Source organism: Lynx canadensis, chromosome B2 (genome assembly GCF_007474595.2).
Source record: "Lynx canadensis isolate LIC74 chromosome B2, mLynCan4.pri.v2, whole genome shotgun sequence".
NCBI classification, from domain to species: Eukaryota; Metazoa; Chordata; class Mammalia; order Carnivora; family Felidae; genus Lynx; species Lynx canadensis.
In genome coordinates, this window is record NC_044307.1 from 71,903,229 (window position 1) to 72,047,407 (window position 144,179).

General features: G+C 36.4%; 1 protein-coding gene and 1 pseudogene across 2 annotated transcripts; one reads left to right on the plus strand and one right to left on the minus strand.

Annotated features, from left to right (window-relative positions):
• Nucleotides 1–40,739: 40,739 nt before the first annotated feature.
• LCA5 (lebercilin LCA5) lies at nucleotides 40,740–99,372 on the minus strand. 2 transcript variants are annotated; one of them, XM_030315886.1, is made up of 7 exons: nucleotides 99,034–99,372; nucleotides 93,795–94,324; nucleotides 57,486–57,623; nucleotides 48,344–48,440; nucleotides 47,493–47,635; nucleotides 44,995–45,127; nucleotides 40,740–43,271 (listed from the first exon to the last, which is right to left on the minus strand). In XM_030315886.1, the coding sequence occupies exons 1-7, from the start codon at nucleotides 99,230–99,232 to the stop codon at nucleotides 42,400–42,402; spliced, it is 2,112 nt and encodes a 703-aa protein (XP_030171746.1). In that variant the 5' UTR covers nucleotides 99,233–99,372; the 3' UTR covers nucleotides 40,740–42,399. The 2 variants fall into 2 exon arrangements, with proteins under 2 accessions (XP_030171746.1, XP_030171747.1); XM_030315887.1 differs by lacking the exons at nucleotides 47,493–47,635; nucleotides 48,344–48,440.
• A 30,885-nt stretch (nucleotides 99,373–130,257) lies between these two features.
• LOC115515173 lies at nucleotides 130,258–130,386 on the plus strand (annotated as a pseudogene).
• The last annotated feature ends 13,793 nt before the right edge of the window (nucleotides 130,387–144,179 follow it).

Consider the following 144,179-nt stretch of genomic DNA (forward strand, 5'->3'; position numbering starts at 1 on the left):
CCGACTAAACACTCCATAAGCATATAAGTTAATTTGGAGGCCAAAGAGGTGAGAAATTAAAATTACGAGTTTTAGCAGAGGGGCCTTCCTAATATGGAGGAAGTCACTGGGGCTTGCTTTGAAGAACTGCTAGGTTTTGGAGATGGGGCAAGAAAAAGGCATCATTCTGGGTGGGGAAAAACATGTCAAGGGTGTGGAAGAGGCTGCGCTGGTGCAGAGAAATGAAGAGGGAAGCTGATGCTGATGGAGGAAAAAAGAAATATGATAGAAAGAGCCCCTTGAGAGAGAGTAGGAGTTGAACTGTATTTGAGGCGGTGGTAAGCTTAGCAAAAACCTGACAGCTGTTCATACATTATCTGATAAACCTGACAGTTGCCTAAGGACATGTGAACTTTGGAGCAGCTCTGAAGTGAAAAGAGATAGAAAAGCTATATGCTATGTTAAAGCATCTTCCCCAGTGCTAAAGAACTGGGGTTTTCCTAAATACAGGGGTGGGCTACCAGTCAGATTTAAACTATATTTTTTAAGGTATCTCTTGTCTATACTGAGATGAAAGGGCAGCAAGGAAGATCTGTAAACATCCAACTAAGGTCAGGAAGTGATATTTTAAGAACTTCCATTCTACCATAGAGGTGAAAATAGGACTTAAAAAAATATTGTAAAGATCCTTTATTTGTGAACAAACAAGTACAAATATGATATAAGATGATGTATTAAGAATTGGAACACTTGAAGCAAGCCTGACATGAAATTTCTTCAAAAGGGCCTTTAAGTCACTATCCATTTTGTAAGTCTACCATTATAATATTATATAAATTACATTACCTATTTATATATGAATTATAAAAGTATTATGGGATGGTTTGCAGTAGTGTGTAGCTTGGTGTGATGGTGTATCTTCTTGACTGCAAATGAGCAATCTGACGCCACCAGCCCCACCTGAGCCCTAGGGCTAGAACTGTGAGTTTTATGGCAGGTAACCAAAGAAATACAGTGATCCCATCAACAATTCAAAAGCTGTGATGCTTCTAGTTAGTTTGTATATTTTTGTGTTAGCCAGTTATGGAGTCATAACTGGCTAAGGTTGTATTTTTATTTTATTCTTTAAGTCTTTACAAAGAAAAGAAAAGAGAAGAAAAGAAAGAGGGGGAAAAAAAAAACAAAGAAAACATTCAGGAAATTGAGAATGAGACAAGTTACGTTTCAATCAACTTGTACTTGTGTAATCAAAGAGATCTCAAATCCAGGGATATCATTAACCTAGAACAGATGAAGTAAAAAATATTCCACTACTGCCACCCAGCTATCTAGGTATAAAGAAAATGCTGTTTGTGAGAATAAGACTAATTATAACATTTGTCATTTCCATAGTGAGGATCCCCAGTAGAATAAAATATCAGCAAATTTTGCTCATTCTGAAAATTAGACAAAACACTTTTGTGGTTTGGATCCTGGTGATACCTGGTGTTGTGTCTATTCCATTACCTTACACTATAGACTATTATCTCTCCCTGGATCCTATCAGTTAATAATTGGTGTTGAATTTATTTCACACTTGATCTTAGCCAAAAGACCAAGAAGCGATGTTGTTGAATTTATTTCAAATAAAATTTCCAAGACATTATAGTTTTTCCATCTCTTTTTAAAATTATTATTATTTTTTTTTTAATTTTTTTTTTCAACGTTTATTTATTTTTGGGACAGAGAGAGACAGAGCACGAACGGGGGAGGGGCAGAGAGAGAGGGAGACACAGAATCGGAAACAGGCTCCAGGCTCTGAGCCATCAGCCCAGAGCCCGACGCGGGGCTCGAACTCACGGACCGCGAGATCGTGACCTGGCTGAAGTCGGACGCTTAACCGACTGCGCCACCCAGGCGCCCCTTAAAATTATTTTTATTAAGTTTTTAATTTTAATTCCACTATATTTAACATAGGGTTATATTAGTTTCATTTGTACATTAGAGTGATTCAACAATTCTGTACATTAGTCAGTGCTCACAATGGTAAGTGTACTCTTTAATCCCCTTACCCATTTCACCCATCCCCCCCCAACCACCTTCCCTCTGATAACCATCTTTTTGTTACCTATAGTTAAGAGTCTGTTTCTTGGTTTGTCTCTTTCTCTGTCTCTCTCTCTCTCTCTCTCTTTTTTTACCTTTGCTCGTTTGTTTTGTTTCTTAAATTCCACATATGAGGTACATCATATGGTATTTGTCTTTCTCTAACTGATTTCTTTTAATCATTATATCTTTTATTTCTTTTAGCATTATACTCTTTAGCTCCACCCATGTCCTTGCAAATGGCAAGATGTCATTCTTTTTTATGGTTGAATAATATTCTGTGTGTGTGTGTGTGTGTGTGTGTGTGTGTGTGTGTAACACATCTTCTTTATCCATTCATCAGTTGATGGACACTTGGACTGTTTCCATAATTTGGCTACTGTAAATAATGCTGCAATAAACACAGGGGTGCATGTATTACTTTGAATTAGTGTTTTTGTACTCTTTGGGTAAATGCCCAGTAGTGCAATTACTAGACCGTAGGGTAGTTCTATTTTTAAATTTTTGAGGAACCTCCATACTCTCTTCCATAGTGGCTGCACAAGTTTGCATTCCCACTAGCAGTGTATGAGGATTCCTTTTTCCCCACATCCTCACTAGTGCTTGTTTCCTATGTATTTTATGTTAACCATTCTGATGTTTGAGGAGATATCTCATTGTGGTTTTGATTTGCATTTCCCTGATGATGAGTGATGTTGACCATCTTTTCTGTTGATGGTCATGAGTGTCTGTTGGCCATCCTGATGTCTTCTTTGAAGAAATGTCTGTACATGTCTTCTGCTAATTTTTAAATTGGATTGGTTAGTTTTTTGATGCTGAGTTGTATAAGTTCTTTATCTATTTTGGAAACTAACCCTTTATCAGATAGTCATTTGCAAATATCTTCTGTCACTCCATAGGTTGCCTTTTAGTTTTGTTGATTATTTCCGTCACTGTGCAGAGATTTTTTTTATTTTGATGTAGTCCCAATAGTTTATTTTTGCTTTTGTTTCCCTTGCTTCATGAGATGTATCTAGTAAGAAGTTGCTATGGCCAATGTCAAAGAGGTTACGACCTGTGTTCTCCTCTATAATTTCAATGATTTCCTGTCTCAGATTTAGGTTTTTAATCCATTTTGAGTTTATTTTTGTGTATAGTATAAGAAAGTGGTCCAGTTTCATTCTTCTGCATGTTGCTGTCCAGTTTTCCCAACACCATTTGTTGAAGAAACTGTCTTTTTCATATTGCATAGACTTTCCTTTTTTGTCAAAGATTAATTGACCATAAAATTCTGCATTTACTTCTGGGTTTTCTATTGTGTTCCATTGATCTATGTATCTATTTTTGTGCCAGTATCATTCTGTTTTGATTCCTACAGCTTTGTAATACAACTTGAAGTCTAGAACTTGATACTTCTAATTTTGTTTTTCTTTTTCAAAATTGCTTTGGCTATTTGGGGTCTTTTATGGTTTCGTGTAAATTTTAGAATTGTTTGTTCTAGTTGTGTGAAAAAATGCTGTTGGTATTTTGATAAGGATTGCATTAAATCTATAGATTGCTTTGGATTTTTTCTTCCAATCCATGAGCATGGAATATCTTTTCATTTGTTTGTGTCATCTTCAGTTTCTTTCATCAGTGTTTTATAGTTTGCAGAATACAAGTCTTTCACCTCTTTGGCTAAGTTTATTCCTAGGTATTTTATTATTTCTGGTGTAATTACAAATGGCATTTTAAAAAATAATTCTTCTGTTGCTTCATTATTAGTATAGAAGTACAACAGATTTCTATTCATTGATTTTGTATTCTGCAACTTGAGTGAATTCATTTATCAGTTCTAGTAATTTTTTTGGTGAAGTCTTTAGAGTTTTCTATATATAGTATCATGTGATCTGCAAATAATTTAAGTTTTATTTCTTCCTTAACTATTTGGATGTCTTGTATTTCTTTTTGTTGTCTGATTGCTGTGGCTAGGACTTCCAGTACTGTGTTGAATAAAAGTGGTGAGAGTTGACATCTTTGTCCTATTCCTTTAAAGCTTTCAGTTTTCCCCCATTGAGTATGATGTTAGCTGTAGGTTTTTCATAGAAGTCCTTTCCTTTATTATGTTGAGGCATGGTCTCTCTAAACCTACTTTTTGGAGGGGTTTTTAAAAAATTATGAATGGATGTTGTACTTTTGTCAAATGCTTTTAATGCATCTATTGAAATTATCTCTTTCTTTTTAAATGTTTATACAGGTAGGATTTGGATGAGATAAGGGAAGGAGACAATCAAGGCAAGGTAAACAGCCTGAGTAAAGGTAGTAATTCTTGTAAGAGGGAAGCAGAGTGGGAGCAGCCAGGCTGGAAGAGACTGTGCACCAGAACAGATTAAACAAAGCAGAGGATAGTGGAAGGTTAAGGAGAAATGTTTTGGTGGGGCAAGCTTATATTCTTACATAGTATTGAACATGCTGGGTCATAGACTAGTGTGGGGGGGTGCCCAAGAGGAGATATGGAGGAGGAGTGACATAGCTTATAGGTGGGTTATTATGAGGAAGAATGGAGGGAGCTAGGTTGCTGCTGAGTGCAATGTTAAGGAGCAGTCCACAAGACCACCCTCACTTCTGACACAAAGTGCGGGTTTGGGGCCTTCACCTGATTACCCTCCATTTCAGTAATTTACTAAAAGGACCTACAGAACTCACTGAAAGCATAACCATTATACTCAGGTTTATGGTTTATTACAGTGCACCAGAACAGATTAAAATAAGCCAGAGGAAGACATGCATGAGGCACAGTCCAGGAGAGTTCGAAACTCAGGGCTTCTTACTGCTCTCTCTGAGGGGAGTGTGAACAGCATTAATTCTTTCAGTGACAATGTGAGAAAATAGACACAAAGTATCAATTGGGATAACTCACCTAAGCCTTGATGTGCAGAGTTTTGATTGGGCCTCAGTTACATAAACCTGATTGGTCATCCACATTGCTGACCTTAGTATCCAGCCTCTCTGGATATCTAGCTGATGACACATGACCCAAAGTCCCCACCCTAAATCACACTGCTAGGCTATTGGTGTGATCCAAGTTTCTCAGATACTCTTATCAGGGATTACATTTCAAAAATTTAAAGATCACCCCCTAAGGACCAAGGGTAAAAGCCTGACCTCTCTTTTGGTAAAGTTATTATTATTATTATTATTATTATTATTATTATTATTATTTTGAGATAGAGAAAATGAGAGAAAGAAAGAGAGAGAGAGAGAATATCTTGCTGGGCATGGAGCCTGACACAGGGTTTGATCTCATGACCATGAGTTCATGACCTGAGCCAAAATAAGTGTCACATGCTTAACCAACTTAACCAGGCACCCCAAGAGTAAGTTTAATTCATTACTGCACACTGAGGTGACACAGTTTTGTCTTTTTTAAAGTTCTCCCTCTCATTTCTGTCTCTTCTTTCTTTCCCCAAATCTTATAAGCTTATAAGCAAAAACAATCTATGTCTCCAATACCCTCTTCTTAGCCACTGTCAAGTCAGGCCATCATAGTGACTGGGCTCTAAAAAATGAGAACAGAGTCTGTGGCATGTCTTCATTCTCAGCTTGACAAACTCTACAGAAATCCCTGGGCAAATCTCATGGTGCCAGGTCACCGGAGAATGTTCTCTGCAAGGACAGCTTCTTGCTGGGAAGATTACAACAAATACAAGTCATCTCAGAGGCCAAAACTAAAAGTCTGATTTCCATGGTGACATAGGGACTGCCCCTCTCCACCAGGGAGAGAGCATACTGAAGACTTATTCTGGGCCATATAGTTGCAAAAAATGCAATTTCTAACAAATATTAAATTATCCCCAAAGAAAGTGACTATGTGATTTTGGTAAGGCTGCCTCAAAGCCTTAGAACAGTTCCCTTTAAAGCTCTCTCAGGTGGTTTTTGTTTTATTTGAGATTCCTTTCTTTGCTAACCTATTTCCTGCAGGAAAAGTAAAAGAAACCTCTCAGATAACGAGAAGAAGTTTTAGTATGGACATTTTTGCCATTTTGAGTCATAGCTCAACCTAATCATGTTTAGAGGTTTCTATAAGGATTGCCTATCTTAAAAATTTTTTTAATTCTTTGGAAAAAGCAGATTGGGCCCAACTTTGGGCTTATGCCTACAAAGCGAGTTCTGTGGTAAGGGCTTTATTTGCAAATAAAATATTTTCCACAAACACTTGTCTAACTAAATCATATAGCACAAAAATAAAAGGGCTTGAATTCATAAAAACAATCATTATTTGCAAAGGGAAGCCTTTTCAAATGTGCCTATACCTACCTACATCTGCTTTTTGATTTTGGGGCCAAAAACTCTCGAATTAAGTGTTTTGCTTCTAGCGCACTTATCTCAGAATTGTGATGTGAAATAAACAGGGAAAGTAAACAGCATTATTTTAAAATAATGCAGTTTGTGTCTAATGTGGTCATGTGCGATTCTCTAAGTTATTATGTTGAACTGTAATTTGAAATACTTCATATCCTATATTTTAAAACTAACCTACGATTTATTCCTACATCTCCAAAAGTGACTATTATATTTTCATATTGTCATTGACATTGATTATGCTACCATACTAGTGTTCTGCTTTATATATTTTAATTAAATGTTTTATATTTTGTACTTGTATCCTGAGGCAATTTTAACATGAAGGGGACAATTTTATAAATGGGAAAAAAAAAACATATCAAATGAATGGTGTGTTCCCTGCTGCCTAGAATATTTAAAAGCCAGAATTCCTGCCTCAAAATGTTTCCAGGCAAAGTAAAATTATAAGGAAAATTAGATGCTTTTTAAATGTCAAGAGTAAGTTATTTTCTTTTATTTGACTTGATTTTTGATTTGTTTGATGGAGTCATGGAAACTTCTACTTAAAGCTGAGTCTTTTTTTGCTGAAGAGAAAGTATGAAGGTTTATTACATGGTCACCTATAATTATTAAATAATTGGAGACAATGCAAGTGCCTAAAAATAGGGGGCTGATTGCATGATTATGGAACATAAACACTGCATAATCTATAAAAGTCAGGTCATAAAATGACATTCAAAAAATGTTTCCTATATGTTAAGTGAAAAAAATCAATTATAATCAGTACACATAAAATAGTCCTTATGTGATTAAGAAAAATATGTAGAATATGAATACATGAATCAATAATATGTGTAAATATACACAGAAAACACTGAAAGGTTATTTAGACCACGTTAAGTTGTGGTTCTCTCTGCACAAACTAGACATGGTTTGAAAGATCATAAATCATTAAGTCCTAGAGTTGAAGGGCCTTTGAAATCATTTAATTCAGTCACTCATTAATTCACTAGATAATTCGTTCTTTGGCTAGTTAAAGACTGCTACCCTGATTCCTCAATATTTTCTTCATTATAACATCCATAGTTTCTTCGATCTTCCTTCCTTCCTTCCTTTCCTGACTCCTTCCTGTCTTGAGTTGTTGGCATCCCTCTTAAGGTGGGTCATCAAGAGTAGACCCATGTTCCAAGTGTGATCAGGCCAGCCAGTATCCAATGGTCTTGTTTGCTGCTTTTATGTCTGTCCAGCAAAGGCCACAGTTCATATTGACATGAAGTCAACTAAAACTTTTTCAGAGAATTTCTATGTGAGAAACTATTAAAGGCCATCTTCTCCAATTTGAATTAATTCAATTTATTCTTTGAATCCAAAACAGGATCTCTACAGCTATAACAATCTCTGATTTAGCTTCCGGCCTTTCTATTAATCCTTACCATATCCTAAGCCATATTTCATTTGTTTTACTCTATATCCAGGTCTGTCAAACTCATTTTGAATCTTGATTCTGTCCAGGAATATATTCAGGTTTTTTTTTTTTCCATTTACTTCCTTCCCATATTGATAAGTAAGCCTTCTTTATCTTTACCTATCTCTGAAAACCATCTTTGAGGGTAAGGACTAGAAAATGTCTTAAGGCATTAAGAAATCTCCTGAAATCATTATTGCACTATATGCTAACTAACCTGGATGTAAATTAAAAAATAAATTAAATAAATTCTTATAAAAAAAAGAGTATACAGTCTTAAATATATTTTCTGGCTCATAGAAAACACACAAATAGATGTCACAAAAGAAACTTCACATTTCTCTATCATTTCTCTGTATCTTCACCCTCTGGTTTCCCAGAGGAAGAAGGGTCTGTAATTCTTTTTCTGGGGCTATCACAGCTTCCTTTGTATCTGTCCTGGCTTAAAACAATAAAGAAGAATTACAGGTTCTTGTAGCAAAGTCCAGAAGGATGGCAGACTTCAGCAGCTCAGGAGTGCCATGAGAAACTTTATTCAGTGCTCTCTTCTCTGTCTTTGCTGATATCAACTTCACCTTAAGGTTAGGGCTCCTCAGGATCACAAGATGGCTGCACCAGTTCCAGGGCCACATGATTCATTTTGTACATTCAAGCAGAGAACAAGAATTGGTTCTAAAACCTCTCTCAGAAGAGCAGAGAAGCTTCTTTTGAAAAGTCTGAAAAAAAATCCCTCTCATATCTCACTGGTCTAAATTGGATGAAATGCCTTCCCTAAATGCGTAACTAAGGTCAAGTGAGAAGGTCATGTTATTTTAAGCTTGAATCCATACTCTATTTGTAGAAATATAGAATACATATAGAATTTGGGGTACCCAGGCAGCATTGTCCAATTCCACAATTTCAGGAGGCACAATTCATATGAATTTCTATTCTGGAACTGTGTTCTACATCTTTCATATAAAATATGATGGGAATAGAGCTTCCTGGAGTTAATCATCTGGTGGTCTTAGACTTGGAAAGAGATACTTGAAATTAAGGGTAGTTACCACAAGAAGGGGCACTAGATACTTTAGATCATCACAAAGTCTACTTGACCATGTGCCTTTCAGTCCTTCTCTTCCTCCTTCCTATAGGACTTTTCCCTGTTAATTTATCCTTTTTTTTTTAAATTAACAACAGCTCTCTTCTTATTTGGCCATTTGCTAATGCTCATTTTTCTTCACTCAAAAAACAAAAATTAAATATGAATTAAGTTAAAATTTAAAATTAAAGCTTCCCCAAACCTGCTACTCCACCAAGCTACCTTAGCTTCCCTACCACAGTTATGGAAAGCACAGTCTATCTTCATTGGCTCAATTTGGTCATCCTGCTTCTGTCTTAACCACACTACCAAATCTTCTCTCTGAGTCATTTCTCTGTAAATGAATCCAAATGTCATTGATCAGGCTCCAACTTTTCTGATCACTACATCCTCATCCTTGAATTTTTTCAAAATTTTATCACTCACCTGCCACGTGCCACACACTGGGATAAATGCTGAGAATGCAAACATTGAAAGAATTCAGTCCTTGCCCTCAAGGAGGCTAATAAAGGCTAGTGGAAAGACAGCCAGTGAAACAACAGATGAAAGCCATACTAAAGGCACATGAGAAGAGTAAGCATCTAAATCTAAGAGTCCATGAAGCTAAAAAAGAGACAATTCTTGGACTGTTTTTAGGAAATAGTAAGGCGTTCGTCGAATTGGAAAATGCCCAAGGCACAGGAAATATCATGGTGCAATCAGGGAACTATAAATGGTTTGATATGGTTGGGGGGATGGTAGAGAATGGAAGGGAGGGGCAAGAGTTGAGTTGTTCAAGAACGCAGAAGCCAGGTCAGTCAAGGGTCTGGACAATGTAATTAGGATCAAGGATAGCCAAAGAAAAATGGAACTATTTAGCATGACAGGCTTCTATTTTATATCATTTCTGTGAAATTTTAGGAGATGAAATAGGCAGTCATGTACCCAGAAGCTGGTGGACTGGTAAGGAAGGGTACTAAAGAATTTGGATTGGGGTGCCTTGGTGGCTTAGTCTGTTGAGTATCCAGCTCTTGATTTCAGCTCAGGTCATGATTCCAGGGTCATGGGACTGAGCCCTGCATCTGGCTCTGCACTGAGCATGGGGTCTGCTTGAGATTCTCTCTCTCTGTCTCTGCCCCTCTTCCCCCCTGTCTCTCTCTCTCTCTCAAATTAAAAAAAAAAAGAATTTGGATAAAGATGATGATGTTTCTGAGCTACAACTATGATGATGGGTGAAAAGAAGGTAGAATAAATTCAAAAGATAAAAATCTACAGCACTTAGTGTGGGACAGGAAGAATGGAACCATAAAGAATGGCAAAGATAAGTGGGAAGAAAAATTCAATGATGTCAAATATAGCACAGAGGTTAGTCAAGAAAAGGACATAACATATCTCTGGTTTTCTTATTTGTATGACCAGTTCTCACTCACATTTGGACTCTTAGCTCTGCCACTCTGCATTGGTGCTTCCCAATGAAATAACCAAAGTAGACCTTCCTACATTCTCCCCTCACAACATCATGTAATCCCATGGGCTTCAATAATTACAGCTATGTCTTAAGCCCCAAATCTACATATCTGAGTCTGACTTTCTCATCAAATTACAATACCAATTTTCAGTTGCTTCCTCAGCATCTCTGCTTGGATATCCATATGTGCATCTCTAAATAAATTGAAATCATCATATCCTCTCCAAACTTATTACTTCTCTTTTCTCTAATCTGTTGATGCTGCTGCTATCCTTCTAGCAGGACAATTTGCTGTTACCTTTGTATCCTTGTTAGCTTATTCACCCATCAAATATTGAGTATCTAAAATATATCTTGAATTCTTCCATGTGCTGTAGATATAATGATAACCTCAACAAAGGTTTTGCCCATACAGATGACCTTCATTCTAGTGAGGGAATACATATTGTATTATATCAGACAAGTGTAATAATTTAAAATAAAATAAGAGAACATAAGAATGACAGAGTGCTTTCTACATTCAATCAGTTGGTAAGGCCTTTCACTTCACCTTTAATGTCTCTGGCATTTATCCTCACCCCTCTGTTCCCATACTGTCCAAGTTCTGCTTTCCATGCTCCCTCATTAAACAAATGGCAATAATGTCTCAGTTTAACTCAATTAATTTGAATAAATATGTAGTGAGCTGTTACCACATGCTGGGCACTAGACTTGATACAGATACCAAAACAAACTAAAAAATTTGTAATTTAGAAAGAGTGATGAAATAAACACCTGAGCCACTTAAATACAAAACACAATTGATCAATTCCACATGGATATGATACCTAACTAGTATGGAAATTCACAGAATGATAGATAACTTCTGAAGGAGACTCAGTTGAGTTATTCAAAAATGCCACTTAAAGGATGGATTGGACTTTTGTTGCGTTTTGAGAGAACAAGCTGGGGAGGAAAATGCATTCCAAGTGAAAGACTCTAGATGAGTTAAAGGAAGAATATGGGGAAGCACAAATGTCCAGATAATGGTGGGTGATGTCACTTGCTGGGACGCTAGGTTACTGATGGAGGAAACAAAGGTTAGGAAGATAGACTGGGACCATTCTGTGAAGAGTCTTAAATTCTGGTTTGATAATTTATACTTAATTTATCGAATGATGAATATCCATCAGCTTTTTCTCTTATGTTTACTACATATGTGACTTTTTCATTTGTTAATTAATAAAATACCTGTGAGACTACTAGCCACTACTATCCTAGAATATTGTTGAATTAGTAAGAAATTATTACACAAGGCACGTGTGTTGAAATAGTATCTTATGATATGAAAGCTAAGCAAACCCTGGTAGATGGTGGCATGAATGTATTTGTATCGGAAAGATTATGTTCCTGAGCTTTGAAATATTTCATGTTTTCCATTATTTTGAAATTAGGTAAAGACTGCAGTGAGCCAGCTTATAATTTTATATTTCTGTTAATTTTAGTGAATGAAAAAAGAAAAGTTCTCTCCTAGGGACTTTATCAAAATTCTTTGAATTGGCAGAGTCTATGAAACAAGAAATATGAAGAAGAAATTTTAGTAGAATATCTCCAGACCTTAATGGATGTCGAATGAAAATACATGGTTTCTTCCAAAAATATGTTAATAATTATCTATTACTAGAATGAGACATAAATTTCCAAAGAGATGCTAATTTGTCTTTCTAAACAAAAGACTGAATTGTTTAATTTAAATTTTGCATCAACTTACAAATGGAAGCTCCCACTTAATGAATTTTCAAAAGCAAATAAACCAGTTGAGGTTTCCAAATGTAGAACTTACACATGTATTGATGACTTGGCCTAACAACCAGCATTCTAGTCTAGTTTCTGAACTATTCTACACATTGACAGTATATTTAAAGTATAGATTTGGTAATGGGAATGGTACTAATAGCCTAGATGAGTAGATTTGAAACCCAATATGATTTCAGAATTGGCCAACTTTACCAAGGAAACATGAAGAAAGGTTTCCATGGTTTCAGAGAATCAATAGTGCCCTCTAAAGGAAATCCATTGGAGGTACATTCAATATCGAGGTTTAATTTGGCATTCTTTCAGCGAAAGGTGTTACTTAATTGTAATTCACAAAATGGATTCAAGATTGTAAAAAGAGTACAGGCCAGCCCTTATCATAAGTACCGTTCGTAGCTTCCCACATAAATTTTCCACTGGTAGAGCAAACAGATCATCCTTCAGCCCTAATTGTTTCTGCTCTCTGTGAACTATTGTCACCATCTTTGTGGAAAGTTGCTTGAAAGGCAATGGTTTCTGAACTGAAGGGTGGACACTCTGGATTCTGAGAGATGGGAAATTCCGAAGGAAAAATGTGTAGAATTGAGTGCAGGAATGCCTTGTCCGCTCTTTGCCCAGGGCCAACTCTGAAAACTTGTATGTTGGCACGACAGTCACATCAGCTGGTTTGGAAGACGAAGGTAAGTGTAGTTTGGCTGAAACACATGAAAATTAAAAAAACAATGATGATATGAAACACTTGTAGATTTTTGTCAACCTAATTTTGTGGTTTATTCTTATATTTTTTCCCTCTATCCATTTTGCATGATATACAGAGAATTATTCACAAAGTGCTTGATAATGTTACAAAAAATAGTAGGCATTATTATTGTATTTTTTTTATTAGGAGAAGGGTGAGTCTTAAAGATTAATATCTGCCTTAGAGACACAAAGTCAATAAGTACAGATGAATGTTAATTCCAGATAGAAGGTAATGCACCAAAGCTATTGTCATAATGAGATAGATGAGGATGAGTTTAAAATATTTTATTCTGTTACCAAAGCTATTGCATATAGGGCACTGTGTATGTTTTTAAGACTCTTCCTTCAGAGTCAGGTCCCGTTTTCTCAGGCAATAAAGATCATAGTTTAGGTTAGTACTGAGCACATATGCCTGGAGCATGCATGACAGCTTACTCTGAATGTTCAAATATAATACTTCACCTGACCCTCACACTAACCTTGTGAGTTCAGTAGGGTGATTAGTATATAATAGAGCAAGAAAAAAAACTTCATGGGACATGATTAGGATTATGTAGGAAAATTAATTTTCAAATATCCTTTTTTTCCCTACTGTTTATTGGAATATTAAAACACTTGAAGAGACATCAGCTTAAATATTAATGGATATATAAATCTGCTAAGATGGTACATCATCCACAGCTAAGCTCTTCCCCACCTTTTGGGACAATCCAGGTGAACTGTCACGTTTCAGCAGAGACAGCTGTGGTGAGTAGAGCACGGTAATAATACTGCACCATATTAATTAGATGTGACACGTTAGTTTGAAGAAATCTGAGAATTATGGCAAATAACATCATTCTTAGCAGGTTCCACAAACTACCACCGAAGCTAAAGGGGCATCATCAGAACAGCAGGTGTGTAGAGCTTCTGGAAGCAGTCGGCTCACTTACACCATTCTATCAACTCCTAGGAAGCATTTTGAGCTTCACAGGCTAGAGTTAAAAGTTCTATTTCCCTTGTGAATGGTTCTTGGAAAAGAAAGATCCAGAAAAGTATAGATTCCTTTCATCTCCAGGGCAGGAGGCTAACACAAAAAATCCCTCCCTCTCTGATTCATTCTGGTTAGCTAAGAAGCTATTTTAAAGTAGGTTCCAAAGACATACTTCCTAAGGTTTGATCAGCAGCACAACATGGCCCCATGACTGGCTGGGCAGGAATTGTAGCACTCCTGTGTCTGACTGCCCTGTCTCAGCATGCAGTGGGAAGTGTTCTGTGTTTCAGAATTCTCTTCTGGAACCAAGGCCCCTCTTCAGGGGAAATGGCTCTTGAAGAGTTTGCTGCACATAGGAGCTTCTGGGTGGGTGAGTGAGAAAGTTTCTAGCCTGGGCAACGCAGATACAGCCTGTGTACAAGTGAAGGTCAGAAGCGTTTCAGTTCAGTGCCTTGGCCACTGAACAGAAATGGTGGTTTCTGTGTTATGCACTAAACTGTCTGAGGTCAAATCCTGTGGCCCCGGGGAGTGTGCTGGTGAGTTCCTAGGGACCCCATAACCACTGAGTCTTCTCACTTTCACAAACGAGCTCCATTTGTCCTGTTAATTATTATTATGTTGCTCTTTACTGTTGTCAGTACTTGGATGTAGACACGTTGACATGGACAGCAACCCCACAAGGTAGGCAGGACAAGTATCATCATCCCCATCTTGCTGCTAGGGAGAAATTAAATGACTGGACTTGAGTATACTCTGCTAGCTAAGAACCCTTGACTCCCTCCCTGTAAGCCAATGCTCTTTGCTTATGTCACTTATCCACTTTCCTTTTGGTCCTATGCCATGTGTCAACAAGGCAATCTGATAAAATAACACCAATAGGAAATCAGAAGTACGTCCCTTTGGTCTCTCTTCTCCAAGATCTTTCTGGCGACAGTATCTTAAAATGTTCACCATCTTGGTAAGAATTTTTGGCTAGAAAGTATCGAATTTTCTCATGGCTCTTAGGGGTGATGAAAGCTGTGAGTAAATGTGTATCTTTTATTTATTTGTTTTTAAATATTTATTTATTCTGAGAGAGAGAGTGAGTGAGTGTACACGTGAACAGGGGAGGAGCAGAGAGAAAATCCCAAGCAGGCTCCGCACTGTCAGTGAAGAGCCCAATGTGGGGCTTGATCTCAAGAACCACAAGATCATGACCTGACCTAAAATCAAGAGCCGGGTGCTTAACTGACTGAGCCACCCAGGTGCCCCTAAATGTGTATCTTTTAGAGTGTCTCATATAGGATATTTAAGAAAACACCCATAGTTCTTTGGCTATTCAAGAAAACTGGTCAAGATAAGAAGATTCTGCTTTGTGTCAGGTCAGGAGAACTGAGAGACAGGGCTTGAGGACTGTATCAGGTAAGTAAAGGAACTTGACCTGTATGTATTAAAACTCCCTACCAGAACATGGTAGTTATTCAACTGTAGAGCATTCAGTATGTTTCTTTTAAACAATGGGACAATTATTCTTGCAAATTTTATTTCTGTTTTCCTGGATTTGAGCACTGTCTTGGTGACCAGAACAACAGGGACAGTTTTGGGAACAGGTGTAAAGTGCTATGAGATAGACAAGGAAAGATGACCTGGCAGGAGTCATTGGAATTGTTTACCTAAGTGAGTGTTGGTCCAGAATATTCATGGCCATCAGAATTACTTATTGGTCTTCTTTAAATTTTTTTTTAACATTTATTCATTTTTGAGAGTGAGAGAGACAGAGCATGAGCAGGGGAGGGGCAGAAAGAGAGGGAGACTCAGAATTGGAAGCAGGCTCCAGGCTCCTAGCTGTGTGCACAGAACCCGATGCGGGGCTCAAACTCAGAGTGCGAGATCAGGGCCTGAGCCAAAGTCGGATGCTCAACCGACTAAGCCACCCAGGCGCCCCATTGGTCTTCTGATAAAGAAAATAAATCCCTAGGACTATTTCTGAAGCCTTACCTATCTCAGGGTCAATCACTGGAGGTATTCGGTCTCCATTAGACTAGTCCAGCCAGCAGTCCAAGGTTCTACCAATCAGGAAACCATGATTTTCCTGAGCTCCAAAGACTAGAAAGATAAAAATCACATCCCCATACTTGTTCATACCAAGGGTTCTAGATGCAATAGGGTGAAAGCTTTCTGCCTTCAATTTGGGGCATTTTTTTTCTGCTGGCAACCAAGACTGGAGAACACAGTCTCCAGCTGCTTGCAGGGGCTGAAGGAACAAGATTCCAGGCTCCAGTTCCATCAACTGCAATGATGGTAGCTTTCTGAACTTGGCTTTCAGTTCTCTGAATTGGAGCTGCATTTAGGCATCCTTAAAGTCAGGTGGCCTTCTGATTACTGAAGAGGAAGTGGTGCCCTGGGTGGGCTGGTCAGGAGTGTTCTGGGAGTCAGACGCAGAAGCCCCTAGAACTTGCTCCTCCAGTTCTGATTTCATAAGCACCTTGTTTCCGGTATTAAATCCTTTCTGGTCAGAATATTCTGGAATAGTTTGTTTTACGCACTACACTCAGATACAGGGTACCAGGAAAGATTAAAAAAGACCTACAGTAAACATGTCCTGTTGACATTTCATTTCAGTAATGAAGAAATAAAATCTAGGCAAACAAAGACATTGCTAAGGGGAGGACATTTGAATTAGAATGATAGTGCTTCTCTATAACATTGAATACCAAGAGAACTGGAGTGGTATCAAGTATAGGAAATGATGCATGCTCCTTTTAAAGATTCATAATATATAATTGTGCACTACAGATTCTGAGAAGCCTGCAATAAAGAAGCATGCTTAATTTTGTTTACTCTTGTATTTTCCAAACTCAATCAGAAAGACAGTCATTATTTGAGGAATGCTAGTTTACTTCAATTTGAGGGCAAAAATACAGTCTTGGTAACTATTCTTAAAGTAACGTAGTACTTTATAATTTACTGAGGAAATATTTGAGACACCAAAATAAATAAATAAATAAAAATTTGTAAAGCAAAGGCGGGATATAAAAGAAAAGTCAGCAAGCAGTAAAAACCAATAAAATTGTTAATGTCTAAGTAATTGTTAATATGGTTATTAAACTTAATATTCATATTAGGCAAAAGTCTTGAAAGGGAAGATAAAGTAAAATAATAATATAAATTTAAAATCTTACAATGTTTCAACAAAAAACTAAGTGGGAAAGGAGGAAATGAAAAAGTATGCTAATTTTTATATTCTACACTGAGGGGGGTTATTCTTGACACAAATAGAAAAATATAGAAAATAAATGAAAGAATGAATACATCCATACATACATATTTAATTAAAAAACATTTTTTTAATGTTTATTTATTTTTGAGAAGGAGAGACAGTGTGAGCGGAGGAGGGGCAGAGAGAGAGGGAGACACAGAATCTGAAGCTGTCAGCACAGAGCCTGATGCAGGGCTCAAACTCATGAACCACAAGATCATGACCTGAGCTGAAGTCAGACACTTAACTGACTGAGCCACGCAGGCTCACCTTTACATATTTAATTTTAAGGTAACATAAAAGTATTATGATTAATAGCTTTCAAATCAATAGAGAGAAAGACAAAAAAAACCTAATAAAGAAAAAAAATCAAGAAATCCTATTATTAGATGACAAATGTAAAACAAAAGCCCGAAGTGACAACTCTTAAGTGTAAAAAGCTAAAGCACTGTATTGGCTTTAAAAAAAAAAAATCCAGCTATATGCTCTTTATAAGCATTCTATGAAAAACAAAATTATATGGAAAGTATAAAATAAACCAAGGGATAGACAAAGACGTAATGAGAAATTCAAAGCAGAGAGAAGTAGGAGGGCTTGATATCAACACCAAAATAAAATTCAAGGTAAAAGAAGTTACCTAGAGATAAAAGGAGATTTTTAATCATGCAAAAAATTACACAGTAATGTCAACGGGAAGAGACACTATTTTCCCCTCTCTGAGTGCCTGCCTCCCTTGAAATAGAAACTCCCCGGTTTTCAGAACTAATTAAGTCCCACACCTCCAGAAGTGCTTCCCCTTGAGCTCTCTTATGTGCCTTCCACAGGGATGACTTATTGGATCAGTGAAATCAGAAAAGGATCATTGTGCATTCATGGGCTCCTCTCTTTGGCATGCTTAGAACCACCTACTTAAAGTGAGTTCCATGTGGAAACCTCCCTAGAGCATAGAATGGTGCATTAATGTATGACTTCAGAGAAATTCAGTCCTCTCCACCCAAGCCACTAGAATGAACAGTAAAATAGTGTGCTTGCTATGCAGACATGACTTCATGATACACTCCCTGAGATGCTTTTCCAACCTCAATGTTGTCCCCCCACTATTCAGAAAGTCTGGGGTTACTGCCTTTTTCCATCCTACCTGCCCCATGTATGACAAATAAAGTAAGTCATAGAAAGTCAATTTTTGCTAGAAATCCAACTTTAATCCTCCAATGCAGTTTAGCATGCAATGAAGCTAATATTTCATCCCAATCTGATTTCTGAGTATCTTTCTCAATAGTTTATAAGCTGGAAAGGAGAGAGCTATGTGTAATTACACACTCCAAACCTCCAAAATAGAGGCCATTAACTTTAATGAAAATACATTAAAGCAATATATAGGAAGAAATTGACAAAACCGCATTCCAAAAGGGAGACTTAAACACTCTCTTTCAGTCTTTACCTGAACAAAAGGCAAAGACTAGAATAGGAGATAGAGAATTTGAACAAATAATAAGAGTTTGAATGAAGAGATATACTGAAATTTGTGCTCTACAGAGAAGATAGGCATTCTTTTCATATATTCATGGGGAAAAAATCTGCAAAATTTGATCATCTACTAAGCCTCAAAAAGAATTTCAATAAAATAAAAAGGTGACAATTCCATCTGCCATGTTCTTTGGCTGTAAAAATAAAACTGGAAATTAACAATGCAAAGTGACAATAAAATTAATTCAAAAATAGATAAGAAATATTAAATAATCCTGACCTTCTCATCAAAGAGATAAAATCAGTTTCAGAAAGTTCAAATGAATTATATCAGATGCCTCTTGTGTACCCCACATCCTTCTTGGTCTCACCTCTGATTCCATCTATATCTATGGCTAATATTTCCACATAGGTTTCAACTATTTGTGCATGTAGCAATGTATCTCAAGGGTGAGGCATATTCTGCACTCGTGGGTTCTCAACCAGGAAGTTTGGGGAAGTTAAGGCCCTCAACCAATGGGAATGGGAGTCAATGGAGTAATACTTCTTCCTTTTGTCCCTTAAGGAGACGACAATGCTATGACACCTTTAGTATAGTCCTCAGAATATCCTTGTGGGATCAAAGATCAGTCTCTCATTAAGGATCATCAATCCAATAACCTATCTATAAGTTGGATTTCCCTCCTTTTCCTGTTTTACTCTCTGGTCTCTCCAGCTTCCTGGTGTCACTTCTCAAATAAACTCCTTGTGCATGAGCTCTGATCTCAGGCTCACCTTTCCTTCTTAGAGGAATACAAGGTAAATCAAGCGTGGTCCTGGAAAGCTCACCTTGGGATGGTCTCTGGAACCCAGTTCACCAATCAGATGACAATGAGAGTCCCACTGTGCTGGAATAAACTTCAGGTGACTGAGAGATGATTCAGAATATCACCACAAAAGGGTGCCTATGAGTGCTGAATACCTTTAACTGCAGAATGAAGACTAAAGCAAATGCATAATAGGATATCAGCACAGAGTAAAAATGTTTTATGTCCTGATATTATGAGAATTACAAACCCAATAAAACTTGGGAAGAAAAAGGAGAATGAAATAGGAGCTATAATAAGTATATTAATTGCTTCATCTGTAATAGTTTAGAGTTAAAAGATATCATTTAAAACTGACAATCCAAGACAATCCAAGAAGGAGAAATATAATGATATTTAATAATATAAAGAGTAAGAAGTAATATTATCAACTAAAATCTATTGTTGGAGAAGATGGGTCAGGGGAAAGAAATGTGCTAATTTTTTAACACTGCTGGATAGAGAATTAATAGGTACTGTCCAAAGTAGTAGAGGGCTACGAGTATTAGGTACTAGAAAAAACAAAACCTTAAACCTTTCTTAATATCAGAAAAAATACACATAGGCATATGTACATGCAAATAAAACTAACCACTTAGTGAAAGACATTTTAAAAGCTGTTAAAACAGGGCACATAAAATAATATAATGAAACAAAGATCAAGCTTATCTGAGTATCAACAATACAACGGAACAAAGATCAAGCTTGTCTGAATATCAATAAAATAGATAAATGTACATATTGAGAGAAATATTTCCAGACTAGATCACAAAATAAAACCTAATTCTATGCTTTATACAAGAAATATATCTAAAACAGAAAAGATCCAGAAAGTTTTATAGTAAATACTAGGCAAATACCTCCCAAAAATAGGATCAAGATCTTAATATCAAGAAAAAAAGGTGGAACTCAGACAAAAGCAGTACACTATGCACAAAAATAAGGACTTCATTAAATCTAATGGCCACAATTCACAGTGAGTATATAATTATGAATCTTTCATGCACCAAATAATACTTCTATAAATTTTATAAAGCAAAAATTACAAAACCTGCAAGGAGAAATAGAAACACATTCTTCAAATATAACTTACCACGTTATTAGACCTAAAAAGACAGTTATATAATCCTATTGCCACCAAAACATTTGGAAAACAGTTGAACAGCTATTTTTCTTTTTGAGAGAGAGAAAGCGTGAGTGGGGGAGGGGAAGTGGGAGAGGGAGAGAGAATCCCAAGCAGGTTCCACACTCAGCGTGGAGCCCAATTTAGGGCTCAGTCTCATGATCAGGAGATCATGGCCTGAGCTGAAATCAAGAGTTGGGTCACTCAACCCACTGAGCCACCCGGGTGCCCCAACAGCCATTCTTGGTTATAAATACTAAATAAAATTGGAAAAGATTATTATTTGCTTAACATGATAAATCTGTCTCAGCCCTAAGTCATCATGCTTAAAAGGGAAAAAATAGGGGGCGCCTCGGTGGCTCAGTCGGTTAAGCGTCCGACTCTTGGTTTCGGCTCAGGTCATGATCTCATGGTTCCTGAGATTGAGCCCCATATCTGGCTCTGCACTGACAGCAGCTAGCCTGCTTGGGATTCTCTCTCATTTCCTTTCTCTCTCCTTCCTTCTCTTTCTGCCCCTCCACCACTCTCACTCTCTCTCTCTCAAAATAAACAAACTTCAAAAATTATTTTTAAAAAAAGGGAAAAAATAGAAGCATCCCCACCAAAAATTATATATTAAAACAATTATGATCACTATCACTACTATTACATAGAATACTGTACTAGAGGAAAGAGAAAATGGAATCAACCAAGAGAAAGAAAGTAGACACAAGAGAAATGGAAACCAACAGCTAAAACTATCCAATGGAAAACTGAAAAAAAAAATAGCTTCACATATACAAATAGTAATCAGAAAAAAATATATATGATGAAAGTAAAGTTACTATTTACAATAGCAACAAAACTTAAACAACTTGGGATGAACTTAACAAGAAATGTGTAAGAATATACAAAACAATAACAACACTTTAAAATATCACTGAAGGATACAGAAGAACTGAACAAAGGGAAACACATATTTTGAGATGTCAGCCAATTATAGAAGTATCTTTTAAAACACAAAAACATTTTTTAAAAACTACACAAAATGATTCTAAAGTTTGTAAGGAAAAAAAACATGTATCAAGAAAAACTCTGAAAAACATGAGATGTGAAGTAAAAGGTTTCGTACTACTTAGATATATCACTAGATATATTTATTTTATAGTTTCAAAAATTGAAACAGTGTAGGGGAGCCCGGGGTTGCTGAGTCAGTTAAGCTTCCAACTCCTGATTTCAGCTCAGGTCATGACCTCACGCACGGTTTGTGGGATCGAGCCCCACATTAGGCTCTGTGCTGACAACATGGAGCCTGCCTGGGATTCTATCTCTCCCTCTCTCTCTGCCCCTCCCTGCTCACTCTTGTGTGTGAGCTCTCTCTCTCAAAATAAATAAACTTAAAAAACATTAAACAGTGTAATTAATATTAGCCCATAAATAGATAACCAAAGGAAAATAATAGAAATTCCAGCAATAGGTCCAAATACATAAAATAATTTCATATGTGATAAGGGTGGAATTTCAAATCAAAGTGTAAAAGTGGATTTTTAACAAATAGTGTCAAGACAATTGGATAGCCATTGGGAAAAAATTAGGTTGAAACTGTATCTCATAGTATACACAAATATAAATTCTACAGAAAATTAAAAGAATTATTAGATTAAAATAAAGAATTATTTTATAACCCTATAATGATTCAAAATAAATGATAAATTTTGCATAAAAATAAATTGTGCATGGTGAAAAGAAAAACACAATAAGCAAAATCAACGGTGACAAATTGGGAAATGTTTCCAAGTCATACAACAGATAAAGGTCTGATATCTCCAATGTAGAAATAAATCCTAGAAATAAAGATTAATAACCTAAAGCAAAATCAAAAGGGACAAATTGGGAAATGTTTCCAAGTCATACAACAGATAAAGGGCTGATATCTCCAATGTAGAAATAAATCCTAGAAATAAAGATTAATAACCTAACAGAAAAATGGGAAAAGAATATGAACAGGCAGTTCAGAAATGTAAACGGCTTTTAAACACAATCCCAACACTTAATAAGGGAAATCACAAATAAAAACTGTATTGAGATATCTATCAGAAGGGCACTAGTATTGCTTATGAATGGATAAATTGGGTAAAACAACGGAAGATAATATTGTAGTGACTGTCAAAATAACAAATGGTATACCTTCTGGCCCATCAATTCTACTTCTGGGAATCTGTCCTGCAGATATATGTAAAATTGATGTACAAAGCCATTCAACAGAGCATTGTTTATAATAGCCAAGAATGGAAGCAACCCAAGTGTCCATCAATAGAAGACCGGTATATTAATTTTGGATATCCATAACAATGGATAGCATGAAGCAATTTTTTTAAGTGAGGATACTTTCTGTATAATGATATGAAAAGGTCATCGTATTAATTTTTCAGGGCTGCTACAACAAATCACCACAAACTGGCTTTAAAATAATAGAGATCTGGGGTGCCTGGGTGGCTCAGTCAGTTAAGTGTCTGACTTTGGCTCAGGTCATGATCTCCTAGCTCGTGAGTGTGTGCCCCATGTCAGGCTCTGTGCTGACAGGTCGAAGCCTGGAGCCTGCTTCGGATTCTGTGTCTCCCTCTCTCTCTGCCTCTGCCCTGCCCGCACTCTCTTTCTGTGTCTGTCTCTCTCAAAAAAATAATAATAACAAAAATTAAAACAACAGAAATGTATTCTTCCACTGTTCTAAGAGAGGGAAGTCTGGAATCAAGGTGTTGGCAGTGCCGCATTCCCTCTGGAGCCCTGTGAATGATCTGTTTCATGCTTTTCCCGCAGCTTCTAGTGGTTTCCAGCAATTATTCCCATTCCTTAGCTGTGGACTTCACTTCAATATCTACCTCCATCTTCATGTGATGTTCTCTTGATTGGTGTTTGATTAAATAACTGGGTATTATAGGTAGTCAAGTTCACATGTAGAAATAATGTCATAATTTCCAAGGTATATATTGAGTGTAACATAAATCAAGTTACACAATAGTATATACCTTTCATTTACTAAAGAGGAAGAATAAGAATTCATATTGCTTGCATTGGCATAAATTCTGGAAGGATTCTCACGTGTGTGCATGTGTAACTGTTTAGGGACAAGGAAAGGAAAAAGAATTCACTATATACCTTTTTAATATCATTTGGTGTTTGAACCATGGAATGTTCAAAATGTTTACATTTTTAAAGTTTATTTATTTATTTTGAGACAGAGAGAGAGGAGAGAAAACAAGTTTGGGAGGAGCAGAGAGAGAGGAAGAAAGAAAGAATCCCAAGCAGGCTCTGCACTCCCAACACAGAGAGAGTGAGGCTTGTTGTGAGGCTTGAACTCACATCCATAAGATCGTGACCTGAGCCGAAGTTGGATGCTTAACCAGCTCAGCCACTCAGGCACCCCACGTTTAATTTTTTTTTAAAAAAAAAGATGTGACAGTAAGATCTGGGAAAAGGCAGATTGGAACAAGATGCAAAGTCCAAAAATTGACACATACACACACACACACACACACACACACACACACACACACACTAAAATTGGCATTTCAAATGAGTGGTAGAACTATAGGGTAACTTTGTGTTATTTTGCTTATCTGTATTGTCTATTTTCTCAATGAACTTATTTCTTCTTCTTAAAAACGTTTAACAACTGATAGCCTCTCCTATTTTTTTTAAAGGTATGCTTCTTACTCTGAAAGATTTGAAGGTAGGAAAGGGATAAAGACCCAGCAACTTCATCAATTGTATATTTCAGATATTTATTAAACTCAAAGTGAGCAATGATCTTTAGGAAAAGTGACATGATCATCTCTGCTATTATTGATTTACTTCCATTTACACCTTTTTTTTTTTTTTTTTTTTTTTTTACACACTGGGTAACCCTGCGCAGACCTATGGCTACAAATTCCATACATATGTGACTGAGTCCCATATGTTGGTTCAACCTGTCCTTTTGGACGTCCCACAACAAACTCAATAGGCTTCCAAAGGAGCTTTTCATCTCACCCTCTACCTCCCAAATCTGTCTTCAGAGTCTCCTTTCAGTCTGTCATTGTCACCTCCTCAGCCTCCTGTGTCCCCCCTCTTCTGTCCTCCATATCTAATTGATAACCAAGTACTTACCAATTATCTCTCATAAATAACTCTAGAATTAATCTATAGTGTATTTTCATTGATTCTCTCATTTTTCTAGCTTTATTGAGATATAATTAACATACATACTGTATAAGTTTAAGGTGTACAGCATAACGGTTTGGCTTATACATATTGTAAGATAATTACTGCAATAGGTTTAGTTACCACCCATTATATCCTAAAGATACACTAGAAAGAAGAAGAAAAAAAAGAAAATATTTTTCTTATAATAAGAACTCTTAGGATTTACTCTCTTAATTTTCCTACATATCATACAGCAGTGTTAAGTATAGCCATTATGTACATTTACATCCCGAGTTCTTATTTATCTTATAACTGGAAGTTTATACCTTTTCACCAACTTTCTCCAATTCCTCCACCCACCCCACCACCTGCCTCTGGTAACCACAAATCTGATCATTTTTTCTACAAGTTTTTTTTTTATGTTTTTAGATTCCAGACATAAATTAGTTCATACAGTATTTATCTCTTTTTTTGTCTGACTAATTTCACTTAACAAAATGACCTTAAAGTCCATTAATGTTTTCACAATTGGAAAGATTTTCTCATTTTTTATGGCAGAATAATATTCCATTCTTGTATGTATATACCACAATTACTTTATTTGTAAGTGAACACTTAGATTGTTTCCATATCTTGGTGATTGTAAATAATGCTGCTATAAACATAAGAAAGCAGATATCACTTCAAGTTAGTGTTGTTTCCTCCTAATATATTCCCAGAAGTGGAATTACTGAATCATATGATAGTTCTATTTTTAATTCTTTGAGTTTACAACCATTATTGCTTTAAATGTATTTTCTGTCCCTTTCTCTTCTCCTTCTGAATTCCCATTATGTGGATATTGTTTCTTTTTATTGTGTCCTTTAATTCCCAGAGGCATTCTTCATTTTTTTTCTTTTTTTTTTTTTTATTCCCCTGACTGGATAATTTCAAAAGTCTTATCTTCCAGATCACTCATTCCTTCTTCTGCATGGCCAAGTCTGCCTTTGAAGCTCTGTATTGAATTCTTCAGTTATTATATTTTACAGCCCTAGGAATTGGGTTTTTTTATATATTTTTTATTTCTTTGTTGGACTTCTCATATTATTTATGCATTGTTTTCCTAATCTTCTTTAGTTTTCTGTGTGTTCTTGTAGTTCACTAAACTTCTTTAAGAGGATTATTCTGAATTTGTCACAGTCCATAGACCTCCACTTCATTAGGATCAATTATTAGAGCTTTATGAGTTTCCTTTCGTGGGGTTATATTTACCTGATTTGTCATGATCCTTGATTCATATGTTGGTATCTGTACATTCGGGTAAGTGGTCTTTACTTCCAGACTTTACAGGTTCACTATAGCAGAGACAGCTCCTTACCAGCCAGCTTGGTCTGGGTTTCTGGACATGTCTGTTGGTAATGTCCTGGGGCAGATGGGACCTGCTATTAGGGTCTAATTTGGGGCAAGGTAACTGTTTACACTCTGAGGTCAGGGGTGTGATACTCAGAATAGCTGCTGGGACTGCTGGCTTGATTCCCTTCCCAACTGAGGTTGTAGGATGGGCTCTGCTATTGCCTAGACTCTCTACTCAGGTTTAGTAGACAGTCATGACCGAGTATTATACTCAGCAGTAGACAGGGCAGCAGGACAGGACCCAGGTCTGCACAACTCATTGTTTGGAGACCCAAAGAAAGCAAGAGTGTACATCGAATACCTGGTCTGGTGAAGCCACTACTGGTTTTGCTTTGTAGACAAAGAAAGTCACAGGCTGTGCTTTCTGTTCAAGTGTTACTGTAAGCCGGGCTGTTGGATGGGCTACACAGCTTCCCATGTGATCTGGTAAGTTGCCCTGGTCAGGTGGACTGAGGCGTTACCCACCTGTTGCTAACAGGTGAGGCTATGAATTATTTCCCTGTCCAGGTGCAGCAAGTGAAGCAGGTATAAGGCCACTAATGCTCTTTGTTTGTGATCTTGACTTAAGCCATCCTGTGCCCCAAGTTCCCTGGCAGAACAGGACCACTGGCTTTACTCTGGGGACCATTAGCTCTGTTCATCCACCTCTTAGCTCCAGAGTTGCTGGGTTACACAGTGTTCCTGCCAGCTCTTCCCGTCGGATGGGGCTGTGGGCCATGCTCTGCAGCAAGTGGGGCTATAACACAGGCTCTTCGCTAGGGAGGCCTAGGAAGGCCCACTCCACCAACTCCTAAATTTTCTTGAACAGGTTTTCTGCTAGGGAGAGCTGGGAGCCGGGAGCCCCAATTTACAGCAGATGGGGCTATGACTCAGTACCTCTGCTGAGCGGGGGAAGGCCAGTCTACAGCAAAAATCCTTGTTTGGGGACCCAAATTAGAGTGACCTGCACCCTACTGAATTCCCTGGTCAGACTGCCCCCTCCCCTGACTTGGTTTGCAGATGAGCAGAACTGCTCTTTGGGATTACTATTTCAGCCGTGCTGGTGGGAACTCTGTCTACCAAGATATGAGTGCTGGTTATTAGAAGCCCCTCCTCACTTGTTCATCACAATTTGATTCTTAGTAGTTGAGCCCAGCAGATTGCCCTGTGATCTCCGTGGGACGAAACCAGAGTAAGGGCTCCCACAAAATGATCCACAATGCTGAAGGTTCTGGATGTACTTCTTGGGCTCTCTCTTCCCACAGTGGGGAAGTGTAGCTGTTCTTCTGACCCTTCTAATGCAGTCTGTCTCAATTTCTGTGGTGTGTATGATGGGAGGAGGGGTGCCTCAGCCTCATTCCTGTGTTTCTAGATTGTTTCATTGGTGTCTTGTCCATGAGTAGTTGTTGCTTGTTCTTTTATGAGAAGGAACAAAGTCAGGAGGAATCTACATTACCATTTTGTACCATTACTCTTCAATTCTTTCTTTTTTTTTTTTAATTGAAATATAGTTGACACACAGTTACATTTCAGGTGTACATGATGACTGAACAAGTTTACAAGTTACTCTATGCTCACCATTTGTCACCATACAAAAATATTACAATACCATTGACTAAATTCCCTCTGCTGTACCTTCCATCCCTGTGATTTATTCATTTCATAACTGGAAGCCTATGTCTCCCACTCCCTTTCACCCATTTTGCCAATTCCCCTATCCCCTTTTCCTCTGGCAACTACTAGTTGTCTGTTTCTATGAGTCTGTTTCTGCTTTTTGTTTGTTTATTCCCTTGTTTTTAGATTCCACATATAAATGCAATCATACAGTATTTGTCTTTCTCTTATTTCACTTAGCATAAAACCATCTGGGTCTATTCATGTTGTTGCAAACGGCAGGATTTCATTCTTATTAAATCTTATAGTTGAGTAATATTTATTTATTTGTTTGTTTATTTATTTATTCACATCTCCTTTATCCATTTATCTATTGATGGACACTTAGGTTGTTTCCATATCTTGGCTATTGCAAATGATGCTGCAGTAAACATAGGGGTACATATATCTTCCCTAATTGGTGTTTTTGTTTTATTTAGGTAAATGCCCAAGTGTGGAATTACTGGATCATATGGTATTTCTATTTTAAAAATTTTGAGAAACCTCCATACTGTTTTTCACAGTGGTTGCACCAATTTACATTCCCACCAACAGTGCACATGGGGCCCCTTCTCTCAAAATTTTTGCCAACACCTGTTATTTCTTGTCTTTTTGATTTTACCATTCTAACAGGTGTAAGATGATATCTCATTGTGGTTTTGATTTGCATTTCTCTGATGATTAATGATGAGCATCTTTTCATGTGCCTGTTGGCTATCTGTATGCCTTCTTTGGAAAACAAATTAATCAGATCATTTTTTGGTGTTGAGTTGTGTAAGTTATTTATATATTTTGAGTATTAACTCCTTATCAAATATATCATCTGCAAGTATCTTCTTCCTTTCAGTAGGTTGCCTTTTCATTTTGTTAATAGTTTTCTTTGCTGTGCAAAAACTTCATTTTGGTGCAGTTCCAATAGTTTATTTTTGCTTTAGTTTCCCTTGCCTGAGGAGATTTATCTAAAAAAAATATTTCTATGGACAATGTCAAAGAAATTACTGCCTGTGTTTTCTTTTAGGAGTTTTATGCTTTCAGGTCTCCCATTTAGGTCTTTAATCTATTTGTGTATGGTGTAGAAAAGTGGTCCACTTTCATTCTTTTGCATGTAGCTGTCCAATATTCCCAGCACTATTTATTGAAGAGACAGTCTTTTCCTCATTGTATATTCTTGCTTCTTTGTCATAGATTAATTGACTATATACATGTGGATTTATTTCTGGGCTTTCTATTCTGTTCTATTGATCTATGTGTCTATTTTTGTGCTAGTATCATACTGTTTTGATTACTACAGCTTTGTATTGTCTTAAAATCTAGAATTGTGGAACTTCCAGCTTTGTTCTTCTTGATTACTTTGGCTGTTTGGAGTATGTTGTGATTCCACACAAATTTCAGGACTATTCTGGTTCTGTGAAAAAGATCATTGGTATTTTGATAGGGATTGCACTGAATCTTTAGGTTGCTTTGGGTAGTATGGACATTTTAACAATATTAATTCTTTCAGTATATCAGCATGGAATATCTTTCCATTTATGTCATCTTCAGTTTTTTTCATCAGTGTTTTATAGGTTTCAGAGTACAAATCTTTTACCTCCTTTGTCAAGTTTATTCCTAAGTATTTTATTCTTTTTAGTGCAATTGTAAATGGAATTTTTTTCTTAATTTCTCTTTTTGCTACTTTGTTATTAGTGTATAGAAACACTACTGATTTCCAGGTATTAATTTTGTATCCTTCAACTTTACTGAATTCATTTATAACTTCTAATGGTTTTTTTTGGTGAAGTCTTTAGGGTTTTCTCTGTATGAAATAATGTCATCTGAAATAGTGAGAATTTAACTTCTTCCTTAGCAACATAGGTGCCTTTTATTTCTTCTTCGTGTCTGATTGCTGTGGCAAGGACTTCCAGTGCTATCTTGAATAATAGTGGTGAGTGGAATCCTAATCTTGTTCCTGATCTCAGAGGAAAGGATCTTAGTTTTTCCCAACTGAGTATGATGTTAGCTGTGGGTTTGTCATATATGGTCTTTTAATGTTAGGTATGTTCCCTTTACACCCACTTTGTCGAAAGTTTTTATCATGAACAGATGTTGAATTTTGTCAATGCTTTTTTTCTGCACCTATTGAAATAATCATATGATTTTTATGCTTTGTTTTGTTGATGAAGTGTATCACATTGATTTGTGAATATTGAGACATCTTTGCATCCCTGGAATAAATTCTACTTGTTTGTGGTGACTGATCCTTTTAACGTATTATTAAATTAGGCTTGCTAATATTTTGTTGAAGATAATGGAGGATTTGTTGATATATTTCGGAGCTTTCTTTCCTCTTACTTTTTGGATTAGTTTGGTATTAGGATTAGAATAGGTATTAATAGGTATTTGGATTAGAATAGGTATTAATTCTTCTTTAAGTGTTTGGTATAATTGACCTGTGAATCCATCTGGTCCTGGCCTTCTGTTTCTTATGAGTTTTTTGATTAGTGATTCAATGTTGTTACTTGTAATTGATCTGTTCAGATTTTCTATTTCTTCCTGATTCAGTGTTGTTAGATTGTATGCTTCTGGGAATGTATCCTTTTCTTTCACGTTGGCCAATTTGCTGGCATATAATTTTTTTGTAGTAGTCTCTTACAATCCTTTGTGTTTCTGGGTGTCAGTGTTATTTCTCTTTCATTTCTAATTTTATTTACTTGGGTCCTTTCTTATTTTTCTTGATGAGTCTGGCTAAAGGTTTATCAATTTTATCTTTTCAAAGAACCAGCTCTTGCTTTCCTTGATTTTTTTTCTATTTTTTAAGTCTTATTTCATTTATTTCTGCTCTGATTTTATTATCATTTTTTCCCCTACTGGCTTTGGGCTTTGTTCTTCTTTTTCTAATTTCTTTAGGGACAAGGTTAGATTGAGATTGAGATTTTTCTTGTTCCTTGAGGTAGGCCTTTATTGCTATAAATTTCCATATTAAAAATAAATTGAATGGATGGATGGAAGAATAAATAAATAAATAAATAAATAAATTCCATCTTAGAACTGCTTTTACTACATGCCAAAGGTTTTTGGAACATTGTGTTTTCATTTGTTTCTATGTATTTTTCTATTTCCTCTTTGATTTCTTTGTTTATTCATTGCCTGTTCACTAACATGCTGTCTAGCCTCCACTTGTTTGTGTTTTTTTTCTGTTTTTTTCTTTTTTCTTGTAACTGATTTCTAATTTCATACCATTGTGGTTGGAAAAGATGCATATGATTTCAGTCTTCTTGAAGTTATTGGCTTGTTTTGTGGCCCAACATGTAGTCTATCCTGGAGATTGTTCCATGTGTACTTGAAAAGAATGTGTATTCTGTGGTTTTTGATGGAATGTTCTATCTCTTTTATGTCCATCTGGTCTAATGTGTCTTTCAAAAACACTGTTTACTTATTTATTTTCTGTCTGGATGATCTACCCATTGATGTAAGCGTTAAAGTCCCCTCCTATTGTATTGCCGTCACTTTCTTCCCTTATGTCTGTTAATATTTGCTTTATGTATTTAGGTACTTCAATGTTGGGTATGTAGATATTTACAATTGTTACCTCCTCTTGTTGGATTGATTCCTTTATCATTATGTAATGTCCTTCTTTGTCTCTTATTACAGTCTTTGTTTAAATTCTATTTTGTCTAAGTATTGCTATCCTGGCTTTTGTTTTTCCTTCCATTTGTGTGGAAAATCTTTCTCCATCCTTTCACTTTTTAATCTGTGTGTGTCTTTAGGTTTAAAGTGAATCTCTTATAAGCAGCATAGTTGAGTCTATTTTTTAACCATTCCTGCATACTATCTATTGAATGGAGCATTTAGACCATTTACATTTAAAGTAATGATGATGGGTATGTACTTATTCCCAGTTTGTTAATTATTTTCTAGTTATTTATGTTCTCTTATTTCTTATGTGAAATTCTTGAATGGTGTAATCTATCTTCCATATTAGTATAAAAATTGCTGTTCTGAAATAAAAGCCTCATGTCATCTAAAAATCCACTTTTGACTTCTACTAAAGTGCATTGTATATAATATAAGCCCCATAAAGTGTTTGGAGGCTTTTAAGTGAATGAATAGATGAACTGGATGATTGACAGTTGAGTAGGTTCAGTCATAGTTATTTTCAGATTTATTAGCTATAAAACAATTGTTGGAAGAATGCCAACCATTTAAAGCCATTTGCTCATCCTTAACCTTTGAAACAACTGGCCATATCACATCAAACTATTATAGATAAAGTTGTTTATCAGTTTCTTGATTTATTTTATTAAATCAACCAGAAACAATAATTGTACTTTATATGAAATTCTGGAATTGAATATGTCAATAATTATAATCCTAATAACTACAGTGGGATGTCTACAGTATTACACCATGGATTATTTCCTAGTGGCAATTTAAAGTTCAGAGTTCTTTCAGTCCCAAACCCGTATACATTGTACAACACAAAGGAATACTCTCCCTTAACTAAAAGTGACTAATTCTTAACCACTAAATTGTAATTCAAAACACATTCTTTATAAGTGTATCTAGACACATTTCTGTAAAGCTAAAAGCATCCAGAGATATATACCACTCATCTTGCTATAAATTTAAATGCAATCCTGACCTGTATTTTTATGAATTAATAAAAATGTTACTTGGGCAATCCAGGTTTTGCAATTAATCAAGAGAACTGTATCTTTAAGAGAGTATCCTAGCAACCTTTCAGCAAGCTCAGGAAAGACCCAAATGACAATATACACCGATTTAATTATGCTGCTGGCTCTATCAAACTTTTGCAGTTAATCAAAAAAACACTTAAAAACAGAAATAGAAATTAAGTCACAGCTGAAAATGAGAACAGGCGAAGGAATGTAAGGGGAGAATTTCATAACTGAAAGATAACTTTTTACTTGCTTATCAATAGAGTAGAAATGAAATTGGTAAAATTATAATTCCACAAGGAAGTTGGTAAAGTTACGATTGCTGTGAGTGTTAGAACCACTATTATATTGATTAAGAGATTGCTAGTCCAAGGCCAAAATTACATTGGGATAATCACAGCTTTAAGAATATATTTAAGTTGTACAAGCCCACTACATTTTTAATTTTTGTTATTTTTGGGACAGAGAGAGACAGAGCATGAACGGGGGAGGGGCAGAGAGAGAGGGAGACACAGAATCGGAAACAGGCTCCAGGCTCTGAGCCATCAGCCCAGAGCCTGACGCGGGGCTCGAACTCACGGACCGCGAGATCATGACCTGGCTGAAGTCGGACGCTTAACCGACTGCGCCACCCAGGCGCCCCCAAGCCCACTACATTTTTAATGGCCCATCCAATTGTACATTTCCTAGTGGTAATGCATTTTATGGTAACTAAGCCCTTGAAAAACAATGTTTCTCCTGAGTACACATTTGGAAATGTAGCTAATTTCATAACCACCACTTCCTTCACCCACACTCCCCCTACCTCATCATCACCACCATCACTATTTTGCATGGCCCAGTACTGGGCACCATCTTCAACTGTTTATATCTATATCTGTTTATAACAGATTATACAGCAACAGGTATGTCCTTGATGAGGTGGGGGTTTTTGGTAACAGCCATATAAATCAAGGAACTCAGAGAAAGGCAGATGGAGACTTTATATAGCAAAAAAAATCCAAATTCATAAAACATGGCCTACTTGTGTAGGTAGAGGTAGGTACTACCTCTGGATGTACATCAGAATTCTTATTTATGTGTCTTCAAAGATGCAAAAAGTGGACACATGAGAAATTTGAATACTTCTAATTTTTAACATATTCCCTGTTTATAGGCCAATTTCATTTAGATAATTTTAATGTTTCTTAAACCTCAAGCAAAGAAGTTACTTGCCTGGAACATTAAGTAGACACACACACACACACACACACACACACACACACATTTTTCTCAAATTTTGAAAAAGCTAAACTTTTAAATTTAATAAACTTGTTGCTATACCAAAGTGCATGCCCTACAAAGAATGTCAAATTTAAACCATATTGATTAGTTCTTCAGGAAATGCGGTAGGACAACATTTTGAGGGTTTTTCTGGAAGGTTAGGGACGATAGGCTATGATAGAGGAATGACATATGAACCACTCCATCTTTTTGGTGCTGGTGGTTCCAATGGCATTCCTCTTCCCTGACTAGTTCAACTCTTCTGATACATAACAGAGGACTGACTGTTATAGACCATAACTGTTGTAGCCATAAAAAAGACAGTGGTTTGTTTCTGGTCCAAAAAGTGCAGTGTGAGGGGGCGCCTGGGTGGCTTGGTCAGTTAGGCATTTGAGTCTTGATTTCACTCAGGTCATGACCTCATGGTTTCGTGGGTTCAAGCCCCACATTGGGCTCTGTGTTGACCGTACAGAGCCTGCTTGGGATTCTCTCTCTCTCTCTCTCTCTCTCTCTGCCCCTCCCCTGCTTATGCTCTCTGTCTCTCTCAAAATAAAATAAACTTAAAAAAAAAGTGCAGTGTGAGGGACAAAGGTGAGTTCATATACTGTACGTTCACACTATGATCCCACGCTGTGCTAAATTTCAATTTGCAAAACCCTGCAGGTAGCCAATCTAAGTAGAAATGTCCCTCAACCCCTCACCTACTAGTGTTAGCTCAGAGCACTGGTTCTCAACCTTGAGTTGCATCAGAATCCCTGGAGGACTTGTTCAAATACAGAATGCCTTATACCCAGAGTCATTGATTTAGGAGGTCTAGGGTGGAACCTAAGGATTGGCATTTCTTCTTTTAATGTTTATTTGAGAGAGACAGAGAGCAGGGGAGGGGCAAAGAAAGAGGGAGACAGAATCTGAGGCAGGCTCCAGGCTCTGAGCTGTCAGCACAGAGCCAATGCAGAGCTGAATTCACGAACCACGAGATCATGACCTGAGCCCAAGTTGGAGGCTTAACCGACTGAGCCACCCAGGCGCCCAAGAATTGGCATTTCTAACAAGTTCCCAGGGGACACTGGTGAGGCTTGGGGGGTGGGCAGGAGACACACTTTGAGAACTAATGCCTAAAGAATAAAGCAAACTTGTTTATTTAAAACTAGACCTCAGAGTTATGGGCCCCATTGATTCTGGACCCCAGTAGTAATGTTTGAGTGGTAACAGATTCTCCTGGCATATGTTCTTTGGTTCTACTGATTCTCTTTCTCTGCTGAAAAATATTTTGGATACAGAACATAGAGATTTGTGCTGATTATTGAAGGAGTTCTTCTGTAAGTGCTTAGGAGAGTAAATTAGGATGTCACTGACATTAGAAACAAACTGTTGGAGGTAAATTTAAGAACCGGAGGGAAGTCCTTGTAGAAGAAAAACAAAACTGCAATAAACCCATGTTTCTAGGTGTACCCAGAGGTTTTCAGTATCCCAACTGTGTATATATGGTAACTCTCAGGTTCTTTTTATCATTGTGAAAAAAAACCCTGAAGTCTATGATGTCCTGTTACAGATAGTGTGAAAAGTAGGCCTTACCAGGATCCATATTAACTGGGACAAAAATTCTGAAATTTGATATTCAGGTCAGTTAAAGAGAGAAGAAAAATAGCTGCCCTTGGCCATGCTATTCAGGACACCCCCCTTAGCTATACTAGCAGAGAGGCTTCTTCCTGAATTCTAATACTCTGCCTTCAGACCAGAGCAGGGGCTCCTATTTCTGTTACTCCTCCATGGAAACAACTGGAGAAGCAAAACTATGTGTGTAAAGCTGCTTCTCCCACAGGCTGCCTGTTCCTGGGAGCAGCAAAGTCCTTCTGTGGGCGACCGCAACCTCCGCGTGGGTCCATAATGACAAGGTGACTTCAAAGATGGCAGATTATAGGGTAAAATATCACATTTAGTTTTTAAGATACCATATTGACAAGCTTCTGTTGGGGTATTGATACAGAAACAAAAGAAAATGCTTAATAGGTAATGTTCTCCCTCTACTGACATGCCTGTTTTACTGTCTCTTCTCTCAAGAAAACATCATCTCATTTAATCCTCACAATAACTGTAAACTATGATCAGCCCCATTCACATCTGAGGAAACCTTAAGAAAAATTAAATTATTTGACCAAAGTTTTAATTAGTAGGTGGCAAACTCAAACCCAACTGTTTCTACCCTATCCTGGCTACCCATTTCTAAGTTTTGTTTTGCTCTAGATTGAAATAGAGTATATTCATTTAAATATAGATGTATTTCACAAATGTAGCATTTGGTACAAAAAAAGTACATTTCTGGAACTCCTCTGTGAACTCTAAAGTGTTAATGTCTTACATACTCATCTTACAATAATGATGGGACAGTTCACCCTTCAACAACAGAATTAACTTCATAGTGCAACCCCATGGTTGTAATCATATTGCTAAAATGGCTTGTTGCTAGAGATACGGAGTTTTGAGTAACTAATGCTTGTTCCATTAAGAGCCTTTTGATATTTTTTTTTCCCATAAGAGCCATTAATTAGATATTGTTAATTGGAAAATACAGGCACACCTCATTTTATTGTGCTTCACTTTATTGCGGTTCACAAATACTGCATTTTTTATAATTTGAAGGTTTGTTGCAACCCTGCATTGAACAAGTTGGTGTCATTTTTCCAATAGCATTTGCTCATTTCATTCCTCTGTCACATTTTAATGATTCTTGTAATATTTTTAATTTTCATTTTATTTGTATGGTTATCTCTAATTAGTGATTTTTTAATTAAAATACAGCTGACACACAATGTTACATTAATTTCAGGTGTGCAACATAGTGATTCAACAAGTCTGTATGTTATGCTATGTTCATAGCAAGTGTAGCTATCATCTGTCACCATATAAAAATATCTAATCAGTGATCTTTGATGTTACTGTTGTAATTGTTTTGGAATGCCAACCGCTCCCATATAAGATGGCAAACTTAATCGATAACTGTTGTGTGTGTTCTGACTATTCCACTGGACATTTCCCATCTTTCTCTCTCCCCTTGGGCATTTTATTCCTTAAGACACAACGATATTGAAGTTAGGCCAATTAATAATCCTACAAGTCTCTTAAGTATTCAAGTGAAAGGAATAATCACATTTCTCTCACTTTAAATCAAAAGCTAGAAATGATTATGCTTAGTGAGGAAGGCATGTTGGAAGCTTTTGGTTGACAGACCAAAAGCTAGGCCTTTTGTGCCAAACAGCCAAGTTGTGAATGCAAAGGAAAAGTTCTCGAAGGAAATTAAGTGCTACTCCAGTGAACACATTAATGATAAGAAAGTGAAATGGACTATTGCTGATAAGGAGAAAGTTTTGTGGTCTAGATAGATCAAACCAGCCACAATATTCCCTTAAACCAAAGCCTAATCCAGAGCAAGGCCCTAACTCTTTTCAGTTCTATGAAGGCTGAGAGAGTTGAGGAAGCTCCTGAAGAAAAGTATGAAGCTAGCAGATATTGGTTCATGAGGTTTAAGGAAAGAAGCTGTCTTCAAAACATAAAATGCAAGATCAAGCAGCAAGTGCTGATGTAGAAGCTGCAGCAAGTTCTCCGGGAGAACTAGCTAAGATCATTAATGAAGAGGGCTACTCTAAACAAGATTTTTCAGTGTAAATGAAATAGCCTTATATTGGAAGATCCATCTAGGACTGTCAGAGCTAGAAAGGGGAAGTCAGTGCCTGTCTTCAAAGCTTCACAGGACAGACTGACTCTCTTCTCAGGGGTCAAGGCAGTGTTTTTACCATCCTGAAAATCCTAGGGTCTTTAAGAATTATGATGAATCTACTCTGCCTGGCTCTATAAATGCAATAAAGCTTGGATGATAGCACATGTTTACAACATGGTTTGCTGAGTATTTTAAGCCCAGTGTTGAGACCTACTGCTCAGAAAAAGCCTCCTTTCAAAATATTACTGCTCATTGACAATATATCTAGACACCACGAGCTCTGATGACAGTGATATTCGTGTGATATGCATGTTGTTTTCATGCCTGCTGACACAGCATCCATTCTCTCTCCATGGATAAAGGAGTAATTTTGACACTCAAATCTTATTTAAGAAACACATTTTTTTAAGACCATTAGTTGCCATAGGTAATGATTCCTCTGATGGATCTGGGAAAAGTACATTGAAAAGTTTCTGGAAAGGATTCACCATTCTAGATGCCATCAAGAATGTGATTCATGGGAAGAGGTCAAAATATCAACATTAACAGAAGTTTGGAAGTTGATTCTACCCCTCACGGATGACTTTGTGGGATTCTAGACTTCAGTGGAGAAACTAAGTGCAGATGTAGACACAGCAAAAGAATTATGACTAGAAGCGGAGCCTGAAGATGTGTCAGAATTGCTGCAATCGCATGATCAAACCCGAAGGGATGAGGAGCCGCTGCTTACAGAGGAGCAAAGACAGGGGTTCTTGAGATGGAATCTACTGAAGATGTTGTGGAGATTGCTGAAATAACAAAGGGTTTAGCATATCACATAAACTTACTTGATAAAGCAGCCGTAGGGTTTCAAAAGATTGTAATTTTGAGAGTTCAACTGTGTGTAAAATGCTGTCAAACAGCGTCACATGCTACAGAGAAATCATTCCTGAAAAGAAGAGCCAATTGATGTGGCAAACTTCATTGTCTTATCTTCAGGAAATGCCACCACCACCCCCAGTTTCAGCAACCGCCGTTCTGATCACTCAGCAGCCATTACCATTGAGGCAGGACCCTCCACCAGCAAAAAAATTTACGACTTGCTGGAAGCTCAGATGATGGTATTTTTTTTTTTTTTAGCAATACTTTTTAATTAAGGTATGCATTTACTTTTAGGCATAATGCCATTGTACACTTAATAGACTATAGTATAAACATAGCTTTTATATGCAGTAGGAAACCAAAAAAATAATTCAACTCACTTTATTGTGGTAGTCTGGAACCAAATCCACCATAACTGTAAAGCAAATTGCTTTTTTATGTCCAAAATTTCATCAGGGAAAAATGCCTCCCCCTTTCTGTAGAAGTTGTGATCGTTCCATGAAGAGAGGTAGAAGGGTGTCATCCTTCCCCTACACAAAGCCACCAGCCCTATAGGTGGGCATATAAACTAGCCCACCAGATTTTTGCTGGAGGTATAGGAAAGATTTTCTTTTTGAGGTCGATGCCAGATGCAGGGTGCCAGGCTAAGAGGTGGACAAAGCACTGTTATTTGAACCTCCAGATCAATGAGCTTTCCATATTTAAGCCAAAAATAATATTTTTTTAAGCTGGTTTGATTTGGGTTTCCACTATTTACCACTTAAAGAGTAAATACAAAATTCTTTTCTAAAATATCTTCTTTCTTTGGACTTCTTGAGACTATTGAATATAGTCTATTAGCCCGAGTGTAAAATGGGAGTAAGTATCCACTTTAGAAAGAACTTTGTGAGGATTAAATGAGCTAAAGCACATGCATAAAAACACGAACTGTAATGCCCAACATTCAATAAGTATAACTTCTCTTCCCTGTTTCTACATTACCTTTCTAAAACATCAATATTTGAGCCTTTACAGTTGTTTTTCACATATCAACTCATTTAATGTATGCAATATCATGAGGGAGGGGGGAAAGGAGGTGAAAAGAGGTTTTGTAGCTTATCCAAGGATACACACATTGTGGGAGAGCTGGGGTGCAAATTATCACCTTATGCAATATAAAGTGCTATGTTTTCTGTATTTCATTTCTGCTATGAGGCTGACTGCACAGTTAATGATGAATGAAGCAAGGAAAGTTCTAAGTGCAGAGCTAAGAGGTACAACACATTTAGTATAGATGTTTTATGGTAATTCGGGTGGGTTTTTTTTTTTTTTGGCCCGTTATCTTGTGCAAAGTGTAGTGTCAGTATGTTGTATGTACATACCTATGCTCTATTTTCCAATTATACCCTAAAAGAACTTCAATCACCTAAGATAACAGCTGATGTTTACTGAGTGCTTATAATGTGCCAGGCACCCTGCCAAGCATCAACCTAAGTATTTCATTCATCCCTCATAACTACCTTAAAAAGTGTTATAAAAGAGCAGTAACAGCTGAGCAACCCAAGGACATTCAGAGAGTGGGTGGGAGGGCAGGGATGGAACTGTGCAGTCTGGCTCACTGTGCTCTGCATTCACTGTGAGGGCAAGGGCAGGGTCTGTCTTACTCTCCTGGCACCTGCTACATGCAGGGCACCCCATTAATGAATGACTACACACTCTTTACTAAAAAGAGAGCACTTTCAAATGATATAAAAGGAGACTTTAATGTGAAAGGGGCATTTGTTGTGTCGAAAGGAAAAAGCTTTAAAGGCAGATCTTTTCCTAACAATTTACAGTTCCTTTTTGAATCCTAAAAAATCCACATTGTGACTGTAACACACATTTCCCTTCCCCTTTTCATAGGGCAGATCTGCATGCTGTATCTGACTGACACTCAACCAGGGATACCAGAAGGTGAGTATGTCTGATAGGAGATGGAGAGGAGGATCAGAACTAGCGAATCAGACATGAAATAAGTTTATGATTCAATTTAATCCTCCTTCCCCGCTTTTTTATATTATGAGCAATATATGCCATTAGGATAGTTATTAAGGGTGAAAGGATTAATTAAAACTATAATTATCTGATAAGACTAGCATACTGTCTAACCTGATTTAGGGCAAATTCATCTACTTTAATTAAAAATACTGGACGGGGGAAAAAGGTGAGTAAAGAAGTAAAATTTAACACTGCTGGTCCTGTTTCTACCATGAATTTCTTGAGTGACTTAAGGTATCAAACAGCCATCGTGAGTTAAGAGTTCTGAGTACAAATAACAAATTTATCTTGACATTTAGAAAAAAAACGATTTACTCTGAGGTTTGTTCGTAAAAAAAAAAAAAACCTGTGTGCATTTTAATCTCCAATTCTAATGCCTAACACCATAATACTTCTAAGTCTGTAACTTAATTTTAGGTTTAATTTTAAAAACCCTGTCTTGTTATATCTTGTGAAAGAGACTAGAAAACATTATGTAGAAAAAAAAGCAAGAGACTAATTAAATGATCTCAATATAAAACTTTACTAAAAGGCTTTTAAAAAGCCTCTTAAAACAACCTAAAAATCAGAATACTTTTGGCAGAAAAATTAGCAGCTATGAACAAAATTAACATTACATAATATTTTATCAAGAACTGAATTATGATAATGTGGTTTACATATATTAGAATGATTTGCAACAAGCTTTTTTTTAATCAGACATCAAACCTCTTTACTAAAAAAAAAATTTTAATGTAGTTTAGCACTTCTGGGAGATTGTTCCCAATCAATGACAGTAACACAATTTAGAAGATGACAGATAGCCTATCTTTTCATTAGAGACCTATCCAGGTAAGTCTTGCCAAATAGTTATGAAATTATATTCAATAATCAGCATTCATAAGAACTCAAGGTAAAACAGTAACTCTGGTCCCCTCATCTATCAGTATATATACTTGGCATCAGAAATCATACCATTAGCAAATACATACTAAATTTTTGAAATTTTTGAAGGAAAAAAAGCTCACTTTAGAATAAGTGTCAATCTACATTTTTTTATGCTTCCCCTGACACACTATTTCCACCACTCTTCATTTTAATAGTGTTTTCTCCATGGTTGGTGGTATATTACTGCTTCTTAAAGACCAATCATACCCAGCAGTCCAAGGTCATCAACTCCTCTTCAGATGAAGTGAGCTACAAAGAGCAAAAGAAGACCAATGCATTTCAACAGAAAAACATCCGCCCTACTTAGCAAGGCAGAAGCCCATCTCTAAAACATTTTTAACCCAAGGTTGCTTTATAATTAGTCCTGCAAGTCCAACAGTATTACACTCTCATTGTCTATTGTTGGTTTTGACATAAGTTCAAACCTTAAAATATATACTAGAATTTCCAAGTTACATACTCTGGAAACATAACTGAGTTTCTATATTAGGATGAAATCTCTTTGGGTATGAAATCTCAAACCCAGTCACTGTGATACAAAGAGTGTAGGAGAACAAGGAGAGGATACCCAAGCCTCCGGGAGCCACGATAGGGGAATTATCCATGCAAACAGACAAATGTCTTCTGAATTTAATATGTTAGCACAGTCGTAGGTAAGTGATTTAATGCAGCTCATAAATGCAGCCCCTGTGTTGTCACTGCTCCCACTTAAGAGTAGCTCAGCTTTGCCCTGTTAGAAAGGGACCCCTGTCCTGCCCACGGAGCACAGGGCTGCTAAGTAGCACCAGCTCTCCACCATCTGGGAGCTATGCTTCCTAACCCAGAGCCTCTCACCCTTAATTTCCACTCAACTTTCAGGAGGAAGACTATATTTAGGTCAGTAAGGATATGACCAAAAATAAGTAAACAAATAGGGATAAAAATAGGAAATAAATATGAACTCCAATGGAGTAAAACTTCCTATAGATCTGATTAAAAGGTAAAACTATTTGTAAATAAAAAGTCAAAACCAAGTAAGATACATCTCTATTTTTGGTTTCATTCAAAAGTCTCCTTCATTCTTGGCAAACTAGCTATGTGGCATGATATGATCTACTTTTCATTTACACTGTGTTTCTCTATTAAAAATCATTCCTTAATAAGGACTTTTCATATTAAAAATTCTAAATGTGTATAATAAATATTGTATTAAAATATTTTAATATTTACAATTGGAAAAAGTATATACTGTCATCAGTCATCTCAGGACTACCTCTTCAATTTCATCTTCTACAGATTCAACTACTTTTACTGCTGGTTTACTGTTTGCATGTTTCAATCGGTGTCTATTTAGATTAAAACTTCTTCCTTCGCTGAGGAAAAAGTCATCATTTTCATCACGTTCTCTATCCCTACTGCTCTTATCCCCAGGGGGAAAACTGAGAGAGTCAAAGTCTCCTTTGCCGGCAGCCAGAGAATTTGGGTCACTGCTTTTAGAGGAAACGGTGCTGCTGCTGCCACTGGCACCAAATAACTGTTCCATCAGATGAGCTTTTTTCTCTTTTCTTGTAATTAAATCTACACTGTCTTTACCAAGTTTCTCTATACTGTTTCTTTGGAGATCCAAAAGGCCACTCTTCTGGCTAAATGGATTTGACGTTTTTGCAAATGTGTTTTTTGCAAATGAAGGCACATAGCTGCCAAATGCAAGCTCATTTGGAGAGGCTGGGCTTCTAATACTTCCTGGATTCTGACCCTCTCCTTTTGTAGCAAAGTGGCTGATGTCTTGCAAATGATGCCCATTAAACACTCTCTCTGAGGATTCACAGAACATGGATGTTTTGGGGCTTCTCTCTGGGAAGTGCAGTTTTGATTCCAAATCAGGTGGCAATGGCAGAGGAGGGCATTTTAGATTCCGAGACTCTTGAAGTTCTCTGTTGATTTCATTCAGTTTAGCAAGTAGCATTTCTCTCTTCAGCCTTTCTTCTTCCTCTTCTTCTAATTTACCAAGGTTTTGAATTTGGTACATTTCCATTTGGTATCTTCCAGTTTCCAATGCGGGCTTTTCTTCTCTCTCCAGCAAAGATACCTTGTCTTTTTCCTTTTTAGCAAGTTCTTCTCTTTCCCACTCTGCATGAAATCAAATTAAAAAAATGAGATTTTATAGGAGTCAATATCTTTAGGAAAACTCAATTCTCATCTTTTACAAAACAGTCTATCTAACTTAGTTATCAGCACAGTGAAGATGAACACTGTAAATTTCATTGCTATACTTGATAGTCTGGAATTCAAAAAGAATATACTTAATGTGTACTGCATTTAAAATTCACATTTATAGAAAGAATTTTGTTCATTAGTTTAGAGATAGGGAAGAAGGGTCTCTATTTTTTATACCTAATATAGTGTGGTACACTGAATAGAGAGTGATAGATGGATGGGGTGAGTTTATTTTAAAATTAAACTGAAACTCTAGATGTCATACCATGAGAAGGACACAACATCATGTATATAGTATTCTTACTGAAGATACATTAAGTTGAATCTAAGAGAAAACTTCAGATAAACCTCAAATGAGGAATTTTTAAAAAATGGATCTTTATTCATCAAAAATGTTAATCTCACAAAATATTTAGAGAAGGCTGAAGAGATAGGAGAACTAAATGCAATTCATGATCGTATCATGGAGAAGAAAATGCTATTAAGGACAGTACTATGTCAACTGACAAAACTGTAATATGGACAGCAGATTAGAGAAATGTGTTGTATCAAAGTTAAATTTTCTGAAGTTGAAAACTATACTGGAATGATGTAAGAAAATGTCCTTATTTGGGAACAATACACATGGAAGTATTTTAAGGTATGGGCATGAGATATACAACTTTTAGAAGCTTTAGAAGCTTTAGAACATTTTCACTGATGTTAGAGACCATTCTATACAAACTCCAGAAAAAAAAAAAAAAATCAATAAGATGGAAAGAAAGGACCAGTCTTCTGTTACTTTATTCCTTTTCTCAGTACCTAGACACAACGGACATACTACCTAATTTTCTATCCTATATTTTAACATGTGGAAGCATCTCCCTTTGTGCATTAGCCAACAGGAATAGATTTTCTAATTTACCTGTTACATTGCTCTAAACAGACACTAAAAACACACATATATACAGTAACTGAAGCAATAGTTAGGTGACAGTTTTATGTTCCATTAACTTTAAGGGGAAAAAAAAGGATTTCTCTGTAAGACTAATGAAATATATGCAGAGGATTAAAGTCCAGGATCCCTCTCACTATGCATTTAAGATATTTTATCCAGATGGAAATGAATTTATTCCTGAACTTCATTTTCAATATCTGAAACTGTATGAGTTGGTTCCCTAAATTTCCATACTAAGGGTTGAATACATTAAAGATTTGTTTTACATACTGAAACCAAAGAAAACTTACAGGAATATATTCGGGGCCTCATAATTCATTGATCTTCATGTTTTGGCCAGTCTGACGGCCAAGCCAATAAAGTGTATTGTCTTTGATTATCTCTTCATCAAGTTTTAGTTAATTTATACACAAAATTTTCCCTTTCATTGGAATTCTACTTCATCCGAACTTTCTGAAGGTAACTGTCCTTATTACCTAACCCTAAATAGCAACTTAAGTCATTTTTTCCCTTCCTTAAAAACTGTATTGAAATGTTTGATTCCTAAAAGACCATCCCCCAACACTGTATCAACCTTTTCTTATTCTGTATAACCAATTCACTGTGCAGCTGGAAAATATGACAATATTAAGGGATGCTAACCCTTTCTTTACCAAAAGATGCTGATTCATCTCTTGATTAAACAAATTCTTTTCTTACCATCCTCCGGCTTCTCAACCTCCTGTTTTACAACACGGAATCCTTGATCTTTCACAAATTTTTCTTCTCTTTTCACAATTGGGTTTAGCATCCCTGCTTCTTCATGCTCACCTCTTTCTTGCAATTCCAGGTCCTATTACATATATATTTTTTTAAATGCAAGCTCACAAGTTAAAAGGGAGAAAAAGCTATTTAAATATCATAGATTTATCTCCCATTAAGTATGACACCAAGTTAGAAACTAAATTTTAATTTAATAAAGCAGTAAATCACAAGTTACCACCCTCTGAAAGATACTTCAAAGGCACATAAGATTATTTTAGTTCAAATTTTTCTAAAAAGTAGAAGACATATCAGAACCAATAAAATTAAAGCCAATACTCTACAAACAATTCTGAAGAGATATGTTTCATTTAAATTTTTTTTTTCCAACGTTTTTATTTATTTTTGGGACAGAGAGAGACAGAGCATGAACGGGGGAGGGGCAGAGAGAGAGGGAGACACAGAATCGGAAACAGGCTCCAGGCTCTGAGCCATCAGCCCAGAGCCTGACGCGGGGCTCGAACTCACGGACCGCGAGATCGTGACCTGGCTGAAGTCGGACGCTTAACCGACTGCGCCACCCAGGCGCCCCTGAAGAGATATGTTTCAGAAGTATCCTTGCTTTGTACATTTTCACAGCAAAATCCGATTAATTCAGTTAACCAGAAAAGGCTATTAACAACGTACGGAGAGGCCATGGGAGAAGGTGCTGAGCTATAATACAGGCAGTAACAACTGCACTGAATTTTTCAAGTTTATACTATAAATTTTATAATAAATATTTAAATAAATAAAATGTAAACCCAAAATTACTTGTTCCTTATGGTCCCTTTAACATGTGTGTGTAATTTTTCTGAATAAAAGTAAAATACCTATTACAAAGTATAGCAGAGAATTGTCCCTAGTATCAATTTTCCTCTTCTTTTTAGTTACAGAATCCCTGAGAGTTTTAGCAGGGCATAGGACTGCTCAAGTAGAGACTACATTTGCTAACCTCCCTTGGAGCTAAACGGACCAAAGGGATGTGAGTGAAAGTACAGATGCAACTTCCGATCACATTTATAAAAACAAAAGCTGCTTGCCCTCCACTTTGTTCCTCCTCCTCACAAGGGTGGTGAGCCAATTCCAACCATACAGAGGAGGACTACACTCTTTAAGATGGAAGAACATTAAGACAAAGGATGACTGCCAAGGAATAAACCTATCTACCTATCCTGGACTACACACTGACCTTCAATCTATTATATAAAAAAGAAAATCTGCATCTTGTTTGAGCCACTGTATTTGGGGTCTCTTTCCAACAGGAACTTATTGGTCTGTACTTTAATAACATTCCCATTTGCTAAGACCCTTTAAAGTGGCAGGAAGTCTTAAGAGCCTTATAAACTCTGTGATTAGTTATTACCACAACCCTGATGGGTAGCCCATCCCTCTCTTATACACTAGGAAACTGAGGCTCCAGGAAGTCCCAACTAAAATGTTAGAACCAGAATTTAATTAAAAAACAGTGCTAACTCCAAGGCTGTACTCTTTTCACCATATCAGGTTGCTACTGTTCATGCTGAATCTTAACAAAGACTATTTTTTAATCCTTTTAAAGTTAAGAATGAGTTTCTATTCCACACTTTACCCTTTTCAAAAAGAAAACATGATCTAGTTTCAATGACAGTGAAAATATAGGAAGAAAGACACTTAGCACATACAGCCCAAGAATCAAATCAGACCATCCTGTCTGGTATTACCATAAGAAAAGAGCTCAGGGTCACTGGGAAACTTACAGGGCACAAAAACATAGGAATATGTGAAATATGCTGGATCCCTGGTATATTATTTTCTTTGGGATTTAAATTGTAAACACAAAATATAGAACTCTCTTAGAGAAAAGAACCTTTTGGTATTCAGTATAAAAGTCCTTTTCGATGAAGGTCCAATACAGACTCCCCTGAATTTCGCTTTAATTTAAATGGTTAGTTATATAAAGTCAGATTGAACTGCAAAGACTTTGCTCAACATTCAATTAATCTATAAAATTCTCATATAATGAGGCCAAAAAAATATGTTGACTAATTGTAAAAAATCATTTGAAAAGTACTATAATTTACTATTAAACATAAGGGCAAGGAGGATTTTTAGATTATCTGATTATTAGATATCTGATTATTAGGTATCTGATTCTTCTTATTATTATTAGATTACATAAAAGGTAAGAAACTGCTATCTCCAATCCAGAAGATACAACTAACCTTCCTGAAGCATCTGAAAGATGCAATGAGAACTAAGAGTTGATCCAAAGGGATTTAATAAAATACATAGGTGTTACCTCTTTTGAAAAGGCTACTTGCATATTTTCAGTTATGGCACTAGCTTCATTGCTAACTTTTAAAACACTTGATACTATGTTTTTTGGAGTAACTTCAAACCTAGAGTTTAGTACCTAATCATGTTTCTAAACTCACCAAAGTAAGACGTTCAGGTTCTTCCCATTTGTTTTCATAACACATAACTGTTTGTGGTGTTATAGGAAATTCTTCCAGCTCGAAGTCGTCACTGGTTTGTACTCCTTTTGTACACTGGTCTATAAAATCACTTTGGCATGCAGCTACCATGAAAATTACAAAAGAATTTTTCTAATCATATTGAACAGTGCTAAGACATGGAATTTAACTGCTATATGTTCACCATCTACACGAGATAATGCATGTTTTGCTCAGCTCTGTGCCTACCCACTATTACTATTTTTGTTTCTAGGGTTAACTGGCAATTCTGTGACTCGAGAACAATTTAAACAGGTAAACCCTATTAAGCTTTTACAAAATTTGTTTTTAACTTTCTGCAATTCAAAAAAGGAAAATTTATACTTTTGTTTAAAAAAAAGCAAAAAAAAAATGCATAATGCCGAAGTACTTATGAGTGAAATCACTGCTAGGATTTACTTTGAAATACTCTAGAAGTAGAAAAAAATAGATGAAGTAAAATTAGTAAAATATGTAACTATTAAAGCTAAGTGATGCATAATAAAGGTTCATTGTAATATAATCAATCTCCGCTCAGAAGTATTCTTACATATTTTCATAACAGTTTCAAAAATAATTATAAGAAAAAAATTAAAAATTATGTAAAACATAATTTAATGACCTCAGGAAAAACAGAAAGTTGACAAGATTTCTGAAAATTAGCTACGAGGAAATTTAAGTTTACTTCAAAGAAGTTTTTTCCCCTTTGCCTGCCTTCTACTTCAGAATTATTTGATTTTACTATTAATAAGTGACAACTACAATATGTTTTTCAACAGTAATAGCCACTATACCATTTTTTCTTGATCTAAGTTCTTTTTCTTTCTTTGGAGACGACTTTGGCAGACGATTAGAATATATGTTTTTTATATCCAGTTCTCTCTCCTTTTCCTGAAAAGAAACCCATAATACAATTAAGGATGTAGAGTATCAGTGTAAAATAAAACAAAAATTCTCACCTCATCAACTGGTATTTTCCTCACCAAACTGGAATATATTATACCTAGTTCAATTTCCCTTCTTACCTACCAAACTATAGAAAGGAATGTCTCTAGAACATCTAGGTTAGGGCAGAGAAATGGTTCTCCCTAAAAAGTGCAATATGTACTGGCAATCAAAATAAATGAGCATAAATAAGGCAAAATTCATTTTCTACCCACTCCTACCTGATGGAGCTAGTAACTATCTTAAACTGTCTTTCAGACTTAGTAACAGAGACCAAAATAATTTTGTTAGCATCTTTCAAATGTGGGTTTTGAATTAGTTAAAAATTAGAGGTTTAAAAAAATTTTTTTCAATGTTTATTTATTTTTGAGAGACAGAGCACGAGTGGGGGAGGGGCAGAGAGAGAGGGAGACATAGAATAGAAGCAGGCTCCAGGCTCCGAGCTGTCAGCACAGAACCCAATGCAGGGCTGGAGCCCTGAGCTGAAGTTGGATGCTTAACTGACTGAGCCACCCCCAAAACTAGACGTTTTTTTAAAACACACTATTCTTTATCATTTTGGGACTATGGGTCTGAGAATTTGATTAACAAAATGAAAATTCTATGTAAGATAATGAATAAACATTCAATTTTGCACAAAATTTCCAGCCATCAATGACCTCTGGATAGAATTAAGAACACCTTTAACAAAATTAAATAATGTGAATGCTTCCTCTCAACACTGTGAAAATGAAGGGCATTACTTGAAACAACTTTTAAAATAATCATGGGGTTATCTGAGGAAGAACATTGGATTATTCAACCATGCAACAGGGAAAAACTCAAGTTCCCATAATTTCCTTTTAGGATTTCATAACTTATTTCAGTTATATCATTCCTATTAGGATTCAATGTTCTCAGTTTTGGCATGTGTTATAGTGACTATATTACCAAAACTTTTCTTTCAAAGTACCAAAGAGAATATTAGAATTTTGTAAATCACAATGTACCAACTTACAAATATGCTTTAAAATGTTGACTTTTTAGGGACGCCTGGGTGGCTCAACCATCTGACTTCAGCTCAGGTCATGATCTCTTGGTTTGTGAGTTCGAGCCCCGCGTCAGGCTCAGTGTTGACAGCTCAGAGCCTGGAGCCTGCTTCAGATTCTGTGTCTCCCTCTCTCTCTGCCCCTCCCCTGCTCACAGTCTGTCTCTATCTCTCAATAATAAATAAACATTAAAAAAAGTTAAAAAAATAAAATGTTGAGTTTTCAACCAATATATATGATAAATTAAGTAACTCCTTTCGAAAATTTTTTCATTTATTTTGACAGACAACATGCAGGTGCCTGTACATGCATGCCTGGAGTAGGGGCAACATGAGAGAGAGAGAGGGAGAGAGAGAGAGAGAGAATCCCTAGCAGGGTACAGAGCCCAGATCCCGAGGTGGGGCTCAATCCCATGAACCATGAGATCATGACCTGAGCTGAAATTAAGAGTTGAACGTTCAACTGACTGAGCTACCCAGGCACCCTGGTGTAAATTACATAGTACCAACTTACAAATATGAGTAAATGTTTTAAACATTTTTTTAAAGTTTTTTTTTTTAACGTTTTACTTATTTTTGAGAGAGAGAGAGCACATGCACAAGCGGGGCAAGGGCAGAGAGAGGGGAAACAGGATTCCAAGCAGGCTCTGTGCTGACAGCAGAAAGCCCAATGCAGGCCTGAACCCACAAACTGTGAGATCATGTCCTGAGCTGAAGTCGGCTGAGCCACCCTGGCCCCCACAAATATGAGTAAGTGTTTTAAAATGTTTAGGTTTTTTGTGTTTTTTTTTTTAAATATAATTTATTGTCAAACTGGCTAACATACAGTGGGTAAAGTGTGCTCTTGGTTTTCAGGGTAGATTCCCGTAGTTTATCGCTTACATATAACACCCGGTGCTCATCCCAAGGAGTGCCCTTCTCAATGCCCATCACCCATTTTCTCCTCTCCCCTACACCTCATCAACCCTCAGATTGTTCTCTGTATTTAAGAGTCTCTTATGGTTTGCCTTCCTCCCTCTCTAACTGTAACTATTTTTTTTCCCCTTCCCTTCCCCCTTGATCTTCTATTAAGCTTCTCAAGATCCACATATGAGTGAAAACATATATCTGTCTTTCTCTGACTTACTTCACGGAGCAAAATACCTTCTAGTTCCATCCATGTTGCTGCAAATGGGATGATTTCATTCTTTCTCATTGCCAAGTAGTATTCCATTGTATATATAAACCACGTCTTCTTTATCCATTTATCAGTTAATGGACATTTAGGCTCTTTCCATAATTTGGCTAGTGTTGAAAGTGCTGCTATAAACAGCCCCTATGAATTAGCACTCCTACGAACTGTATCCTTTGGATAAATTCCTAGTGGTGCTATTGCTCGGTCATAGGGCAGTTCTATTTTTAATTTTTTGAGGAACCTCCACACTGTTTTCCTGAGTGGCTGCACCAGTTTGCATTCCCAACAGTGCAAGAGGGTTCCCTTTTCTCCACAACCTCGCCAGCATGTGTTGTTTCCTGAGTTGTTAATTTTAACCACTCTGACCGGTGTGAGGTAGTATCTCAGTGTGGCTTTGATTTGTATTTCCCTAATGATGAGTGAAGTTGAACATTTTTTCATGTCTGTTAGCCATCTGGATGTCATCTTTGAAAAGTGCCTATTAATGTCTTCTGCCCATTTCTTCACTGGACTGTTTGTTTTTCAGGTGTTGAGTTTCATAAGTTCTTTATAGATTTTGGATACTAGCCCTTTGTCCGATATGTCATTTGCAAATACCTTTTCCCATTCTGTCAGTTGCCTTTTAGTTTTCTGATTGTTTCCACTGCAGTGCAGAAGCTATTTATCTTGATGAGGTCCCAACAGTTCATTTTTGCTTTTAATTCCCTTGCCTTTGGAGATGTATCAAGCAAGAATTGCTGCAGTTGAGGTCAAAGACGTTGTTGCCGGCTTTCTCCTCTAGGGTTTTGATGGTTTCCTGTCTCACATTTCGGTCTTTCATCCATTTTGAGATTATTCTTGTGTATGGTGTACCAGTTCCATTCTTTGCATGTTGCTGTCCAGTTCTTCCAGCACCATTTGTTAAAGAGACTGTCTTTTTTCCATTGAGTATTCTTTCCTGCTTTGTCAAAGATTAGTTGGCCATACTTTTGTGGGTCCAATTCTGGAGTCTCTATTCTATTCTACTGGTCTATGTGTCTGTTTTTGTGCCAATATCATACTGTCTTGATGATTACAGCTTTGTAGTAGAGACTAAAGTCTGGGATTGTGATGCCTCCTGCTTTGGTCTTCTTCTTCAAAATTCCTTTGGCTATTCGGGGTCTTTTGTGGTTCCATACAAATTTTAGGATTGTTTGTTCTAGCTTTGAGAAGAATGCTGGTGCGATTTTGGTTGGGATTGCATTGAATGTGTAGATTGCTTTGGGTAGTATTAACGTTTTAATAATATTCATTCTTCCAATCCATGAGCATGGAATGTTTTTCCATTTCTTTGTGTCTTCTTCAATTTCTTTCATAAGCTTTCTATAGTTTTCAGCATACAGATCTTTTATATATTTGGTTAGGTTTATTCCTAGGTGTTTTATGGTTCTTGGTGCAATTGTAAATGGGATCAATTTCTTGATTTCTCTTTCTGTTGCTTCATTATTGGTGTATAAAAATGCAACTGATTTCTGTACATTGATTTTGTACCCTGCAACTTTGCTGAATTCATGGATCAGTTCTAGCAGCCTTTTTGTGGAGTCTTTCAGGTTTTCCACGTAGAGTATCATGTCGTCTGCAAAAAGTGAAAGTTTGACTTCTTCTTTGCCAACTTTGATGCCTTTTATTTCCTTTTGTTGTATGATTGCTTTCGCTAGGACTTCCAACACTTGGTAAACAGGAGTGGTGAGAGTGGACATCCCTGTCATGTTCCTGATCTTAGGGAGAAGCTCTCAGTTGTTCCCCATTGAGGATTATATTAGCTGTGGGCTTTGCATATATGGCTTTTATAATGTTTAGGTACGTTCCTTCTTTCCCAACTTTCTTGAGGGTTTTTATTAAGAAAGGATGCTGTATTTTGTCAAATGCTTTTTCTGCATCTATTGACAGGATCATATGGTTCTTATCCTTTCTTTTATTAATGTGATGTATCACATTGATTGACTTGCAAATACTGAACCAGCCCTACACCCCAAGAATGAATCTCACTTGATCATGGTGAATAATTCTTTTTATATGCTGTTGAATTCGATTTGCTAGTATCTTGTTGAGAATTTCTGCATCCATGTTCATAAGAGATATTGGCCTATAATTCTTTTTTGTGGGGTGTGGTTTGGGAACCAAGGTAATGCTGGCTTCATAGAATGAGTCTGGAAGTTTTCCTTCCATTTCCATTTTTTGGAACAGCTTGAGAAGGATAGGTATTTATTCTGTTTTAAATATCTGGTAGAATTCCCCTGGGAAGCCATCTGGCCCAGGACTCTTATTTGTTGGGAGATTTTTGATAACTGATCCAATTTCTTCACTAGTTACGGGCCTGTTCAAATTTTCTATTTCTTCCCGTTTGAGTTTTGGTAGTGTGTGGGTGTCTAGGAATTTGTCCATTTCTTCCAGGTTGTCCAGTTTGTTGGCATATAATTTTTCATAGTATTCTCTGATAATTACTTGTATTTCTGAGGGATGGTTGTGATAAATCCATTTTCCTTCATGATCTTATCTATTTGGGTCCTCTCTCTTTTCTTTTTGAGAAGTCTAGTTAGGGAGTTATTAATTTTGTTTTGTTTGTTTGTTTGATCTCCAAAAAAACCAGCTCTTAGTTTCACTGATCTGTTCTACTGTTTTTTTGGATTCTATATTGTTTATTTCTGCTCTAATCTTTATTATTTCTCTTCTTCTGCTGGCCTTGGGGTTTCTTTGTTGTTCTGCTTCTAGTTCCTTCAGGTGTGCTGTTAGATTTTGTATTTGGAATTTTTCTTGTTTCTTGAGATAGGCCTGGATTGCAATCTATTTTCCTCTTAGGACTGCCTTTACTGCATCCCAAAGGGTTTGAATTGTTGTGTTTTCATTTTCATTTGTTTCCATATATTTTTTAGTGTCACCTTTAATTGCCTGGTTGACCCATTCATTCTTTAGTAGGATGTTCTTTAACCTCCATGCATTTGGAGGCTTTCTAAACTTTTTCCTGTGGTTAATTTCAAGTTTCATAGCATTGTGATCTGAAAATGTGCATGGCCTTTTGTAGCAACGTGGATGGAACTGGAGAGTGTGATGCTAAGTGAAATAAGCCATACAGAGAAAGACAGATACCATATGGTTTCACTCTTATGTGGATCTTGAGAAACTTAACAGAAACCCATGGGGGAGGGGAAGGGGAAAAAAAAAAAAGAGGTTAGAGTGGGAGAGAGCCAAAGCATAAGAGACTGTTAAAAACAGAGAACAAACTGAGGGTTGATGGGGGGTGGGAGGGAGGGGAGGGTGGGTGATGGGTATTGAGGAGGGCACCTTTTGGGATGAGTACTGGGTGTTGTATGGAAACCAATTTGACAATAAATTTCATACATTGAAAAAAAAAATGAAAATGTGCATGGTATGATCTCAATTCTTTTGTATTTATTGAGGGCTGTTTTGTAACCCAGTATGTCATCTATCTTGGAGAATGTTCCATGTGCACTCTAGAGGAATGTATATTCTGCTGCTTTAGGATGAAAAGTTCTGAATGTATCTGCCAAGTCCATCTGGTCCAGTGTATCATTCATGTTTCTTATTGATATTCTGTCTGGATGATCTGTCCACTGTTGTAAGTGGAGTATTAAGTCCCCTGCAATTACCACACTCTTACCAATAAGATTGCTTATGTTTGTGATTGTTTTATATATTTGGGTGCTTCCAGATTCAGTGCATAAACATTTATAATTGTTAGTTTTCTTGATGATTAGACCCCCAATTATGATATAATGCCATTCTTCATCTCTTGTTACAACCTTTAGTTGAAAATCTAGTGTGTCTGATATAAGTATGGCTACTCCAGCTTTCTTTTGATTTTCAGTAGCATGATAGATGGTTCTCCATCCCCTCACTTTCAATCTGAAGGTGTCCTCAGGCCTAAAATGGGTCTCTTGTAGACAGCAAATAGATGGGTGTTTTCTTTTTAATCCATTCTAATACCCTATGTCTTTTGATTGCAATATTTAGTCCATTCACATTCAGTGTTATTACTGAAAGATATGGATTTAGAGCCATTGTGTTATCTGTAGGTTTCATGCTTGTAGTGCGGTCTCTGGCCCGTTGTGGTCATTGCAACATTCCACTCACAGAGTCCCTCTTAAGATCTCTTGTAGGGCTGATTTAGTGGTGATGAATTCCTTCAGTTTTTGTTTGTCTGGGAAAATCTTTCTCTCTCCTATTCTGAATGACACGCTTGCTGGATAAAGGGTTCTTGGCTGCATATTTTTCCTATTCAGCACATTGAAAATTTCCTGCCACTCCTTTCTGGCCTGCCAAGTTTCAGTAGATAGGTCTGCTACTACCCTTATATGTCTACCCTTGTAGGTTAAGGCCCGCATATCCCCAGCTTCTTTCAGAATTCCCTCTTTATCTTTGTATTTTACCAGTTTCATTATATGTTGTGCAGAAGATCAATTCAAGTCATGTCTGAAGGGAGTTCTCTGCACTTCCTGGATTTCAATGTCTGTTTCCTTCCCCAGATTGGGGAAGTTCTCAGCTATGATTTGTTCAAGTACACCTTCTTCCCCTTTCTCTCTTTGTCTCTTCTGGAATTCCTATGATACAGTTATTATTCCATTTCATTGAATCATTTAGTTCTCTGATTCTCCCCTCATGGTCCAGAATTTTTTTATCTCTCTTTTTCTCAGCTTCATCTTTTTTCCATAATTTTATCTTCAATTTCACTTATTCTCCCCTCTGCCTCTTCAATCCTCACTGTCACTGCCTCTAATCGCTGGGCTTGAAAAAAGATTAGAAGACAGCAGAGAATCCATTGCTGCAGAGATCAAAGAACTAAAAAATAGTCATGATGAATTAAAAAATGCCGTAAATGAGGTGCAAAATAAACTAATCTTATGACTATTACTCTAAATTCTTGTTTAGTTATATTGTTTATATTTGTTTTGATCAATTCTTTAGCTGTCATTTCTTCCTGGAATTTCTTTTGAGGAGAATTCTTCCGTTTTGTCATTTTGGCTAGTTTTCTGTCCCTTATGTTTTAAAAGCTTGTTATGTGTCCTGCACCCACGAGCACTACTATATTAAAGAGGGGTCATACATTGCCCAGGGCCTGGCCCTTCAGGAGGTGTATTTTGGAGTGTGTTACTTGCTCTCTGTTGTTGTGACTCTGGTTCTTTATCTCCCTACTCGTAGTGATGTTTTGGATCCTCCACCAGGTGTGCTTTGCTTTTTTTCATTCAAGTAGCCCTGGAAAATAAAACAAACAAACAAACAAAAAAACAGAAAAACAAAAAAAACACCAGCTACAGCAAAACAAAAGGTGGTGGCATTGTTGATGGAAGAGGCCTTATCCCAAACAAAAAGAGAGATGACAGGGGCAGGGAAAAAGAAAAAAACTGACCAGGCAGAGAAACTCTATGGGTTAATCTGGGGGGGGGGGGGGGGGGAGGAGGGGGGAAGAGGTATAAAGAGGTATACCTGCCAGGAGGCGCAGGTATAAAGAGAATAGATTAAATATGTCTGCTTAAACAAACCAACAACCAGAATAACCAGACTAGAGGAAGAAATAAGAAAGAGAAAAGGAAGAAAAGAATCTGTATATGTACTAAGAATTGTCTAAGAATTAAATCAGAAAATGCAAAACCGCTGGGTGCCTTGGAACCGGTTGAAGCGCTGGTCTGGAGGAGGGGCTGTCTGGTTCCACAGCATCAATCCTGCTCCAGTAGATACGAAGTTACCAGGTGCAGAGGGGTGTGGTTTGGCGTAGGCAGGTCAAGCCTACACTGTGGGCCCATTGTCCATTCCCTGAAGCCCCCCTTGTTGGTGATGGGGAGAAAAATGGCAACACCCCAGTCTCTCCTCCATGGACTGGGTGTCCCAAACCATTCCGTTCAGGCCATCCTCGCAGTGCCACAGGCGTGAACGAGGCAGTTTGTCCCACTCTGCTGACTCCCGCGCCAACCTGGCGCTTGGTTGGGATTTAAATCCTGACGTTTTAAACAGTCCTGCTCCATGCACCCCAGTTCCGGGGAAGTGCTGCTCTGCACCACCTCAGTGCCACATGCGCGGTTTGTCCCACTCCGCCGACTCTCATGCCTCCCTGGCACTCTGCTGGGATTTAAATCCCGACATCTTAAAGGCTTCTGCTCTGCATGCCCTAGTTCTGGGGAAGTACTGCTCCATGCCACCGATAAGTGGTCTCTGGCTGATGGGTGCAGGCAATCTTTGTCCTTTGAAACGGTTATATACCTTCTTCCCACAGCAATACAAGGAGGGGATAGCTTTCTCCCACCATGGACTGTGCCTCTGAACTAGTTACCAAGCCAGGGGCTGGCTCCCGTCCTCTCCACACGCGCAAACTGGGCAGCCAGCCCCCAGTCCAGAGGAAGTCCTACAGTTAGAGTTTGGATCTTTCTCCATCCCAGTCTGTGGTTTTTCTCTTGTCCAGATATAGTCCTATGCTTCCTCAGACTCTCTTTCTCTTCCCTTTGTCTCTCCACAGAAGGGGAGCTCTCCCATCCATGCCTATGTGGCCTGTTTTATCTCTCCCAGTTTGCAATCATGCAACTATGACCCGCCAGGTTTTCCCCGTGGGTCCCCAGGATGTTTTGTCATTCTGCAGCCCGGACTCTTGGAATTCAAGTCTTTTGGCCTCAACACTGCTGTGTTTGAGGGATGAGGGAACTTTGAGTCCCCCTACTTCTCCACCAGGTTGGATCTCCTCCTAAAATATTGTGTTTTCAACTAATATATATATATATATATATATATATATATATATATATATATATTTAAATTAAATACTTACTTTTAATTTGTGATACAGTTGTTGCAGCTCCTTTTGAAGAACTTTATTTTCATCCTGAGCTTCATATGCCCTTTTCCTTTCAGCAAGCAACTGTCGCTGGAAACTGTTGGTACTCAGCTCAAGGTTTTTGGATAGTTCCTACGATGTGTATATAAACATATAAAAAAATTATACTCGAAAATAACTGAAGAGTAAAACACTGCACTTAGCACTGAAATAATGTTTCTAGTGGTACCATACAAGACTTACAAATCAGGCTGCACTTAGTGTTCATGAACATAAAATAACTGGCAAACAGATCTACCAACAATTTAATAAGGTCCTTAACCTGGTAGTCCTTTTTTGCTTTTTACAACGACTTGTAAATAAATTCTTAAGCATTTGTCTGAAGCGTACATGAATAGTCATTTATGTTGGTTGCAAATTCAGCCAAAGATATGATGAGAAACACGGATATTTGGGAATCAGAGTTCAGGCAAATATATACAGCTGCATAATATTACACGGCACTATTCGAGGTGCAGAAATTACCTTGCAAATTATTTCTAGATAAAAATACTAGTCATTTCCATGGTCTTCAAACATTTTCCATAAAGTCTGTGAAAAGATTCAGGTTAAAATATTTTCTTTTAAGTGACATCAACATCATGGTGGTATGATGTTTCTTTTTCTTTTCTTCTCCACCTTTCAATTTACAGCTAATCGGATCCACAAAGCAAGTATCCATAACTGAACCAAAAGACTTCCGCACGGCACATCAGGACACCTGAGGGAGCCATCCATCTCTGTGCCTGAAAGTGGCTCAACTATACATCAGAGGAGGCTGTGGAGCCAGGGCCGGTGGTATAGGTGGCAGAGGTGGTGGCAGGCCCATATGACCTTCTGGCAGAGGAGGCAGAAGGTAAAGGTGGTAGGTGGTCATCTGCCTGGCCACATGTGCTGCAGCTGGCGGGACTCACTCTCTCTGAGGAGAGACCACAGTGACTGTGGGGAGGGAAAGGAAAGGGAAGGAGGCAAAGAGAACTGAAGGAATGCTGTTTCCTGCTGGAGGCCCCATGATTCTGACAAGACATCATCCATGAACCTCTGGGAAACACCTCCCCCTCCACAACTCAAGGATCCCCTACTGGCAATGGGCACAGCCAAAGCATCAGGCGGTAAGCACACACCTCCCGCCACTCTGTTACCACACTTTTTCTTTCCAGTCTGTCAGCTGTTTTTTTTTTTTTAATTGTATGTATTTTTTTCATATGCCTTTTATTTCAAAGTCCCTGATTTTATCAGTACTGTTAGATATGTAGATCTTCTCGTCCCTAGGGATGGCTTAAAGTCTTTAAATTTTTTTTTAATGTTTATTTTTGAGAGAGATAGAGACAGAGCATGAGCGGGGGAGGGGCAGAGAAAGAGGGAGACACAGAATCTGAAGCAGGCTCCAGGCTCTGAGGCATCAGCACAGAGCCCGATGGGGGGCTCAAACTCATGAACTGTGAGATCATGACCTCAGGCGAAGTCAGATGCTCAACCAACTGAGCCACCCAGACCCCCCATGGATGGCTTAAAGTCTTTAAATAACTAAAGAACAATTGAGAACTTGAATACTAACTAGATATTTGAAGATATTAAAGCTGTTCATTTTTTAGATGTCATTCTTGGTACTGGATGATGGCATTGTTTTAAAGGTCGTTATATTTCAGAAAGATACAAGCTGAAATATTTATGAATAAAACAACCGGATATCTAAAATCTGTTTCCAAAAACTAGAGAGGTAGGGGAGAGTACATATAAAAAAGTATTTCTGCAAAGTGACATTTTTTAAGTTTTAATTTTTTAGTGAAGTATAGTTGGCACACAATGTTACATTAGTTTCAGGTGTACAACATAGTGATTCCACAACTCTCTCCCTTATGATGTGCTCACCACAACTAGAGCTAACATCTCACTCTACAATGCTATTACAATACCATTGACTATAATCTCTATGCTGTACTTCTTAGTACTTTTTATTCCCGTGACTTATTTATTCCACACTGGAAGGCTGTACCTCCAACTAACTCATTTTGCCCATCTTATCACCACTCTCCCCTCTGGCAATGATCATCAGTTTGATCTCTGTCTTTACAGATCTATTTCTGCCCCCCTTAGTCCCTATTACCTATTTAACCCATCCCCTGCCCAACTCCCCTCCAGCATCCCTCCAGCATCCCTCAAGAGTCTGTTTTATGGTTTGCCTCTCTCTTTCCACCCCTATGTTAATTTTAAATTTTGCTTTCTGCTACTTCATTATTAGTGTATAGAAACACAACTAACTTCTGCATATTAATTTTGTATCCTGCAACTTCACTGAATTCATTTATTCTAACAGTTATTGGTAGAGTCACGTTTTCTACATATGGTACCATGTCATCTGCAAACAGTGACAAGTTTAACTTGTTTCTTGTCAGTTTGAATGCCTTTCATTTTTTGTCCAATTGCTGTGCCTAGGTCTTCTAGTACTATATTGCATAAAAGTGGCAAGAACAAGACCATCTTGTCTTTTTACTGATCTTAAAGCTCTGTTTCTCTCCACTGAGTATGATTTTAGCTGTAAATTTGTCATATATGGCCTTTATTATATTGAGGTATGTTCCCTCTACACCTACTTTGAGAGTTTTTGTTATGAATGGATGTTGAATTTTATCAAATGCGTTTTTCTGCAGCTGTTGACATGACTATATGATTTTTATCCATCACTTTTGTTTAAAGTGGTGTATCATGTTGATTGAATTGTGAATACAGGATTGCCCTGGTATCCTAGAATAAATCCATGATCCTTGATCATGGTGAATAATTTTTTTAAAAATTTTGTTGAATGCAGTTTGCTAATATTTTATTGAGGATTTTTGCATCTAGATTCATGATGGATACTGGCCTGTAGTTTTCTTTTCTTGTAATGTCTTTGTCTTATTTTGATATCAAGGTAATACTGACCTTGTAGAATGTATCTGGAAGCTTTCCTTCCTCTTCTATTTTTTGGAAGTTTGAGAAAAATAGGTATTAACTTTTCTTCAAATGTTTGGTGAGAATTCACCTGTGAATTCATCTGGCCCTGGCTTTTGTATGTTGAGAGTTTTTTGTTTTTTTTTTTAATTCTTTTTTTCTTTTTTCTTTATTTTTGAGAGAGTGAGAGAAACCAAGCGTGAGTGGGGGAGGGGTAGAGAGAGACACAGAATCAGAAGCAGGCTCCAGGCTCTGAGCAGTCAGCACAGAGCCCGACACAGGGCTCGAACTCACAAACCATGAGATCATGACCTGAGCTGAAGTCGGTCTCTCAACCAACCGAGCCACCCAGGCGCCCCAGTATGTTGAGTTTTTAAATTTTGTTATTGGTCATCAGTCTATTCAGATTTTCTATGTCTTCCTGATTCAGTGTTAGAAGATGGTATGTTTCTAGGAATTTATCCATTTCTCCTAGGTTGTCCAATTTGTTGGCATATAATTTTTCATACTAGTCTCTTAAAATCCTTTGTATTTTTGTGGTATCAGTTGTTACTTCTCTTTCATTCCTGGTTTTATTTATTTAGGTCCTCTCTCTTTTTCTTGATGTATCTGGCTACAGCTTTATCAAATTTACTTCTTTTTTTCAAAGAGCCAGGTCTTGGTTCACTGATCTTTTCTATTTTTTCTTTAAGTCTCTATTTCATTTATTTTTGCTCCGATCTTTATTACTTTCTTCCTTTTACTGGCTTTGGGCTTTGTTTATTCTTCTTTTCCTAGTTCTTTTAGGTATACTATTTATTTAAGATTTTCCTCGTTTCGTAAGGTAGGCCTTTATCACTATACATTTCCCTCTTATACCTGCTTTTGCTACATCCCAAAGATTTTGGAACATTGTTAAGCTGTTTCTCTATATTTACTTCCTCTTTGATTTCTTTGTTGACCTCTTGGTTGTTTCATAGCATGTTGTTTAGCTTCCATGTTTGTGTTTTTTTCATATTCTTTTGTTGTGATTGATTTCTAGCTTCATACCATTGTGGCTAGAAATGGATGCATGACATGAATTCAACCTTCTTAAATTTATTGAGACTAGTTTTGTAGCATAATGTGATCTTTCCTGAATAATGTTTCATGTGTACTTGAATGTGTATTCTGTTTTTGGATGGAATGTTAAGTCCATCTGGTCTAATGTGTCAGCAGGCACTGATTTTCTGCCTAGATGATATATCCATTGATATAAGTGGGGTGTTAAAATCCCCACCTATTATTACTTTACTGTCAATTTCTCCATTTATGTCCATAAGTATATGCTCCAATGATGGGTGCATAGATAATGACAATTGTTGTGTCTTCTTCTTGGATTAACCCCTATATTATTACGTAATGCCCTTCTTTGTCTCTTAACATAGTCTGTCTTAAATTCTATTTTGTCTAAGTATTGGTACCCCAGTTTTTTTATATTCACTTCCATTTGCATGGAATTATCTTTTTCCCTTTCTCCACTTTCAGTCTGTCTTTAGATATGACTTGACTCTCTTGTAGACAGCATATAGAGGGGTCTTGTTTTTTATCCATTCCTCCCAACCCTCCCTCCACCCCCACCACAATGTCTTTTGAGCATTCAAGCCATTTACATTCAAAGTAATCATTAATACATATATACTTATGCCATTTTGTTAACTGTCTTCTGCTTGTTTTTGTAGTTCTTCTGTGTTCTTTTTTCTTTTGCTCTCTTTCCTTTGGATGGATGACTGCCTTTATTAGTGTTTTGTTTCCCTTGCTTTTTCTTCATTTTTTTGTATATCTATTATAGGTTTCAGATTTGTGGTTACCATAAGGTTCTTTTTATAACATGCTAAGTATATACCAGTCTTAAGTTGATGGTCACTTAGGTTCAAACACATTCTAAAAGAACTTCATTTTTATTCCTCCCTCCATGTTTAATGTTTATGTTGTCATATTTTACATCTTTCTATTTTGTGTGTCCCCTTATCTAATTTTATCCCTATCTAATATTTTAGTTAAAATTAATTTTGCTATTTTTGTCTTACAATCTTCATACCAGCTTCGTAAGTGATCTGCTCTATTCCCTTTGCTGTGTGTTTGCTTTTACTCATGAAATCTTTTCCTTTTATAATGTTCTTCTAATTATGGCTTTTCTTTTCCACTTAATTTAACATTTCCTGTAAGGGCATTTTAGTGGTAATGAACTCCTTTAACTTTTGTTTGTCTGGAAAACTCTTTCCCTCTCCTTCAATCCTTAATGATAACCTTGCCAGATAACCTTTCAGCACTTTATTATTTTTTTTTTAATTTTTTTTTAATGTTTTTTATTTATTTTTGAGACAGAGAGAGACAGAGCATGAACGGGGGAGGGGCAGAGAGAGAGGGAGACACAGAATCGGAAGCAGGCTCCAGGCTCTGAGCCATCAGCCCAGAGCCCGACGCGGGGCTCGAACTCACGGACCGTGAGATCGTGACCTGAGCCGAAGTCGGACTCCTAACCGACTGAGCCACCCAGGCGCCCCAACCTTTCAGCACTTTAAAAAAAAAAAAAAAGTTTTATCTATCTATCTATCTATCTATCTATCTATCTATCTATCTATCTATTTAGAGTGTGTGTACAAGCAGGGGAAGGGGAGAGAGAGAATCCCAAGAAGACTCTGCCTTGTCAGTGCACAGCCTGAGGTGGGGCTCATGCTCATGAACCCTGAGATCATGATCTGAGTGGAAATCAAGAGTTGGATGCTTAACCAACTGAGCTACCCTGACACCCCAGTACTTTGAATGTATCGTGCCACTGCCTTCTGGCCTGTAAAGTTTCTGCTGAAACTTACCTGTGCCCAACCTCGGCTTCAGCCGCACTACCAGAGTGCCCCTGAGGAGGATCTCCTGGCTGGCCCACAGGGAGAGTCCCAAAACACCCCAGTTAGCACCCACTTCAGATTCAGCTATCATGCCAGGCCACCCTCTGTGAGGAAAGCCCTTGGATTCTCACAGCTTGCAGCTACAAAACTTTGGCTATCCTTCCAGGGTGCTCTCTACATGGGGAGACCCAGGACTGACCTGGCTTATACCCACTTCAGCTCTGGCCATCCTAGGGCAGGCCCAGCTCAAGTGTCCTAAGAACCACAGCCCATGCTGATACAGCTTCAGCCAGCTAACCTAAAGTACCAGGGACAGACAGTCTACACAGGATGTGACCATATATAAGACCACTCCTTTAAGTTTAAGAGAAGTAGCTATTCTGCCTAATTGACAGAAACAAAGTCAAGGAAATGAAGAGACACAGAAATATACTACAAATGAAAGAACAAGACAAAAACCTCAGATAAAGGACTAAATGAAACAGATAAACCCATTTAGCTAGTAAAGAATTCAAAGTAATGATCATAAAGATGTCCACACTGGACTGAAGAATGGAAGAACGCAGTGAGAACTTCAACAATGAGATAAAAAATATAAATTAGAACCAGAGTTGAGTAATACATAAAGAAATGAAAATTCCTTCTAGTGTAATCAATAGATTAGCAGACACAGAAGACTGGAATAGCAATCTGAAAGACAGGGTTACAGAAAGCACCCAAGCTAAAGAACAAAAAGAAAAATGCATTCAAAAAGTTAGTATAGCTTACATGATCTCATGGACAACACCAAGCGGACATTTGCATTATATGGTTCCCAGAAGGAGAACAGTGAAAAGGGCAGAAAATTTACTTGAAAAAACAATAGCTCTAAGTTTTCCTAACCTGGGTAAGGAAATAGACATCCAAATTCAGGAGCACAGATTGTTCCAAACAAGGTAGCCCAAGGGGGTTCACACCAAGACACATAAAAATTAAATGTCAAAGATTAAAGAGAGAATTTTAAAGGCAGCAAGAGAGAAGCAAAAGTTACATACGAGGGAAACCCCATAAGGCTATCAGCTGATTTTTCAACAGAAACATTAAAGGCTATAAGGGAGTGGCTGATATATTCAGAGTGCTAAAAGGAAAAAAATTACAAATAAAAATGCTCCAATGAGCAAGGATATCATTCAGAATAGAAGGAGAGAGTAGTTTTTCAGACAAACAAAAATTAAAGGAGTTTGTCACCACTAAACTGGCCTTAAAGGAAATTTTAAAGGGACTTCTTTAAGTGGAAAAGAAAAATCTATATTCGAGGTAAAATTAAAAATTATGAATAAAAGGGTATAAAATATAACAAATGGAAGAGGGGGTAAAAAAAGATTTCTCTTAGAATGTGTTTAAACTTAAGGGGCCATCAACTTAATATAAACTGCTATACACTTAATATGTTATAAATGAACCTCATAGTAACACAAACCCAAAACCTGTAATATACACAAAAAAATAAAGCCAAGCATAACACTACAGAAAGATATCAATCACAAGAAAAAAGTGAAGAGAAGATAACAAACAAAACAACCAGAAACAATTAATAAAATGGCAATAAGTACATAACTATTGATGATTACTTTAAATATAAAGGGTCTAAATGCTCCACTCAAATGATATGGGAGAGGGCAAGCAGGAATAAAAAACCAGAATCCATCTATATGCTGTCTAAAAGAGACTCACTTCACTCCTAAAACACATATGGACTGAAAGTGAAAGCACTGAAAAAAGATATGATACAAAGAGAAGCAAAAGAAAAAGTGGGGTGGCAATACTTCTATCAGACAAAATAGAATTTAAAACAGAGTATAATAAGGCCAAAAGAAGGGCATTACATAAATAATAAAGGGGTGACTCCAACAAAAGGATGTAAACATTGTAAATAATAAAGGGGTGACTCCAACAAAAGGATGTAAACATTGTAAATATCTAAATATATGAAGGAAATATTAAGACATTAAGGGAGAAATTGATAGTAATACAATAATAGTAGGTAATTTTATTACCCCACTTACATCAATGGATATCATCCAGGCAGAAAATCAAAGGGTAAATAATGTCTCTGAATGATACAATAGATCAGATGGACATAACATATAAAACATTCCATACAAAACAACAGAGTACACGTTCTTTTCAAGTATAAATGAACACTCTTCAGGACAGTACATGTTAAGCCACAAAACAATTTCTCAATAAATTTAAGAAGACTGAAATCCTATCATGCATCCTTTTCCGACCACAACAGTATGAAACTAAACATTAATCTAAGGAACAGAATGGAAAATGCACAAACACATGAAGGATAAACAAAATGCTACAAAACATCCAATGGGTCGACCAAAAAGTCAAAGAGAAAATAAAAAAATATATGCAGACAAATGAAAATGAAATTTCAATGTTCCAAAATCTTTGGCATGCAACAAAACCAGATGAAAGAGGGAAATTTATAGTGATAATGCCTATCTCAAGAAACAAGAAAAATCTCAAAGAATCAATCTAACCCTACACCTAAGGGAACTAGAAAAAGAACAAATAAAACTCAAAGCCAGGAAAGTAGAGGAAAAGAAATAATAAAGATCAGAATAGAAATAAATGAGATAGAGACTAGAGACAAAACAAAACAAAAAATAAACAAACTAAAAAAAAAACACAGATCCATGAATCAAGAACTAGTTCTTTGAAAACATAAAATGAATTGATAAAACTTTCATCAGAATAAGACAAAAGATCCAAATATGTAAAATCAGAAATGAAAGAAGTAACAACAGACACCACAGAATACAAAGGATTATAATACAACAGTAGGAAAAATTATATGCCAGCAAATTGGACCACCTAAAAGAAATGGATAAATTGCTACAAACACACAATCTCCCAAAACTGAATCAGGAACAAACAAAATCTGAACACACAAATTACTAGTAATAAAATTGATCTGGTAATAAAAAAACTCCCAACAAGCAAAAGTCCAGGACCAGATGGATTCACAGGTGAATTATACCAAACATTAAAAAGAGTTAACACCTATCAAACTAATCCAAAAAATAAAAGAGGAAATAAAGCTTCCAAATACATCAACAAATCCTTAGTAATCTTCAACAAAATATCAGGAAACCTAATTTAATAATACATTAATAGGACCATCACCACAAACAAGTGGCGTTTATTACAGTAATGCAAAGATGGTTCAATATTTGCAAATAAACCACATCAAGAAAACCAAGGATAAAAATCATATGATCATCTCAAAATGCAAAAAAAAAAAAAAAAATTGACAAAATTCAGCACCAATTCATGATTAAAACTATCAACAAAATGGGTTTAGAGGGAACACACCCCAACATAATAAAGGCCATATAAACTCACAGCTAACATCATACTCAATGGTAAAAAACTGAGAAATTCTCCTCTAAGAACATGAACAAAACAAGGATGTTCACTCTCACCATGTTTATTCAACATAGTACTGGAAGTCTTAGCCACAGGAATCAAACATAATGAAATAAAAGGCATCTGGATTGGTAAGAAAAAAGTCACTATTTACAGAGGACATGATGATACTATACATAAAAAAACCCCACCCCACGGATTCCACACACACACACACACACACACACACAAAACCATTAGAAGTTATAAATGAGTTCAGTAAAGTTGCAGGATACAAAATTCACAGAAATTGGTCACGTTTCTTTCTTTTTTTTAAATTTTTTTTTAACGTTTATTTATTTTTGAGACAGAGAGAGACAGAGCATGAATGGGGGAGGGTCAGAGAGAGGGAGACACAGAATCTGAAACAGGCTCCAGGCTCTGAGCTGTCAGCACAGAGCCCGACGCGGGGCTCAAACTCACGGACCACGAGATCATGACCTGAGCCGAAGTCAGCCGCTTAACCGACTGAGCCACCCAGGCGCCCCGAAATTGGTCACGTTTCTATACACTAATAAAGAAGTAGCTGTAAAAGAAATTAAGAAAACCATCCCTTTGGGACCCCTGGGTGTCTCAGTCAGTTAAGCGTCCAACTTAGGCTCAGGTCATGATCTCACACTCCAAGAGTCTGAGCCCCACGTCAGGCTCTGTGCTGACAACTCAGAGCCTAGAGCCTGTTTCAGATTCTGTGTCTCCCTCTCTCTCTACCCCTCTCCCACTCACACTCTCTCTCTCTCTCTCTCTCTCTCTCTCAAAAACAAACATTAAAAAAAAATCCCTTTACAATCATGCACTAAAAACATAAAGTAAAATACCTGGAAATAAATTTAATCAGGGAAGTGAAAGACCAGTGCTTTGGAAACTATAAAACACTTATAAAATAAAGATGACACAAACAAATGGAAAAGTATTCCATGCTCACGGATTGAAAGAATACTGTTAAAATGGCTATTCTACCCCAAACAATCTAAAGATTCAATGCAACTTCTACTAAAATGCCAACAGCATTTTTTTCACAGAGCTAAAATAATCCTAAAGTTTGTATGAAACCACAAAAGATCCTGAATAGTCCACCAATCTTGAGGGAAAACAAACAAACAAACAAACAAAAAACAAAGCTAAAAGCATCACAATCACAGTTTTCAAGAAATGCTACAAAATATAGTAAACAAAACAGTATGGTACTGGCACAAAAATAGATACATGGATTAATGGAAGAGGATAGAGCTTAGAAATAAACCCACACTTATACGGCCACTTAACCTACAATAAAGAAGGCAAGGACATTCAATGAGGAAAACACAGTCTGTTCAATAAATAGTGCTGGGAAAACTAGACCACTTTCTTAAAATAAATTCACAATGGATTAAAGAGCTAAATGTGGGACTTGAAACCATAAAACTCCTAGAAGATAACACAGGCAGTAACATCTCTTTAGATATATCTCTTCAAGCAAAGGAAACACAAGCAAAAATAAACTACTGTGCCTACAACAAAATAAAAAGCTTTTGCACAGAGAAGGGAACCAACAAAATGAAAAGGCTACCTACTAAATGGGAGACAATATTTGCAAATAATATATCTGATGAGGGGTTAATATCTAAAATACATAAAGAACTTATAAAATTCAACACCACAAAAACAAATCAGGTTAAAATGGGTAGAGAACCCAAACAGACTTTTCCCAAAGAAGATATACAGACAGCTAACAGACCCATGAAAAACTGCTCAACATCCTTTATCATAAAGGAAATGCAAATCAAAACCACAATGAGATATCATCTTACACCTGTCAGAATGACTAGAATCAAAAAGTTAAGAAATAACAAGTGTTGGCAAGGATATAGAAAAAAGCAACCTGTATGCGCCTGTTGCTGGAAATGTAAATTGGTGCAACCACTGTAGAAAATAGTATGGAGGTACCTCAAAAAATTAAAAATAGAAATACCATATGATTGAATAATTCTACTACTTATCCAAAACAAATTAAAACACTAATTTGAAAAGATATATGTACCCCTGTTTACTGCAGCATTACTTAAAAAAGCCAAGATATGGCGCCTGGGTGGCTCAGTCGGTTGAGCGTCCGACTTTGGCTCAGGTCATGATCTTGCAGTCCGTGAGTTCGAGCCCCGCATCGGGCTCTGTGTTGACGGCTCGGATCCTGGAGCCTGTTTGGGATTCTGTGTCTCCCTCTCTCTCTCTGCCCCTCCCCTGTTCATGCTCTGTCTCTCTCTGTCTCAAAAATAAATAAACGTTAAAAAAAATTAAAAAAAAAAAAAAAACCAAGATATGGAAGCAACTCTAGTATACATCGACAGATGAATGGATAAAGAAGATGTGGTATATATACACAATAGAGTATTACTCAGCCATAAAAAGGGTGAGATCTTGACATCTGTGATCACATGGATGGACCTAGAGGGTATTATGCCAGGTAAAATAAATCAAAGAAATACCCTATGATTTTAATTATATGTGAAATGTGAAAAACAAAATAAATAAAAAGCAGAAATAGACCCATAAATACAGAAAACAAACTGGTGGTTGCTAGAGGGGAGTGGTGTAGCAGATGGGCAAAATGGGTGAATTGGAGTGGGAAGTATAGGCTTCCAGTTATGAAATGAATTAAGTCACGGGGAGAAAAGGTACAGCATAAGGAATCTAGTCAATGGTATTATAATAGCATTCTTAGGTGGCTAATGGTAGCTACACTTGTGGTGAGCATAGGGTTGTGGAATCACTATTGTTATACACCTGAAACTAATGTAATACTGTGTATCAACTGTACTTCAATAAAAGAAAACAAAGAGAACTCATGTAAATCCAAATATCACACTAAATCACAACAAATGTAAATGGATAATGTTGAAAAGGATGGTCTTATGTTATTAGATTCTTTTTAAAAATATATAAATATTGTACCAGCACAGATAAAACATTAACACACACCCAAGAAAGAAAAAAAATGCATTAGGCAAAAATATTACCCAAAAAAGAAAAACCAGTGGTGTAGACCAAAAAGGCTTTATGACAAGAAGCATTATTAGAAAGAGATGAGGAGTTATTAATGATAAAAAAATTCACTAGAAAGGTAAAACAACCCTGAACATGTTTTAAGTTCAACTCTGAACCTAAAAGTAAGTCTCTAAAAAATGCTAAATTTTTTGGCAGGCTATATCAAGTGAAAGAAGAAATACATATTCATTACTTTAGAAATAAAAATGGAGCATATAGATACAAAAATAATATATTTTAAAAATCATAAACACTATGAAAAACCTAATGCCAACAAATGCAAGATATGAAATAAAATGAATAATTTTTCAGAAAAATATAAATTACTAAAAGTGAAAAGAAATACAAGATCTGAATCAATCTATAACTATTAAATGAAGTGAGGAAATGGAAAAAAAACAGAAAGACAAAAATAAATTCACAAATAAGCACTACATCCAGAAGGTTTCAGAAGTGATATCTATGAAATTTTAAGAAACAGATATTCCCTATCTTTTATAATCTGAAAAAAGAACAGAAAGAAGGAAAAGCTCTCCAAATCATTCTTTGAGAATTTTTATAATCATGATGCCAAAACTAGATAAAGACAACCTGAAAAATAAAGCCATTCTTCATTCACAATATGTGAGTATTGTTGCAAAAATCCCAAATACTGGCCAAAGGAATTCAGCAATGTACAAAAATTATGTCACAACTAAGAGCATTTATCCCAAGAAAGCAAATGATGAGAGTAATTTAAATAAATGAATGTAATTTTCCATGTTAATTAAATGAGAAAAAATAATCATTTCAATAGAAGAAAAAAAGCATTTGAACATTTAATAAAATTCAGTATTATCCATGATTTAAAATAAAATTCCTAGCAAGCTGGTAATAGAACCAAATTTCTTCATATCTAATATACACAAAATGTACACACAGAAAAGATCCAGGATATATACTAAAATGCTAAAACTGGTGATATCTGAGTGAAATAATGTTTTTAGTTATTTTTTTCAAGTTTTTTAATAATGCATATGTGCTACTTATGTAAAAATAAAAATACAATTTCTAAAAATATGTTTCAATGAAAATAAAATACAAAGGAGATATATCTATCAACTTCAGAAAAGTACTTCTGTGGAGGGAAAGCAGAGAAAGGGATGTTTTAGAGAATAGTCTACAAGGAAATCTTAAAGTAACATCTTTTAAGTATATGATCTAAAGCAAAAGTAACAAGCTATTAAGTAGGTTCCTGTTTTAAATATTCTCTTTTCTGTATGTTCAAAATATTTCTTAAGAAAAACATTAAAAGTGCTTTTAGAAATTAAAGGCATATAATGAAAAAATGTAAATAGTGGTTATCTTTTACTGGAAGGATTATAAGTATTTTTCCTCCTACTTTACTGTCAATTTTAAAATGTCTTTAAGAAAAAATTTAAATATTTAACTAATATTTCACCAAAAGGAAAGATCACAGAATTGTAACTTTTTAGGTTTATATAACTTAACAACTTTTGCAAGCAAATCCAAAGGATAATTAATCTCACCCCCCCACTTACTATTTAATTAATAAAGCAATATATACTTACATAAAAATATTAATATTGCATGTGTTCACACAGGTTTATAAATGGCAGTCGTTTTAATCTCTGCTAAGTTATTCTGAGTTATTCTAAATGCTGAAGATTTAGACCCTTGGGTAAACAAGGACCATAGCCCACCTTACAGAATAGTTGCTTTACAATATTACTAGTAAGTGGTCATTCAGCATCTGTACAAATAGTTCTGATGGCAGAAAGTCCAGTAATTCAAAGGGCACTGATTTTATTATCACTGGACAATTCCAATTTATTTTGGAGCTCCTCCTTATGAATAAGCAGAAACCTGCTTATTCAACCTAAAAATGTTAGGTTTGTACTACCTTCAGCAACATCCAAGAGCATAGCCATTTCTCCTCTTCCAACAAAACAGCTCTTTAACTACTGAAAACACATTACATTTTCCCTTTATCTGAATCTTATTCACACTTCCATGGTTCTTCCACTGTTTCTTATATTCCCATTTTTTTTTTACTTCTGGTTCTCCTGCTTGCTCTATACATGTCAGTCTGTTACCTAAAATTTGGTGTCTGTTTTAAAATGTTATCTGGCCAGTAAAATTAATTATTATTATTTCCTAGAGCCTGAGGACCAGCATAATTGGTTAATTGGTTTTTTTCCTTCTGTTAACTTTTTAAGCAGCTATATGACCATAGATTCAACAACTAAAATGCTATGCTTTTTTTAAAACTTCAATTACTTTCAAATCAAGTCTCCCATATGATACCCACAAAATAGATGGAAAAAATTGAGGACTCAACAGTTAACCAGATTAAATTTTATCTTGCTTGTTTGGGGCCAGATTTTGATCAATTCAATCTTAAACTTGTCATCCATCAAATTAGCTGTCCTTCCTATTTCTGAAACCTGTCATGAATGCCACTTTCTTTCATTGATCCATCTATCCACTCATTCCTTTAAGAAATATTAATTCTAGTCAGATAGAATGTCAAATGTTGCAAATACAAAATCAAACAAGACCTGTTCTTACCCCTAAGGAGCCTAGTCAAATTGACCAATAAATATGCTGACAAAGGGCTGGGGCTTAAAATGGCACTCCAAAGCACTCACCTAAGAATGTTCTCTCCAACCTGACAGCTATTTACTGGCACCCCTTAGGTTCAGTTACTGATCCAATTGTAAAGCTTTCTAACATTTTCGACTAGTCCACATTTTTCCATTAAAACACAAGAAAGATTTACTGTATCTACTATATACAAAGATATACTGTATCTACTACCATCTGGTAGATATAGTACATACCTACAGAATATAGATGTATATAATATGTACTACATAAGTGGTATAGTACAGTATGTAGTATATACTGTATAGTTTATAATATATAATTTAGAATTGAATGTATATATTTTATGTACATAGAAAAATTAGTAGATATAGTATTTTTTTTTGATGTACCAATCTTGCAGTCTAATAAGGAAAAGAGTAAGGTAGTTCTAAGTGAGAAATATGTTCCAAAACATATTCGAAAATTTGGTAGAGATTGGCATTAAGTTTACTGATTAATAGCTTCTAACATCTTCCTCTGCGTGCCTTTGAAAACACTGGTGCTTGCTTTTTCTCACTTTTCTTACCTATCCCTAGTCTTCCTAAGTCCCTAATGTATACTGACAAAGGTTCTGAAACCATATTCATAAGGTTCTTCAGTTCTCTGGGGGATGATACATTCGAATGTGGAAACTGAGCTAATTTAAATGAGTTATCTCTTATTATTTCTTCATCTGCTTTGAGCAGGACAAGATAGAAGCAAACTTGGAATCTAATAGTTATACCTCCTCTGAGCATTACAAGCAGTGGGCTTTGGTCTTATTACTCTAATGAAATCGCTGTTGTTTTCTTTTAAAATGTTTATAAGCCTTTGCTTATTCTGAGATATTGTCTTCCAACATACAGTTAGATTTTACTCCACAGTATTGAGCATTGTTAATACCAAAAATAAAACAGGTTTCAGAGTGGTTCCCACTCAATAAATTGTATACAGAGAATTAACAAGATATGACAGATTTTGAAAAAAAAACAATGTTTCTTTTCCAGCATGTGCATCACCTTATCAGAAGATACTGATAAAATAGCCAAATTTTAATATTTTTATCCATGTTATAAAATTATAAAACTCAAATGTACTATTACAAGAGAATCCTATTACTCAGCTTTTAAATATGTGATAAAATGATAAGATTTTACTAAAATGATAATAGACTAGAAAGAGCAAAAGAATGGGACACAGCAGACTGTAGTTCTAGTTCCAGACCTGTGATTCTAGTGACCTGTGTGATTCTATGTGATCTAGAAGAAGAAAAATAACATCTCTCTGTCCTAGCTTCCTCAACTGTTAAATGCTTAAGTTGGACTAGACAGTTCCCCAAGAAGGTGTTTCAGGGGCTGCATCAGATTGCGGGGCAAGTGAGTTTTCGAAGCACTCTCTGCAACCTAACTCACCAGACACCACACGGAATAGTTCGGCCTTTATCTGGCTGCCTCTTAAGAAATGCTAAAATTTGAAAAACCAATGGATGAAATCAGTACTTTCAAAAATTTTTTGAAAAACAATAGAACCCTTGAAGTACACTGAGCTCATTTGCAAACCAATGCAAAAAACAATTTCCATTGTCCTTTCAAAGTCTCCAATACTACCATGCTATGATGTATTTCCTTTTAAATAACATACTTTTCTCTGAGTGTACTTTATTTTTTATCCATACATTAGGTGCTTAGTAAGTAGTTGGTAGTAAGCTAGAATCATCATGAACTTTACCTCTAACACTGTTTATCACCACCTGCAAGATTTTACAGACTGGAAACTTAGGTTCAACTAATCTAAGTGGTACTGGATTTCACAGAGATAGCCCAGTATAGAACCAGAATCTGAACCTAGTTTGTGTGTATGTGTGCATGTATAAAATTCTCTTCCATTAGGAACTTAACACCTTAGGAAGTAGGTATTCGTCAACAGCATAATTAAATATAAACAACTTTTTATTTGGTCTTAAATTTTGAGCCAATAATTTCTGACAAGTTGGCACAACTCATCAATGTTTCCATATTAAAGATGCTTTCATAAAAATACATGTTTTTAAAAATCTTCTGGGGCGCCTGGGTGGCTCAGTCGTTAAGTGACTGACTTCAGCTCATGTCATGATCTCGTGGTTAGTGAGTTCAAGCCCCGTGTCCAGCTCTCTGCTGACAGCTCGGAGGCTGGAGCCTACTTCAGATTCTGTGTCTCCCTCTATCTCTTGGTCCCTCCCCCTGATTGTACTCTGTCTCTCTCTGTCTCTAAAAAATGAATACAAACATTTAAAAAAAATAAAAATAAAATAAAAATCTTCTTGAATGATATCACAAGGAAAGCCAATTTAATCATAAAAGATCTTAACTTGATTACCATAAGAAAAACTATTATCCAGTAGCATTTTTTAGATTCCTTATATTAACAAATAACCAAAAGTGATTTGAAAATGCTTTACTGATCCAGAGATTTCCACTTCCAGGAATTTCCATTAGCATACTTACATATGCATGCAAAGACTTAAGTTCACTGCCATGTATAATTACACTATCAAAACAAGTTCCTAACATATATGTTAGTAAGGGAAGAAGTTGAACGTATTATAATGTTTCTATACAATGGAAGAATATACCACCTTCAAAGAGAATGAAGCAGGAGGGATCTGTTTCAAGAAGCCCAAAGGACCCCAAATAGCTTGAACCCAAATAAAACTACATCAAGACATGCTATAATAAAATTGTACAAAGTCAAAGACAGCAGTTTAAAAACATCAAGAGAAAAGGAAGAAATTACACGCAAAGGAATGCCCATAAGATCATCTTTGGATTTCTCAACAGAAACTTTTCAGGCCAGAAAAGAATGGGATGACATATTCAAAATATTCCAAGAAAAAACCCCATCAACCAAGAATGCTACCTGGCAAAGCTGTCCTTAGGCAATGGAGAAATAAAGACTCCCCCTAACAAATAAGACCTGAGGGAATTCATCACCACTACACCTGCCTTATAGAAAATGCTGAAGGGAGTTGAGTGGGAATAAGAGAACACTAGTTAATATCATAAAAACATAAGAAGGCAGAGTAAAATTCACTGGTAATGGTAAATACAGAGTCAAAGTTGGATCCTGTCATATGGTAATTTCAATGCATAATTCAACTACAACTCTAGATTAAAAGTTTTAAAAAATACAGTAAAAATAACCATAACTACAGTAATCTTATTAGTTATACAATATTATATAATACGTAAATTGTAACATTAACCTAAAATATGAGGGGAAAGAGAAGTAAAAGTGTAAAGCTTAGGAATTTTATTGAAGTTAACTTATTAGTTTAAAATAGAGGGTTATAGTTTAAAGATATTTGATTTATAAATAAAATATGATAAACAAGGAAAAAATCTGTAGTAATTACACAAAAGAATATGATAAAGAAGTCAAAGCATACTGACAACACGAGACATCAAAACACACAAAAAAGACAACAGGATCACAAACAAGGAACAAGAGATCCATAGAACCAGAAAATGATTAACAAAATGGCACTAGAACGTTGTTACTTATCAATAATTTCTTTAAGTGTAAATGGATTAAGTTCACCAATCAAAAGATATAGAAATGATGGTGGAATGCTTTAAAAAAAAAAAAAAAATCCGGGGCGCCTGGGTGGCTCAGTCAGTTAAGCGTCTGACTTCGGCTCAGGTCATGATCTTGCAGTTCATGGGTTCAAGTCCCACCTCAGGCTCTGTGCTGACAGCTCAGAGCCTGGAGCCTGCTTCAGATTCTGTGTCTCCTTCTCTCTCTGCCTCCCCACCCCCACTCATGCTCTGTCTCTGTCTCTCAAAAATAAATAAAAACATTAAAAAAAAATTTTTTTAATCCATTGATATGCTGCTTACAAGAGACCCAGTCTATGGCCATATCACCCTGAAAGCGCCGGATCTCATCTGATCTCAGACGCTAAGCAGGGTGGGGCCTGGTTACTACTTGGATGGGAGACAAGAGACCCAACTATAGCCTTAAAGGCACACAAAGACTGAAAGAAGGGATGGAAAGTCATTCAAATAAATGATATCCAAAAAAAAAAAAAGAAAAAAGAAAAAAAAAAAACAGTGGCAGCTATAGACAAAAGATACTTTAAACTAACAAATGTAAAAAGAGACAAAGGTGATTATTATATAATGATAATGGGATCAATGCATCAAGAGGATATAATAATTGTAAATATTTATGCACCCAGGATCAGAGTACGTGAATACATAAAGTAAAAACCAACAGAACTAAAAGGAGAAATAAACAGCAATACCAAATAACAGTTGGAGACTTTAATAACCCACTCTTGACAATGGATAGAACATCTAGACAGAGAATTAATACAGAAAGAAGAGATTTGAAAACTATAGACCAAACAGGCCTAACGTATGCATATCCAACAACAACAGAATACACATTATTCTCAAGTGAAAATGGAACATTTTCTATGATAAACTACATGTTAGGCCATAAAACATGCTTAGCAAATTCAAGAAGATTAAACTCATACCATGTATTTTCTCTAGCCACAATGGTATAAAACTAGAAATCATTAACAAGAGGAAAACTGGAAAATTCACAAATACATGGAAATTAACACTCTTGAATAACCAGTATATCAAAGAAAAATAAAGGGGAAATTTTAAAAGTATCTTAGACAAACAAAAATGGAAACATAACATACCTTAACTTATGGGATCCAGTAAAGGTAGTTCTAAGAGTGATGTTCACAGCAATAAATGCCTACAGTAAGAAGCAAAATCATGCCAAATAAACAACCCAAATCTACATCTTAAGGAACTGTAATGAGAACAAACTGAGTCCAAAGTTAACAAAGGAAAAAACAGAGAAGACTCAAATCAACAAAACTATAACTGAAAGGGAGACATTACAATTGATAACACAGGCATATAAAGAATCATGAGGCTACTATGAATAACTATACACCAATAAACTCAACAACCACAGGAAATGGAAAAATTTTTAGAAACATACAACCTACCAAGACTAAGTCAGGAAGAAATAGTCTGAAGAGATAAATCACTAGTAAGGAGATTGATCCAGTAATCAAAAATCTCCCAACAAAGAAAAGCCCAGAACCCGATGGCTTCACTGGAGAACTTTACCAAACATCTAAAGAAGGATTAATGCCAATCCTTCTCAAACTTTTTCAACAACTGAAGAGAAGGGAATACTCTCAAACTCATTTTACAAGGCATGTATCACTCTGATACCAAAGCCAGAAAAGGACACTATCAGAAGAAAAACAAACAAACAAACAAAAAAACAATATCCCTGGTGAAAACTGATGTAAAAATTCTCAGTAAAATACTAGCAAATCAAATTTAGCAGCACATTCAAAGAATCATTTGCCATGATCAAGTGGGATTTATACTTGGAATGCAAGCAAGGATAGTTCAACATATAGAAATCAACAATGTGATACACACATTAATAAAATGAAAGAAAAAATCATATCATTTCAATAGATACAGGAAAAGCATTTGATAAAAATATTTTATCAACAAATATTCATAATTCATATTCAAATTGTATTATCAAATGTTCATAATAAAAACTCTTAACAAATTAGGTATAGAAGGAACATACCTCAACATAATAAAGGCCATATATGTTGGCCATAGCTAATACCATACTCAATAGCGAAAGGCTGAAAGCTTTAGCTTTTCCTTTGAGAAACAAGACAAAGGTACCCACTCACCATTCCTATTTAATAGAAGGCCTACCTATAGCAAACAGGTTAAAAAAAATTTTAAAGGCATCAGAATTGGGGAGAAAAAGCAAAATTGTCTCTATTTGAGATGACATGAATTTATATATAAAAAATAATCCTAAAGGGGCGCCTGGGTGGCGCAGTCGGTTAAGCGTCCGACTTCAGCCAGGTCACGATCTCGCGGTCTGTGAGTTCGAGCCCCGCGTCGGGCTCTGGGCTGATGGCTCAGAGCCTGGAGCCTGTTTCCGATTCTGTGTCTCCCTCTCTCTCTGCCCCTCCCCCGTTCATACTCTGTCTCTCTCTGTCCCAAAAATAAATAAATGTTGAAAAAAAATATTAAAAAAAAAAATTATTAAAAAATAATCCTAGGGGCGCCTGGGTGGCGCAGTCGGTTAAGCGTCCGACTTCAGCCAGGTCACGATCTCGCGGTCCGTGAGTTCGAGCCCCGCGTCGGGCTCTGGGCTGATGGCTCGGAGCCTGGAGCCTGTTTCCGATTCTGTGTCTCCCTCTCTCTCTGCCCCTCCCCTGTTCATGCTCTGTCTCTCTCTGTCCCAAAAATAAATAAACGTTGAAAAAAAAAAAAATAATAATCCTAAAGACTCAACCAAAAAACTGTTAGAGTGATACAAAATTAAACTACAATATCAGTAATGTTTCTGTACACTAACAATAAATTATGTGAAAAAGAAAGAAAACAATCCCATTTATAATAGCACCAAAACAATAAAATACTTAGGATTAAACTTAACCAAGGAGAAGAAAGATCTCTACTCTGAAAAATACAAGACACTGTCAAAAGATATCAAAGAGGGCACAAATAAATGGAAAAAGGTAACTTGTGTTCATAGAAGGGAAGAATTAATAGTATTGTTAAAATGTCCATACCACCCAGAGCTATCTATAAATTAAATGCAATCGCTATCAAATCCCAATGGCATTCCTTAAAGGAATAGAAAAAAAATCCTAAAACTTGCATGGCACCACAAAGACCCTGAATAGCCAAGTGCTCCTGAAAAAGAGTAACAAAGCAGGAGGCATCACACTTCCTTATTTCAAGCTATACTATAAAGCTACAGTAATCAAAACAGTATGGTACTGGCATAAAAACAAAGAGATCAGTGGAGCAGAAATGAGAACCTGGAAATAAATCCAAGTATTTATGGTCAGCTAATATTTGACAAGAGAGCCAAAAATACTTAATGGAGAAAAGCAGTCTTTTCAATAAATGGTCTAGGGAAGTTGGATATTCACATGTAAAAGAATGAAACTAGACCTCTAACTTACACTACTCTTAAATATTAACTCAAGGTGGATTAAAGACTTAGGCATAAGACCGGAAAAGATGAAACTCCTATAAGAAAACAAAGGAAAAAAGCTCTAAGACATGGATCACGGTGATGATTTTTTGGACAGAACACAAAAGCACAAGCAACAAAATAAAAAATATACAAGAAGAGAGTACACCAAACTAAAAAGTCTCTGCACAGTAAAAGAAACCATCAACAAATTAAAAAGACAACATACTGAATGGGGAAAAATATTTGCAAGCCACCTATCAGATAAGGGGTTAAAATCCAAAATATATAAAGAACTCCTAAATTCCTACAACTCAATAGCAAAAGAAAGTCCACTTAAAAATGCGCAGACCTGAATAGACATTTTCCAAAAAAGATATATGAAAGGCCAACAGATACGTGAAAAATGCTCAACAGCACCAGTCATTAGGGAAATGCAAATCAAAACCACAATGAGATATTACCTCATGCCTATAAGCGTGGCCAGAATCAAAAAGACAAGAGATAACAAATGCTTGTAAGGATGTGAAGAAAAGGAAAACCTTATGCAGTTGGTAGGACTGTAAACTAGTATAGCCAATACGGAAAACAGTATGAAGGATCCTTAAAAAAACTAAAATTACACTGAACCTATGGTCCAGCAATTCCACTTTTGAGAATATATCCAAAGGAAACAAAAATACTAACTCTAAAAGATATCTGTGCCCCCATGTTCATAGCAACATTATTTATAATAGCTAAGACATGAAAACTTCCTAAGTGTCCATCAATGGATGGATAAAGATGTGGTGTATACACACACATACAATGGAATATTATTCAGCTATAAAAAATGAGAAAATCCTTCCATTTGGGACAGCATGGATGGACCTTTAAAGCATTATGCTAAGTAAAATAAGTCATAAAGAGACAATTATTGTATGATCTCACCTACATGTGGCATATTTAACCAAAAAGAAAATTCCTAGAAAAAGCAATCACACTTGGAGTTACCAGGAGGAAAATGGGGGGAGGGAGAATTGAAGAAAGATGGTCAAAAGGCATAAGCTTCCAGGTATGAGATAAATAAATAAATACTAGAGATGTAATGTACAACAGGGTGACTATAATTAACACTGCTATATGACATATATGAAAGTCGTTACAAGAGTAAATCCCAGGAGTTCTCATGACAGGGAAAAAAACATTTATTTTTCTTTTTTTGATTTCTCTTTTTACTGACTGTATATAAGATGATGGATGCTTACTAAACTTATTATGATAATCATTTCACAATATATGGAAACCACTATGCTGTACACCTTAAATTTATACAGTGTTGTATGTCAATTATATCTCAATATACCTGGAAAACTTAAAAAAAGAATGAGGCAGATTTTATTCATGCTGTGAGTTTATATATATACATATATATGTGTGTGTGTGTGTGTATATACATATATATATATATATAATCTTGTATGTATGCACACAATAACATGTAACATGTAAAGAATACCAAAATATGTTTCAGTAAAAACAACATACTAAGCAGTGTGCATGGTACACTCCCATTTATAGTTAGTGAATAAAAAAAGGATCTTTATGAACTTGTACATTTTTTTTTTCTTAATGTTTATTTATTTTTGACAGAGACAGAGACAGAATGCGAGTGGGTTAGGGGCAGAGAGAGAGGGAGACACAGAAGCAGAAGCAGGCTCCAGGCTCTGAGCTGTCAGTACAGAGCCTGACGCGGGGCTCGAACTCACGAGCTGTGAGATCATGACCTGAGCCAAAGTTGGACGCTCAACCGACTGAGCCACCCAGGCGCCCTGAACTTGTACATGTTGAGATGATTTCTTAACAGTGATTATTTCTTGTAAAGGAGTCTACAAGGATAACAGAAAGGATAGTGATGTTTCGCTGTCTACTTCTCTGCATTATTTGAATTTTTAGGACTTTTGTAATGCTTGTATTACTTTTCAACAGAAACATTATTTTAATTTAAATATTAACATAAAATTGCTATAACAATTGTTCTAACTAAATGGATAGTTTGAAAGGATCCTGTAAAATTTATTCTCTGGATAAAGAGTATTAAACTTTACCCTTGAATCACAGATCCCATAATTTCATTGTAAATACACTCCCACCAAAATTGGTAAAAATATTTGTAAACAATATAACAAAATCTAGCCAATTCCTTGAATAATTATACAATAAAAAATTAGTAAGATCTCAACAAATGCTATTATATTTTACAAGCAGTTCCTTTTTTTAACATTAAAAATCTTTCATTTTCCCAATATTCAACAGACATAATAAGGACTTCATTATTTTTTAATAAATATGGTTTACCACGCTAAAAATGCTTTTGGCCCATAAAAGATTTGAAAACATGATTTATACTCATCAGGTTTCAGAAACAAAAGAACGCTCAAATCATTCCATTTCACTCCTCAGATGAAACAACTGAAACCTGTCAATTAAGGGACCTGCACTAAGTCAGAGTGGGACAAACACAAAACTGATTTCTCGGTTTGACCTCCAAATGTGCTAATTAGTTTCATTTTTAAAGAAATAATACAGACCAAGTAAGTGAGGCAACAAGGGGCGTTCTGGCTTTCGGTTTCTGAAGGGTGAAAGGACAGAAAATGCTTAGAGCAGATACCTAGACACAAGAGTAAGGTATGGCAGGGAAAGATGCAGGAAAAGGACCCAATACTAGACAGTTCCATTCTGGTTCTGAATAAACTAGGAAGGGAAAGAGAAGATAATGATGAATCAATTCTTATTTTTGAAAATGGTTTACATTGGAGGACTATAATGTTTGTATCACGGAGAAACAAATACCCACTCAAGGGCAGCTCTAGGGTCAAGGGAATTTGAATGCTAGTCTCTAACAGGAAAATCTATCAAAAGAAAAAGAAGAGTATTCAAACCTCCTTTCATAGCTGTATGATACTCAGGCTACTCAAATCACTCCCCAAAATCTTTAAAAATTTCTAAAAAGGGAGAGAAAGCCTTGTTAATAATGTTTTTCTAACAAGGTAATTTATTTAGTTTACTCTGTGTCAATTCAATGCTAAAAGAGGGTTGGATTTTTTTAATGTATTAAGTGTGCACCCTACAGTTTACTGGTATCCTTTTAATAGCATGAATAATTATCATTACATTTATGATCTTTTCATAAAACTTTGTAGATAATTTCTTATTTAATGACTAAGGATTCTTAAGATAGTTACAATTCATGGTATTTGCTTTATTGGTCTTCCCTATGACCGTATGCTACTGTACCCTTAGATGAGGAATGCAACCAGAGCTCTGTGTTTCTAATGAGGAATGGGGACAGAATTAGTGCCTTTACCTTCAGCTGCTACTGGAGGCCAGTTGCAGGCCTCGTAAGCCATGGTGGATGCAGGTTGGCAGTCATCAAAAGAAACTGCATTTGGGGGTAATCACAAATGAACTTGCTAATAAAGAACTATTTATGTTAAATCAGTGATTCTCAACAAGAGGTGCAGGGATCACCTAAAGGTCCCTTAGACACTTTCAGGAGTCTGCAAGTTCAGAACCCTTTTATAATGAAATATTATTTGCTGTTTTCACTCATCATCATGAATATATGTTAGAATTTTCCAAAGGCTATATATACAAGATGTGATAATATATAAAGAAAATGGTCAGCATTTAGAAAATCTACCTAATACAATGAACAAATACAAAAGTGATATGACAGAGTACAAAAAGTTCACTGATCCATGGCTTCAGATTCCACTCTGCAACAAACCTATAAGAAACACCACTTACTATGTTTTGATATAGTATCAAAGAGGCCTGTCTAGCTATCTGAAAAGGCTTCTAAAATGTTCTTCCATTTTCTAACTCCTATAGACATTTGTGTGAGGCTGCATTTTTTTAAATATCTATCAACCATAATAACATACAGCAACAGACTGAATGCAGAAGCAGCTTTAAGTATGCAGGTGTCCTCTATATTAAGCCTGACATTGAATAAAACTGCAAATATAGAAAACAATGCCACTCTTCTCTCATTTTTTGTTTAGAAAATACAATATTTTTCATTAAAAAATCTTATAACATGTAGTCAGTTGTTTATTATTATTTTTAAATAAATTAAGAAATATAGTTAAATGTTCTCAGTTTTCATTTCTGATATACCCACATAAACAAAAGCTCCTGGGGAAGGGGGGTCTGTAATGTTTAAACACATCAACAGGTCTTCAGACCACAAACTGGGAATCACTGCATTATATAACTAAAAATGTTTTTCTGCTATAAAAGCACACTTTTATATTTTTTGCAGCTTTTTTATACTTTGCTGCAGTTTTATTTAACTATTAAATATTACATATAACTTAATATTTAAGTTAATATATTAAAATGGGGCTACTACTGACACAACTCCATTCAGTAAATTAACTGAAGTAAAACCCAAAATGATGGTATAAAGCCAACCATAAATGAAGAAATAAATACGTAGTCTGATTTAGCTGTCTGCCCCTTTGTACTGAATTAAACAAGTTGAACCATATCAAGCAGTTCTTCATCCCTGGTATATGGTCCATTTTGGGGCAGACCATATCACACAAGGGAAAAAACAGAGGTCATGGGTGGTTGTCTCCACTCATACCTTTGGTTATTTGTCTCCCTAAACATGTATCTACTTCTAAACTACCATGCTCCTAAATCATTGGGACTCTGTGCATTCTCTCAGTTCCATCAACTAACAAAATAAGCCTGCACCCAACGTAGAGAGAGGATGATAGTCAGAGGGATGTTTTTCCACAGCTAAATTATTTATAGGTAACTTGGAAAATGCTTTTTGTCCTGTCCTCTAAAAAGAAAATATAACTCAAAAGGGAGTAAGAATCGTGGCCCGAAATCCTTCCTGGAACGAGACGATCACTAAACAAATAAACAAACCTGCCTGCCATGAGTTCCAGCCTAAGGAACATAAAAGAAAAAGCTACACCAAATGAAACAAAAAACACCATACAGTCATTCTTAAGAAACAGTAGCACAGACCTTAAAGACAGCACTACTATTTCACTGCAATTTCAAGGGATACTCAGGACTTTCCTGGGTTTTAGTTGTGTAAAATGAAACACCACAATTGAGCTCCTAGAGGTCTCCCTTATCCAATTAGTGGTACTGACTATAACCTATTGAGTTTGAAGAAAAAAGATTAACCTTGTGTTGGATAAAGTAATAAAATATGAATAAATGTATGAGGCACAAAAACAAAAGCTAATTTTCACAGTATATCAAGAAACTCAAGAGTACAGATTTCAAATTCTGGATTGATCACTGAGATTATGGAAAATATAATTACAAATTGGGCCAAAGGCTTTAGGAAGTATGAAAAGGTAGGAATTAGCCTCAGGTGGGCTGCTGAGGCTCCTCCATTTAGAAAAGAGTTAGTATGTCAGTACTCACTCTAAATGTTAATGTACTAAATACTCCAATCAAAAGACCTAGGGTATCAGAATGAATAAGAAAATAAGACCCATCTATATGCTGCTTACAAGAGACTCATTTTAGACCTAAAGACACCTACAAATTGAAAGTAAGGGCATGGGGAAACATCCCTCATGCTAATGGTCATCAAAAGAAGCTGGAGTGACCATACTTATACCAGACAAACTAGATTTTAAAATAAAGACTGTAACAAGAGATGAAGAAGGGCATTATATCATAATTAAAGGGTCTATACACCAAGAGGATCTAACAATTATAAATAGTTATGCCCCAACGTGGAGGCACCCAAATACATAAATCAATAAATCACAAACATAAAGAAACCCATTGATAATAATACTGTACCAGGAGAAAAATTCAACACCCCACGTACAGCAATGGACAGATCATATAAGCAAAAAACCAACAAGGAAACAATGGCTTTGAATGGCACACTGGACCAAAAGGACTTAACAGATGTATTCAGAACATTTCATCCTAAAGCAGAATACACATTTTTCTCAAGTGCACTGGAACATTCTCCACAATAGATCACATACTGGATCACAAATCAGCCCTCAAGTACAAAAAGAGCAAGATCATACCTTGCATATTTTCAGACCACAACGCTATGAAACTTGAAATCAACCACAAGAAAAAATTTGGAAAGACTGCCAATACTTGGAGATTAAAGAACATCCTACTAAAGAATGAATGGGTTAACCAAGAAATTAAAGAGAAAAGGAAAAAGTACATGGAAGCCAATGAAAATGAAAACATGACAGTCCAAAACCTCTGGGATGCAGCAAAGGCAGTCACAAGAGGGAAGTATGTAGCAATCCAGGGATTCCTAAAGAAGGAAAAAGGTATCAAATATACAACCTACCCTTATACCTAAAAAAGCTAGAAAAGAAAGCAAATAAAGCCTAAAGCCAGGAAAAGAAGGAAAATAATAAAGATTAGAGCAGAAATCAATGATACTGAAATAAAAAAAAAAAAAACAATAGAACAGATCAATGAAAACTGGTTCTTTGAAAGAATTAACAAAATTGATAAGCCCCTACCCAGATTGATCAAAAGAAAAAGGAAAGGATCCAAATAAATAAAATCACAAATGAAAGAGGAAAGATTGCAACCAACACCACAGAAATACAAACAATAATAAGAGAATCTTATGAGCAATTTTATGCCAAAAAATTGGGCAATTTGGAAGAAATGGGCAAATTCCTAGAAACACATACACTACCAAAACTGAAGCAGGAAGAAATAGAAAATTTGAACAGACCCATAACCAGTAAAGAATTGAATCAGTAATCAAAAATCTCCCAACAAACAAGAGTCCAAGGCCAGACGGCTTTCCAGGGGAATTCTACCAAACATTTAATGAAGAGTTAACACCTATTCTTTTGAAGCTATTCCAAAAAAATAGAAATGGAAGAAAAACTTCCAAGCTCATTCTAGGAGACCAGCACTACCTTGATTCCAAAGCCAGACAAAGACCCCACTAAAAAGAAGTACAGACCAATCTCCCTGATGAACATGGATGCAAAAATTCTCAACAAAACACTAGCCAACTGGATCCAACAATACATTAAAAGAATTATTCACTATGACCAAGTGGGATTTATTCCTGGAATGCAGGGCTGGTTTAATATCTGCAAATCAATCAATGTGATACATCACATTAATAAAAGAAAGAATAACAACCACATGATCCTCTCAATAGACGCAAACAAAGCATTTAACAAATTATAGCATCCTTTCTTGATAAAAACCCTCAAGAAAGTAGGGATAGAAGAAACATAATTCACGATCATAAAGACCATATACAAAAGACCCACAGCCAATATCATCCTCAGTCAGGATGAGAGCTTTTCCCCTAAGGTCAGGAACATGACAGAGGTGTCCACTCTCACCACTGTAATTCAACATAGTGTTGGAAGTCGTAGCCTCAGTAATCAGGCAACAAAAATAAAAGGCATCCAAATCAGCAAGGAGGAAGTCAAACTTTCACTCTTCGTAGACAACATGATATTTACATGGAAAATCCAAAAAACTCCACCAAAAACCTGCTAAAACTGACTCATGAATTCAGCCAAGTAGCAGGATATAAAATCAATGTACAGAAATCAGTTGCATTTCTATACAGCAATAATGAAGCAACAGAAAGAGAAGTCAAGGAATTAATCCCATCTACAATTGCACTAAAACCCATAAAATATCTAGGAATAACCTAATCAAAGAGGTGAAAGATCTGTACACTGAAAACTATAGAAAGCTTACGAAAGAAAGTGAAGAAGGGGCGCCTGGGTGGCGCAGTCGGTTAAGCGTCCGACTTCAGCCAGGTCACGATCTCGCGGTCCGTGAGTTCGAGCCCCGCGTCGGGCTCTGGGCTGATGGCTCAGAGCCTGGAGCCTGTTTCCGATTCTGTGTCTCCCTCTCTCTCTGCCCCTCCCCCGTTCATGCTCTGTCTCTCTCTGTCCCAAAAATAAATAAACATTGAAAAAAAAAATTAAAAAAAAAAAAAGAAAGAAAGAAACTGAAGAAGACACACAAAAAAAGGAAAAACATTTCATGCTCATGAATTGGAAGAACAAATATTGTTAAAATGTCTATACTACCCAAAGCAATCTACATATTCAATTCTATCCCTATCAAAATAACAACAGCATTTTTCACAGAACCAGAACAAACAATTCTAAAATTTGTATGGAACCAGAAAAAAACCCAAATAGTCAAAGTAATGTTAAAAAAGAAATCCAAAGGTGGAGGCATCACAATTCCTGACTTCAAGCTGCATTACAAAGCTGCAGTCATCAAGACAGTACGGTACTGGCACAAAAACAGACACATAGATCAATGGAACAGAACAGAGAACCCAGAAACGGACCCACAAATATGGCCAACTGATCTTTGACAAAGCAGAAAAGAATATCCAATGGAAAAAAGTCGGTCTTTTCAGCAATGGTGGTGGGAAAACTGAACAGCAACATGCAGAATAATGAAGCTGGACCACTTTCTTACACCATACACAAAAATAAACTCAAAATGGATGAAAGACCTAAACGTAAGACAGGAAGCCATCAAAATCCTAGAGGAGAAAACATGCAACAACCTCTTTTTTCTTGGCCGCAGCAACTTCTTACTTGACATGTCTCTCGAGGCAAGGGAAACAAAAGCAAAAAATGAACTACTGGGACCCCATCAAGATAAGAAGCTTCTGCACAGCAAAAGAAACAATCAGCAAAGCTAAAAGGCAACCGACAGAATGGGAGAAGATATTTACAAATAACATATCAGATAAAGGGTTAGTATCCAAAATCTATAAAGAACTTATCCAACTCAACACTCAAAAAACAAATAATCCAGTGAAGAAATGGGCAAAAGACATGAATAGACACTTTTCCAAAGAAGACATCCAGGTGGCTAAGAGACACATGAAAAAACGCTCAACATCACTCATCATCACGGAAATACAAATCAAAACCACAATGAGATACCACCTTATACCTGTGAGAATCACTAAAGTAACAACTCAGGCAACAACAGATGTTGGCAAGAATATGGAGAAAGAGGAACACTTTTGCACTGCTGGTGGGAATGCAAACTGGTGCAGCCACTCTGGAAAACAGTATGGAGGTTCCTCAGAAAGTTAAACATAGAACTACCCTACAACCCAGCAACTGCAGTACTAGGTATTTATCCAAAGAATACAAAAATGCTGACTTGAAGGGGCACATGCACCCCAATGTTTATAGCAGTGCTATCAGCAATAGCCAAAGTATGGAAAGAGCCCAAATGTCTATCGACTGATGAATGGATAAAGAAGATGTGATATACAGATACAATGGAATACAACTCTGTGATGAAAAAGAATAAAACCTTGCCATTTGCAACAATGTGGATGGAATTAAAGGGTATTATGCTAAGCAAAATAAGTCAGTCAGAGAAAGATATCTTATGATTTCACTCATATGTGGAATTTGAGAAACTCAACAGATGAACATAGGGGAAGGGAAGGAAAATAAGATAAAAACAGAAAGGAAGGCAAATCATAAGAGACTCCTAAATACAGAGAATAAACTGAGGGTTGCTGGCAGTGTGTTGGGTGGAGGGATGGGTTAAATGGGCGATGGGCATTAAGGAGGGCACTTGTTGAGAGGAGCACTGGATGTTATATGTAAGTGATGAATCACTACATTTTATTCCTGAAATCATTATTACACTATATGTTAACTAACTTGGATTTAAATTTTTTAAAAAATGAAAAAAATTTTCAGTATGGTATGACAGCTGAAATAAGACTGATTTGAGCGTAATAGGTTCATAATTACATATTAAATGTCATTTCCAATAGAACTTCAAACACAATATAAATGAAGTAGCTTGTATCTCCCAACCAAACTTTGGGGCTTACAGCTAATTAGCTCAACACTCCTAATATTTGAAAGTAAACTGCTAAAACCAAGCTCTTCCTTCATGTGCATAAAATATTCATAACTCCTTGTGAAAATAATTATTACAACAAAATAAGCTTTGAAATTTGAAAATAAAAGTCCAAACATAATTTCCTCATCTAGAAAGAACTGAAAGAATTTACAATTGCTCTAAAGAAAATAAATACTTAGGTATAATCTAAAAAAACCTATATGGATCTATATCCTGGGAATGATGACGATGAAATAAATGAATATACTGTGTTCAAGAGTAGAAAGGTTCCACATATAAATTCTACACAAATTGATCCATGTTGAATGCATTTCCCATTAAAATCCCAAGAAGGTGTTTGTAGACAAAAACAAGCTTATTCTAAAGTTTATATGCAAAGGCAAAGGACCCAGAATAGTTAAAATAGCCAAACTTTAAAAAAAAAAAAAAAGCATAACATAAGAGGAATCACTAGCTGATGTTAAGGCCTACTATGTCGCCTATAATGAAGAAGTCTGACATTGGCAGAGGGACATATACATACATAGATCAACAGACTACAGAATCCAGAAATAGACCCACAAAAATATCCCCAACTGGTTTTTGACAAAGGTGCCAAATTAAAAGGAAGAAGGATAGTCTTTTCAACAAATGGTACTAGAGTAACTGGGTACCACAGGCAAAAAAAAGAAAAAAAAAAAAAAGAATCCCAACCTAAACCCCACATCTTATACAAAAATCAACTCAAAATGAACTTGAAAGTAAAATATAGGGGTGCCTGGATGGCTCAGTCAGTTAAGCGTCTGACTCCTGATCTTGGCTCAGGTCATGATTTCACTGTTTGTAAGCCTGAGCCCCACACTGGGCTCTGTGCTGACAGTGCGGAAACTGTTTGGGATTCTCTCCCTCTCTCTCTGCCCCTACCCCACTCATTCTCTCTGTCTCAAAATAAACTCTAAAAAAAAGTTAAAAATTAAAAAAAAAAAGAAAAGAAAACATAAAACCATAAAACTTTTGGATAGAAACACAGTAAAAAATCTCTGGAGCTACAGGCAAAGGGTGATAGAAATAGGCAAGGAATTCTTACACTTGACACCAAAGTACAATCCATAAAAGAAAAATCTAATAAACTAGATTACATCAAGATTTAAAACCTTCCCTCTGAAAGACCCTGTGAATAAGATGAAAAGACAACCTACAGACTGGGAGAAAATATTTGCAAGCCCCACATCTGACAAAGGACCTAGATTACCTAGAATATATAAAGATTCAAAAATCAATGGTAAATGCACCAACAATCCAATTTAAAAATAGGCAAAAAATATGAACATGAATAGAATCTATAGATGGCAAATAAGCACATGAAAAGATATACACCCTCAGCCATTAGGAATAATACAAGTTAAAACCACGACACAACACTATATACCTATTGGAATGGCTACAGTATAAAAGAGCGAGAACATCAAATGGTGGCAAGGATGTGGAGAAACTGGATCACATATACATTGCTAGTACAAATGTAAAATAACACTGCCACTCTAAAAAGAGAATGGTGTTCCTTACAAAACCAAAAATGTATTTATCATACAACCCATCAAGTACACTTTCAGGCACAGATCCCGGAGAAATGAAAATTTATGTTTACACAAAAAACTGTACAGGAATGCTCATAGTGGCCTTATTAGTTAATAGTTAAAAACTGGAAACAACCCCAATGTCCTCCAATGGGATACACCATAACACTCAGCGGTACATCCGTACTATGGAATACTACTCAAGAATAAAAAAGGAACACACTATTGATATATACAACAATTTGGATGGAACTCTAGGAAAAAAAAAATCTATTCATCTCAAAAGCTTAAATACTACATGATTCCACTTATCTATCATTCTTAAAATGACAAATTTAAAGAAATAGTGAACAGATTAGTGGATGTCACAGGTTAGAATGGAAGGAAGGCAAGAAGGTAGCTGTGCCTATAAAAGTTGGTAGCGCAGGATCCTTGTGATAGAACTGTTCTGCATCTTGATTCTGGTGGTGGTCACATAAATCTACACAGTGATAAAACTGCAGAGAACTAAACATATACACACACACAAACACAAATGAATTCATGCAAAACTAATGAAACCTGAGTAAGGTTGATGAATTGTATCACTATCAAAACCAATTTCCTGACTGCAATATTGTAGTTATGCAGTATGTTACTGCTGGGGAAATTGGATGAAGGGTATATAGGATCTCTACATATAATTTTCATACAACTGCATATCAATCTATAATTATCTCAAAATAAAAAGTTAAAAGCACTTTTTTAAACCCAGTAAGGAAAAAAAAAAATTGAGGACCCTATACAGTTAACTAGTATTTCAAAGATATCATTACAGATGACTGATTTTCATGCTCCCAAGTGGGCAGCCACATAATTAACCTCCATCTACTACTCAGAATCCACAGATTTATTTTTCCTCTCTTCCTTCTTTCTCCTCTTTCCCCCAACACCCTATAAGCCTCCTTCATAACTGGTTGTAAGAGAGAACCACAGCATATGTGTGTATATGTATATGTGTGTACAATGCAATACCATGTTCTCTCTAGTTTTATACAAACATACACAGAGGTGGTTTTTGTTTTTTTTTATCATTATTAGCATTCTGTGCTCTTGGTTCCCAATTTCAAACCCTATGATTTGGCACATTTTATACTCCCCTTTAAAAATAATTAAAATGTTTGTTGTTTTTTGTGACAGTAATTGCTTTCAGCCCCTACCTCCAAGCCACCTCAAGGTAAGAGGCCCCTTAAAAAAAAAAAAAAAAAATGTTTCCATATGTTTGCTCTGCAGTTTGGGTTGATCACTGTGAAGCCTACACAATATGGTATCTTCTGTGCACTCAAGCAGAAGATAATAATTGCTAATTATATAGAGTAAGTTAGATACTTTTTCTAACCACTTATGTACACTCTATTAGTAAGCCACTGCTCCTGGGCTTAGCATTGGTATATTGAACACGGTATACTATACAAAGAAGTACAATAACATACCCTGTATTAAAAACACCCAATTAATACATGACAGAAGCTAATTTACTTGTAGTTCTGACTTGCCCTTCCTCAGAGAGCTGTCACAGCAGGCATTATTCCCATACTTTTCCCCTACCTTGGCTTTCCAAACTACTCATCAGTTTTAATAAGCCCTGACTCAGGGCTTCTGTTTGACACACACATACACACATACACACATACACATACACATACATACACACACACACACACTCACATTCATGTGTATATTGTATATGCATTTACTTCTATGTAATTTTATCATGTGCACATGATAAACATACATATGAGTTAGCATCTAATATAAATTCTCTGTATAACAATCATGGGATAGTACTCTTTTTCCAACTTGTTATAAGAAAAATACCTTTTTTTTTAAAGTTTATTTATTTAAAGAGAGAGCAAGCAGGCATGCATGCATACACACAGGGGAGGGGCAAAGAGAGGGAGAGAGAGAATCCCAAGCAGGCTCCACTCTGTCAGTGCAGAGCTCAATGTGGGCTCAATCCCACAAACTGTGAGATCATGACCTGAACCAAAATCAAGAGTTTGGCACGATTGAGCTACCCAGGTGCCCCAAGAAAAATGCCTTTCTGGATGCCCGGGTGGCTCGGTCAGTTAAGCGTCCAACTCTTGATTTCGGGTCAAGTTATGACTGCATGTCTTAAGATCGAGCCAGCCCTGCATGTACTCAGAACTGGGCATGGAGCCTGCTTCAGGTTCTCTCTCTCCCTCTCCCCTTCTTCCCTTCTCCCACTCATGCTCCCTCTCCCTCCGCCCCTTGCCCACTCACACGCCCTCTCCCTCTCCCTCTAAAAATATAAAAATGAAAATAAAAAAATAAACGTTCTACTGTATTCTCAGGCTAGTAACTCAACATTCTTCTACCCACCTCTCATGTTAGTTTCTATTTGGGGGAATAAGAATATGCTCTGCTGCCAAAAATGTCTTTTACAAATGTTCAAAGAAATAAAAACAAAGGATTTTTCTTGTGGCATTTCTTACACAATGGCCCCAAATGTCAGTTTTATACACTATAGCTATTAGTGTACTGTTTTCAATTTTAGAGAAACACTCCGGTAATCAAATGATGTACTTACCCAAAATGACTAAGATTCGTGGAATTAAACACTCATTCATTCATTAACCTTCCCATTAATGTATAAATTTTTTGTATCTTGCTCTTAAATATACAATCTTAATTTTTTCCTAATCTTCCTCAGAAAGATAATTTTTAAAATATTAAAGAAATAGTTTTCATTTCTAAGCAAATCTGAACTTCAATAAGCAGTCTTAACAGAGTATGCTCTTAAATACCCAATGAAAAACGATATTAAAACAGCACAATTAAAGCTGTATAAGTTTTACCTTAATTCTTCTCTCGGTGTCATCTATTTTTAACTCTGCGGAAACCAGTTTCTTTGCCAAATCATCTCGTTCAGGTAGGTGTCTAGCTTCAGAGATCTTTTTCAGTTTCTGCAAGGAAAATTTTGTCCTATATAGTTCTCCTTCAGTATCTTTCACCCTTTTCTCAGTTGCCCGTTCTTTCTCTTGAGATTTTCTTAAGCGTTCTTTGAGTGCTGTAATCTCATTGTTATGATGAGCAATAAGTTGTGAGATTTCATTTTCTGTATCTTCAAACTTATTCAGGGCTTTCTCCTGTCTGTATTGAAGCCTTTTCAAAGCCTTATTTTCTTTTAGCAGCTCAGCTAACTTGACCTGGAGTTCAGTTACTTCATTCTGCAATTCATTGATTTTTAGCAGTCTTGCAGAAAGAACCCGTTTTGTAACAAGATCAGTATCTTTCCGAAGTGGCTCCCTGTTGAGGCTCTGGGAGCGAAATCCCACTCGGACTCCCTTTCTGTTTGGTGGATCCTTAGGGCTTGGCTTCCTAGCGGCTAAAAAGGAAACAGTAACAATGTAAAGTGAGAGCCCTACCAATGTAATATTACTTATTCATTCTAACACAAGTGGATCCATAACATTCTTTAATTATATTGTTCCTTAAAAAATGACCTTACAAAACTTAAGTATCAGGTTTTAGAGGTCTTAATATAATGTTAATGTATATAAATATACATATATTTATATACTAATGTTTTTATTAAGAAACATTCAGAATCTTTTAAGAAAGGTCAAGAATATTCTGACTTATCAAAATGATATCTCAATAGTTTACAGGGAATTATTTTACACTGCTTTAAAATATGGCAGTATCAGCGGTATCTCCCTCTCTCTGCCCCTCCCCCATTCGCACTGTCTCTCTCAAAAATAAACATTGAAAAAAAAATTTTTTTTTAATGCCAGTATCAGGCTTTACCATTTTCAACTTTATAGATAAGATGGCAAGCCAGAATTCAAACATGGTCATCATCACCATTAGCATGGTGTTTAATAAACACTGGACAAAACATTGTGATATTCAAGTAATTTATGCCAAGATATTTGGGATTATAATTCAGAATGATGAAATGTACGTTTTCTCTAAATTAACCAGAACTTTTTCTTTATTTGGGGAAAGAAGATTACAACATATTATACAACAAGAAGACTTGGGTTTGGGACTCTGATTTACCACTTAAGAACTTCCTAGGCAATTCGGCTAAATCTTTCCAGGTCTATTTTCCCCACCCATAGAATTAGGATAACAGCACCTATATAACTAGGTTGTTGTGAGGACTAAACAAAGAATTCATATAAAATAGGAAGTTCTCCACAAATATTCTCTGGCACAATAAGAACCTAATCCCATTTATCAGCGATTAAAAATGAAAAACACTTTTAGCAGTACAGACATGATTTTAAATGCTTGCTCAGGGGCTTTCTTTTGTGTAGGGTTCAATCAAAAACATTTGATGCAATTTGAGAACAAGACAAAAACAAAAAAACTACACCCTAAAAAATATATGCATATGAAATCCTTAAACTATACACATTAAATAACGTTTCGCAAAAATTTGGAATGTCATTATTTATACTAAAAGTTCATTAAGCTTAGGCCCCAGTGTACAGAGCCCCTGTCCTTTAAAAGAGGCATCTGGAAGCCTGCCACAGTTGAGAATAATGAACTTTAATCTCCAAGGTGACTGCAGTTTTTAAGAAGGAAATGCATTCCAGATGGAAAAAAAAAAAAAAAAGAAAAGAAAAACTAGAAAATTTAACCTTTCCCTACCCATCTCTCTAGTCATGGATACCTTAATTCCATTATTTAAACAAGTAATATTTACAATTTACATTACAAAATTTCATTTAAAAAACAGAAGATTCTAATGACTGTGTTTTGAATGTGTACTGATTTGGGATTCCAGTTCTAAAAATGTGTGAATACACAAAAGGAAGTGGTAATGATAATAAATGAGGGAAAGCCTACTTGTAACTCTGAAACTACACTATCCAATATAGTAGTAGTCACTAGCCACATGTAGCTACTGAGAGATTTGAAACGTGGGCAGTCCAAACTGAGATCTGGTATACTGTGAAGTACATACTGAATTTCAAACACTTAGTTCAAAAAAAAAAAAAAAAAAGCAAGCACAATGTTCTAAACATAATGTTTTATATTAACTACATTTAGAAACAATAATATTTTGGGGGTGCCTGGGTGGCTCAGTCAGTTAAGCCTCCGACTTGATTTGACTCAGGTCACGATCAAGCTAGGCATCAGGCTCTGGGCTAACAGCGTGCAGCCTGCTTAGGATTCTCTCTCTCCCTCTCCCTGTGCCCCTCTCCTATGCACGTTCACTCTTTCTCCAAAAAAATAAATAAATAAATAAATAAATAAATAATATTTTGGATATGTTGGTTTAAATGAAGTATATTATTAAAATTAATTTTACCTGTTTTTCTTTTTTAATATAGTTATCAGACAATATAAAATTGCATGTGTGGCCTACATTTGTGACTTGCATTATATTTCCTGTGGATAGCACTGCTCTAATTTTAAATTGGGGCATCCATCATTTCAATTTTCTTTCTTTCCCAACATACTGAGTTAGTAACAGTTTTGGTATCCATATACTATTATGGAATATGTACTCAACTCTTAGAATGACAGAAACTTTATACATAAAAATGATTATAAAGATGAGTATTAATTCTTCCAAATTTCTGTTTTATGTATAAAATCATATTGCTCAGCAAACAAGATTTCATACAAATAGAAACTTATTTGAAAAGTTAAAGCCTATATAAGAATCGACAGAATTTTCCTCTAATACACTTCAGCTATTCAGTCAAACAGAAAGGCCTTCCAAAACCAACTTTTTCACATCCTAATAATTGGAACATTGATTTACAGCATATTCTATTCATATGACTACCAACTGATCATAAAAGGGACACTTAAGCTAATTCAAAAATATTTCCTAAATGCCATTTACTTATTTTCATTTTTAAAACTATCAAGATGAAACACAGTGCTAATTCAAGTGAGAAGAGAAAAGATGATTGACTGTCATGTATATCACTCTTCATTTGCCCCTTGCTAAGTCAGTATGAACAAGAGGGTGAGAAAGTATTGCTTTTTCTTCCTTCAGGTGATAAAAATAAAATATGACTCCTTTAAAAAACATGCAGTTAAAAAAAATGTAGTAAAGATGAATTACATATCTACAAAAAAACTCGATATTTATATTATTGGTAACACACGAGATAGAAAACATATATAACATGTAATATACAAACATGTATAACCTAAACTATCATCAAATTTTATCATTATGCATATAACTTTTGATAGAACAATTTCATTTTTAAAAATAATTAGATATGCTGATAATTAAAAAGAGAAAGGAAGAATATGCTATCAAACATTCAAATCCACAAATTCAAGTGTTCAAGATGCTGTTTTAATTACATGTGTTCTTTCCTTAGTTTAGTATACACTGGCAGTTGCAACTTAAATAGCATATTCTATTTAACACTAACTCAGTGTTTAAGGAAACACTAAAGTGCTTAAGTGTAACTGGTATGGTCCTGTTGATTGATCTAAGGTAGACAAATTACCACAGATTTTAATTCAGAAGGCAATACAAAGCAGAAAATAGTAAAAGTCAGACTAAAGACAATAACAGATTTTTCTGGGTGATGTTGGAACTGTTTTTCATAGATTTTTCTCAATTATCTTCTTAAATAAGGTAAGGTTTAAGAATTTCTCTTTAATTAGGTAGCCTCCTAAATTGCTTTGGGGAAGTAGTAAAAAATTAAAGTATTCCTGCAAGTAATTCACGAAGTATGTAAATTATTTCTCAGGAGTAAATGGGCATTGTCTAAGATTCAACCCTAAAGTCTATTTATTCTTAATTAGATAGCAAAAGTTTAATATCAGATCATGCTTTCAACCACAAAATCAAAACAAGAGGCTCACACTGAGGAAAAGACCAAAAAACTTGTAGCACTGTACTGGAGAAAGAAAGAAAAGAAAGGAAATAAAAGAAGAGGAATGGAAAGGAAAGAAAGGAAGAGAAAGAAAAAGCACTCAACTGTTCTAAGTATGAACATCCCTGGGAAGTTAGATCAGGGGTCCATGAAAGGGTTGCTTTCAAAATTAACATATATTCTTTGCTGATTTTTTCAAAGCAAATGTTACTTTTCAAAGTAAAAATTTATAAAGGCAAATTTAATTACACCCCTGGTTAAATCTATTCTATAGCTAACTATTTCTCCACAGAAACAGACAGTCAATATATTATTATAGGATTCAAGGTGTTTCATGACCTGGCCCCTGTTTCAGTTCCCAATTTTACCCCTCCCTGCCTTGCAATCTAAACTATATAATCTTTCTAAATGGGGCTGTTATAGCTGTGCTGCATTTATTAATGAACACTATAATTAACTCATTTGCCTTAGTTTATAATTCTGTAGTGTATTTTTCTACGGTAGTCCTTACATATTTTGTCACTAAGTACATCAGAGGTTTTTTTGACCAGAAATTCATTAAGACAAAGAAGAGATTTCTAGAATATTGCCTTGTCAAATATGTATTAATATGTAGTTCCAGACTAGTAACATTTTAATAAGACAAATTATTTCTAATGATTAATCTTGTTTGCATTATAACACAGTTTAATAGAAAACAGAGTGGTGGTCCCAAGTCCCAAATTCCATTTCTAGAATTAATTTGAACTTTTGTAGTAAGTGCTGTGTAACCTAGATGAAGTAATTTTACTCAATCTATAAAAATGCCCCTTAAGTATTTTATAGCAATGTCTTCTGCTGCTTTTTAAAAGTGGAGACTTAAAAAGGTACTACTTTGTGATTTTTTTTTTTGCCTGTATAGTACCTCAGAAACACCAAGACAAGAATTTATTTAGAAAGAATAAAACAAAATGAGAAGGCTTATGTACAGTTCTTTCTTCTGTATATAGTATGATTTTTATTATAACAAAGGATAATACACAGCACCATAAGCAACAACTATATATACAAAACTATGTGTATATAACACACACAAACACACACACACACACACACACACACACATATATATATATAAATCAGCCCATTTCCATGCACATATCAATATACATAGTAATAGAAGAGTTTCATTCATACAACTTTCCTTAAACACTTAAAATGAGTCTTCTAGACTCTCTTTTAGAATGCTTACCTTGGTGATGTACTTGGCTATCTGAAATCTGTCTTTTAGGATTTTTTCCCTTTTTACTCTTAGGTGAAGAGGACTTGACTAGTGATGACCGGCCAGAAGATTGTTGAGTAGTTTCCAAATCAGATGAAGAATAAGAGTAATAATGTTTGTCTGTCTTACTTTCTTGATCATTATCTGGACTTCTTTCTCTTTCCCCCATGGTTTTTGAAAAATGTTCTCTATTCACATAATTTCACAGATTTCCTTTCTCCAAAAAAATCCATGACAAGCCTGAAGAGCAACCTTTAGAGTCTTCAGATCCTGGTGATAATATTCATGTCTGCAATTTGTTTTCTCCAGATATCTGTAGTAGAGATTAGCCCATTAGCAACCAGAAGATACATATTTGTTCTTACAATTAAGGAAAGAGGGAAGGAAACTCATTATATTTTGTGAAATAGGTTTTATAGTTTATTATAATAAAAGATACTTAAAGCAAATAAATACTGCTTATAATTTTTAAAAGAGGCTATAATTCAATTCATCCCTATTTTCACATTGTTATTTACAGTCTATAGAAAAGACAGAATGTTGTAGCTTGGACAGAGAACATACAAAGTACCTAATATATAATTGTTTCTGAATAAATGCTAACTGAATTTGACTCCCCTGAATGTTAAGATTTATAATAAACACAAATGCTGATTTTTGACAGATGAATAATGACCATTATTCACCATTTTTTTCTTTTCTGGGGAGGCAGGGAGTGGTAAAGGCAAGCCTACTACTAGAAACAAACAAAAATAACTACATAAAAATGTAAAATTAAAGTATGTAAAAAATTAACCAAATTTAAACACCTGGTGAAAAAGTTGCAATATGACAGAAAAATAGTTATCATCCTTAACATATAAATAAATAACTCCTATGACCCCACGAGAAAAATATGAGGTCAAAAGTTAAATGGGCAAATACATGTTAAGACCCATAGCCGGCAGTGCACTCAAAGAAAAAAGGGCAGGGTGTGCCCAGGGGGCCCTCAGTGGTCATGAGTTTGAGCCCCACGCTGGAGTATAGAGATTACTTAAATATTTTTTTAATGCTGCTGGAATGCCTATCAAGAGAAGATCCACAGTGGGGCACCTGGGTGGCTCACTCAGTTGAGCACCCGATTCTTGAATTCAGTTCAGGTCATGATCTCATGGTTCATGAGACTGAGCCCCACATTGGGCTCTACACTGATAGCATGGAGCCCGCTTTGGATTCTCTCTCCCCCTCTCTGCCTCTCCCCTACTCACGCTCGTTCGCACTCTCTCTCAAAATAAACATTAAAAAAAAAAAGATCCACAGGATATTTGGGAAAAAAAGTTGGCAAGATGTATTAAAACTTTATGCTTTTAACCTTTGGCCCAATAATCCCATTCCTATGTAATAAGAAAATCCTAAAATTAGGGGAAAAGTTATGCAAAAATGTTTATGCAGTACAATTTTTTTTATTTTTTTTCAATATATGAAGTTTATTGTCAAATTGGTTTCCATACAACACCCAGTGCTCATCCCAAAAGGTGCCCTCCTCAATACGCATCATCCACCCTCCCCTCCCTCCCACCCCCCATCAAATATGCAGTACAATTTAAAAAAAAAAAGGAAGCAAACAAAATCTCTAACAATAGCAGAATAATTAAGAATATTGTAAAAATCAATACAGCATCATATCGTGCTGTCATTAGAAAAACTTATAAAACGTTTGTGTTACTAGAGGAAATGTTTATACTACTATGGTAAAGAAAAAATTCAAACTAGTGAACACAATATGATCTCAACTACACAAAGTAAGGAGTACTCTTCCCTGATGAAGTGAAAAATATTTGCAAAGTAAGGGATATATATATACACCCAAATAGTGTCTGAGCAGCATGGATTTTAGATGATTTTTTCTCTCTTTATATATTTTTATTTTCTATTAAAATAAAATTAGATTACTTTTTTAATTGGAATAATCGTTTTTAATATTAAAAAAAAATCCCACTGATGAAATTACTATTACAAGTATAGTGCTTCTAGCACTATATGAAAGAAACATATGCACAAGGTGGCACTACTACTGTTCATTGCAGCAGTATTACAGTGGTAGAGAACTAAAACAATCAAAGGACCATCAATGAGGAACTAGCTACATATAACCACACAGTGAAGTACAATACTATCAAGCTACTAAGGGAATGAGGACTACCTCTGTGTATTTTCTGCAGTCTGGAGTGACCTCCACAATGTATTAAGCACAAGAATATGGAGAAATCATGTATAGTCTTTCTTCATCAAAGAGAGATTACAAATTTCATACATAATGCTTTATATTTTTAAAAAGGAAAAAGATAAAGAAACACTTAATGGGGGGGAAAGAAGGGTTCTGTAAGGCAAGGCTGTCCAATAAAACTTTCATCAAGAATGGAAATATTCTAGGGGCGCCTGGGTGGCGCAGTCGGTTAAGCGTCCGACTTCAGCCAGGTCACGATCTCACGGTCCGTGAGTTCGAGCCCCGCATCAGGCTCTGGGGCTGACGGCTCAGAGCCTGGAGCCTGTTTCCGATTCTGTGTCTCCCTCTCTCTCTGCCCCTCCCCTGTTCATGCTCTGTCTCTCTCTGTCCCAAAAATAAATAAACGTTGAAAAAAAAAAATTTTAAAAAAAATAAATAAAAAAAAAAAAGAATGGAAATATTCTATAATCTGTGCTGTCCAGTATGGTAGCTGGCCACATATGGCTACTGGGCACCCTGAAATGTGGTAAATGTGACTGAATAACTAATTTCTTAATTTTGTTGAATTTTAATTAACTTAAGTTTTTAAAGCTGCATATACTGGTGCTTGGCTCATTGAATCTCAATGATCTCATCTTTAAAGACAATAATAATAGTAACTTCCTTAGAGAACTGCTATGACAGTTAAATGGGGATAATTCAATAACTATGAACACAATAAGCACTCGGTAAAAATCAGCTATTTACAATTCAAACATACAAGATATTCAGTAAATTGATCGGTATTCCTTGTCAAAACTGTTTTAATTCCAATAATATAACTAAAAGCTGATTAAATGGTATAGATGGGGATTATTTGTTTATATGCATATAGCAGAAGCAACTCCCTATGACCTATCACATCTTAATCAGAGGTGCCTAACTTTTCATTGCAAAAGGTAGAACCCACAAAACATTACCTGTCATTTACCTCCTATGCACCAACACCCACTCTCCCCCATCCCACCTCAAATATATGCATAAAGTTTTAAAAAAAGGAAACATCCACTGACCCATTATTCATGTCCCTCTCCCTGGAATAACTATTTTAATGGCTTATACTTTCATGCTTATGCTATTTCTTGAATTAGCAACTTGAGACTATAAAAGATGAGGATTTAACTTGTGACTCATTTTAAATGTTTGCAACATGCAACGGCTTGTTGGGTTATGCAAGGTTTTTTCCTTAGAATTCCTAATTGTCCTTTTATCCTATTGAAAGGAAAAAACCACCTTTCTATATCACTAATATTTACCCAGCTTCCTAGTCATTCTATCTACAGGCTGAATCCATTCCATTCTTCCTCTTAAAGACATTTTCCTTGGGACCAATTATTTCCTATTCTACTTTAAACAATTACTTTGTATATCTGTTATACCACTGTCATTCTGGAATCACTTTTATAGTACTTCTGAGTTGATCCACCATTTCTAGTAGCTCATGTCACCGTCTTTAGTTTTGCTCATTTTACTGATCCATATCCTCAAATAACTTCAACAGAAAGGGTATATAGACAGGTTAAGAGGTAAATGTTCTGAGTCCTTATATACCTGAGAACGTATTTATTTTGCCCTCCAATTTGATACTTTTCATAGGTTCTGCATTCTAAGTTAAGTCATTTTCTCTCAGAACTTTAAAGACACTGCTCCACTGTCTTCTAAACCCTGAAGAGGTTCTTGCTAGATGTTACAGTCATTCTTTTATTCAACATGTATTTCTTTTGAACTTTTACCATGTAACCATAAAGAAAACAACAACAACAATAATCCTTGCCATTATGGAGTTTACACTCTAGTTATGCTCATCTGATTCTCATTCCTTTATAGGTTATCTTTTTTTTTTCCCCCTCCTTAGGAGCTTCTAGAATTTTCCCTCCTCTTATACTGCAATTCCACAACGTGCCTAGGTGTGGGTCATTTTTTTCATTGATTTTGTTGCCCCTTTATCTCCCTCCTTCTTTTAATATTGAAACAAGTATCTTTAAGCACTAGAAATGTTATGTTACTTTTCTGATAACCCACTTTCCTGTTTACTCTTTTTAAAACTGACTAAATAACTGACTAAATAACAAACCTGCTCTCTGTTTTTCTATTTTCAAATAGAAACTTACTCAACTTATCTTTTAACTATCCAGGGTTGTTCTGTTTTTTGTTTTTAATTTGTATGAACACTTTAATTTCCAATAAATCTTTCTTACTATGATTTTTTAATAATTATTCTGTTCTTGCTTTACTGAGGCAATACATTTTTATTTCTCTGAGAACACTAGACATTTTATTTTTTTATTTATTTATTTTTTTTAATGTTTGTTTTTGAGAGAGACAGTGTGTGAGTTGGGGAGGGGCACAGAAGCTGAAGGAGGCGCCAGGCTCTGAGCTATTAGCTCAGAGACCAACACGGGGCTCCAGTGGGGCTCAAACTCACGAACTGTGAGATTATGACCTGAGCTGAAGTCGGGCACTTAGCCAACCTAGTCACCAGGTGCCTCCATTTTGTTTGTTTTAAATTAAGATCTCTTCTGATTCAGGAACTATCTGTTTCACATGGTGAAAGTTTTTCTCTTTACCATAGAATTTTCATTTATAATACTGCTGGTTTTATTTTTTTGAAGGTAATTATTGGTTGTCCACTGATAAATAAGAAGAAAAAGAAGAATGAATGGAAAACAAGTACATATGAGTAGGGGTTCCTGATAGGCACACTATGCTTTAGGATGAACAGCAGAGAATCAGTCATTTTCCATGGGGCTCCCCTAGATGAGGAGGGATAATGTCCAGATACAAATGTCCACCATGACAACTGTACTTCTCCTTTAGAGTTGTCTTTATTTTTATTTCCAGAAAAAATGACTTCTGTATTTTTTGATTGGAAAGAAAAGGAGTGGCGAAGAGCAGGGAATATTATACTGAGTCACTCTGTATGGGATTCAGTGGAAAAGGAGGCATAACTATTATATGGTTATATATTTATATAGTTATATATATAGTTATATAACTATAGTTATATAGTTATAACTATATATATAGTTATAGTTATATATATAGTTATATATATATGTATATAACTATATATATATAGTTATAACTATACATATATATATATAGTTATGTAGTTGTATAGTTATAACTATATATATAGTTATATATTTCAACTATTTTTCCCATTTTCAGTTACCCTTGGTCTCTGACTTTAAATGCTAAGATTCTCTAAGATCCTGTTAAATATATCTGAACTTTCTTTGCTATAGTTCCCTCTTGAATATTTTGACATAGTTCTCTCTGTTTTAATGTTTCATCCATCATTATTCTTTTCTTCTTTCAGAAAATGTGCTGTGATGTTTTATCAGAGAGTACCCGACCATCCCTTCAAAGTTATAGGTTCATTCTGTTGTTCTTCTTTAATATAGTTTTAATGTGGTCTTCAAGAAGAGAGGAGAAAAATACAAATCTACATCTTTAATTTGTTAATGTAACAAATATATTTTAAGCCAATTATTTCTAAGTTATTCCCACCCTTTTAAGGCAACTTGATATAAGCAATCACTTTTCCAAAATCCATACAACTGCAATTCATACACCAAGTCAGTCAACAAAAATTAGTGATGGTACAGATGCCATTATAGACAATGAGGAAAGCAATCTGAGCAAGAATACACTGTGAGTTCTTTTAGAGCAGGGTCTGGCTCTTCCATCAAAGAGAGACAACTAAGAAAAAGTCATAATGTCCTTTATTCCTTTAGGGAATATATAAAAGATATGTACATATAATATATATGAATATATATCCTTCATATATTCCTTAAAAATATTGCATGTTAATTATATGAGAAACTTTAAAAGTGACAAAATTCAAGAGTAACCCCCAAAAATACTAGAGAATATCTTATCTTTACCCAGTTTCTGATTTAGGATCTATTCTGAACTAAGGTGGGTATTTTTTTTTTTATTTTTAAAATTTTTTTTAATGTTTATTTATTTTTGAGAGAGAGATTGACAGAGTGTGAGCAGGGGACGGGCAGAGAGAGGCAGAATCTGAAGCAGGCTCCAGGCTCTGAGCTGTCAGCACAGAGCCTGACATGGGGCTTGAACTCACAAACCATGAGATCATGACCTGAGCTGAAGTCGGATGCTCAACCAACTGAGCCACGGAGGTGCCCCATAAGGTGGGTATTTCTAACCTACATATACTTGTGACATCCTATAATATGTTATAATCCTTCATGAAAACAAACATTCCTTAGAAAATATAGCACTCAAAGACTTAAGCTTTCCCAAGGAATAGACTCTTAGACACCTATGAAAATTTACTTTTAAAAAATTAGTGGGGCACCTGGGTGGCTCGGCCATTGAGAGTCCAACTTCAGCTCAGGTCATGATCTTGCAGCTTGTGAGTTTGAGCCCCACGCCGGGCTCTGTGCTGACAGCTCAGAGCCTGAACCTACTTCAGATTCTGTGTCTCCCCCTCTCTCTGTCCCCCCCATGCTCATGCTCTTTCTCTCTCAATAATAAATAAACGTTAATTTTTTTTAAAAATAAAAAAATAAATAAATAATTAGTACTTAGACCTTGTGGAAACGATGTTGCCTGGCTAATAGTACTGCCAGAAAAAGTCCACATAAGCGAACAAAAAGTAACAAATTAAAAACAAAAAGACCCTAAACACTAGGCTAAAAGAAAAAGGAAGATGAAGGCAACTAATAAAACAACTACTAATTTTTCTTACAAAGTATAACTATTAAACAACCAATGACTCAACAAAGAAATCAAAAGAAAATAAAATACATAGGAACAAATGAAAATGAAAACACAGCAGTCCAAAATCCTTTGGGACACAGTGAAAACAGTTCTAAGAGGGAAATTCCTAATGATTTGTACTTACCTCAAGAAACAAGCAAAATCTCAAATAAGCAATCTAACCCAGCACCTAAAGAAGCTTCAAGAGGAAAAGGCCCAAAGCTTGCAAAAGGAAAGAAATAATAAAGATCAGAGTGAAATAAAGACTAAAAAAAAGAAAAGATTAATGAAACCAAGAGCTGGTTCTTTGAAAAGAAAAACAAAATTGACAAACCTTTAGCCACACTCACCAAGAAAAAAAGAACTCACAAATAAATAAGATCAGAAATTAAAGCAATGTAACAAATGAAATACAAAGAATTAGAATAGAATGCTATGAAAAAAATTTATGACAACAAATTGGGCAATTTAGAAGAAATGGTTAATTTCCTAAATAAATATACAATCTTTCAAAATTGAATCATGAAGAAATAGAAAATCTAAACAGACTGATTACCAGTAAAAAAAAAAAAAAAAATTGAATTGATAATCAAAAAACTCCCAACAAAAATAAATCTAGGATCAGATGTATTCACACGTAAATTCTACCAAAAATTTAAAGAATACCTACTCTCAACATTTTTCCAAAGAAGACATATAGATGGCCAACAGACACAAGAAAAGATGCTGATTATCACTGATCATCAGGGAAATCCAAATCAACACTACAGTGAGATATCACCTCACACCTGATAGAATGGCTAAAATCAACAACACAAGAAACAACGAGTGTGGGCAAGGATGTGGAGAAAGGGGAACCCTCTTGCACTGTTGGTGGAATGTAAACTGGTGCAGCCACTCTGCAAAACAGTATGGAGGTTCCTCAAAAAGTTAAACATAGAACTACCCTATGATCCAACAATTGCACTACTAGGTGTTTACCCACAGAATACAAAAACACTAATTTAAAGTGATACATGCATCCTGATATTTATAGCAGCATTATCTACAACAGCCAAACCATGGAAACAATCCAAGTATCCACTGACTGATGAGTGGATAAAGAAGATACGGTATATATACACAATGGAATATTACCCAGCCATAAAAAGGCATGAAATCTTGCCATTTACAATAGCATAGATGGAGCAAAAGAGTATTATGCTAAGTGAAATAAGTCAGTCAGAGAGACAAATAAACCTTATGGTTTCATTCATATGTGGAATTTAAGAAACAAAACAAAAAAACTTAGGGGAAAAACTGAGAAGCAAACCAGGAATGGACTGATGGTTACTAGAGGACAGATGGGTGGTGGGATGGGTTAAATAGGTGATGGGGACTAAGGAGTGCACTTGTGATAAGCACTGGATGTTATATGAAAGTGCTGAATCACTAAACCACACACCTGAAACTAACATTACACTGTAGTTAACTAACTGGAACTTAAATAAAGACTTAAAAAAAAAGAAAAGAAAAGAAAGAATACCTATTCTCCTCAAACTATTCCAAAAACAGAGGAGGAAGGAAAGCTTCCAGATACATTCTATAAGGTCAGCACTACCATGATACCAAAACCAAAGATACTACTGAAAAAGAAAACTACGAGTCAATATACCTGATGAACATACATGCAAAATTTCAACAGAATATTAGCAAACCACATTCAACAATACATTAAAACAATCATTCAGCATGATCAAGTGGGATTTATTCCAGGAATGCAAGGATAGCTCAATATCTGCAAATCAATTAACATGATACACCACATAACAAAATGAGGGGTAAAAATCATATGATCATCTCATTAGATGCAGAAAAAGCATTTGACAAAATTCAAAATTGTTCAAGCCATCTATTGAACAAAAGCTTTCAACGAAGTGGGTTAAAAGAAAACATACTGCAGTATAATAAAGGCAATATATGTCAAACCCACAACTAAACACCATACTTGCTGAAAAACTGAGAGCTTTTACACCAAGATCAGGAACATGACAAGGATGTCTACTCATGACACTTCTACTCAAATAATACTGGATATCCTAGCCACGTCAATCAGACAAGAAAATTTTAAAAAGGCGTCCAAATTGGTAAAGGAAAAAAACTGTCACTATTTGTAGATAATACAAAACTATACATAGAAAACCCTAAAGACTCTACCAAAACACTATTAAATTAATTCAATAAATTTGCAGGATACAAAAATAATATACAGAAATCTGTTATGTTTCTATACACTAATACCAAAGTAGCAGAATTTTTTTACAAATTCCATTTACAATTGTTCCACAAAGAATAAAATACCTAAAAATAAATTTAACCAAGAAAGTGAAAGACCTATACTCTCAAAACTATAAAACACTGGGCGCGTGGGTAGCTCAGTCAGTTAATCATCTGACTCTTGATCTCAGCTCAGGTCAGGATCTCACAATTCATGAGTTTGAGCCCCATGTCAGGCTATGTGCTGTCAGGGCAGAGACTGCTTGGGATTAGTTCTGTCTGTCTCTCTCTTGCTCTCTCTCTCAAAATAAATAAATAACCTAAAAAAAAAAAAAAAAAAAAAAAACCCTGTAAAACACTGATGAAAGAAGTTGACAATGACAGAAGCAAATGGAAAAATACACCATGCTCATAGGTTAGAAGAATTAATGTTGTTAAAATGTCTATACTACTCAGAGTAACGTACAGATTCAATGCAATCCCTATCAAAATACCAACAGTATTTTTTTTACAAAACTAGAATAACCCTAAAATTTGAATGGAACTACAAAGACCTCAAACAGCCAAAGCAATTTTGAGAAGGAAGGAAAAAGCTGGAGGAACCACAATCCCAGACAGTACTGGCACAAAAACAGTCACATAAATCAATGGAACAATATAGAGAGCCCAGAAATAAACCCGCACTTGTGTGGTAAATTCATTTGACAAAGGAGGGTATATATAATGGGAAAGACAGCCTCTTCAATAAATGGTGTTGGGAAAACTGACCAGGTACATGCAAAAGAATGAAACTAGACCATTTTCTTAAACTATACACAAAAATAAATAACACAATAAAGACCTAAATGTGAGACCTGAAACCATAAAACTCCTAGAAGAAAACATAGGCAGTTATCTCTTTGATATAGACCGTAGCAACACTTTTTAGATATTTCTCCTCAGGAAAGGGAAACAAAAAGCAAAAGTAAACTACTGGGACTACACCAAAATAAAAACTTTTGCACAGAAGAGGAAACCATAAACAAAAAGGCAACCTAGTACACCTGTTAAGGGGTTAATATCCAAAATATATAAAGAACTTATACAACTCAACACCCAAAACCAAACAATCCAATTAAAAAATAGGCAGAGAACCTGAATAGACTTTTTCCAAAGACATACAAATGGCCAATGGACACAAGTAAAGATGCTCAATATCACTAATCATCAGGGAAATGCAAATCAAAACCACAATAAGATATCACCTCAAACCAGTCAGAATGGCTTATATCCAAAAAGAAAAATTATAAGTGCTGGAGAGGATGTGGAGAAAGAGAACTCTCATGCACTGTTGGCAGGAATGTAAACTGGTGCAGCCACTGAGGAAAACAGTATGGAGAGTCTTGAAAAAATTAAAAATAGAAATACCACTATCTATTAAAAATAGATATTCCACTACTGGGTATTTACCAAAAGAAAACAAAAACACTCATTTAAAAAGATACATGCACCCTTACATTAACTGCAGCATTATTTACAATAGCCAAGATATGGAAACAACCCAAGTGTCCATCCACTGACGAATGGATAAAGAGGATGTAGTATATACACAATGAAGTATTACCCAGCCATAAGAAAGAATGAGATCTTGAAATTTCTGATAATATGGGTGGACCCTGAGGGTATTATGCTAAATGAAATAAATCAATTAGAGAAAGACAAATACTATATGATTTCACTTATATATGGAATCTGAAAAACAAAACAAATGAACAAATTTTTAAAAATCAGAAACAGACCCATAAATACAGAAAACTGGTGGTTACTCAGGTTGGAGGTGGGGTGCCTGGGATGGGCAAAATGGGTAAAGGGGAATGGGAGGTACAGGATTCCAGTTATGGAATGAATAAGTCATGGGGTTGAAAGGTACAGCATACAATATCTAGTCAAAGGTATCGTCATGGCATTGTATGGTGACAGTAACTTCACATGTAGTAAGCATAGCATAACCTATAGGTTGTCAAATCACTACGCTGTATGCTTAAAACTAATGTAACACTGTGTCAACTGCACTACAGTAATTTTAAAAAAAGGATAAGCAAATAAAAATAAGTACTCTAGCTTAATAAGATTACATACCAACTTAGCACTGGAATGAAACCTGGGGGATCACTCTTTTCTTTGAACAGATTAAGAAAACTAGCACCCATAAAAACAAACTGGGTTACCCAAGATTACAATTTACCTAAGGTTACAGTTAAGACAGTAAGCCTTGAAATGGACCACAAGCATACCTCAGATATACTGCAGGTTTAATTCCAAACCACCACAATAAAACGAATATTCTTGGGGCGCCTGGGTGGCGCAGTCGGTTAAGCGTCCGACTTCAGCCAGGTCACGATCTCGCGGTCCGTGAGTTCGAGCCCCGCGTCAGGCTCTGGGCTGATGGCTCGGAGCCTGGAGCCTGTTTCCGATTCTGTGTCTCCCTCTCTCTCTGCCCCTCCCCCGTTCATGCTCTGTCTCTCTCTGTCCCAAAAAAAAATAAAAATAAAAACGAATATTCCAATAAAGTGAAGACTGAAAGAAAAATAGTCAAATGAATTTTTTGGTTTCCTGATGCATTAAATGTTTAAACCATACTGCAAGAGCATTATGTCTTTAAAAAAAGGTATATACCTTAATTTAAAAATACTTCATTGCTAAAAATGCTAATTATCATTGGGACTCTCAGGGAATTGTAATCTTTTTGCAGTGGAAAGTCTTGATAATGATGCATGCTGACTGATCAGGGTGGTGGTTGCTGAAGGATTGGGTAGTTACAGTGATTTCTTAAAATAAGACAATAAAGTTTGTGTCACTGATTGATTGACTCTTCCTTTCATGAACAATTCTTCTGTAGCATGCAATGCTGTTTGACAGCATTTTACTCTTGGAACGTTCAAAATTGGGATTAATCATCTCAAACCCTGCCGCAACTTTGTCAACTAAGTTTATATAATATTTTAAATCCTTTGCTGTCATTTCAACAATCTTCACAGCATCTCTACCAGGAGAAGATTCCATATCAAGAAATCACTCTTTGTTCATCCATAGGAAGCAACTCCTGTTCAAGTTTGATCATGACACTGCAGTAAGGCAGTCACATCTTCAGGCTCCACTTCTAATTCTGGTTCTCTTGCTATTTCCAACACATCTGCATTGACTTCCTCCAATGAAGTCTTGAATCCCTCAAAGTCATTCATGAGAGCTGGAATCAACTTGTTTCAAACTTCCATTAATGTTAATATATAGACCACAAATAACTGTTCTTCATGGCATCTAGAATGGTGAATCCTTTCCAGGTTTTCAATGTACTTTGCCCAGATCCATCAGAGGGATCACAACATATAGCAGCTACAATCTTATAATATGTATTTTCAAAATAAGATTTGAGTGTCAAAATTACTCCTTGATCCAGGGAGACAGAATGGACGCTGTGTTAGCAGGCATAAAAACAACATGAATCTGTCTGTCCCTCTCAGAGCTCCTGGGTGACCAGCTGTGTTGTCAATGAGCAGTAATAGTTTGAAAGGAGTCTTTTTTCTTGGGCAGTAGGCCTCAACGGTAGGCTTAAAATATTTAGTAGACCATGCTGTAAACAGATGCGCTATCATCAAGGCTTTGTTCTTCCATTTATAAAGCAGAGGCACAGATTTAGCATAATGCTTAAGGGCTCTAGAATTTTTATAATGGTAAATGATCACTAGTTCAACTTACTGTCATTAGTTGCATTAGCTCATACCAAGAGTCAGCCTGTCCTCTAACGCTTTGAAGACACTGACTTCTCCTTTCTAGCTATGAAAGTGCTACATGGCATCTTGTTTCTATAGAAAGCTGTTGTCTACACCGAAAATCTGTTGTTTAGTAAAGCCACCATCTTTATTATCTTAGATCTACTGGATAACTTGCTGTAGCTTCTACATAAGCACTTCCTTAACCTTGCACTTTGATATTAAGATGATTTCTTTCCTTAAACCTCATGAGTCAACTTACTGTAGCTTCAACTTTTTTTTTTTTTTTTTTTTTTGCAGCTCTCTCTCAGCCTTCACAGAACTGAAGAGGGTTAGGGCTTTACTCTGGAATAGGTTTTGGCTTACAGACTGTTATAGCTGGTTTGATCTTTTAACCAGACCACCAAAACTTTCTTCGTATCAGCAATAAGGCTGTTTCACTTTCTTATTCATGTGTTCACTGCAGCAGCACTTTTGATTTCCTTAAAGAACTTTTCCTGGGGCGCCTGGGTGGCGCAGTCGGTTAAGCGTCCCACTTCAGCCAGGTCACGATCTCGCGGTCCGTGAGTTCGAGCCCCGCGTCGGGCTCTGGGCTGATGGCTCGGAGCCTGGAGCCTGTTTCCGATTCTGTGTCTCCCTCTCTCTCTGCCCCTCCCCCGTTCATGCTCTGTCTCTCTCTGTCCCCAAAAAAATAAATAAACGTTGGAAAAAAAAATTTAAAAAAAAAAAAAAAAAAAAAGAACTTTTCCTTTGCACTTGCAACTTGGTTGTTTGATACATGAGACCTACCTTTTGGCTTATCTTGGCTTTTGACATGCCTTCTCATCAAGCTTAAATCATTTCTAGCTTTTGATTTAAAGTGAGAGATGTCTGAATCTTCCTTTCTCTTGAACACTTACAGGCCATCATAGAGTTATTAACTGGCCTAATTTCTATCTTGCTGTGTCTCAGGGAATAGAAATGCCCAAGGACAGGAAGAGAGAGATGGGGTAATGGCTGGTTGGTGGAGCAATCAGAATACACACAGTAATCAGTTAAGTTCACTGTCTTACACAGGTGCAGTTCATGGCACCCCAAAACAATTACAGTAGTAACATCAAAGATAACTAATCAGAGATCACCATAACAAATATGGTAAAAACAAAAAAGTCTGAAATACTGTGAGAATTAAGAAAATGTGACACGGACAGAAAGTGAGCAAATGCTATTGAAACAATGGTGCCAATAGACTTGCTCAATGCAGGGTTGCCACAAATCTTTAAATTGTAAAAAAAAAAAAAAAAAAAGGCAGTATATGCAAAGCATATCAATGTGCAATGAGGTATGACTGTACAGTTTTCTCTCAGTTGAGTAATCCATTTGGTATTTCAATATCAACAATCAGATGAGAACTGCCTCATCTTTGAAGTCATCTCCATCAGCATCTATCTCATACTGTTGCCCTCCCACCACTAATACTAAAGAAACATTTCTGCTCTTTTTCAGAGCTAAACCTTTGACCTATCTCCCTTCCCACACTTCTCTATCTCAAGGATTCTGCCCCTGCTACCCTCTGTATAGGACCATTCCTATCAACAGAGGCTCTAATAAAGCTGTTGTGTACCTCTACATTCAAATGCATCTATGATGCAATTGCTCTACTCTAATTTTCCAGTGAATCTCTTTGGAAGAGTAATCTAGAATCTAGAATGTTATTTCTACTTTCCCAACCAGAATCTGAATCCACACTAGTCAGGTTTTCATCCCCACCATTCATCTTGGCTAAATCCAGTAGCCAATTTTCCATACTATTCATCCTTGACCTTACAGCAACATTTGAAACAACTAACCATCTCCCTCCTTCCACAAGTCTCTTTTCTTTCTAGGCTCCCATAGCCAGCTGCTTTCCTGGTTTTCTTACTAACTCTCTGGCTGTCTCTTCTCAGTCTCTTTTGTTGAGTCTGCCCCCTCTTCCTTATCTCTAAATGTTGGAAAACCCAAGTCCCCACATATTGGCCTTCTTTTCTTTATCTACACTCTCTCCTTAAGTGATCTCATCTAGACTTCATTTACTCTTTCACATTCACATATCCACCTATGTATTTGACAACTCCACCTGGGTATCTGAAAATCATTTCAAACTTACATATCCAAAACCAAAATCATGATTTGTCCTCTTTCTACACCCACTCTTTCCTATTTTTCTAATTTCATTAAATGGCACATCCATCTACTAGATTTTATGTTGCAAACCTAAGGATCATGGATTCCTTCTTAACCTCACATCCCACATCCAAACTTTTCTCTTAAGAGAGAAAAGTTACCTAAATTAACAGAACACTGAAGATTTATGTTCCATGTACAGGTCTCCAGCTAATTTAAATTAATTCTTTGTGATGGAGAATGAATTAACTAACAGTTATTCATCTGCTTTCCCTATCTATACAAGGGTAACTAGATAAAAGCAAAAAAGAAAAACTACAAGTCTTGCCCAATTTCAATTCCTAAGAATTGTTTATTTCCTAACAATTATCACTTTGTCTCTACCCCCCAGCCAATGCAATCATTCTAAACCAGCATTGTCTAAAAGAAATAATGTGAACCATATAAAGAATTTAACATTTTTTCAGGAGCTGCAGGAAAATACAAACTGAAATTTTAATAGTATATCTTATTTAACTCAATAAATCCAAAATACTATTTTAACATATGATTAATATTTAATAGTATTATTAAGGAGATATTTTATGTCCTTTTTATGGACTAAGTTTTCAAAATTCCATGTGTATTCTGCACTTACAGCATATCTCAATTCTGACTAGCTAGCTCAGTAGCCACTGTATTGGATAGCACAAATGGCCTGGAGTGCTACTATGGCGATGCTAGAAAACCAGCAAATCTAACACATCACTTTTCATCGAAAAATTAACTGATTTCTAAAAAAAAAAGTCCCAAATAGTATAGGTCACACATAACAGGTCAGAAAAAGATGAGCAGAAGCCCATTCAGTACCAGAAGCCTCCTTATATAAAGTTTCAAACGAAATCAGAAAGCAGACCTAAGCCAAAAGTCTACTATATATGGAATATCATGATTAGCTGATTCATGTGACTAAGAAAAGTTCTTAGTTTTAGGGGTGCCTGGGTGGTTCAGTCGGTTGAGCGTCCAACTTCTGCTCATGTCATGATCTCACAGCTTGTGAGTTTGAGCCCTGCATCGGGCTCTGTTCTGACAGCTCAGAGCCCAGAGACTGCTTTGGATTCTATGTCTCCCTCTCTCTCTGCCCCTCCCCCTCTTGTGCTCTGTCTCCCTTTCTCTCTCTCAAAATAAATAAACATTAAATTTTAAAAAAATAAACAAAAAAGAAAAGTTCTTAGTTTTAAGGAAAAAAAAACTATACAAAATCAAAGAACTGTTAATTTCCTGTCATTTCCCTGTATTCAGGCTTCTTTGTGTAAAACATTGGTGCCTGGCTATCTCTCCTGCCAGCAGAAGAGCTCATACAACAGACAACTAGATGAGTAAAATGAAAACAAACTAAGAGAGAAAGATATAAATAAGGAGATCTCTCAAAAAGGAATGGAAATAACTGAAGATGAGACAAAGGTAAAAACAATATTGTTGCATTTAAAACTGCAACTGCTTCTCTCCTATAAAAGAGATAAAGTATTATAAACAGATAATAAAACCAAGTAGTTTTCACTCTTCTACCTATATTTTCCAGGATATCCCCTAAGCATTTCTTTATCCTACCTTTATTTACAGAACACCTACTATTTTTTTTATGTTAATTTACTTTTGAGAGAGACAGACAGACACAGTGTGAGTGGGGGAGGGACAGAGAGGGAGGGAGACACAGAATCTGAAGCAGGCTCCAGGCTCTGAGCTGTCAGCACAGAGCCCAACACAGGGCTGGAACTCACAGGCTGTGAGATCCTAACCTGAGCCGAAGTCAGACGCTTAACCGACGAAGCTACCCAGACACCCCTACACAATACCTACTCTTGCTTTAAAATCAAACTATGTTTAGATTTTAAGTATGGTTTCCCAGACTCTAGGTCAGATCACAATATATATTACACTTAAAATTTAAGGCATAATCAGCTTCATTTTAAAGCTGATTTTGAAACAGTGAGTCAAATTAAAGCATCTTAACTACAGCATGCATTCCCAAAGTCTAGTCAGTCAAATGAAAACATCACAGAATATTTATTCATTCATGCATAAGGCATTTACTGAACACCTACTATGCCAGGCACCAACCTATGAATGGAGATACAAAATTAAGTAAGATACAACAGATAGCCTACTATTAAGAAACTCCAATACAAGAAGAAAAAGATAATGCAAGAGTATGAGTACTAATGACCAAAAAAGTAAAGCAGGCTAAGTAAACTTATAACTAAGATTAGAAGAAAGGGGTGTCTGGGTGACTCAGTCAGTTAAGCATCCAGCTCTGGATTTCACCTCGGGTCATAATCTCTTGGTTAATGAGATGGAACCCTGTTTCGAGCTCATATATGTATGTGCATATATATATATGTATATACGTGTGTATATATATGTATATACATGTATATATATATATGTATGTATATACATATATGTAAAGAAACAAACAAACAACTAAGATTAGAGGACAGAGGGAGTTTGGGGACAATTCCAGGTAAGGCCTAAATTGAATCTTTAGGTATTAGCAGAGGTTATGCACAAGTATATGTATTTGTGGATTGTTTTTTTTAGAGGGGGCGTGGGGAGGGAGTTGGGCAGGTAGATGAGGTGAGAGAAGACCCAATTTCAGTAAGAGGAAGCAGCATTTGCAAAAGTAAAAGGCATTTATAAGTGTGGAATATCATCAAACTGCAAATAGTACACAATTGTGCTATCTAATACAGTGGCTACTGAGCTATCTAGTCAGAATCAAGATATGCTATAAGTATAAAATACACATGGAATTTTGAAAACTTAGTCCATAAAAAAGGTCATAAAATATCTCCTTAATAATACTGTTAAGGGGTGCCTGGGTGGCTCAGGAGGTTAAGTGTCTGACTTCAGCTCAGGTCATGATCTCAAGGTCTATGAGTTCGAGTCCCGCGTCGGGCTCTGTGCTGTCAGTTCAGAGCCTGGAGCTTGCTTCGGATTCTGTGTCTCCCTCTCTCTCTGTCCCTCCCCCACTCACGCTCTGTCTTTACCAAAAAGTGAATAAACATTAAAAAAAAAATTTTAAGAATATTGTTAAATATTAATCATATGTTAAAATAGTATTTTGGATTTATTGGGTTAAATAAGATACACTATTAAAATTTCACAGTTTGTATTTTCCTGTGGCTCTGAAAAAAATGTTAAATTCTGTATATGGTTCACGTTATATTTCTTTTAGACAATGTTGATTTAGAATGACTGCATTGGCTAGGGAGGGTAGTGACAAAGTAATAAATGAGACGAGATCAAGTCAAAGAGACCATTACAAGGACCTTTATATCATACAAAGAAGTTGGTTGGAAACAAAATATCTTCTAGGATTAAAATGACCAGATCTTGGGAATGTAAGCTGGTGCAGCCACTCCGGAAAACAGTATGAAGGTTCTTCAAAAAACTAAAACTAGAACTACCCTACAACCCAGCAACTGCACTACTAGGTATTTATCCAAGGGATATAAGTATGCTGTTTTGAAGGGACACATGCACCCCCATGTTTATAGCAGCACTATCAACAATAGCCAAAGTATGGAAAGAGCCCAAATGTCCATCAATAGATGAATGGATAAAGATGTGGTGTATATATATATACAATGGAGTATTACTCGGCAATCAAAAAGAATGAAATCTTGCCATTTGCAACTACATGGATGGAACTGGAGGGTATTATGCTAAGTGAAATTAGTCAGAGAAAGACAAATATCATATGACTTCACTTATAAGGACTTTAAGAGACAAAACAGATGAACACAAGGGAAGGGAAACAAAAATAATATAAAAACAGGGAGGGGGACAAAACAGAAAAGACTCATAAATATGGAGAACAAACTGAGGGTTACTGGAGGAGTTGTGGGAGGGGGGATGGGCTAAATGGGTAAGGGGCACTAAAGAATCTACTCCTGAAATCATTGTTGCACTATATGCTAATTTGGATGTAAATTTTAAAAAATACAAAATAAAATAAATAAATAAGTAAAAATCTCACTGGCAAAAAAATATAATAAATAAAATGAATCTCTTTTAGTCAATAAAATAAAATAAAATAAAATAAAATAAAATAACCAGATCTGACATTTACAAATATCCATCTCCAACCCATGAATTGGAGGCCAATAAGACTGAAGGCAGAAGACCAGCTGTTCTTGAAATCAGGAGACAAATGATAGTGGTTTGAACTAATGCGGGTAAGTAGAGATGTAGAGTACAGAATTAAGAAATGTTTTATCAAGTAAAACAAACTGCACTAGGAGACAGATTGTATGTGGACTATAAGAACAGAGAAGAACCTAAATGAATTCCAAAGTTTTGGGCTTAAAAAATTGGGTAAATATGGTAGCATTCAATAGGACAAGTTTGGTGGGGAAAGGTGATGGTTTAATATCAGGCAGACTGACTTTAGAATGCCTGTGGGAAATCTATTTGGAAATACCAAAAATTAACTATACAAATTTAGAGCTAATTCAAGAGTTCCAGGATAGAGATAAAAATTGAGAGTATATTAATAAAATATAGATGGTGGAAGCCAAGACTACCAGAATCCTGAGGATGAACTCAGCCAAGAAAAGAACACAGAGTGAAGAGAAAGCAGATTAACTTATGAGGAAACACGATAATTAAATGATGAGCAGAGGAGGAGCATCCCACAAAGAAAATGGGTAATAACACGCAGGAGAATAACCAGGTGCCAGAAGAGCAACTTCTTTTTTTCATCCTTTTTTTTTTTTTTAATTTGAGAGAGAAAGTGTGTGTGTGCGCGCGCGCACCAGGGAGGAGCAGAGGGAGAGAGAGAAACCCAAGCAGACTCCACGCTCAGCGAAGAGACAGACAGAGGCCAGATCTCACCACCCTGGGATTAGTGGGATGCTTAATCAACTGAGCCACCCAGGTGCCCCAAGAGAATAGCATCTTCTAATGGACTTCTGTGTCTTACACTGTTCCATGACTGCTTAACAGAAAAGATGTGACTCTGGAGCGCCTTCATGGCTCAGTTCGTTAACTGTTCAACTCTTGATTTCAGTTCAGGTCATGATCTCTCAGTCGGTGAGATTCAGCCCTCCATCAGGCTGGGCTCTGCACTGACAGTGAGGAGTCTGCTTGGGATTCTCTCCCTCTCTCTCTCTCTCTCTCTCTCTCTCTCTCCTCTCTCTGCCCCTCCCCCACTTGTACTGTCTCTGCCTCTCTCAAAACAAATAAACTTGAATGAATGAAAGAAAGAAAGAAAGAAAGAAAGAAAAGATGTGACTCTGACAAAAGAAGAAAAATCTCTTTTCCAAAGTCACCAATTACTTTTTGATATTTGAAATGATTCTTTGTCAATTCAGAATCTCAAAACAAACTTATTTCCTATTGTGAGTTTGGATAAACATGTAAGTCAACATGCAACAAAAGCCCAAGGTGAAACAGAATAGTAATATACAAGTATGGAACTGTAACTGGAAAAAAATATGGATTAAAATAACAACACACTAAAGAAAGTAAACACTCTCCAGAACTGTACCCTTTTTCCCAAACTGCATGTAGTCCCCTCCCGCCAAAATAATAATAATAATAATAATAATAATAACAACAACAACAACAATTTGAAGGATGATTTTTGATACCAAAGATATATCAACCGAAGTTCTTAACCTGCAGGTAAAGGACGGGCATAACATGTATGTGCCCAAGTGTATTTTCCTAGGGAGAGGGCCCAAAACTTTCTTCAGACTTTCAGAGCAGGGTCAACGAAGGAAAAGATTAAGAAAATCTCCAATAAATTCAGCCCATCGAATTGCTCACACAAACCAAATTCCAATAAGAAACCCACTTTAACAGAACCATCCACTGTTTTCATTTACCTAAGTATAGGTATGAACAACTCAATAATCCTAATATCTACTACTCCCATTCCCAAATAGAAAAAATATATATGCCCCTAGTAATTTGTTACTAGCCAATAATTCGTTACTAATTGATGTCAGTAATTTGTCCAAGGTCACAAGTGTATGAGAGGTGTTTAAACTCAGGACCCATGATCTTCACCACTGTTAAAAACTGCTTGAGTAGTGACTCATCTGTGCCAAGTAGGCGCATTTTTTGCCAAGCATCTTTCCTCCTCTCATCCGGAAAGACATGTTAACAATTTTAAACCCTGGACAAATGAATGGGCCTTTCTACTCCAACCATAGTCTTAATCTCCATTTTTTTTATCCCAGAGATACCGAAAGCCTCAAAGCCTCCTTTCCCTTCTCGGCTCTGTCCCTCCTTTCCCACCTTCAGTCGCCACAGGCCTCTAAGGTTTTCTACTAACTCCTAACCCCTTCTTGCAATAAGCTCCTTTCCTGATTCCAACAAATAACCAACCCTTCCCCAACTCCGTCTCCTCCTAACTTCCCAATCCCCCCCACGTGTAGGTAAACCTCCCATGCTCTTGGTCCTTTCCCAGCTGACGGGCTCTTCACATCTTTTCCTAGGACTCTGCTCTCCCCGCGTCCCTAAACCCTCCCCATCCCTAATCCTTTCATCCTCCCCGCTTTAACTCGCAGGCCTCCATGCACGAAAGGCCAGCCCTCCACGCTCCAGTCACAGCCTCACTTCGCACCCCCAACTCCCCAATCTCCACGCCCACGCCAAAGCCCACCCCCAACCCGCCCCGGCCCTCCTCAGATCCGACGCGGCGTCCCGCCTCCTTGCCTTCTCTCCGCGGAGCAAACTCCCCGCCGGAGTTTCAGAGTCTAGCTGTCGAAGAGTGGGTGCCTTGCTGCTGCAAAGATTGGGGGGCGGGCGCCGGGATTGCCGGGGTGCGGGAAGTTTGCACGCAGGACCAAAATAGGGGCGGGGACAGCAGCTACCCAGCTGCGCCGGGCCCGGCGACTTGGGCACCAGGGTAACGGAGACGGAGGCCCATACTGCACTGCGACGCGGCTGCAGCCAATGACTCCCGCCCCCCAATCTCCCATTGGCCTCCGACACCAGGTGGCCTTTTCTATTGGCTTCAGTGGAATCGGAAGGCGGGACGATGAATACAGGAGAAGGCAGCCATTGGTTGACCGCTTTAGCTGTAGCGCGGACCGAGTGTACGGAAGTGGTTTGCGCCCAAACCCGGCCAAGCGCCGGGCCTTTTAGGCAGCTGGGCGAAGGGAGATTGCAGGGATTTTGGGTCTTGAGGGCAGGGTGTGGGTGGAGGAGAAAGGGCGGTGGTGTAATGAATTATAGAAATCAGCAAATGTGTGATTGAAAATATTGAAAATTTTTTCGAATTCCTTTGGGAACGCATTTGATTTTAAATTGTAAGCAAACAGCCAGTTCCTTCTCGGTCTTAGCCCTGAGATTGCGTATTTTTAGGAGTAGGTGTAGTTAGTGTACTAATGCTCCTGCCTCGAAGTAAATCATTAACACGCCCTGAGTTTGGCTTGAAAGTGATTTTTTTAGGTTTTGGAACGGGTTGGAGGTGGAATGATTTTGAGACGTTTGCACAGGTTTTTTTGTTTGTTTGTTTCTTTGTTTTAATAAATGTCTGTGGCGCTTGTCAGTAACCTGTTGAGAACTGCAGTATGGCATATTTTCCCCTTTAAACAATTGACAGTGCATTAAACTGCATTAATTGCAGGAGGTAGGGAAAGTAAAAAAAAAAAATCCTCTCTTCAGTGAAGGTTATTTTAATTAAGCCTTTCTGAACCTTGTGATTACCAAGATGGCCTAACACCGAACGCTATTTTATTCGCCATTGGTAATTTCTTGAAAACTGGGCTTTACCTCCATTCTGTAGAGAATCTAAATCTTGAAGGCTGAAGGCAAATGCGTTCTAATCAATCTTCTCACCATGAATTACGGTAATTCTGTTTCTTGCTTGACCTCGTTTTCCAAGTTTTGCACTATTTAAAAGCTTTCATTTTATCCCGTCAATATATTTTACTTCAAGTTACAGACTAACCCACCTAAACATTACTGTAATTAAGTGCAATTTTCTGTATGGAAAGCAGAAGATAGCAATTGTCTGTCAGTGAAAAAATAAAGATGAGTAATACCTAAAGTGCACTTAAGTAACTTCTCATCAGTTTAAATTTGCTAATACTCTTCGTTACAATAGCTCACTAGTTATTACTGACTCCGTTAGAGTTAATATTATGCAGTGCAACGCTTTGGTGGAGTACTTTTAAAGGAAATAGCTGAGGGTCAAGAAACATGCCTCGTGTATTTAGGTGAAAAAAACAAAACGTCTCTCCCCAAAGAGTCAAATGAAGGTTGTTAGCACTCAAGGACAGCTGAGAATGAAACTGACATTTATTTTGCACGGGCAATACCCAGGCAATATAATCTCATTCTATCTTCATTCCTGATTTGAGACAGGTATTGTTATTCATTCTTATACCTGAGGAAACAGATTCAGACAGATGAAAGAATCTTCCAGGAGATAACTAAAGTAGTAAGTGGTAGGGGCGAGAATCAAGCCTAGGTCAGCTAAATTCCAGGCTTCAAATTTAACGCCTTTAATGTGTTTCACCCACAGGTTAATAGAATTGCTAGAAAGCAAGGAAGCATTTGAAAGGTTGGAAGTCTCCAAAAAATTGTCTAATTGTATATAACACATTTTCAAAGTATTTACAATGTGCAGTTTTATTCACTCTATCATGTTTGGAGTTAACAGTGACTATCAATTTATTTGACCTAGAATAAAGACCCAAAGGATTTCTAAATCTCCATAAGTAAAACCAGCTTATTAAACTAATTTTTTAAAAAGTTATCCAAAAGTTTGAGATAATTTCTGAAATTTTTATATGATGTTACCTGGTTTTGACATAATCATTTTGATAGGATTAGATTTTCTAAGATAATACTATTTGATATCTCATTCCATTATATACTACATAGAATTCTGCTTTTCAGAAAAAACAAAAGCCAACAAAAGTACATTTTTATATTACGCCACTTGAAATTATATTTAACAGGAATCAGACTTCTTATTGTTTTTAAAGATTATGTTTATGAAAGGAATTATACTAATGATCATTAGGGACTTTGAAGTTTTATTTTTAATATTTTGGGCTTACATTGATATTATAGTATCTCCAGATTAATTATATTGCTAACTGCTCATTTTCTACAAGACCTCAGTTGCCTTTCTTAATGCTATGTGACAATACAGATAATATTAATTAAAATCTTCCTAGATGTGCTTACCAATAAAATTAATCCATTTTCTATATGGAGAAACTAAGAAATTTGAACTCTATGTCAGAAGTTTCATAAAATTAATAGGTAGACTTTCCAATTCTAGACAATCCAGAAATTACAATGACTACATTTTAAAAGGGGCATACTATAAATAATCATATCTTGGAAAGCACACCAGTATAATTATCCTTAGCTAAAGTTCAGTTGTTCATTTAATACTTCTTTAGAAAAAAAAAGTATTGGCACAATTTTTATACATTTTACCTAGATAGATGATAATACAAAACTGAAAACTTTTAAATTTAACTTCTGGTGTGCATATTGCTAGAAAAATTTAAACATTAATTACAGGTAAGGGGTGCCTGGGTGGCTCAGTCAATTAAGAGTCCAACTTCGGCTCAGGTTATGATCTCACAGCTTGTGAGTTCAAGCCCTGCATCAGGCTCTGTGCTGACAGCTCAGAGCCTGGAGCCTGCTTCAAATTGTCTCCATCTTCCTCTGCCCCTACCCGCCTCACACTCTGTCTCCCTCTCTCTCTCTTTCAAAAATAAATAACGATTAAAATTTTTTTTTCAATAAAAAAGAAAAAGAAATTACAGGTAAATAGTAGGTTGTCAGTGTATAATACTAACTTTTAAACATGCTAGGTATTTAAAAGAAATTGAATCGCTTAGGAAAACAAGTTAGGGACAGTGATTTGATCTTATAAAAACAAATAGAGTCTAATTGATTGCTATTATTTGCCTTTGCAGTACAGAAAGCTGGTACCATTTGATTATTGTTTAAATGATAAATCTTTTTTGATTGCTAGATGAAATTTACAAGTTAATTTTGTTAGTGGAGAAAAAAAAACCACTGAGATATTTACTAGTATTTTTCTTCTTTCATAATTGGCAAGTAAATCATTATTAGTTTCTCAATTTCATGGAATTTATTTGAATGTTGGGTTTTTTGCTTTTGTTTTGCATGAAAAGATCTAAATCAAAAGTTGGTTTAAGCTAGTTTTTAATACATGTTTTCAGATTTCATTACTCCACAATTATATCTTTAAGTAAATTGACCTATAGATTAAATGCTACCTTCAAAGCAGTAGAAATAGCATTGAAGGAAACCATAATTCTATTCTTATTCACATTGTTAGATTTGAAAGGGAGAATGTCAATACAATTTTCTTAGTGGACAATTGCCTGTCCTTTACTAAAAATAATACATAGGAAATTCTGTTAAAATTGGTGACTATATTTTAAATTTACAACAAATATGCTAGATAATTATTAATTAATATTAAATAATTATTAAGTTATTATAACTTAATTAGTGTGCTAGGTAATTTTTAATTTTAATTGACAAATATGCTGATTCCTGGCTAAGACACCTGGCACCCTTCACCAAGACAGTGAGTACAGAATTCAAGTCTGAGGTAAAGGACAGTAATAAGTATTTTGGGAGCTATGTTTGAGGTATCCATGGGACATCCAGGTAAAAATGCAGATGGTATTTCTTATGTAGTTAAACATGTATCTCTAACATGTCCTAATTTTACTCCAAGGTATTTACCTGGGAAAAACAAAAGCATATATCCAAAAAATATTTAATCAACAGTGTTTATAGCAGCTTTATTCATATTAAATAAAACAGGAAACAACCCAAATATCCATCAACATGAGCATGAATTTTTAAAATGTATATCCTTATAATGTAATGCTGGTCATCAATAGAATTAACTACCGATGAACATGATGAATTTCAAAGATATGTTGAGCAAAAGAAGTCAACCACAAAAGAATATGTTCTGTATATTTCCACTAATAGTGAATTCAAAAACAGACAGTTAATTTATACTGGTGAAAATCAGATCAACTATGGGGATAGGGTAGGGATTGGCTGGAAGGGAATGAAATTTAGTGTTGTAAATATGCTGTATCTTGATAGAGGTGGAGGTAAAAAAATACTTCCTCTATCAAAACTCATCAAAATGTAAATTTAAGATAGATGTTTTTCATTGTATGTGAGCATTACCTCAACTTTTTAAATGACTTAGTTAAAAAAAAATACATTGACTTATATAATAGAAAAATTTAGAAGTAGACCTATCTCTAGATATAGTTAGATCCATATGCTGAATATCATTAAAATTTTATTTAAAACCTTGTTTATGTTTTCTCTTTATGTTTTTCATGTACTTACATAGGAAAATTTTTATATCAGACAGGCTTTAGAGAAAGCCAGGTATTAACACCAAAGGTCCAAACTTACACTCTACTCTAGTCACCTAGCAACCCCATGGGGAAAAGAACACCTCTTTTCTCATTGGTCCAATTGAAATCCTGGTAATATTTATTCTGATTGCTTATACCTGAACATGTCCTAATTACTGTGGCCAAGTGGTTGCTTGGAGTGGAGAAGGTAGAAAAGGTGTCATCAAGTCTCCTGAATTTTCGTGTTCTCCCAGAAGAGCTGAGACAGCTGTTTCTCCAAAGGAAAATTAGTATAGGTTCGTGGACCAGTCTGGCGCATACTTAATTTAAAATTCATCTAAGAAATATATATGCAATTTTAAGCTCTCCAGGATGTAAATATAGATACTATCAACCAAATATTGTTGTCTTTTGACCACTTCTGATTTATAGTATTTCCACTGTCAAAAGACTTTCCCATGATAATTTCTGGGACTTCCCGGAGAGGGTCTCATACTTAAAAACACATCTACTTTCACTGGTGGTCCTTGCTAGGAAAAACAGCAGGGCCACTGCTATATCATGCAACAGTCTATCCCATTTCTTTCCAGAACCCACTGGTGGCTGTCACTGATTCACCACGACTATGTCACTACAAAGGTGAACTGGAATAATGCCAGAAGTATGCCTACCATTTCTCAGATCCTACCCTGCCTTTCTTTCTATATTCTATTATATAGTGCTGGGGCTAGGACTCAACAAGCTACATTACCCAGAACCCTTGCTAGTTAGCTCATTGCTAGGTTCTGACAATAGGAAGCATTAGGGAAAGGTTGGAAGGTGGGAGTTGGTGAGAAAGAATTTCCTTCTTGATGTCCATGCTTCTATCAGTGTTATTACAGCACCAACAGTTGGCTCTACTGTAACATGTCTTTTGCTGCTTCTGGATCTACATGTTTAGAACTTCCCCCAGGAGTGTAGATACCAGCCCTGTGGGGCCTTTTCTCTGAGTTCCTACACTCCAGTGACCCCCAACCCCAATTATTTTCTTCCCTTAACCACACAGGTTAACTCCTTTCTTCAGTTACAAATATCTGGTTTACCTCAGTGTTCTCTTTGTGATCTTTTAGCCTTTCAACACCTTTATACCAATTTTCTGTGAGCCCTGCATCAGGCTCACTGCTGTACGCGCAGAGCCTGCTTTGGATGCTCTTTCCCCCTCTCTCTGCACCTTCTCTGCTAGTGCACGCGTTCCTGCTCTCTCTCTCTCTCTCTCTCTTTCTCCCAAAACTAAATAAACATTTAAAATAAACAAGAGGGGGAAGCCAAGATGGCAGAACAGCATGGAAGTTTTTTGTGTGTCTCACATCCATGAAATACAGCCAGACCAACACAACCATCCTGCACACCTAGAAAACTGATTGGAGGATTAACACAACAATCTGCACAACCTGAACCACAGAATTGAGCAGGTACGTGGCACAGAAAGGTGAACGTGGGGAGCAAGAAGCCACGGCGGGAAGGGAGGTGCTTTTGTGGAGAGAGGACGGAGACTGGGGGGAGAATATGGGAAAAGCCCCCCTCCTGAAAAGCAGCTGGAGAGAAAGTGGAAAATTGGAAACAGACACCGGGACTAAACTAAAAAGGGAGAAAGAAAGGAGAAAGGGTTTAAATTCTATTAAGACTGTAAACAAGGAGAGCACAGAGTCTACAACTCTGCAGCTCGATACCTGGTGGTGCTCTGGTGGGAAGGGAGAATCCCCAGGAGCAGAGTGGGGTCCGGGAGGTTCTTGGGCCACACAGGGAAAAGCAGTTCCACTGCTGGAAGGGCATTTGGTAGAGACTGTTGAGGTCACCTGGTCCCAGCAGACCCCAGAGAACTGCCACATTTGCTGGTACTGGAACAAGGTCGTTAAGGGTGAAGCCTGGTGCCAGATGTGTGTTGTAATTTTCCATAATCCCTGAAAAGCTGCTGCTACACTATCTGGCAAACTTTTTCTGGGGCGGGCTGGCACCTGGCTGCAGTCTCAGGGCACTGGCAGCAGCAGGGTCCAGCAAGCGTTCCTGGGTGCAGCCCAGGTGAGACCCTCCCACAGAGGGGAAGAACGGGTCAAAGCTGCAGTCCTTCAGAGGGGCTGGGGAAAACACCTGCATCTGAGACAAAACTCGGGAGAGAGGTACTGCCTGGGGCTTGGTCACAGACAGTGAAAAAGTGGGCAGAGGACAAAAGCTGAAGACAGAGGACCAGTCTGTGATTGCTGATCAAGAAGAACACAGTTCTGATACTAGACACTGGGTAAGTGGGTGACATCACTCCCTCACATGCGCATACGCACCTACAAGTGCCACAACAATCCACCCCAGTAGGCTAGCAGTGCCATCTAGTGGAGAATGGAGCTGTTACACTAAGCCCCACCCAACTGGGCTGACCTCACTCTTCAAGAACACAGGTCTCACCACCTGCTTAATTTATGGACTATAAAGAACTACATAGACTGACTTCTAGGAGAAAACGAAGTACTTTCAGTCCTATTTCAATCTGTTAGCAGGTCCATCTATTCAATTTTCTTTCTTTTTTTTTTCTCTTTTTCACTTCTTTTCCTTGAATACAGAAAGAGAAAAAAAATCATTTTTATTTTCAATTTTTATTAAAAATATTTTTATTTAATTTTTTTACTACATTTTTTATTTTTGTGTAAATTTTTTCAAATTCTATTTTACTTCCATCATTTTATTTTGGTCAACTTCAGTGTATTCACATTTTCAAATTTTCAAACAATTTAATTTTCTTTCTTTTTTCTCTTTTCATTTCTTTTTCTTGAAGACAGAAAGAGAAAAAATTCATTTTTATTTTTAATTTTTATTAAAATTATTTTTCTTTAATTTTTTTCTACTATATTCTTTAGTTTTGTGTAAATTTTTTTTCAAATTCTGTTTTACTTCCATCATTTCATTTTAGTCTACTTCAGTGTATTCATTTTTTCAAATTCTCAATTTCATTTTTTCCCCCCTTTTTTTCTCCAATCTATAAACCACTTTCAATACCCAGACCAAAACACACCTAGGATCTGGCATCATTTATTAGATTTGTGTGTGTGTGTGTGTGTGCGTGTGTGTGTGTGTGTGTGTGTTAATTTTTAATTTTAATATTTTTAAAATTTTTTTAATTTTAATTTTTCCACCTCATTAATTCCTTTTCTCCCTTCAAAATCACAAAACGAAGGAATTAACCCCAAAATAAAGGGCACAAAGAAACGACAGCCAGGGATTTAACCAACACAGATACAAGCAAGATGTCTAAACCAGAATTTAGAATCACAATAAGAATACTAGCTGGAGTCGAAAATAGATTAGAATCCATTTCTGCAGAGATAAAAGAAGTAAAAACTAGTCAGGATGAAATAAAAATTGCTCTAACTGGGCTGCCATCACAGATGGATACAGCAGCAGCAAAAATGGATGAGACAGAACAGAGAATCAGGGATATAGAGGACAAACTTATGGAGAATCATGAAGCAGAAAAAAAGAGGGAGATTAAGGCAAAAGAGCACGATTTAAGAATTAGAGAAATCAGTGACTCATTGAAAAGGAACAACATCAGAATCATAGGGGTCTCAGAAGAGGAAGAGAGAAATAGGGGTAGAAGGGTTATATGAGCAAATCATAGCAGAAAACTTTCCTAACCTGGGGAAAGACACAGATATCAAAATCCAGGAAGCACAGAGGACCCCCATTAGATTCAACAAAAACCAACCATCAACAAGGCATATCATAGTCAAATTCACAAAATACTCAGGCAAGGAGAGAATCATCAAAGCAACAAGGGAAAAAAAGTCCCTAACCTACAAGGGAAGACAGATCAGGTTTGCAGCAGACCTATCCACAGAAACTTGGCAGGCCAGAAAGGAGTGGCAGGATATATTCAGTGTGCTGAATCAGAAAAATATGCAGGCAAGAATTCTTTATCTAGCCAGTCTGTCATTCAAAATAGAAGGAGAGATAAAAAGTTTCCCAGACAAACAACCATTAAAGGAGTTTGTGACCACTAAACCAGCCCTGCAAGAAATTTTAAGGGGGACTTATTGAGGGGAGAAAAGATGAAAATATAAATACATACATACATACATACATACCAAAACCAACAAAGATTAGAAAGCACCAGAGAACACCACCAGAAACTCCAACTCTACAAGCATCATAATGGCAATAAATTCATATCTTCCAGTACTCACTTTAATCGTCAATGGACTCAATGCTCCAATCAAAAGACATAGGGTAACAATGGATAAGAAAACAAGATCCATTGATAGGCTGTTTACAAGAGACCCACTTTAGACCTAAAAACACCTTCAGATTGAAAATAAGGGGATGGAGAACCAACTATCATGACAAAAGAAAGCCAAAGTAGCCATACCTATATCAGACAATCTAGACTTTAAAATAAAGACTGTATCAAGAGATGCAGAAGGGCATTATACCATAATCAAGGGGTCTATCCACCAAGAAGACCTAACAATTATAAACATTTATGCACCAAATGTGAGAGCACCCAAATATATAAATGAATTAATTGCAAACATAAAGAAACTCATTCACAGTAATACCATAATAGTACGAGACTTGAACACCCCACTCACAGCAATGGACAGATCATCTAATCAAAAAATCAACAAGGAAACAATGGCTTTGAATGACACACTGGATCGCTTCTCGGCCTTTTGGCTAAGATCATGTGTAGTATCTGTTCTTATCAGTTGAATGACACACTGGACCAGATGGACTTAACAGATATATTCAGAACATTTCATCCTAAAGCAGACCAATACACATTCTTCTCCAGTGCACATGGAACATTCTCCAGAATAGACCATATACTGGGACACAAATCAGCCCTAAGCAAGTACAAAAAGATGAAAATCGTACTGTGCATATTTTCAGAACACAACGCTATGAAACTCGAAATCAACCACAAGAAAAAATTTGGAAAGGTAACAAATACTTGGAGACTGAAGAACATCCTACTAAAGAATGAATGGGCCAACCAAGAAGTCAAAGAGGAAACTAAAAAGTATATGGAAGCCAATGAAAATGATAACACCACAACCCAACACCTCTGGGACACAGCAAAGGCAGTCATAAGAGGAAATTATATAGGAATCTAGGCTTTCCTAAAGAAGGAAGAAAGATCTCAGATACACAACTTAACCTTATGCCTTAAGGAACTGGAAAAAGAACAGCAAATAAAACACAAAACCAGCAGAAGGCAGGAAATAATAAAGATTAGAGCAGAAATTAATGCTATCAAAACAAACAAACAAACAAAAAACAGTAGAACAGATCAATGAAACCAGAAGCTGGTTCTTTGAAAGAATTAACAAAATTGATAAACCACTAGCCAGTTTGATCAAGAAGAAAAAGGAAAGGACTCAAATAAATAAAATCAAGAATGAAAGAGGAAAGATCACAACCAACACAGCAGAAATAAAAACAATAATAAGAGAATATTATAAGCAATTATCTGCCAATAAAATGGGCAATCTGGAAGAAATGGACAAATTACTAGAAATATATACACTACCAAAACTGAAACAGGAAGAAATAGAAAATTTGAACAGACCCATAACCAGTAAGAAAATCAAATTAGTAATCAAAACTCTGCCAAAAAACAAGAGTCCAGGGCCAGATGGTTTTCCAGGGGAATTCTACCAAACATTTAGGGAAGAGTTAACAGCTATTCTTTTGAGGCTGTTCCAAAAAATAAAAATGGAAGGAAAACATCTAAACTCTTTCTATGAAGCCAGCATTACCTTGATTCCAAAACCAGACAGAGACCCCACTAAAAAGGAGAACTGTAGACCAATTTCCCTGATGAACATGGATGCAAAAGTCCTCAACAAAATATTAGCCAACTGAGGGGCGCCTGGGTGGCTCAGTCGGTTAAGCGTCCGACCGGCTCAGGTCATGATCTCGCAGTCCGTGAGTTCGAGCCCCGCGTCGGGCTCTGTGCTGACAGCTCAGAGCCTGGAGCCTGTTTCAGATTCTGTGTCTCCCTCTCTCTGACCCTCCCCTGTTCATGCTCTGTCTCTCTCTGTCTCAAAAATAAATAAACGTTAAAAAAAATTAAAAAAAAATATTAGCCAACTGGATCCAACAATACATTAAAAAAATTATTCACCACGACCAAGTGGGATTTATACCTGGGATGCAGGGCTGGTTCAATATCCACAACACAATTAATGTGATTCATCACATCAATAAAAGAAAGGACAAGAACCACATGATCCTCTCAATAGATGCAGATAAAGCATTTGACAGAATACAGCATTCTTTCTTAATAAAAACCCTCAAGAAAGTAGGGATAGAAGGAACATACCTTGAGATCGTAAAAGCAATATATGAACGACCCAACACTAATATCATCCTCAATGGGGAAAAACTGACAACTTTCCCCCTAAGGTCAGGAACAAGACAGGGATGTCTATTCTTGCCACTGTTATTCAACATAGTATGGGAAGTCTTAGCCTCTGCAATCAGACAACACAAAGAAATAAAAGGCATCCAAATAGGCCAGGAGGAGGTCAAACTTCTACTCTTTACAAATGACATGATACTCTATACGGGAAACCCAAAAGATTCCACAAAAAAACTGCTAGAATTGATTCATGAATTCAGCAAAGTTGCAGGATATAAAATCAACACACAGAAATCAGTTGCATTTCTATACACCAACAATGAAGCAACAGAAAGAGAAATCAAGGAATCGGTCTCATTTACAGTTGCAGCAAAAACCATAAAATACCTAGGAATAAATCTAACCAAAGAGGTGAAAAATCTATACACTGAAAACTATAGAAAGCTGATGCAAGAAATTTAAGAAGACACAAAAAAATCGAAAAAGATTCCATGTTCCTAGATAGGAGGAACAAATATTGTTAAAATGTCGATACTACCCAAAGCAATCTACATATTTAATGCAATCCCTATCAAAATAACACCAGCATTCTTCACAGAGCTATAACAAATACTCCTAAAATTTGTATGGAACTAGAAAAGACCCCGAATAGCCAAACCAATCTTGAAAAAGAAAACCAAAGCAGGAGGTATCACAATCCCAGACTTCAAGCTGAACTACAAAGCTGTAATCATCAAGACGACATGGTACTGGCACAAGAACAGACAATCAGATCAATGGAACAGAATAGAGAACCCAGAAACATATGGCCAACTAATCTTTGACAAAACAGGAAAGAATATCCAATGGGATAAAGACAGTCTCTTTAGCAAGTGGTACTGGGAAAACTGGACAGCAACATGCAGAAGAATGAACCTGGACCACTTTCTTACACCATACACAAAAATAAACTCAAAATGGATGAAAGGCCTCAATGTGAGACAGAAAGCCATCAAAACCCTTGAGGAGAAAGCAGGCAAAAACCTCTTTGATCTTGTCTGCAGCAACTTCTTACTCAACACGTCTCCAGAAACAAGGGAAACAAAGTGAAAATGAACTATAGGGACCTCATCAAAATAAAAGGCTTCTGCACTGTGAAGGAAACAATCACCAAAACTAAATGGCAACCGATGGAATGGGAGAAGATATTTGCAAATGACATATCAGATAAAGGGTTAGTATCCAAAATCTATAAAGAACTTGTCCAACTCAACACCCAAAAAACAAATAATCCAGGAAAGAAATGGGCAAAAGACATGAATAGACACTTCTCCAAAGAAGACATCCAGATGGCCAACTGACACATGAAACAATGCTCAACATCACTCATCATCAGGGAAATATAAATCAAAACCACAATGAGATACCCCCTGACACCTGTCACAATGGCTAACATTAACAACTCAGGCAACAACAGATGTTGGTGAGGATGCAGAGAAAGAGGATCTCTTTTACATTGTTGGTGGGAATGCAAGCTGCTGCAGCCACTCTGGAAAACAGTATGGAATTTCCTCAAAAAACTAAAATTAGAACTACCCTACGACCCAGCAATTGCACTACTAGGTATTTGCCCAAGGGATAGGATACAGGTGTGCTGTTTTGAAGGGACACATGGACCCCAATGTTTATAGCAGTGCTATCGACAATAGCCAAGTATGGAAAGAGCCCAAATGTCCATTGATGGATGAATGGATAAAGAAGATGTGGTATATATACATATACAATGGAGTATTAGTTGGCAATCAAGAAGAATGAAATCTTGCCATTTACAACTACAGGGATGGAACTGGAAGGTATTATGCTAAGTGAAATTAGTCAGAGAAAGACAAATATCATATGACTTCAGTCATATGAGGACTTTAAGAGACAAAACAGAGGAACATAAGGGAAGGGAAACAAAAATAATATAAAAACCGGGAGAGGAACAAAACAGAAAAGTCTCATAAATATGGAGAACAAACTGAGGGTTACTAGAAGGGTTGTGGGAGGGGGGATGGGCTAAATGGGTAAGGGCACTAAGGAATCTACTCCTGAACTCATTGTTACACTATATGCTAACTAATTTGGATGTAAATTTAAAAAAATAAAAAATTAAATTAAAATTTAAAAAATAAAATAAAATAAATAAAATAAACAAAATAAAATAAAATAAAATAAAATAAAATAAAATAAAATAAAATAAAATAAAATAAACAAAGAAATCTAGTGTGGTTTCGGATCCTCTGTCCCCCTCTCTCTGTCTGCACCTTCCCGCGAACACACACACCTGTTCTCTCTCTCAAAAAAAATAAATATTTAAAATAAATAAATACAAATAAACAAATCTAGTGTGGTTTCCTGACAGTATCGTGACTGATCTAGTGTTCTAGAACCAAGCTTTAGAGGTGAAAGTGAAATGCCCCCTTCCCTGTGTGTTACTTTCTGCTAGATGGATCCTAGTGAGGTGTTACTTGCTGTTATAGACTAAATGTTTGTGCCCCCCCAAAGTGTGTTTGTTGAAATCAAACCCCCAATGTGAGATATTAGGAGATGGCGGTCTTTGGGTGATAATTACATCATGAGGATGAGGCCCTTATGAATGGGATTAGTTATTCTTATAAATGACATGTGAGGATACAATGAGTCAGCCGTCTGCAAACCAGGAATTGGGTCCTCACCAGACACCAGATCTGCTGACATCTTGATCTTGGACTTTCTAGTCTCCCAAACTGTGAGAAATAAATTTCTGTTGTTTAACCCACCCAGGCTATGCTATGGTACTTTTGTTATAGCATTCTGAACTGTGACATTTGTTATGTCCAGATGTTTTATATAAGTTAGTGGAAGTGTTTTCATATCTCCTGCATTATGGCACAAACACAGTAGGGAGCTGGCCTGGTATAGATTTGAACAGGTCACTGTGCTATAGTCAGACACTACCTTCTTTGACAGCTCTTGATCAGGTTAGCCATGCTTGACTCTTCCCTTTGGAAAAGTTCTTTCTCAGGAGGATTCTGAGGTCTGTCACTCAAACTGAGATTCTCACTGCATGTAAGAAGCATCTACAATCTATATGGCTCTACGCTGAGGCTAATGAGTAGATGGGCTCAGCACACACGCAGAATATAAATAAGACAGAATTAATGTGTTCATTATAACATTTGTAACCTACACTATTATCTACCTCCTCCCCCACCTCCACCCCCCCAAAACATATAAACAACAGCAAAGAAAAAAGTCCACAAAATTTTTACTGCCTTCCAGGGAAACATTAACACAATAGGTGGCCAAGAAGGATTAAAATGCCTCAAAGTATGATCTTATATTTGAGTAGCATTTTGCAGAGCACTTTCACAAAGATTACTTCATTGGATTTTAAAACAACCCTGAGAAATTAGAAGGGCAGATATTTTCTACTTTTAATAGGTGTGGAAATTTGACCCTAGGTTAAATCAGATTTGTCTGATAGAAACATAACACAAGCCACATATTTATTTTTAAATTGTCTAGTAGTCACGTTATGATAAGTTTTAAAAAATGAAATTTATCATATATTTTATTTAACATATCTAAAGTATTATCATTTCAACATGTAATCTATTTTTAAATTATCAATGAACTATTTCACACTATTGTTTATTACTAAGAATTTGACAGTGTGTATTTTACCGTTAGAACACATCTCAATTCAGACTAGCCACACTTCATGTACTCAATAGTCACATGTGGGTTGTGACTACCCTATTGGGACAACATAGGATTAGATTATTTACACAGAGACATATAATGGGAAGTACCGTTGCCAGGTAGCCAGCTTCTGAAAAGGGAAATATTGGCCTGGAAACCTAGAGACCTGAATTCTAGACATGACTCTGCCTGTTACTGGTTGTGGGACAGTGGCAAGGTATTCCATTTCTTTAAAGCTTGGTTTCTGGTCTGTTAAACAAAGCAACTGGCATTAATCAGTTGTCTTTACTTCTTCCCCCTCCCCCCAGGAGGATGTCCTCAAAAGACATCTTGTATGGAAGCCCAACATTTCAAAAACAGGAAGCATATGGGCCGCTTCTCTGCTGAAGGGGGCATGGCAGTGGGAAGAGGAGGGGCCACAAGTAGGTTACAGTATGTTTAATGTGTTCATGCACACTCATGCAGATACACAGAGGCGTTTTCTGAGGGGGTTCTGATGAACCCTTCGGGCATATTTGAAAACACTTGGAGGAAGTCATCTCTAAGATCCTCCTTATTAAAAAAAAAAAAAACTTATGATTCCACGGATATAATTCCACTCAGGCATTGTTGACTCTTTCAACCAGTATTAGTTTAAGATTTAACCAAGAAAGAGAAAAGTCCAGTACTATCCCCAGACATCATTATCTTGGTGTTTGACTCACATTTTAAGTTTCATAGTATCATCAATTTTCATAAATGGAAGGGGGTCTTTGAGATCAATTATTCAAATGGCTTTCTGATTTTTTTTCCCTTAGTAATAAAAGCTTCTCTTCAAATAGTACGTACCTTACATAGAAATCTAAAATACTCTGTGAAAGAGTCAGAATGGGCCTGCAAAGTTGAAGTGGATGTGAGGAGATAGAACCCTAACAGTTCAGCATCTCTCAAACACCCCCTTCCAAAAGCAGCCCCTGGAATCCTCTCTCAAACCACAGGGCAAACTGGTGCAGAATGTTAACAATTAGAGTTTTAACCCAGTTCCAACCCCTTCATCTGGTGAGGAAGCCAGGGCCCAGTGAGGTGCTCAAAATCTCACCACAAGCTGGCGTCAGAGCTGGTACAGAACCCAGTCCCTGGTATGCTAGAGCGAGCTGGCACTCAGTCATAAGACCCAATTGTTACATCTTTAGAAATTTTGCAAGCCAGTTGCCACCATGTTGGTAGCTGGAAATCAGCCATGGTGAAAATATTTACACCACAGAAGTCAGCAAGTGCTACAATCCAGGATTTCCCCAGAGAACTGGTTGTTTAAACAAACCTTTTACCAGCACACCTCAGAATCCAGTATTCCTGAGTTCAGGTCCTTACCTGCTATTCAGCAGAGAATAGATGGACTGCCTTTTGATAGGAAACACAATTTTAAGTTAATAAAAAAATTAAAATAAAGTAAAACTTATTTCTTTCTTATGAAAAAGAACTTAATACCCCAAAATAGTAATTTTTCTCAATATTTACCACTTTCTATTGTCCTGTAGGTACTTGATTCCACTGTCTTTCAAGCTGTTATTTGGAGTCTTCAATAACTTGGGGGATTGATTTTTAATAATAAGTGAGCCAGGCAGGTCAAAGCTTTAGAACATTAGTTAAATTAAAGGCTAAACATAAGAAGAACATAAAAGAAATTCTCGAAACTGCTGTTTGAGAAGGGAATTATCTGATATACCTTCTCTTTCAGTCCCCTCTGTTTCTATTTCTGGCTAAGAAGATATTAAAAGGTCGGTATAAACAACTGCTGGTCTCCAAGCTTCTCAGATGGCCTTGAGCCTCCCAGTATTTAATCCTCCCAACTGAACTTCTGTTTCATCGTCTTAACAATGACCCTTTCCTTCTGCCTCTTTCTCCCCTCCCTTCACTGCTTTTCTTGTCCTTTGTGGCACTGGCTCAGCTCTCCTCCTGGGCATGTTTGGGCATGCTTGTGATGTCAGATGCCTGCACTTCAGCTGTCCTTTTGTATCCATGGTGATGGATGAAAAATAAGCCGCTTTGCAGTGATTTGAACTTTAATCCATTCAAATGATGCATGCTTTATTACTCAGGTGATTTTCCCCCCCATACTTTCAGATCACTGAAATCTTGAATTATTAAAGAGGAATTAACATGCTTTTTCTTTCTTTCCTTTTTTTTTTTTTCACCTTTTATGCCTTGGTAAGTTCAAATAATCTTTGATCTCAGCACCTGAAATTTTTTTTCTTGATAATTAAGTCAATAGGAAAATAATTTTAGAAATATGATTCCAGAGGAAAAGAAATTATAAAACATATTATTTGATGTTCCTTCTCACTACATGCATATAGGTAATTTTTATTAGGCTAAGTAAGGGTGGAGGACCTACATAACACTAGGGAAACATGACAAAAAGGGTAAAATGTTCACAAAGTAGTGCTGCCCATAATATTGACCATTTGACACTAGCGATCCTTGAAATCACTTTAGTAGTCTATTGATATAATCTATTGATATAAATAGCTTTGAATCTTTTTAACTTAGGGGAAAAAATCTCAGTCTGCTGGTAGTCTTTAGTACCTTGCTAATACTTCTTAATCGTATTTTTTACAAAAAACAAGAGCTAGCTTTTTGCACACAAACCGCATGCAATAGTTTCTAGCTATAATGTAATAAACATGTTTAAGTTCTATCAGTGCTCATCGTTTCTTCTGTTTATAAATAACACTGACTTTCCAGTGATGTAGTTTCTTTATATTAAAAATATGATGTAGTCAATACAAACAAAGAGCAAAAATCAGGAAGTTAGCAGTCCTAGGAAACTTAGTTCTCTACAGTTGTGCTGTAGTTACAGCCAGGATCCTGCCTCACTTTCTGGGGGAGGCATACACTTGTAAACTTTTCTTAAGTAAGCTCTACCCTCTCTTACTTTCCTGATTCAAAAATCTGGACACTCTGGGGTCCTTGAGTGGCTCAGAAGGTTAAGCATCCAGCTCTTGATTTCAGCTCAGGTCATGAGCTCATGGTTCGTGCATGAGATGTAGTCCCACATCAGGCACCGTGCTGACAGTGTGGAGCTTGCTTGGAATTCTCTCTCTCTCTCTCTCTCTCTCTCTCTCTCTCTCTCTCTCTCTCTCTCCCCACCTCCTCATGCATGCTTTCTCTCTCAAAATAAATAAATAAATATTTCCCAAAAAAGTCTGGACATTCAATGATCAGTGTACCCAGAGGTGAGTAAACCTTGGGAAAAACATTAATATTATAAAAAATATCAAGGATACACAGACTCCCAGAGACAGAAAGTGGAGGTATCTAGGAACTGGAGAGAGGACAGAATGGAAGTTATTGTCTAATGGATACAGAAATTCTGTTTGGGATGATGAAAACATTCTGGAAATGGATAATGGTGATGGTTATACAACACTTTGAATATACTTAATACCACTGAATTGTATGCTTAAAGATGGTTGAAACAGGGGCATCCAACTCGATTTTGGCTCAGCATGATCTCATGGTCATGAAATTGAGCCCCAAGTCAGATTCCTAAGATTCTCTCTCTCTTTCTCTCTCTCCTTCTGCTCCTTCTCCCCCACTTGTGCACTAGTGCACACACACACACTCTCTCTCTCAAAATTAAATTTAAAAAATAGTTAAAACAGTAAATTTTTTGCATATACATGTGTGTTTTACCACAATTTTAAAAATATTGCAATTTAAAATTGTTGTTATTGCTGATAAAAGAAATTTTTGTGAATTGACATAGGCAGAAAGCAGTGATTGATCACACTCTGCCATTAGAGTTTAGTGAAGCTGATGCACCAGCTGCCCTTCCTGAACACTCAAGAGGGAAAGTGGGATCTGTGGCAAGTCTAGACTGTGACTGAGTATTAATAACCTTGTGATTCACCATATTGGATCCTGAGACAAGACCAAGGCACCTGGATATGCAGGCTCTGGTTAGAAATGAGATAGCAGGAAGCATGGTCCCATTTGTCTTGTTTGGCATAACTGAACTCCATTTCTTCTCATCAAGGGATAGTGATCAATTGCCTCTTCTTAGTGACAGGACAAAAGTGGGGTCAATGTCATGGTATCTGGATCAGGCAGCAAGGTGGGGAGAACAGCGCAGCAATTTCATGTGCCTTGGTCTAGTCTATAACACTAAGTTAATAAATGGGAACAGAAACCAGGTAGACTCGAACAGTATGACATAACCCACAATATTTAGGAAAATCATAGTAGTTGAATGAATTAAGATTTTTGTTTTACCTAACACAGATTAAACAATACAAATATTCAAGTAAAAAATTACTAAATTTGAAAATGTCCCTCTGCACTTTCTGCGAAATGGAATCTTGCATGGGATTTTTCCTGTTACCCTAGAGTTGTGGCTACTGTCTAAAGCTGAGGTCATGCTCTTAAAAGCCATAAATAATTAGGACTCAAAACATTCTACTGGGGCTTATTAAAAAGTATATAACCAGCCTTTCTACCATCAACCACAACCCTAGAAAACTCTTCTCTTCACCTTCACCTCACCAAAGAAATGGCCTAGTGGGTAGGGGTTAGGGGAGGAACTCCCAGAAAAGAATTCATAGACACCCATAAGGTGCCTTGAAGAAGGAGAGACTGGCATCTAGATTCCTGACTTGTGTCTGCTCCTTTGTTGTAGCTGTTTCGTAGCTTTGTGCTGCCATTGGAATAAAGCATGTGAGATTTTTAGGAGATTTTTCCATTGTTCATGGGGGCATCCATAAAAAAGTAATGTCCATTTCTACTCTAGAAATTTCTAAAGGTGGGAATTGAAAAACCATTACAAATAGGGTTTAAAGACAGTTTATCTGAGAAGATGAGGGCTCCTGGCCCCAGTCTGGTTCTTCATGATCTTAAAGGCCATAGCACGGATGTCTGGGTTTCATGATTCCATAAAAGGAGTGAAGATTTAGAGGAAGGCAGATGAGCACAGGGTTGCCCTAGGAGGCTACGGGGTGGTAAACATACAACCCAGAGAGGAAGCTGAGAGAGTGAACTCCTGCTTAACCTGGAAGTCCAGTTTGTCCCTCTCTTCCTCACAACAGCAGAAAAGAATTAGGTAAAGCTGAGCATTATGCCAAGGGAGGTACACTTCATGTGCTTAGAGAACATCTTGTCTTCTGAGACACTGGTCTCAGATACAAACATGCTGAACCAGAGTGAGGCCAGTGATGCCTCCCCAGCTTGACCTGTGGACCATTCACATATAAAGGTGGATGACTTCCCCATCCCCCCCACCAGAGCCAGTAGTATCATCTCCCCTACTTCTGTCACGTCCAGAGTTCTAGCTTCTATTACAGGAGGGAAAGAAAAGAGATTGAATCAGAAATGAGACCGAAGGTTTCTTTTTTTTTAAGTTTATTTTGGGAGAGAGAGAGAGAGAGAGCGCGCACAAGCGGGGGGGGGGGGGGCAGGGGAGGAGACAGGAGAGGAGAGGAGAGAGTGAGGAGAGAGAGAAAATCCTAAGCAGGCTGTGCCCCGTCAGTGAAGAGCCTGACATGGAGCTCAATCTCACGACTGTGAAATCATGACCTGAACCGAAATCAAGAGTTGGGCGCTTAATGGACTGAGCCACCCACATGCCCCTAAGACTGAAGTTTTGAAACTGGACTACACTTCAAAACCTGAAAGTAACCAGAATTTTATGGAATTTGTCCAAGATGTTAATCTGGAATTCAATACAGCACAGTTGAAAGCAATGATTGGGGGGGGGGGGGGGAATGACACTATTTTTATTAATCCACTAAGCTGAGACAGCCCAATTAACATACAAACTATATATATAATTTTATATCATGATTATTTGCTTAATAGTAATAATTTGGTCATCTATCTTAAAGTCTTCTTTAATATCATTTATGATAGTCTCATCTTTCCACTTTACAGATTTGTCATAATTTATTTAACCATTACTCTAGTATAGGATGTCAGTATTGTTTTAAAATTTTAAGAATTGAATTATAACATTTGTTCCTTTAAATGTGATTATTATTATCATTCTTAAATGTCCACTGATCTGTAGACCAGAGTGATTCTAACTATCTAGTAATTTGTTAGAAGACAGCCAGGAGTTTTGATGATGTGTTTATTAAGTTGGCAGCATTACACGTTTTATGCTTCTAGTGTTTGCCAGTTTGTGTGGATGACTGTAATTCTACAGGATATAACATGTCCCTGCCTTCCAGAATATAAGCACTGCAAGGATGGGAGTTCATCTGTTTCATTCTCTGCTGTATGCCTAGTACCTAGAATAGGCCCAGCACAGAGTAGGCACTAAAAATATACTTAAAAAAATATTAATGAATGAAATTTTGAGTAGGAGGGGGGCCATAATTACTGCTCAATTTCTCTTTGGTTTTTGCAGAGTGGGTTTATGGGAACCACATAAGTAGGTGGTTAGGGCAAGAATGGATCTAACAAGGGCACCTGGGTGGCTCAGCCGGTTGAGCATCTGACTCTTGATTTTGGCTCAGGTCATGATCCCAGCATTGTGGACTTGGAGCTCCACATCAGGCTCCATGCTGAGTGTGTAGCCTGCTTAAGATTCTTCCCTCCCCGCCCCCCCCCCATCCCTCTCCCTCACTGGAGCTCGCTCTCTCTTTCACTCTAAGGAAAAAAAAAAAAAAAAAAAAGAATGGATCTAACAGAAGAAACAATGAGAGGATGTAGGGAGTATAGCAGAAGATAGACACAAAGATGAAAAGGGAACTCCAGGTCCCTGACATCTGAATAAGTATTGATGTGATCCTATGGCTTTGTTTTTATTAAGGTCTAAATTAATTAATCCAATCAGCAAAACATCAAAGCTCATAATAAGATGGCTGAAACCAAGCAATGGATATACAGGAGAAATTGTTGCTAGGTGGTGAATTGCACATACCTGTCTAGACACTGGCCTCTCGAAGTCTCAGTAAAATAATAGGAGAGCCATTAAGTAAATTTAAAAAAAAAAGTTTTTTTTTAAAGATTAAGAACATACGATTAAGGGAGGGATCATAAAATGGAGATAGCAATTGACCAAAAGTTTGAAAAAATTCTGGAAGATAGAAACTAAATAGGATCAGACTAAAGGAATACATAGAGAAGTGAAACACTATAACCCTAAACTTCACAGATAAAAGGACTTGTTTCTACAGGAGGCCCAGAGAAATTCCAAGTTCAGAGGCAACATTTGCAAAAGTCAGTTCAGGATGGGGATATCATCAGCATAACTAATTAAAGAAGTACTAGGGGCGCCTGGGTGGCGCAGTCGGTTAAGCGTCCGACTTCAGCCAGGTCACGATCTCGCAGTCTGTGAGTTCGAGCCCCGCGTCGGGCTCTGGGCTGATGGCTCAGAGCCTGGAGTCTGTTTCCGATTCTGTGTCTCCCTCTCTCTCTGCCCCTCCCCCGTTCATGCTCTGTCTCTCGCTGTCCCAAAAATAAATAAACGTTGAAAAAAAATTTTTTTTTAAAAAAATAAATAAAGAAGTACTGCCCCTGTCCCTCTCTTTCTCTCTCATTCCCCTGGGTTTACATTTCCAAACTCAATTTATAAACACAGCATAGAAGAGCTACATTTTAAAATGAAAACAATGAAACAATATAAACATTACAAGCATCAACAATTTAAAAAGTATAACAAAAATCAGGAAGAACAGAGGTGGAATGTCCTAATTTCCTCATCTTTTATTACAAGTTGATGAATACTGCCTAAAATTAGTAAGTCAAGAAATAGAAGTAAAATGTATCCTTTGAGGTTAAAGAATAACCACCACAAGCAAATGAACAAAGTTCCCTTAAAAATATTCAATGGTCAAAAATAATATATCCAATGGTCATGATAATCTGATGAAAATTATTATGCCTGGGGAGTGAGACTTGGCATAGGAAGTGAGAGAAGGGGCTAGGAGTCTTACACAGACACATCTGTATAATTTTAAAGGGCTTCCAAGTGTTGATATTGCTTTCATAAAAACAAACTAATTTTAAATGCTATTTGGAAAATGTAAAATGTTACATTAAAGTGTGATTAGTGGTTCTTTTTGAATGATAAGAATTATGGACAGTTTTTTTTGGGGGGGGAATCTATAATTCTACATTTTCTAAGTTTCCTATCTCCATTATTTTTACAGTAGAAAAAAAACATTAAAAAATGTCATGACCATGGGTTTGCTGTAAAGTATTATACATGCAAAGAAAGAATTTAAAACAATATTTAGCTGCATAAAGGAGAATCAAAGAGGCCAAGGAGGAAAGCTGGACTTTACAGTCACCGGTAATTGGAAGAAGCAAAAGTTGGAACTGAAGAGAGGAAGCTGGCACCACTTTCAGAAAGGAATAAATTCTGAATGTACACTAGAGTGGAAAGTTTGACGAGCCACAGAGTTTACTGAGCTGCTCCTGGATTTTGTCCCCCACTATGATCCTGTTTATCTAGATTTTTCCATAGGATGAGGAACATGCATATTCATTTTTCCTCTTGTATTTATTGCAACCAGATAAAAATCTGA

Coding starts and splice junctions, on each gene's coding strand:
- LCA5 (XM_030315886.1), bottom strand. CDS start 99,232: ATGGGGGAAAGAGAAAGAAGTCCAGATAATGATCAAGAAAGTAAGACA. Junction 48,441..57,485: donor AACTGTATCACAAATTAAAA/GTAAGTATTTAA, acceptor GTTTCTTTTCAG/GAAAAGGAGAGAGAACTGGA. Junction 45,128..47,492: donor AACCTGAACGTCTTACTTTG/GTGAGTTTAGAA, acceptor TATATGTAATAG/GACCTGGAATTGCAAGAAAG.